Source organism: Tenrec ecaudatus, chromosome 4 (assembly GCF_050624435.1).
Source record: "Tenrec ecaudatus isolate mTenEca1 chromosome 4, mTenEca1.hap1, whole genome shotgun sequence".
NCBI classification, from domain to species: domain Eukaryota; kingdom Metazoa; phylum Chordata; class Mammalia; order Afrosoricida; family Tenrecidae; genus Tenrec; species Tenrec ecaudatus.
Genome location: NC_134533.1, coordinates 169,440,649 through 169,560,333, shown reverse-complemented (window position 1 = coordinate 169,560,333; position 119,685 = coordinate 169,440,649). Strand labels below are relative to the sequence as shown.

The 119,685-nt window shown below is 42.6% G+C and overlaps 1 protein-coding gene, 3 non-coding genes and 1 pseudogene across 5 annotated transcripts; 1 reads left to right on the top strand and 4 right to left on the bottom strand.

Moving 5' to 3' along the window:
• Nucleotides 1–1,569: 1,569 nt before the first annotated feature.
• Nucleotides 1,570–1,711, bottom strand: LOC142447433 (U4 spliceosomal RNA). The gene has a single exon (XR_012784138.1). It is a non-coding gene; the product is annotated as a U4 spliceosomal RNA (small nuclear RNA).
• Nucleotides 1,712–36,626: 34,915 nt separating this feature from the next.
• PRKCI (protein kinase C iota) lies at nt 36,627–116,216 on the bottom strand. Of its 2 annotated transcripts, none has more exons than XM_075547019.1 (18): nt 115,882–116,216; nt 100,831–100,952; nt 77,871–77,960; nt 77,346–77,396; nt 75,831–75,916; nt 74,328–74,468; nt 68,689–68,740; nt 67,685–67,743; nt 63,118–63,294; nt 62,637–62,734; nt 61,698–61,784; nt 60,272–60,407; nt 57,217–57,304; nt 56,058–56,183; nt 54,750–54,829; nt 52,994–53,083; nt 52,512–52,627; nt 36,627–39,195 (listed from the first exon to the last, which is right to left on the bottom strand). In XM_075547019.1, exons 1-18 carry the CDS (start codon nt 116,004–116,006, stop codon nt 39,108–39,110), a joined length of 1,812 nt encoding a protein of 603 aa, XP_075403134.1. In that variant the 5' UTR covers nt 116,007–116,216; the 3' UTR covers nt 36,627–39,107. The 2 variants fall into 2 exon arrangements, with proteins under 2 accessions (XP_075403134.1, XP_075403135.1); XM_075547020.1 differs by lacking the exon at nt 115,882–116,216 and adding an exon at nt 103,532–103,582.
• Nucleotides 65,285–65,685, top strand: LOC142445312 (enhancer of rudimentary homolog pseudogene; annotated as a pseudogene).
• LOC142447704 (small nucleolar RNA SNORA61) lies at nt 67,280–67,399 on the bottom strand. Its single transcript, XR_012784364.1, has one exon. It is a non-coding gene; the product is annotated as a small nucleolar RNA SNORA61 (small nucleolar RNA).
• LOC142447625 (small nucleolar RNA SNORA36 family) lies at nt 100,108–100,239 on the bottom strand. The gene has a single exon (XR_012784294.1). It is a non-coding gene; the product is annotated as a small nucleolar RNA SNORA36 family (small nucleolar RNA).
• Nucleotides 116,217–119,685: the final 3,469 nt, after the last annotated feature.

Here is a 119,685-nt window from a genome sequence, read left to right as displayed (position 1 = left end):
ACCCCCCAAGATCCCCTTCCTTACGCCCCCTTCACCTTGCTCCTGGGTCGTGCCCCCTCCCCACCCCCACCCCCACCTTTCCCTCCTTGACTGCCTCCTTTTCTGAACATGAATAATGCCGCAGCACTTCCCATCTGTTATTGCCATAGAGACAGAAGCTCCGCAAAGATAATGATGTTCTGTGCAGAGCCAGTGTGGGGAGAACAGCATCTGCGAGTCTGGGGGGATAGGTTTTCTAACCCCGAGAATATTCAGAGGCCTGCTTGAGGAGCTGATGTGGCTCATAGCACTGCACGGAACTGAGACTCAGCACCGGGTCAACTCAACACCTGGTTCGTGTGTCTAGCGAGAAGAAACGCTTTCTGGAAACCAAGATGACACCTATTAAAAAAAAGTGATCCCCAAACTGCAATGAATGATAAATGTTAAGTATCCTTTTATTAGTCATAAAGCAATTCTGTGTTGAAGACCTAAGGACTGAAATCAGTTCGACAGTACATCAACTTTTGAAAAATCAAGTATTAGTTTCCCTACCCCGCCCCCACCCGCCCACCTTTCTTTTGGTTTGCTTCCCCCAAGAATCAGTGTGGGAGAGAAGGCTCTTTTGTGAGTGTGATTTTATGTGCCATGGCTTGACAAATCGTGAAGGGCAGATGTGGTTAGAACTAAGCAAGCTTTGGAGGCTGTTTGTCAAAGTACAACATGTACCAAATTAAAATTCACTTTGCCCTTGAATTCCCAAGGTCGTGGTCTCAAAGGCACAGATCTGAACGCAACTGAAACCCAGCGGGGTACATTTACATAGCTCAGCTGCAGGTGGGGAGGCTCACTGTCACATTTTCAGGATTTCTGAAAATAAGTGTCAGTCCATTTGTACAATGACATGAAACCGCAATGAAACACATAATGGCTCTTTATCCCAGAAAAAGAATGTGACCAACACAGAGAATATGGACATTCGAGAGAAAAAGCAAACACACAGCACTGTGAGCTAAGTGAATGCTGTACTTCCCACACAGATCCGTGTTGCAAACTCAGGTATTGTCAGTATATTACTATTAGGTGGATTTCACGTGGCAGCCACCTACCTCCGCTGCTTGGCAGTCCTCAGGAGCTAAGCAAGGCCACATGGTTAAACTATGCGCCTGTGGGTATGTAAAAATTCCAAAAGATGGGGGACAGTTTGCCTTCCTCCAACGCAGAGGACAGATAGAAGGTTCAAACTCGTACTAGGTGGTCTAGAATTTCTTTTGCAGAAGTTACAAGTCTCTGGTAATAATATCCAGTAAGAAGGGTAGCTGTTAGCTGTCATCCAGTTGGCCTGACTCCTGGTGTTCCCCTGTACAAGGGTTATGAAATGCTGCCTGATTCTAAGCTGATCCTCAGCCTTACGCCATTCTCAGAATCAGTTGCAAATCAGACGGTTGGACCCGTGGGGTTTTCGTGAACTGATTTCTACTAGTAGCTCTCCAGGCCGTTCTGCTTAGTCTGGAATCTGCTGAAAACCAGTCAGCATCACAACATGCCATCCTCAGCCAACAGAGGAATGGAGGATTTGAAGGAGGTGTGTTACCTGGGAAATTGAACAAGAACTCTGCCACCATCAGGCCTTCTGGTAATAGTACAAATCAGGAATTTTTTTTTCAATTAGCAATAATCGCACACGCCTCGGATAAACCTCACGGCTACAATATTGCCACTGCACAAGACTACAAATCAGGAATTTAAAGGTTCTAAATTCCAGGGCTAATTCTGCCCTAGGATGTGATAAATGGGGGCAAATCTTTTCCTTTTGCCTTCATTAACTAGTATATTAATGTTGTTGTATATATCAAGTTAGTTCCAACTCAGTAGCCTTATAGGACAGAGTAAAACTGCCCCATAGTGTTTTATAGGCTGACATGGTGCGGCAAGGACACCCCCCAACCCCCTTGGCTTAGGGGTCAAGCACTGGGCTGCTGGTAGTTTGGGGGTTTGAACCCACCCACTGTTCTGCCGTGCCATCTATCAAGATAACAGTCTCCAAAACCCACAGGGGCAGTTCTACTCTGCCCCATAAGGCTGCTGTGAGTCAGCAGAATTGACTCAGTGGCAACAGGTTTGATTTGGTTTTAAATCTTTACAATAACAGAACTTCTGGTCTTGTCTCTCCCGGAGCTACTCTTGGTCACACCAAGTCGATTCTGACTCATAGCATCCCTCTAGGACCAAGTAGAACTATCCGGGTGGGTTTCTGAGACTGTAAACCTTGATGGCAGTAGAAAGCCCGATATCTCTCTGGCGGAAAGATTGGTGGTTTCTGAACGTTGACCTTGAGGTTAGCAGCCCATCTTGCAACCACCCCTCCACCAAGACCCCTTCACAGACCTTCGAATCACTGACCACTATGCTACCAGAGCTTCTTGACATACCAAAATTAAACCCACTGCCATCATAGCAACTCCGACTCGTAGAGACACAGAGACCTTATAAAGGTTCTCAACCTTCCTCAAGGGAGCTGATTCCAGGAACCCAAGCTGAAAGCGGATTTTGAGAATGATGAGGGCAACGAATGTAAAAGTGTGCTTTACACAATTGATATATATATATATATATATATATATATATATATATGGATTATGACAAGAGTTGGATGAGCCCCAATAAAATGACTTAAAAAAATATAGTTCCTCATGTTGTGGTCACCCCCCAAACATAAACTTATCTTTGTTGCTACTTCATAACTGTAATTTTGCTACTGTTATAAATCGGGCAACTCCTGTGACAAGGTCATTCAACCCCCAAAGGGGTCTCAACCCACAGATTGAGAACCGCTGTTATAGAGGGTTTCCAAGACTGTAAATCTTTATGAAAGCAGGCAAGCTCATATTTCTCCCATGGAGTGGCTGGTGGATTTGAACCACTGACCTTGCAGTCAACCCAATCAACATCTAGCCCACAGTATCACCAGGACTCCTTAGATACACAGAAAGAGGCCTACTGATAGTAATTATGAAGACTATGAAAGTAAAAAGGATAACCTAAAATGCCATCGAATCAATACTGACTCAGTGACTATACTGGACAGCGGAGAACTGCCTCTGAGTTTCCGAGACTAATATTCTTATAAGAGTAGAAGGTCCTGTCTTTCTCCCTCGGAGTCGTTAGTGGTTTCAAACTACCAGCCTTTAGGATGGCAGCCCAACTCATAACCACAATGCCACCGGGGCTCCTAAAATACAAGTAATCAATATAAATTATTTTTATGGAGAAAATTCATATGTCACTCAAGCATACAAACACTGGCTGCTTTCATTCACACCTACTGCTATTCCAAACAAGACCTTCCTTCTGTCTCCTCTTCCCTCTCCCTTGAGCCTCCAAAAATGCATATAGGTTTGAAAGACATTTTTTTAATAATGATTCAAAATGCTACTCATACTCCAAACTCAGCTGCCACTGAGTGGATTCCAACTCATCGCAACCCTGTAGGAGTTTCAAAGACGAAATCTTTAAAGCGTCATCGCTGTTCAGTGCTGTCAGGTCAGTTCCCAGTCATAGCAGTTAAGGTCGTCTTTCTCCCCGTGAGCGGCTGGGTTTGACCCGCTGACCTTGGAACCCACCACACCACCAGACCAGGTCCTTCCATCTTCCCAACACATCTCAACCACTGCCTTTTGTATTGTTTCTATAGCTTTTCCTTTATTTCTGTCAGAATCCTATTGATGCTGATGCTTGCTGTCATGTCTGCTCCTGAGTCTTTTTCTCACCTGTCTTCTCCCGTGCCCTTTACTCCCCATGTTTGTTGAATGCTACTGTCCCTGCCTGTGCAAAGTCCCCGCCCCACCCCGGGGAGACCTTCTTCTTGGAACTGCTTTCTCTTCTCATCTGTCAATACCGGATCTCTCACTGCCGTCAAGTCAATTCCAACTCGGAGTGATCCCGGAGGACAGAGTACAGCTGCCCCTGTGGGCCAGCAGCCAATGGAAGTAAAAGGGCTCATTCTTGTCTCCCACACGTACTGGATCTATGAGGGCCCAGTCCCCACCTCAAATGCCTTCAATAAGATGAAAACCAGATGTTTAAAAATAATTAACCTTCTCTCCCTGAATAGTAGCACGTGGTACTTCCCTTTTTTTTCAGGTTTGTAGGCTCTGTAAAATTGGAGGGGAAGTTAAGAGGAAAACTAAAGGAATAGGCTAAGAAGAGCAAAACAGTGAGTGGTCTTGTTAGGAATGTTCACATTTCTCATCTTGAAATTGAGACAAATTCTGAAATCAGTGTAAACAGCACATTATGTGTAATTCACTTTGTTGGTTCCTAGAACCTTATAAGTGATTAGAAAACTTGGCAACGTTTGTCTTGTAACATGGTAGAGACTTTCTCATTGGACTTTTCTTTAAAAAAAAAAAAGGGTGAGGTCGTAATTAGCCGTATGATGTTGCCAAACTATAATTCACAACCTGCAAGTTGAGAGATGTCTAATTAGTAGTGCTGAATTCCAAGTATCTCAGTGTTTCACGTAGTCTATGAAGTACGTACACGAAATTCCCCCTCTGAACAAAAGGGAAATTGAGATTGAGTTTAGGTCATGTGCTGAGCCATATTGCTCATCAGTGGGAGAGCAGGCATGAGAACCAAATGCACTTGACCTACATCTGTGGCATTTTCATTCTTCATTTCACTCCTTGGTGGTCATTCCAATACAAGGACTGATTCACATGAGAGCGAGAGAGAGAGAGCACCCACAATTGTTGAAACTTAGCACTATCCCAAGTATCCTGCTACATTTATCGCAGCCCATAGTACTCGTTGATCCTACGATGTGCACTGCTCTCTGATATTTTATTCCACCCTATTCGGTTCCTTTGCATTTCAGCCCACTATTCGTCCACTGCAACCTGCCAGTCGTCAGCACTAACACGGTGCTACAATGGTGAAGCCCTTGACTGCCAACCGAAAGTTTTCCAGTTCTGAACTACCAGTCACTTTGTCGAGGGCCGACGATGTGGCGGCCAGTTCTGTACAGACTTTAGCCTAGGAAACTAGGCAGCAGTTCGACTCTGTCTGTAGAGTGTGACAGCCGTGCCAAGTGCGCTTCTAAGCACACTTCATATATAGACATCCACTCCATCCTCCCAGCAGCCCTGCGAAGCGCAGCTGTTGTCTTTTCAAGATGGAAAAACTGGCCCAAGAGGTGTGCTCACGTCCTTCTCCACTGTGTGTGCAGAAGGTTACCCAGGACTTGATTTTCCAATGAGTTCCATGTAGACTTAAACTGGATAGTAAAAAAAAAATCGCATTACAGTTTCTGTTACATGATTTGATGCTCGCTAAGGATTCTGTCTCCCCCACTGCCTTCTGCCATTGGGAATATCTGGAATCCGTTTTATTTCCGAAATTCCCAGAGTACCCTAAAAATATATTACCTGGAAGGGAATAAGCATATTACTACTACTACTAATGTCCATAATCATTATGAATTACTAGGATGTACTATAGGGCAAGATTCCTAGTGGCACAAGGAGTTGAGCATCGAGCTGCTAACTGAAAGATCGGCAACTCAAACCCACCAGCCAGTCTTTGGGCCCAAGATGAGTCGGCGTGCTTATGTCAGGTTTTGGAAAGTCCTTGCGGCTGGTCTGCTGTCCTGTCGGGTTGCCTTGAGGAGGAATGGCCTCAGGGAGGACAGTGGGTTTGGTTGTTGTTGTTGTTTGTCTTTATTATAGGTCCAGTGCTGATTTGGGTGGTTCTTATATAGATCCCTAAATCTCCATTTAGCCATGTGTGGGGGAAATTATATTCCAGATTTATCTGAAATCTTTGCTATCGTTTGCTGTCTGTATCAGAATAATCAGCCATCTGGAAAAATCCTCTTGCAGTGAAACAGGAGATAAAGAAACTTGCTAGAGGGCTGTGTAAAACTGGTCTGCATGTAATAATGGCAAAGTCAGGAAAAGCCAGGTGAAGAGAGAGAGTCCTGGCGGAGTCCTGGGCCACCAAATAGAGTGAGAATGAGAGGGGCCTCTCAAGGCGTTGGCTGTCCACCTCCCGTGGTTCCCTCCCCTACAGCTACTACGCCACCCCGCCCTGAGTCACATGGCCACAGCCGCAGTCTTTCTTGCCCTCTCTCCCACCTAACCAGACCAGGAGTAGCCAGACACCTGAACCAACCTGGGCCCATGAGCACCTCCTCTGAGGTGTTTGGAATAAGCACTGAAAGAGTCCAGCCTCAGCTTGGCTGGGGTACTGAATGGAGGAAATACAATATCCGAAGCCCTGGTGCCCGTACCTGCTGTAAAGAAGAGGAATGTACGCTGCTCTGCAGAGAGAGGGCGGATGAGACTCAAGCCATAGTTTACAGTTTGTTCCTCGAGCTGAACCGCAGGCATGTCCTTGCATGCTCCTGCAATTTCGATCCGAGTCCCTTTTTTGCTTGAGCTCCTCAGAGTGGGTTTCTATGACTTGCATATCATAAGAGTTTTAACTGCTTCTGAGATGGCAGGCTCTTCACTGATTTAAGTCTAGATCGCCCCAGGTGGCTCGGGATTACCGCATTGAACAGGAGCGTCCTCTAAGCATGGAAAACAGGGTGGTTGTTTTTCAATGGCTAGATGCAAACAGTAAAGTTGGTCTGTAGTGTATAGATTAAAATCAGAAGAAAACTAGAAGGAAGTACCAAAGATACTCACTCAGGGTTCTTGAGAAGTCGCTGGCCACTTCACCCATTCCTCATTTCTGGGCTTGGTTAGGTTCCAAAGATCAGGTCGTTATGCAAATACCAGCCTTATGTGAACATGAAGGCTATGGAACACCTCAGATCACAAATACAAGACGGGTACGTCATTGCATCAGTGCCACATCTCACACACCACCAAGAATCATGACACCCGCCAACTTGACTCGTAACCTTAACCTCTGTTAGCGTTCCTGTCAACTTGCACCTCCACGATTTTAGTGGCAACCGTTCATCATTCCACACAAGACCACTAGAGAGTAGACTGTTCAGCACAAGACCATTAGAGAGTAGACTGTTCAGCACAAGACCATTAGAGAGTAGACTGTTCAGCACAAGACCACTAGATAGTAGACTGTTCAGCACAAGACCATTAGATAGTAGACTTTTTTACACATGAAAATGTCAGATAGTGAGATAATAGGTCAAGAGTAGATGTAATTGTAAACTATATCCCTACTTCCAACTCCAAACAAAAACGTGGGAAAGGCATATTAAGACCACACTCTGAGAATTGCCTATAAAACAAAAAGAAAGGCAGAAAGAAGGAAGGAAGGAGGAGCTCCTATAGAGAACAGTCACTTTAAAGAAAGTGAAGAGAAAGTTATTGGGTCGGAGTACCCCGTAACTGATTATATTAACAAGAATAACAAACGCGTCCGCCCCTTAGAGGGCAGAGCGGACCAGCTCGATTCGATGAGCAAGGCTGTGTTCATTGTAGAGGGTCATGCATCTGCCTCAATGTGGTCAGCAAGCAAATCTTTAACTTCCTTCTTAATTAGCTAGTGCTGCTCTAACAGAAATACCACAAGGAGATGACGTTAACAAACAGAACTTTATTTTCTCCTCAAATTTTATTTCAAGAGGCAAGACGTCTGGATTCCAGTGGCTGCTCCAGAGGAAGGCTCTCTCTCCCTGTGAGCTCGGGAAGGCCGTCCTGGTTTCTTTGAGTGCCTGCTTCTGAGAGATCTTAATGTGACTTGACGTTCCCTCCATCTCTCTTTCTCTCTTTTGCTTGTTTGTTTAATCTCTTTTATATCTCAGAAGAGATTGCCTCAAAATACACCCTACGCTAATCCTGCCTCACATGCTAACAAAGGAAGCCCATTACCGGATGGGATTGTAGCCACCAACGTAGAGGGTAGGATTGATGACATGTATCGGGGAGCACAATTCAATCCATAACTTCTACTTCATGCCCTTGCCATATGCGGAGCATATTCACCTAATCACTCATCCCCCAAATCTTAAATCAGCTCTCTTCCCAGATCTCCTCTTCTGAATAATCTAAATGAAATACAAACGAGATGTTAGGCATAGTCTGTCCTGGGTGAAAGTTCTTCCCCTGAGGACCTGTGAAACCTGGAATGCAGGCTAGTAACTTCCAAAATACAATGATGGAATCGGCATAAGATAGATATTCCCATTATAAATGTGAGACTTGAAGGAAAGAGGGGTCTAATAATAGCGACCAAGCAAGGGGTAAAACCAGCAGAAATGTTGATATGAGGCTGGGAAATAATTCTGTTCTGAGATCATCTTGGCAGTGCCCCCTCCATTTCCAGACTCTGGATGTTGGCTACGCCCTCTGAACTCCAGGTGGAGGCCCCTCAGCCCCGGCCTTCAGCTCTGCCTTCCAGCTCCCCTGGGACAACTCTGAGCCCTTGACCGAGTTCATCTGAGTAACGGTCCCACCCCTCTGTCCTGTAGGCCCCCTCTTCTGCCCCTTGGGTGAGTCAGTCTCAACCTCCTCAGCTTTGGGCATTGGCCCCATGCTCTTCACCAAACTATGGCATCCCTGCTCTCCAGATTGGACTTGGGCACGACTGCACCCCACCCCCACCCCCAGCTCCGCTCCTGTGCTACTTCCAACACTTCTGCTGAAGGTCAAGCTCCCCCAGGGGAGGGCTGCCTTTCCCGGGAGGACAGTGGATATAGCCTGTTTCCTGCCTGTAGGGTTTTAAGAGGCCTGTCTTGAACCACTTTGGTCTTAACCTGTGGGTTTTCCACTGTGGTAGTTGGTTACGTCCACCAGCCACAAACTTCATCTCTTCCACAAAGGACTGTGTAGTCATGTCTGTCCTTGGTGATAATTTCGTGCACCTTGTTTTTATTCTGTACAGCAGAATTTTCCAGCTCTTGAAGGTCTCTGTCTGTTTTACACGGTTCATGTTAAAATCCACCTTCTTTCTCTTGAATTTTACCTAAGTGTCTGGGAGAAATCATGAGCCCCCCCTCTAACATCTTGCTTAGAAACCTTATCAGCAAAAAAAAGAAAGAAAGAAGGAAACCTCATCAGGCAGAAATTCAAGTTCATTACTACCTTCCAATAAACATGTGAACGCCATTTGGACAAACTCTTTGCCGCTGTATGAAAAAGCATTTTGCTTTCTCAGTTGTCCCATCGCCTGCTCATCTGTCATTTGCAAATCCGCATCAGAAGGACAGTCAGTGCCCACGTTTGTAGCCGTGTTCAGCTGCTGGGCCTGGAGATGCTAGCTCTCCTCGCTCCCTGCTGAGCTCCCCCCAGAACTGTTCCTGGTGTCCATAATTCTATCAACAGTCCCTTCGAGTCAATCTAGGCTTTTCCTATTGCTGCTTGGTGCCATCGGTTCTGATCCACAGCAACCCTGGGTACCACGGAACCAAACACCACCCAGTGCTGGGCCAGCCTCACGGTTGGGACCCATCGTGGCAGTCACTGTGTTGATCCGTCTGGTCAAGGGCCTTCATCTTTTTTGCTGCCCCTCCACTTTATCAAGGGACTGGTCTCTCCTGGCCACATGTCCGAAAGACATGAGATGAAGTTTTACCAGACTGTCTCTAAGGAGCATCCTGGCTGTACTTCTCCCAAGACAGATACTATTAAGCACCTTAGAATTCCACCAGTTCCAACACCACATCCACATTGTAGATCTCTATTGAAATAGCAATTCCTCTTCCCACTGCCAAATTCTGTCTCCGTAGCAAATTCTGTGTAGTGTTGGTGTAACAGAAATGCCACGGGGAGATGAATTTATATATATATACTCACAGTGTAGGAGTCTGGAAGTTGGGGTTAGGGCACCGGCTCTATGGTAAGACCTTTTCTCTCTGTTGGCTGTGGAAGAAGGACCTTGTTTCTTGAAGCTTTGCTCCCAGGAGACCTTCGGGTGACTTGGCACCTCTCTTTCCCATCTCTGCTCCTTTTGCTTGCTTGTTGAATCTCTTTCATAGCTCAAGTGAGATTGACTTAACACACCTAAACCAATCCTGTCTCATCAACCTACCAGACAGCCCATTGCTGAATGGGTTTATCCCACAGGCATATAGGTATGGGTTTATAACACTTATATTGAATTGGGGACCCAACTCAATCCACAATACCTCTTTTATTCTGCTTGCTCTCGTAAATGCCTGTAATTGGGCCATTTCCTGTGAGGCGTTCCTGGACAATAGCAAAAGTTCCAGTTACTTTTCTTAATGCAGCAGCATACTGGCTGGGTTAAGTGGGCCCAGTTCATCCAAGCCTGCTTACAGACCAGATCCAGTCTCGTGGATTGTCAAAATCAGGTGTCTGAGCCTCCAAGCCAAAGAGCCGGGTTCTAATTAACCCAGATAACATCAGGCTGGTCAGGCGCTGGCAGACAGCCAGTGACCTCGCCACCAACTCCCTGACCTGCCCAGCCTGTCCACTAGTATTTTTAATAGAAAGCTTCTAGCCCTTACTTCTCCTCACTTCCAAATTACCCAGGAAATCCCCAAAGTGTTTCTCACCCCCCGTCCCCACCCCCATCCCCCTGCATGGGGTTTTCACCAAACACCTGTGCCAGGGCTGAAGAGCTTGTGAAAAATATGGAGTCTGGGGCCCCTGGAACAACAAAATTAGAATCTCGGGGGTTAGAATCTAGGTATTTGCACCATGAACCAACTCCCCGGTGCTTCTCTTGGCCTGTCCAGTGTGAGACGCCTGCACCTGCACTAGGGGCAAACAATTAGAAAGCGTGGAGGGACGAGCTCTGCCTGGCGGAACTGTGACCAGAGACAGCTTTGGCAGCAGGATTGCGTAACCCAGCCTTGGCGGGAGGGGAGGCCAGCAGACAATCAAGTACAGACTTTTCAGTGCAGAGTTCCCAATGCTGCAGACTCTTCTGCCGCCCCGAGGGTGGTTGTTTTGTAAACTCTTACAAAATTGAGTTAAAAAGGCACTTGGAATTTTATCTCTGGTTCTCTTGGATTCTGGCCTCCCCAGCACCAAACCACCTTAACCTTTTCCTGAAGGGGAACATATTTTAGAGATAGGAGTATTTCCCCCAAATAACGGCACATTCTTTCCGAAACAGTTCTGCAGGAAAACAAGGCTGCATGGCTAGGACATTTTTGTGAGCTGATAACAGGAGTGGAATGTTTGTTTCTTGTGTGTTTATACATCAGGAGAGAGGGAGCCAGAGGATTGTATTTGTGGTGAATACAATGGTATGTGAAATACATGGTGGGTGAAACGAGAAGAAATCAAGTGCAATATAGTGGTAAAGTTATGACAGAATTGTTCGGTGGTCTCACATTGGGCTTCGATCCACGTGGTCAGCAGTTGGAAACCCCCAGCACCTCAGTGGAAGAGAGACGGGAATTTTTACTCCCATAAACAGTCGCCATCTCAGAAATCCACAGGGGTCCCTGTGCATCGCCATTGACTTGGCAGCACTGGGTTTAGTTTGGAATGGTTTGGTGCAGAAGAGAGCTGGCAATGTGTCTCCTCCACATAGTAAAATGGTGTAATCCCCCCATCCATGTGATTTTTGTTGTTACAGAAAAATACAAGCTACAGAACAGCGTATGTGATATAAAACTATTCATCCATGTGTGTGTTTATTCACTCCCATCAAGTCGATTCCGACCTAGAGCCGCCCCGTAGGACAGTGTAGAACTGGCCCTGTGGGTTTCTGAGGCTGTAACTCATTCTCCTGTGGAGCAGCTGGTGGTTTTGAACGACTAACCTTGGGGTTAGCAGTCCAAGGTGAAACCCACTGCGCTCTCAATGTGTATGTCGAGGCGATCATATACTGAATTACTAAAGTTGCTCATAGGAATATGGGAAGTGAGATTATGGGAATGCTTTACAATATTTGTTTTATTTTGCTTACTTGTCTCTTTTAATTCCTATGTATCCTTTTTATAATCCTATGAAATAACAAGAAGACAACAGATGTCTGCAGAAAGGATGACAAGGCATTGCTAAAGAATACTAAATCCCCAAACAAACAATAATATCCATGCGAACGAGGGAGTGGGGGAGTGGAGACCCAAAGCCCATCTGTGGACAGTTGGACATCCCCTCACAGAAAGGTCACAAGGAAGGGACAAGCCAGCCAGGGTGCAGTATAGCACCAATGAAACATACAGCTTTCTTCTAGTTCTTTAATGCTTCCTGCCCCCCACTATCATGATCCCAATTCTACCTTACAAATCTGGCCAGACCAGAGGATGTGCACTGGTACAGATAGGAACTGGAAACACAGGGAATCCAGGGCGGATGATCCCTTCAGGACCAGTAGTGAGAGTGGCGATACTGGGAGGGTGGATAGAGGGTAGGGTGGAAAGGGAGAACCCATTCCAAGGATCTACATGTGACCTCCTCCCTGGGGGACAGACAACAGAAAAGTGGGTGAAGGGAGACATCAGACAGGGAAAGATATGACAACATAATAATTTATAAATTATCAAGGGTTCATGAGGGAGAGACGAGCAGGGAGGGAGGGAAAAATGAGGAACGGATGCCAGGGGCTTGGGTGGAAAGCAAATGTTTTGAGAATGATGAGGGCAATGAATGTACAAATGTGCTTTACACAATTGATGTATGTATGGATTGTGATAAGAGTTGTATGAGCCCCTAATAAAATGATTTAAAAAATAAAAAAAAAGAGCTGTAAGAGCCCCAATAAAGTGATTGGGCAAAAAAAGAAAAAGACAGACAGACATTTACTGCCATCAAGAAAAAAAGAATACTTAAAAACTTCTGAAGCCTTGCTGTCCAAAGAGCTTATTAACCGAAGAATCTGAGGATGGCTGGACTGACCTCCCCGCTTTACGGTGGATCTGAGCTATAGTAGCGTCTATCTTGTCCTCAAAGAGTGATGTTTCCATTCACTGGGGTTTCTCAGTCCTTGAGAAACCCTTTCCCACAAGTGATTTTAAATCTGATCCTTGACTCCGCCATCAGCACGGTGCTGGGCACAGGGGACAGGCAGACGGCCGCTTGTTCCTCCAGAGAGGTGGCTTTGCAAGCCCTCTGTAGCGCTCCCCAGTGCAGCCCAAGGGAGCCAGATGGGATGCAGAGAGCATCCTGGTGCAAACGTAAATGATCTATCATGCCTGGGAAAATTGGGAAATAGTATTAGTTGCCTTAACTTACAGCTTGCCTGATGCCTTTTCTGCTCTGTGTGGCACACATAATTTGTTTGTGGGCTCTTTGAAGTGAATCAAAATGCCCCATTCCTAGCCCCCAGATGTCCTCAGTGTACTGGAACTCTCAACTGGTGTTCCTCCCTTTGCCTGTACAGACAAGCTATATATATTAAGTTATGTATTAAAACCTCAGGCAGTTAAATGATTATTTAAAAGTATGCCTTAGAAAATATTAACAACTCTGTGGTGTTATCCATTAATGTCTCAACTATTTAGCAGTCTAACTAGTCACAGCAGGTGGTCAACAGAGTCTTTCAGTTGACAGCTTGGGAAATAAGTGTGATGATAAAGTCTTACATTCACAAAGTTAAATATTTTGTACTTTCAAGCTCACTAGGATTGGCCTCTGTTATTAATTGAATTGTCCCATCCACCCCAGATAGGGGTCATAAATCCTAGCCTCGCTGTTGCCTGTGGTTATAATCCTATTTAGGAATGGGCTGTCTTTGTTATGGTATGAGCCAAAATTAGTAGAGTGTATCTTGAGACAATCTCTTCGGAGATATTAAAGAGGTTAAAAAAGCAAGCAAAAGAAGACACGAGAAAGAGAGTTGTCAGGCCACATCAAGCTTGCCCAAGAAAGACTAACCTTCAGAGAGAGAGAGAGAGAGAGAGAGAGACTTCCCTAGCTAGAGCGGGCTCTCTCAGTTCAAACTCCTGAAGTGTGAGTCAATAAAGTTCTGTGTTAATGCTACTCACCTGTGTGTTTTCATTCTCGCACCAGTAGATAAGTAGTGGGACATGAACCTCTGTGTAACGTGAATATTGGCTCAGCTACCAAAATCAGACTGGATTTTTGATGAATAGGCTTCCTTTTCCAAAGTAGTAGATGAAAGACAACAGGTGGCCTCAACTGTGCAATCGCCGTGCTGAACTTCCGGCAGCCACCTTAAACAAAAAGTTTAATAAGTCAGCTTGTCAAAGAAAGCTTTCGATAATATTTTCCTCGTGTGCTGTAGTCACTTCTCCTGGGTGGACTCTCCAGGTATTTGGTATACTTGACACACTTAAAATCAGGCTAAATGTAATACTCCATGGCCACAATTTTAGAATATCCACAAGTTGTCAATGTATGCCACAAAATTATGTAGTCATAAATCATCATCCACCCTGGAGCAGACGCTAAGGCCATGAAATAGACAAGACAGAGATCTGCTGGGCCGAAAGACATAGCCAGGAAGGTCTTCCAGTTTCAGCCAAGGTCCCAGCTGAACATTCCGCCAGGCTCAAGGCCCCACTTAGCCGGACCCAGCAGCACCACACCTGCTCAGAGGTTCAGTTGAGACTTCTACCTAAACTGACAGATCATCATGGCCTCTGTTTGGGTTCCAGAAAACAATGCTCACCACAACCTGTGCTCTGCTGATTGTGCAGATACCCCCAAGGTCAGAACTCTGCACTGGCCGATTGTCAGCGGCATCCAATTTCTGCCCCTCAGGATGGAACTTCTCTTTCGTTCTTGATCAAAGCTCAGTTGTGGGAATTCTATTCATCCAGGCTTTGCCGGGAGGACTGGAAGACCCTGCACTCTTCCAGGCAAGTGCGTCCCACACGCACACCCCACACCGCACACCGCACACCCCAACCCTCCTTGGATATTTTTGGATACAATCAAACCAGCAGAAATGATCAGATGTAAGACATCAAGAACCTCCTTCCAGAGGAGAATGAGGACAGTACACTATGCACCTACATGAGAGAACTTGGAGGCAAGAGCCACCTGCAATGGATGGTTGAAGACAGCGTACCTAGCCTTCGATTCGGGTCTCAAGTGTTTGGCTTTTGTCTGTGGCTCTGAGCCATGTTTTCCCAGCCCCTTAGAAGTTCGGAATCACATTTGGAGACTGTCTCCAGCTACAGTGATTAGTTGGCTTATTCTTTATCCCGGTTTGATTTTATTTCCTGCCCTTAATTTCTCAATGCTCTCCGCTTCTCCTTGAGGTAGGAATGGGAAAGGGGAAAGAACAGAGAGAGGGGTGGGGGGTGGGAGGGAGATGAAAGGAAGGGTCATGGAGGGAAAGAGAAAGAGAAACTAGAGGTTCAGGCTGGCTCACCCTAGAACGCTGCTGCTACTGCTGCTTCACTGTTGTTGTTTCTTCATTCTCACGTAAGGGCAAAGTCCACCGTCTGCACACTCAGATGATATTCGAGGGAGGTTTCAGAGCTGAGACGGGATGGGAGTGAGAGCTGCTGTTTCCATTCGTCCTGGCCACATAATGAAATCAGATCATTTTGCTTAAGGAGCAGATATTGACTCTACTCATTTTCCCTCACTTAGGGTGGAGGACCCCAAGGAGACCTGTAATTGAAATGAGGAAAATCCATGACTCCTAGATGGTCTGGATCCACCTGTTCTGCATCACTCGGACTTCTACCCGACAGCCTTGAATACGAGCCCTTTCCATGGTTTCCTACATTCCCATTTTGAAGGAGAAGACTCTCATTGGCTCAGAGCCTCTTTCAAAGCCAGGCCAGACTGGTTAGGCCATACCTGAGGGGCCAGGTAATGTCCTGCCTACTTGGCTCCAACAGAGGGGCCTTGTGGGCATTAAAAACCTGACTGCCCACAGTCTATGGGAGTGGCAGTTGTCTTGGAAGAAACATGGGAACCTCTGGGACACATGAAAGAGCGGGGAAGGAGATTCTTTCCCTTCCACCTACGGAGGGCCTGACTATCCTGCAAAGCAGATCTGGGAAGTTCTCCCTGCCCTCATACATATCATACTAAGTCTTAGACTGGAATTATGGTCTTTGACCTATAGCTTCACCTACATTGAACTAGCTAGAAGGGCAAGACTGGTGTCTTCTTCATGTCAGAATCCCCCCACAGAACCTGGCAGGGTGCTTTTTAAACTGGATACACTCAATAAACATTGGGACATGGCAGGATTTGATATCGTCAGCCTTTCTCCTAACCTACCGAAGCGATGAAGGATTGTCTCTAATGGGTGACAGACTGAAACTCACACCAAATCCTATTTTCTGTACCAGCTTTCTTCTGTAACCTGAAATAACTCTTTGTGTTTTAGGAAGAACCTGGGAATTATTGTTTTCCAATGGGATAAAAGGCAACCCATCACAGAGAAGGCAGGAGAAAAGGGGTCCCTGCCCCTCTCGGCCCCTTGGGCTTCACCTTTCACTCCTCCTCAGCGCCCACAGAAGTCTTCCGTGACTGGGGAATCTAGATAGGCTTTGCGCCGGTATGTCTCAGGGATGCCCTTTGGAGCCAATCAATGTGGCCACAGGCTGTCAGTCTGACCGGGGCACTTCTGTACTCTCCACCGTGATGGATTTCCTGTGCTGGCTGACACCCTCAGTGTACAGATTCTTATCACTGAATCAACACGCCAGCCTCCCCAAGGGATTGCCTTCTTCCTGGTAGGCCATTTCCTACGCATTCTTGTTTTGTCAGTTTGATTAACATAATACTTTTTAATCCACACTGATTCGGCACTAGAGTCCTCTAAGTGATTGTCAAAGAACTCAATATACCCAACAGTTGTTCTTCCAAGAAAAGTCTGGATTCCGCTCAGTCATAGGTTTAGGTTTCTGGGTCTACTTCATACAGGCCTATGGGTCTGCTCTCCTAGGCTGTCTTAGGGCGCTGGTATTGGTCATTTCTTCTGTGTCTCCCTCTCGCTCCCCACCCTTTCCTCCACACGGCTCCTTCCATTTTTCATCTGTTTTCTTTCTCTCTACCTTCCTGTCTTTCTCACCTTCTTGTCTTGGAGTTGACCAGCCTGAGGGGAAATCTGTGCTCTTCCACTGACCATGACCTCAGCACTCCCTCTCAAGGTCTCAGCGCAGGCAGACAGCTGCACACGACAGTTCTTGTCATCTACAGTGAGCAGTCACCTCGGATCTTCTTTGGATCTGAAGGTTTGGGCGAGCCCAAGGCTCCACACAGTGCAGGTCTTGTAACAAGTCACAGGGAAGCTTTCTGACTCGTTGGTGAAGACAGTCAAGCCTGTGCGGTCGCAGTTCGGGGAACAGGAGGGGCGCCAGGGAAGCCTGGGCAGGGTGCCAGGGCAGGGGGATTCAGATTCTGGCGCTTTCACCAGGGGCTGGAGAACTCATTTTAAAAAATACTAAGATGCAAAACAAGCAGCTTATTGTGGGATATTTTAAACTTACTCATAGCAAACGAAATAGTCTAGTGTACCCTTCACCCAGTTTCAGCCCTTATCAACTCATATCCAATCTTCTTTTCATTTATATCTCCACCCACTTCCTCCCTCTCACTGTGTTGATTTTAAAGCAAATCTGTTCAATTTGCTAATCCTTTGGTATGTTTCCTTAAACAATAAGTTCACTGAAAAAAAAACGTAATGTAATTATCATACCTTAAGCAATTACAATAATTCCTTAACATCACATTTACTATCATTAAAAATCTACTAATTGTCTCATAAAATTTGTCTATGTGCTTGCTTTTATAGTTGGTGTCTTTGAATCAAGGTCCACTGATTGCATGAGTTGCTTGGATCCCTTTGCATCTCTGTGACGTTGTAGGTCCCTGACGTGTGTTGGCCCCGCCAGCGATGGAAGGACACATGATCTGGCCCTGAGCACCCTCGTGGTCACTGTGGATAGCACAGACGAAAACCATAGGGTTTCCATCGACTGATGTTTACATAAGGGACACCAGATCTTTCTTCCTAATTCCTTTCTGTCTGTATGTCCTTGTATTTTAAAAAAGACCAGAAAAGACGAGATTTATTAGTAGCGACCAGGAATGGGAAGAGGCAGGTAATGGGGATGGAAAAATCACATTGATTCAAACAGGGTTATAATCCTATGAATAAGGGTACACCTGTAAGAAGCTGAACTGGAAAAAGTGGTATGAGACACTTGAGTTCACTGCTGAGACGTTTATAGACAACCCAAACTTTTAAGGGATTTATTTCCTTGGTTTGGAGGATCAGGGTCATGGCTTCTATGAGATATCTGAATTAATTAACCCAATAGTGTGTTCAGTACTTCTTTCCATCTCCTAGTTCTTTGTATAATGCCTGGGGTCTTAAAAGCTTGCAAGCAGTAATTAAGGCAGGAGAATAGTTCTCTATTTGCCTAGAGCAATCGAGGAAAGGGAGTCGAGAAGAGGAGGAGATGTGGAATGACTGACTAATAGCCCTGAGGTGGGAGGAACTGAATGTTGCCTTGCTACCACATGGAACCTAAGTTTCACTTTTTCCTGGACTGTAGACCTTCTGGGGGCAAGGGAGGGGGGAAGGGGAGAATGTGTGTGTAAAGGAATCTTTGAAACGACTACCCTAAGGTCATCTTTAGAATTTAAAGCAAACGTTTCCCCTGAAGTCTACTTAAAACCAAATGATAGGTTGGCTTAAACAGGAAAAATACAACGCCAACAAACTATCTGGAGCGTGGTGCTCCTCCAGGAACTATCTCAGCGGCCTCAACACGGCAGCAGCTGCTGGAAAGATCGATAGAAACCTTAGGGCACCGTGAGTCTATGCTAATACAGGAAGATCAACTCAGAAATGGGGGCGAGGGTGGAGGGGAGGTGGGGTAGAAAGGAGGAACTGATTATAAGGATCTACATATAACCCCCCTCCCTGGGGAACAAACAACAGAAAAGTGAGTGAAAGGAGACATCAGACAGTGTAAGAAATGACAAAATAATAATAATTTATAAATTATCAAGGGTTCATGGGGGGTGTCAGGAAGGGAGGGGCAAATGAGGAGCTGATACCAAGGACTCAAGTAGAAAGCATTTTCTTGGGGGCTCTCACAATTCTTATCAGAAACCATACATACATCCATTGTGTCAAGCACATTTATACATTCGTTACCCTCATCATTCTCAAAACATTTGCTCTCCACTTAAGCCCCTGGCATCAGCTCATTTTCCCCCTCCTTCCCTGCTACCCCCTCCCTCATGAACCCTTGATAATTAACAAATTATTATTTTGTCATATCTTCCCTTCACCCCCTTTTCTGTTGTCCGTCCCCCAGGAAGGAGATCACATGCAGATCCTTGTAACTGGTTCCCCCTTTCCAAACCATCCTCCCTCTACACTCCCAGTATCGCCACTCACACCACTGGTCCTGAAGGGATCATCCGCCCTGGATTCCCTGTGTTTCCAGTTCCTATTTGTACCAGTGTACATCCTTTGGTCTAGGGATAAATAATCTTGCAAGGGATAATTCGGATCATGATAGTGGGGGACGGGGGGAGGAAGCATTTAGGAACTAGAGGAAAGTTGTAGTCTTTGATTCAAACCCTTGACATTTACCCCATTCATAAACTTTTTTTTTTAATTCATAAACTTCTATGTAGTCATGGCTTCTAGGCTAGACCTCATAGTTCCCCTCTGGCTTGGCACCTCCTGTGCCTTCATCCAAATTCTGCAGCAGCAAGTATGAAGAATGGGCCATATCAGGCTACCCCCCACCTCCTTTCTAGCTACATTTGCAATATTGTACTTCAGTCGTACTTGTGTAGTCTAGGCATTATGACAATTTCATTGCATTTTGTTTCTCTCCGGTTATAATAACTCAATCCCTCTCTGGTCTCCATTAGAAAGGAGTGTGATCATTGGTGCCTTTGCTTCACCAAGAGCCAGTTCTAAAGAGGTGCAAGCACACACACACATGCACACACACATGCACACACACGCTAATCCTAGGTTGTGGGAAATGATGCGTGCATTTCTGGTCTTGTTTTCCAATCTCTTCTTTTTTGCTTTCTATTTTTTGTATATTTTCTTCCATCTATAAAGTGCACTTGTAATTCATAAATAAAACTTTTCCATATTTTGTTTACCCTGGTGGCTCCTGGGTAAACACTCCGTAGCTAAGCTAAATCTGGGCTTCAAGCTTCCCAGCCATTCCCTTTCGGAGGCAGTAGACTTCCATACAGAAGAAATTCGTGGAAACCCAATGGGGCAAGTCAACTCTATGCCGCAGTGTCGCTGTGAGATGGATTTGCCTGGCACTTCTCTGTGGTTGTTTGAGAAGGAGTTTAGTCTCAAACTTAAAAGAAATTTTATTGATGGACTATGTGCTCTAAGACAATTGAGAGTTATGTTCCAGGCCATCATAGTTTAATAGCCCTATCATGGGAGCCACAAATAGGAACTACATAAGTCACTTTAAGTTTTCCTGTAGTCACAGTTAACAAATTTAAAATAAGTTTAATCAATTTTAGGAACATATTTTATTCAACCCAATAGTTTCAAAAATGTTATCCTTCTAACATAATTGTCAGAAAACCATGATTGTCCTGTGCCCCCAAACCCTGACATGCCTGTCCCCCGACAGTACATGATGAATTGGGCTTGTCATAGATGCTGTGTTCCATAGCTCCTGGCCACAGCTCAAGGCAGCTCTAGGGTTTTAGAGGGTATCCAAAGACTCTACCACCTCACAGCTTCTAAATGACAGACTTTCTGGATTGCGACAGAACTGCACTGGCTGCCTATCTGACATGCCCCAGGTGGTAAGAGAAAGAGAACTCCAAGTCATTGAGGACCGACTCTGCTCTCTCTCTCTCTCTTTTTTTTTACATCCTCCGCAGTTTCTAGAACCTTATCTGACCTATTAAAGTACTGGTACCACCCAGCAGGAACGTAACCTTCTCCCTGCTTGCAGTTAGCCCGACTCGCGCCATGTCCTGTTCCTCACTCCAGCCTCCTCCTCGGGATGTTTACAGCTTTCTGAATTGCTGCAAGACAGATGGATTGTGTGTGCATCGCCTGGAGGGCCATCTGGACAACTCTGCCTCGAGGGTCCTTAAGACATCCAGGCAGGTTGTGTGTGCCACACAGATGCGGCTCTTTTTGATTTCTCGGATTGGTAGGGTCAGCGTTTACATCTTGCGACTGTCTTGCCACCAGAGTCATGAAAAGCGCCTGGGGATGTATGTGATGCCCCAGAATGTGCCCTGCAGTGGGAATGGGTAGGATCTATGTGTTCTGATCACAGTCGTCCATGAAGGCAGCCTGCTTTCCTGGCATTGGCAAGTTTGGCTCCCCTGCTCCAGTCACGAACCCTTACTAGGAGTGGTCATCATTAAACTAGACCAGAGATGAAGAAGTGGCAGAACTGGTTAGCATCTGAGGCTTCTTCTCCACAAGTCCCAGCCGTTGATTCTCTGGGACAGCACTCTGTCAGCGCTGCGGGATGGCTGTCACTCATCCTCGCCATGGCCCACCTGTTGAGACCGTTTTCACAGAGCTAGAGAGCTGGGTCTGAGAGGTCACCCCCTGGGGCTGCCGCCACAATGCCCCCACCCCACCCCTGACTGGATAAAGCATGCATGCCCTGTCAACCACAGGTCCTTTGCCCTCCCCTCGAAGGCTCTGCCCCAGGGGCACTGCCCCAGTAGGGTCTTTCCCTGGCAGAGGCTTCTTTCCGTGAACTCAATCTGCAGTAGATTAATTAAACACTGTATTGATTTTATAGTCTCCGGGGTCCTTCTGAAAGAGCTGCCGCATGGATGAGAGACTCTTCTGAATTAGAACGTTTCCCCTTAGTAAATGTGACACTTAAACTTGATCTTCGTTCCCCCTCCCCCCGTCCCCCGTCCCATCTCCCCCCCCCTCCCCCGCGCGGGCAGGCATTCCTCCCCAAGTCACTTGGCATATAGTCTCCCTTCTGGCCAAAAGCGGGTCCCTGGTGAGAGGGAGGGAGGCCGTCCTGCTGGTTTTCAGGTCATGTTGATTTAGCACTTCATGATTTATGCATCCTTGGTGTGTTGCTCATAGATTTTCATTTCTACATCCCGCTAAATACCTTGCAGGGGCGTTGTGCCTCTTAATTAGGAAAGTACCGCGTCCGTGCTAAACATGAACATGAACATGCGGGGTATCCTCGCGCTGTCTGTCCTGTGTGTCTGCACCCTAGTGTCCAGACTAATGCAGATCGGGAGATTTGCCTTTGGGGGGCGGGGGTGGGGTGGGAGAAAGCCTTGGGTGTGCGCCTCTGGATTAATAACGTGTGTGTGTGTGTGTGTGTGTGTGTGTTTGGGACTCACAGAGGATTCTGACCCTGGGGAGGTCTGATGGAAATGAGAAAGGACCTTCCGAGGGAGGCAGGGTGCTATGGTGGCAGCAAGTTATGAGCGATCCTCTCGCCCCGCCTGTCCTCCGTCCCCGCCTTCTTCTCCTGGGAGTGAGCGACTGAAACAACTGCTGCATTTCCAATGTGTCTGAGTAAGCAAAATCAATAAATAAAGACTCATGGACAGGGATAGCGTGTTCAATTCAGTGTTGAGTCATGCTTCCCTGAGAAAAACTCTGAACACCCCTTTCAGTGGTCAGGAAACCCAAGTTTCTCAAAGGTCCGTATGTGTAAAAGAGCCAAGTTGGGTACCCTGGTGAAGGCCTTTGATTTCAATTGCCGGTCTTTGCATGTCTGTGCGCATGTGTACACGCACACACACGTACCCAGACTGTTTTCTGGAGGAAGGTGGAGTGGCTTCTCTTCTGGATGTCTTCTAATGCTCTGCTTTATGGGTTAAGTTGAAATTTTAAGTTAGGAAAACTGCTTGAGAGGGCTGGGGTACTTGGATGGGACCCGAAGCAGAGAGTGGCTGCCCCAGGATTGGGGAAGCGGCAGTCATTGGACTTTGGGGGGACCCCAGCTCAGAGGGCGTCCAATGGAAAGGCACCCAGAAGCAGCATACAGGGAGTATCTCAGTGCCCGCCCTCCACTGACAGGACAGGTGGATCTGTTGGGCAGAATTAGACCTGGTAGAAGAATGGACCCAGAAAGGTCCCACTGGCATCAGCCCCATAACTTAGGATCCGTAGGGTACAAGCAAACGTGTCAGACGGAAGAAGCTCAAGTGCTGCGGCTCCAGGTGGAATTGCGCTGGCACAGACGCCTCGCCCCGACAGTGTCTGCAGTGCTGGGTCACTGGGGAAATTGATGACGATAGTAGTGCGATCGACTCACCTTACCACCTTATTTAAATTTGGTTTTATTGTCCCTGTTGCATTTCCTGGCTTGAGATGCACAGGGGAGTGGATGCAGAGATAATAACAGATTCCAGGGCTGAGAGGGGATGCAGGGGTGGGGGGTGGGCGATAGGGAGAGGAAGAGGATTTCAGGATGAAAAATGAAGTGGGGAGGGAGCACTAGAACGGACTGTACCTGCACAACTCATTTTAAAGGTGCTTTTACCATTTGGGGGTTGGGAGGGATGTTCTGAAATTGACATGGTACTGATTGCACAATTCTCCTTAATAGGATGGAATGACTGAACTACTGAATTGTAGCATATGTAAATTGTGTGCCAATAAAACTCTGTGTGTGTGTGTGTGTATATATATATATATATATATATATATACCTCCCCCCAAATTAAAAAAAAACTGCTTGAAACCAAGCACACGAAGTTGCAGGCTTCTGCTTTGCTTAACAGAAAGGGGTTCGGGCGGGGGTGGGGGGAGTGCCTTTCCTCACTCCTTGCTATTTTTTAAAATAATACAAGATAAAATACAAACGTGGGCCTCAAGCACACCCGCTATTTTCTCTCGGGTCCCCCAATGTCTCCTCCGGGCACGTCATTGACAGGGATGTCCTGACGCCATGTGGGCTGGGGCAGGTCTCATTCCAAGATTGCAGCAAGTCGTCCTTCCTGTTCTAATTGCTTCCCAACGTGTACAGCAACTCTAGGTTTATTTTTAATAGTCAGAATCCCTAAATGCTCCAACAGGATCTCTAGTCAATGTAAATTTACATAATCCGGCTTCTTCCCCTCAAACTGTTTCTCTCTAATCAGTGCAGCTGTCACCAGGGAGCCACATTCTTGTGGGCAGGTAGTTTTGGGTGCAACAAGCAGGCTTCAGTCCAGCAGTGCCTTTTTAACCACCCAGCAGTTTTGTTTGGTTTTCGGTTGTCAGGGCTGTTTTCCTGTTGGAACGAGTCGGGTCACAGAGAGAAGAGTTTGTGTCCTACCTTGCAGATCGCCCTTTTCAAATCTTGACCATCGTGACGGCAGCTACAGGGTCCTTCCCAGCCAGACCCGCTTCTCACCCACTGCCACTCGCTGTCAATGCCGACTCATAGTGACACGATTAGGCACAGCAGAACTGCCCCTGGGGGATTCCCAGGCTGATCAGGGTATGTATAGAAAGCCTCATCTTTCTCCTGAGGGGTGGCTAGTGGTTTCGAACTGCTGACCTTGTGGTAAGCAGTATACCAGGATTCCGCTCCAAACCCACTTAGCTGAAGGATATCAAATATCTAAACGATGCCCTTAAGAATCAAGGTCTTAGAAAAGTCAGCAATTAGACTACATCATGATACTTTTCTACATAGCTTCCATGTTTCCTCATTGTTTGTCTTGTTTTGTTTGCTAGATATATCCTCATCACAAACGCAGTTATCCTAATAATGTTAAAAACACACAGGGCCACATGACACATACATTGACAAAGGAATCTTCACAATAGTATTTATAGCTTGCTTTCTTTCTTCTACCTGAGCCTTTAACTTTCTCTTTAGTGTTTTGATGTTTGTCTCCCTGTATAGTCAGTATTTTCGGTTTAAGATCCTATCTTTACTTCATTTGTGGTACTTACCTTAAGAGAGCTGGGAGTCAATGTTTTAAGACATCTAAATCTTCACTATAAAAAAAAGATCCCCCTCCCCCAAACAATAAGTGAATAAAAGAAAAGCTACTCATTTTATTTCATGAGCGCCTAGTATGGGCCAGAAGAACAAATAGATCCACCTTGAAAGAAGTACAGCCAGAATGCTCCTCAGAAAGGAAGATGTGGGTAAAAAATGAGGAGCTGATACCAAGAGCTCAAGTAGAAAGAAAATGTTTTGAAAATGATGATGGCAACAACTGTACAAATGTGCCTGACACCATGGACACATATATGGATTGAGAAAAGAGCTGTAGGAGTCCCCAATAAAATGATTTAAAATATATATATACGCATATAAAACTCTAAGAAGACTTTGCAAAGCGATCAACTACATGATTTCTTTAAATATCTAGCTCTGTTATTTATAGACTATAATTAAATTAATGAGAAGAAATATTGACACAACTTTCCAAGAACACACCTACTGCAGAAAACAAAGGGCACCCATGGTTGATCTTATCTTTTAAATCTTAATTTCTTAAATTGCTTTCACAGGCAAGGCAGCTGCTTACAGAGCAATCCCACCCAGGGCTTTTGTGTTTCAGCTTCGAAGACAAAGAGGAGGTTGGAGGGAGTGGCTGAGGATGGGCCTCCATTTTCTTCTCTGCAGGTCCGTTTCAGTATCTGCAGGCATCGGTTCTGTCATGGAGATCATTTGACTTCCCCAAATGTTCACATTAAGCTGTGTTGACCTCTATGTATATTACACTTTGAAATCCTATAGGTTATTATTTTGTACCAACTATGCACCGTAAAACAACTATTTCTACATGTAAAAAAAAAGAGAACGGAGGCTTGGTCTTACATATGACATGTCATCAGGAGAGACCAGCGGCTGGAAAAGGACGTCTTGCGTCATGAAGTAGGCACGGGCTGCAGAAAAGAGGAAGCGCCTCCACAAGACAGCCTGAAACAGGTCGACAACCACGGCTCAAGCGTCACAGTGGAGAAGCTCGTGCAGGACTGGGCAGTCTTTCATTCCTTCGCTTGTGAGTCAGGTTGCTATGAGTCAGAGCCAATTCTTCTCTTGTACATCAGGTTGCTATGAGTCAGAACCAGTTCAATGGCACCTAACTAGGAACAATAGCAATAGTATGTGCTGGGGACTATGGTGTAAACACGGGTATTCAAGAGGGGTAGATCATCTACATAAGAATGTCACCATAGCCTGGCTATCAAAAGACATAGTATCTGGGGTCTTAAAGGCTTGAAGGTAAACAAGGGGCCATCTAGCTGAGAAGCAACAAAGTTCACATGAAAGAAGCACACCAGCCTGTGTGATCATGAGGTGTCAATGGGATCAGGTATCAGGCATCAAAGACCCAGGACAATAATCATATCAACCTATAGACAATTGGACATCCCCTTACAGAAGGGTCGCAAGGAAGAGACGAGCCAGTACAGCACTGATGAAACACAGCTTTCCTCTAGTTCTTTTTTGGCTTCCTAGTTTTTTAATGCTTTCCCCCCCCCCACTATCATGACCCCAATTCTACCTTACAAATCCAGGTAGACCAGAGCATGTACACTGGTACAGACAAGAGCTGGAAACACAGAGAATCCAGGACAGATAAACCCCTCAGGACCAATAATGAGAGTAGCGATACCAGGACGGGGAGGGGAAGGTGGGGAGAGAAAGAAGGAACCAATTACAATGATTGACATATAACCCTCTCCCAGGAGGGCGGACAACAGAAAAGTGAGTGAAGGGAAACATCAATCAGTGTACAACATGAAAAACATAATAATTTATCAATTATCAAGGGTTCATGAGGGAGGGAGGGTGGGAGAGGGAGGAGGGGGAAAAAGAGCTGATACCAAGGGCTCAAGTAGAAAGATGATGTTTTGAAAATGATGATGGCATGGACGGATGGATGGATTTTGAGAAGAGCTGTACAAACCCCCCCAAAAATGATTTTTTTAAAAAGAGCATCACCATTATAAGTCTGTTAGTGTATGTTAAGTGACCAGTGATACTTTGTATTGAATGTATTTTATACCTAGATTTCTTGGGGGATGGAACTACAGTTGGTGTCCAGCTAGGGATTCTTCAAAGAAAGGGAAAGGTAAAGCCCTAGGCCCCCGGCACAGATACAACTTGGCGTTTGGGAACTTGAAGGTGACTGCTATTGTTAACTGCCACCTGCACCTCAGAGCAACCTTCAGGACAACGGAGCACACTGTTGCCTGTCCCAGAGTCTCTTTCACAATTGTCAGCATGCTTGAGATCACTATGGGCTGCTATTGCCCTGACCCGACCCCATAGTCTCCTCTAGCAACTGCACCCTCCTGAAGACCTGCTCCAAGCAAGCAAGTCAGGGAGGACTCCATTGTGACACATACGGTTTCATTGGATGATTTTATGTTACGAGAGAGGGACGTCTTCCATCCTAGTCTGTCTGTGTCTGGAACCAACCAACCAAATATCAGACTGCATTTAGACTCCTGCTGACGCCACGTGTGCCCGAGTAAAACTGTGCGCCCTTTGATTGTCATTAACTGACACCCCCCCCACCCCGTAATAGCTCATCAAGGGGTAGGCTTGAATCGCCAATCTTTTGCTTAGCAGCTGAGGAAGATTTAAACCACTCAGGAGCTCCCATAACGGGGAAGCCACACTGATAGAGTGACAGAGAGGTGATGTGCTGGGAGCAGGCGATCTGACGGGTCCCTTGGTGACATGGAAAGCAGAGAAGCCAAAGCACCAAAGTCAAGCAGAGATCACAAAGGACACTGGATTGGAGTGAAGCATCATCCGGACAAGGGCTCAGGGCCCCGGGAACTGGTATCTACCTGAGGGGGAACCAGAAAGCACTCACACAGCAGAGAGCCAAATCCAGCGTCCAGCCAGTAACTGAATAATAGGGCCAAGAAACTCGGCTGGTAGATCCTGGGAGAGAACTTGAACCAGGAGACAGGGCCAAGCTGACTCAGAGCCAGGGGACAAAAGGAGAGCACAGGAGGCCACTGGGCATCCATCCAGGCCAGAGATCCAGAAGAGAAGTCCAAGTGGAAAAGAGCGACTGCAGCAACAAAGCACCAGGAGCAAGTTGTGCCCGTGTCTCTCTGAGGGCCAGTTCAAGGTTTCTCACCTGAAACCGAAAGGAACTCTGGCCCCGACTGGTGGAGACAGCTGGCAGGCCACCAAACCCATTCACTGCTGTTTCCTGGACACACGGTGAGCTGACTTGCCCAGCCTCCCTCGGATTAGGAAAGGCCTGGAGACTGAGTGCTAACCCAAGCAACAGGAGCCTCAGTGAAACAAGCGACTTCAGACCTGGGCTGTAAAACCTCCGGGGAGCACGCCCCCACCCCCACCAGCCTGCCCCCTGCCTGGCTGCCAGAGCGCTGTGCGGAAGAAGGCGGAGCTGCCATGAGGCAGGCCCTGAAGGCTAATGAGAACAGAGCCCTGCCTCACGGAGCTCCTGACTCACAGCATCCATTCCAGATCCTCAGGAGAGGAAGGAACCAACTCCACGACCTGAAGGTCTATTTCTGAGAGCGATGGATGTACCTGCCCTAAGTAATAAAGTTATATTGTGGCCCCAAAGGGATTATCATAGAAAAAATGCCCCCAGGCCATCCCCTTTATGTGTGTCTTGTGTCTGAGCACCAATGATACGTGCAGAGACCGTTTTCCTCATGGCAAGCTGTCTGCTAGTGTCCTTGGGCAAACTGTGTGTGATACACAGGAGGTCTTCCACATAGTCTCAAAAACTCACCGCCATTGAGTCATTGCTGACACCTGGTGAACCTGTAGGGCAGGGTGGAGCTGTTCCTGTGAGTTTCCCCCAATGGTAACCCTTGATAGACTAGAAAGCCTCATCTTTCTCCCCTGGAGAGGCTGATGGGTTGGAATTGCTGACCTTGCAGATCACGGCCCAGTGGGTAACCACTAGGTCAAATGGCAGTGAGAGCCTCACACCCAGCAATCTGCTTACTTCTTCAGACCTGCCCCCACATTAACGGCTTCACCCCCGGTGTGGTGTCGGTTGACTGTTTCTGACAACCCATCCACCTACAAAGTAGCTGCCATTGAGGATTTCAAGAGGATTAGCCTTCATCAGGTGACAGAGGCAGTCCATACACCGAACTCCTCCTCTCCCGAATCCTCCTTACAAAACAAGGCAGAAAACAACCACCAACCAGCATCAGTCCCAATCTACATGCCTCGAACACCAGGACTTCCCCCTCCCCGCCCCCGCCTTGATTTCCATGTATTTTCTGAGTAATTGGGCGCTTTCTCAAAGAGCTTCCATTTACATCAGTACTGGGGAATCCCACAAAACCCCCAAATAAAAAAAATAAAAATAAACCCCAAATGATTCACCTTCCCAACTGTAGCAAAAACATTTCTCCTGCCTCGGTGAGCCGCTCTCACTGTAAAGTGCGAGGGTCCGATCTTTCCCTAGGGCCATTTTCCCAACTTCACCAAAGCAGGAGGAAACATCTGGGTGGTCTACTGAAAACACTGTTTACTTAGCCCAACTCAACCGGAGCGAGTTCACGTATGTGTTGGTTCAGGGAAGAAGCGTTTTCTAGAGTGTCTACTGTGTACCGAGCCTTGTTCTAGGCACTGAGGCTGCAGTAGTGGATAAACTCGGCATTAGCCCGAGTCCCTAAGGAATATACAGATTGGTGGAGGTGACAGACAGCAATCAAGTAAACCAGCAGATACAAGATTACATACTGTGACAGGTGCTAAGAAGAAAACAACACAGGTGTTGTGATAGAGAAGAATGGAGGGACTCACTAGACAGGGTGGCTTTGGATAGGCCTCTTTGCAGATGCAACACATCTTCCTGAAGGACATGAAGTGCCCACTCTGAGACATGGAGAAGAGGATGACAGGTGCCGGCCGAATGGCCGATGGTAACGTCCTTCAGTGGGGACAGGTGTGGAGAGCAAAGACCAAGGAGAAAGGAGGAGCCATACTTTCCCTGAGAATTGTGCTCCTATAAAGACATTTCAAATGTCTGTGGGGGTTCAGATGGGAACTTTAAGGGGCAGGGAGACGATGTAAATGGTGATGAAGTAATATAGGCAGAGCTAGGGAGAATCGCGACCCAGTGTTGAGCACACTACTGCTGTAACCTGGAAGAATCATGAATGCATGCATGTTGTCTGCAAAATCAAGTTTCAAAATTAACCGTTCTTCAAAAAGGAACTGAGCGACAAGATCAGCATTTGGTTAGATGTTGGGTGTCTGGTCCACTTTAAAAGACGGCGGGCAGGCCTTAGGGCAAAGAAATGTTTCTAAAACATCTTCAAACGAAATGGAATAGGCCAGAGTATGGCATGTGCCCAAATGGCCTCTGCAGAAGCTCCAAAGAAATGTTCTATGAAGGGAGAGGGAGCAATAGTATGGACGCGGCATTCAGGTGTTAGGAGGTAGGCAAGAGGGAAAGGTTGAGTTTGGGAAGAGCAAGAACAGGGTCGAATGAGAATGAGAGCAGAGGGGAAGCTAAATTCCTAGAGGCACTCCTTGTGGGCTCAGCCCAGACCACCAGCATAGGGCCTCAACCAGCCCCAAGTTGACTAAACGCTGACCCCAGGTCAGCTGCGGATTAGTGGTACACGTGTTTTTTGAGAGGAGAGCTTGTTTCCAGAAATCAGCAATGTCCTGAGCTTCCTCACTGTATTTTTATTTTTAAAAATTTTTTATTGTGAATTGGGTGAAGGTTTCCGGAGCAGATCATTCGTTTGAGTTGGCCATTCATACACATTTTGTTTTATCTCATTTATTACAATCTGCTTGATGTAACATCACATCCCAATTCCTCTCCGCGTTGCCTGTTGTTCCTCCTTCGTACCTAACCCTTGTGGCCTTTGTTTCTGGGTAAATGCTACCCTTGTGATCTCAAATGGCAGGCTACTCTAAGGAGTGCGTACCTCAGTAGTGTTTTGGTTCCTCTTTTAGACCTGTTGATTAGTCGAACACTAAACCACGAGAATGAGATCATTTCCAAACTTGAAGAGTAACTAAAAGATCAGGTTCCTCCAGTTTTTATCTGGCCAGTAAGCCTGGTCTCTTTTGTGATTTTGAGTTTTGGCCCACATTCTTCTCCTACTCTCTTCAGTACCTTCTAACGCAGTGGTTCTCAACCTTCCTCATGCCACACCCCTTTAACACAGTTCATGTTGAGATGATCCCCCACCCCCACCCCCCCTGACAAACCATAAAATTATTTTCGTTGCTACTTTGTAACTGTCATTTTGCTAGTTATAAATCGAGCAGCGACCGCTGTGAAAAGGGTGTTCGAGGACCTCTAATGGGGTTGTTCCCTTCCAGAGAGTTGGTAGTGGAAGTTGGGCACTAAACCGTTGTTGTTCTGGTTTTAGGACCAGGGGGGCTAATGTTTGTGTGGTCTAGTGCCCCATTGGACTAATTGTTTCAATGTTCTTCCTTCTGTACTCCAGAGAGGGGGAGATCCAGTTGTACCTTAGATGGCCACCCACAAGCTTTTAAGATCCTAGTGGCTACTCATCAAAGCATCATTGGCTGTATTAACTAGATCATGCCATTGAACTTGGTGTCCCTTGGGTCTAGCAACTTATTCCCTCAAGGTGCCTGGTCCTAAGAAGCTTTCATAGCTTTGCTCCCTGTTTATGCCACCACACCCAGGGGTAGGGTGAACAGATAATATTTGTACATGGATATTTACCTTTGCTGAAGCATATCCATGAATGTAGTTGACATTTGACAATATTGATCTTACTACTGACTAATTTCACTCAGCATACTGCCCTCCAGGTGCAGCCACATTGGGGTCTCACAAGTTTTTACACGGGGAAGGGTTACTGATAGGCTACCACACAGTTGTGGGCATTTGAGGGTTCTTAAGCTGTCCAATAAAGAGTATTTCATAGGTGTATGAAGTGAAGGGGCTTGAACTCTGAACACCAGAATGCAGAAGTAACAGGGTGGAGGACAAGGTCCATGAAACTGAGAGGCCCCGTGGGGAATGCAGGCAGATAATTTCCAAAGTTGTAAAGGAGCAGTGTGAACGGGTAAGGTTGGGAGGTGGACACGGGTCTAGTGTCGTGGAAGAAGGCTGGCAGTGTTAAGTAGACAGCTGCAGAAAAGGCACTGAGGGCTTCGGCACACCTTCGGGATAGTCATCAAGGCGTAGGCAAGATGGGGCTGAAAAAATTTTCCATTAAGAAACCAACTAACCTTTACTGTTGGGTTTTTGGTAGTTTTTCTTTTTAAAATCACTTTATTGGGGGCTCGTACAATTCTTAACACAATCCATCATGTCACGAACATATGTACATTTGTTGCTGGCATCATTCTCAAAACATTTGCCTTCTACTTGAGCCCTTAATATCTGCTGCTCATTTTCCCCCTCCCTCCCCACTACCCCCTACCTCACGAACCCTTCATCATTCATATATTATTATTTTGTCATATATTACACTGATGGCATTTAAAAAAAATCATTGACAGGGGGGAAAGTACATTCATTGTATGGTTTGTGTATGAAAGAAATTTTCTCAAAGGGAGATTGACTGTCAAGAGCAAATTTTACATAAATTGCCTTAAGACAGAAGGCAGTGGTTCTTAAAGTTTGGGTCTAGCTTGGGGCTCCAATAGCAGGTCCCATTCCATAGGCCCAGGTGAGGTTCGGAAACCTGTATTTTAAGTTGACATCGATGACCTGACAAACTTGAGGAATCATTGTCACCAGAATGTTCAGAGTAAATGAAACAAGGCGTTCAACATGCTGAGCCCCTTTCTACCAGCATCGGCCATTGTGATCCACAGATAAGGTTTGATGGACAGAACACTGAGTGGCTGTCTGTGCGAAGCTTAAGTTCCATTGCCATTGCTGAGAATCAAGAGCCATAAACACATCAGGCCTCATTACAACAGTAAGAGGTAAGTGTCCTTTTCCATTTCAAAATGGAAAAAAAATTCTAGTACTTCCTGGGTATTTTGTAAATAGGCAGCTTTCCTACCTTATAGTTACTACCAAGTTACAAGTAGATTATAAAGTGGTGTCAACAACACAACTCTAAAAAGTTGTTGATGAAAAAACCTGTGAAGGTGCGAGGTTGTTTGAAGCAATTTACGGCACACTGTACAATCAGTTATTTTGGGCAATGAAATAAATAACTGCCTAGAATTAAAGCACGAGGAAGAAATTTTCAGCGGGAATGGCGAGAAAATGCCTTTCTTGGACAAACTGGTGATTTTCATCTACTTCCCTCCAGTGTTTCTTAGTGTTTGCAAAACAGCAGCATCGTCAAAATTCTCTCAAGATCATGTTTTTAATGGGCAATGGGAGCATTTAGCAAACATTTGTGGATTAAATCTGTGAATGACACTTTCCTTTTGAGGTAAACTTCTCATAAAGGTCAATTCCATGTAATTGAGCGCATTCAGGGTGCCGTTCATTCCAGGGCATGCGCATCGCCTCCAAACGCCTTACCCGATAAACCGCTGTTCTAGCAGCCTACATTCTCATAGACAAAGTGCAGCAACGCAAGAATGTGGACACTTCTTTGGATTTTCATTGGATTCCTTCATACGTGATGTATGTGATCAAAATTGACGCTGGTATAATTTTCAACTAAAGGTGCCCTTCAAAGATGTAGAAGTGCCTTGAGAGAGCATGAAACATGCAAAGATTAAACTCTTGCTTGATGGATCCCACAGTGCTCTATTGGGGTGGGGGTAGGGGGTACAAGTAGTAGGCCCTCCCATACTTGTGTTGAATGAATATGGACATTCTATCAGCCAAAATGTCTATAAAAGGCAAAGCAATTCTATGTAAAGTTGCTGAATCTCCCAGATAATATAGCTGGGATTTCCTTCAGAAGAGTTCAAAAGGCTTACTGATTTTCTCAAATAATTTTGTAAATTCCTAATACACAAGGGCAGGCTGATAAAAATCATGGAGCCTCTGGGTAACGAGTCTCTGGTGAACACTCCCTTGTCCACAGGGCTATGGAGCCTGGTAGCGCTGATCTTCATTATAGCAAGAGGCTGGCCCCTGGTGGTGGTGAAGCAGATAGACTTGTATTCGCTCTCCCATCCCAGCGCTGTAATTTTCAGACCTTGGTACTAGGTTTGGAATGTTTGTTTTTTTTTAAACCATTTTATTGGGGGCTCGTACAATTCTCATCACAATCCATACATCCATCCATTGTGTCAAGCACATCTGTACATTTTTTGCCATCATTTTCAAAACATTTACTTTCCACTTGAGTCTTTAATATAGCTCATTTTCCCTCCCTCTCCCCACTCCCTCATGAACCCTTGATAATTTATAAATTATTATATTGTCATATCTTACACTGTCAGACGTCTCCCGTCACCCACTTTTCTGTTGTCCGTCCCCCTGGGAGGAGGTTGTATGTAGATTCTTGTAATCAGTTCCCCCTTTCTACCTCACCTTCCCTCCACCCTCCAGGTATTGCCACTCTCACCACTGGTCCTGAAGGGGTCATCTATCCTGGATTCCCTGTGTTTCCAGTTCCTATCTGTACAATGCACATCCTCTGGTCTAACCAGATTTGTAAGGTAGAACTGGGATCATGATAGTTGGGGGTGGTAGCGGCAGGGAAGCTTTTAGGAACTAGAGGAAGTTGTAGTTTCATCGTTGCTACACTGCACCCTGACTGGCTCATCTCCTCCCTGCAACCCTTCCATACAGGGGTGTCCAGTTGCCTACAGATGGGCTTTGGTTCTCCACATTGCACTCACCCTCATTTACAATATGATTTTTTGTTCTTTGATGCCTGATACCTGATCCCATCGATACCTCGTGATTACACAGGCTGGTGTGCTTCTTCCATGTGAGTTTTGTTACCTCTGAGCTACATGGCCACTTGTTTATCTTCAAACTTTTAAGATGCTGTATCTTTTGATAGCTGGGCATCATCAGCTTTCTTCACATTTGCTTATGTACACATTTGTCTTTAGCGATCGTGTTGGGAAGGTGTGCATCATTGAATGCCAATTTAATAAAGTGTTCTTGCATTGGGTAAGTACTTGAGTGGAGGTCCAATGTCCATCTGCTGCCTTAATACTAAACCTATAAATATATGCATGTAGATCTATTTCCCCACCATCATAAATATATTTACATATGTACATTAGACCTCTATAAATACCCTTTGTCTCCTAGTTCTTTCCTCTATTTCCTCCTACTTTCCTCTTGTCCCACTCTCATGCTCAGCTTTCATTCTGGTTTCAGTAATTTCTCTCGGTTACATTACCCTTGCTGAATCCCTACCAGGCCTCTCACACCCTCCTTGCCACTGATTTTGGATCACTTGTTGCTCTCTTGTCCCTGGGTTGGTCAACACCACCTCCTTATCCCTGCCTTCTCCTCTCTCATATTCCCCCCGCCCCCCGAACCATTGGTCCCATTGTTTTTCTCTTCCAGACTGGTCATCCAGCTTATCTTAATAGATCTGCAGAGATAATATGCACCCAAAAAACTAAGGCATAGCAAGACAAAGTGACAAAAGAGAACACAACAATGACAACAAAAAAGGAAACCAATGACCCATAAAATAAATTTTAAAAATTAAAAAAGAGAAAAACCTGTAAATAGATCAAGGTCTGATTTTTGACCTCTACATGAGTCGTCACTCCCTGCTCTGCTCCCTCCATTCCCCCTCCCCCCATTGCATGGGTCAGCGAGGGGCATCTTGTCTCACAGTGGGCTCAGCCATATGGTCCACTTTGTGTATTGGCTGTTGGGAGCGGGGATATATCGTCCCCCAGGCCTGGTGGGCCAGGTGTGCTCCACTCTCTCTTCTGGGGCTTTTTTGGTTTTTGTTCACTGCAGTGTCAGGGAAATAGTTCCTATTTAAAGAGATAACATATACACATACATACAACTAAACTCAAGTCAGATTTTAAGACACAACTCTTCCAAAGCTAACACCTGGACAAGATGGATTCGCACAGGCCTGGGGTGGTTCTTCGGTCTCTTTTACCTAAGGACACTGGGAGCTGGAACTGACTAACGGTACCTAACAGTAATAGTAAAACAGAGGAAGACGTCTACGTTAGGATTTAATGACAGATCACTGAAGTCATAGCGTAGAGGAGAAGAAAGAATCAGAACCCAAGTCACTCAACTTCTGGCAGCATCTCGGCTGAATACACTGTATCTGACTACTCTGTCCTCCAGGCTTCCAACTGCTCTTTAGAGTTTTGCTCTGGAACTTCTCTAAGAGAAAGCAACCACACTGGTGAGCTGGGAGCTCAAGTCCGAGTAGCACTTCTTTTTAAGTAGGAGTTATGCTAAAGTAACAGAGAAGACACAACCCTCGCTAGGCCCTTGCTCACTGATGGGTCAACTAAGGAAAAAATAAAGGACTTTTGATAGATCGCTTCCCTTTGCGAAGGGAAGAATATTGTGATTTAAGGTAAATAAGGCTGTCTGTATAAAACTCCAGGTCACACTGTTTATTTCTGGACACTGGCTACAAGAGAAAGAGTTTTGGAAGTCTAGAATAGAAGCGGTAGCCGCACAGTCTAATTTGGAAATAATCTGTTCTGAAACGGCTTCAATTAGCTATGGCCTTCAAACAAACTACAATGCTGTGTGTTTAGCGGATTTTTTTTTACCACCAGAAGAGATGCGGTGAAAAAGTAAGACTAAAAATACACTACAGGATAATTAATTTATGAGTGAATGACTGCAATTTAGCATCCAAACTACTAGAATGTTACTTTAAGTACTCCAAAATTCTGAACTCTAAAAATTTCACACACACAGCTCTCCCAGATTTCTTCTTAAAAGTTTCAATGTAACTTTGTTTCTTTATTTATAATTTTTTGTAACTTTGTTCTTAAACAAATTTCTGTACATATTCACTCTAGATGGTTATTAAATGTTTTATTTAAAGATTTTAAAGTAAAAAAAATTCAAACACAGATTACAATATGATAACCAAGGCAGTATTGTACATCACGAAACAAAAACAAACTTAAAAATGAAAATGTACCGGCATGGAACAAGCACAATACCTGGTATGGACTCCAGGCTGTGTCTCCACACAATGTGCTGACCACAGACATCATGCTTATGCAAAACACACCCAGATTCTAACCATTCTGACCATCGGCACACTGCCTTACTCCCCTGGGAGTCTCCTGTGAGAACACCTACTGCAATATACAGAGTTGTCATGGCACTTAAAGGCTGCAGAAACAGAAGACAACGAACACTATTTGTAATGTAGTTCTGTATAAAATATACACATTAAATCTTATTAGTTAAAAAAATCAGAACACAGAAATCTAACTTGCAGAATGGTTTAAAACCTCATCACAAAAAAACGTCCATCATGGGTAACATTAGCTCTGCAGTAGAAACCTGATTTTTTCTCTTTTTTTGAGAAGATATTTAACTGCTTAAAATCGTGGGTAAGATAGTAACTCCCCACTTCTCCCTCAAAATGTTTTATCACCAATATGCTAATATTTAACCGCAGGATCAAAAAAAATCTACAAAGTATTTCTTACCATGCGGTTAAAAGGCGCAATGGTATTCTAACGTGGGCCCAGTGATATGTGCTGTGAGCAAACTTGCAAGGGGCCCCTCTACATCGGACAACTTGCGGTGAGGTGCGGTGCCGTGCCGTGTGGGGGGAGAGACAGCGCCACTCACCAGCTGGGTCATACACCCACTTCTGACAAGGCATGTGCATGATCTGAAGTGAACACTACTTTATGTCTGGCGTTTCAGGAATGAACAGAAACAGAGTATACCTCTCAAATGAACATGTAATAATAAATAAACAGTTTCCTTTGAAGTTTTCACACCTAGTTATTCAAAGAAACGAGAAGATATGGCCAAAAATAGGGGAAGTTACATTGCTAACAAAATATAACTCCCCCAAAAGAAAATTCATTAAATGCTCATCATTTTAAAATCATTCTCAATTTAAGACTAGATAGCATCCCCTAAATTTTAATTTTACTAAGGACAATCAATTGTAAGTAACTTAGATGATCACTCTTGTTTAAATCCCTTTTCATTAAAAAAACAAAAACATTTAAAACAAAGAACAGAAGGCTGCTATATTTGGCATCGCTTTAAACAAACTGTTAGATACTAATATTATTAAAGAATAACCTAAAGCATTCTGCCCCTGAAATGTACTCCACTCTAGTCCACGTGTTACCTACACTTCACAAACGCTCCCTTAAGGAGCTGGAACTGCGATGTGTGTGAGCGGATGTGTATCCTGAACATTTACTCATGTTTATTTTATTATTTTTCTTGGATTTCAATGAAAATCCCACAGACAAGATTCAAAGTATAAACAATGTGGTTTGGGGAGGAGGCCAGGGAGAGACTAGTTAGATATTCTACTTGAAAGATAATTTACGTTCCTGAATATTACAAGAAAAAAATATTGTTCTGCCTCCATGGAATAAATGAATGCTTTTAAAAGTTTGTTAGCAAGTGGCTCGTTATTATTTAAATCAAGTCAGGTAGAGCAACTGTGAAATTCATTCTCCAATAAGAAATAAATAGTACCATTAACTTTTTCTGTATCGGTTTTAAATTTCTATTTTGCTCCTTTCCATACACTGAGACTTTCAATCAGCTGCATCCTGAGACCTGTGAGCTACACATTTGCCAACTTTCCACTTACAGTCCTGCTACAGGAACATGCTCAGAACTACTGCCTTAATATACTGGGAAAAAGTCACTCTTAAAAACAGTTACGGATCTGGTTATTACAGTGTGTCTAGTTGTTACCCTACTAGGAAAATCTGTGTTCTCCAGGCCTATGCCAACGATACTTCTTATGATCAATTTAACAATTGGTTGCTTTAAAATCAATCACTTAATTACCAAGGGTAATGACACATTTCCAGCTGAAGCCTTAAACATAGAGAACTAGAAAATAATATGTACCATAAAAAGAAGTGTCTTTTGAATGAAATGTTTATGCCAAATGTAAACATTTAATGACAGAAATTGTTGGAGGCCTGATATATTCCCACCATGTGGCTCATCTTTCAGAGCAGTGGCCAGCATGGCCTTCAAGCAACAGAGAGAACTTCCTAATTCTGAAGCAGCCTACTAAAGAACTAGTACAACTGAATTTTGTGATTACTGATTGTCTGGAAACTAGCGTTTCTCTCCTCCTCTTTTTGTAGTTAACCTTAGATGTAGTAACTGACCCTAACAGTAAATAAGAAAGATACCCAGTGCTTTTTCATGGGTGGCAAATGGAAGATGGCTAGTCTTTAAATCCCTATCACTGTATTCAAGCTGGTAACATGTTTATCCATGCAGTAAATGGCATCACAAGCAAAATGCATAGTTGGCAAATGAGGATCAGACACATTCTTCTGCAGACATCAAAAGAGGATTGATATACTCAAAACCTTCAAATTCGGACTGGTCAATCTTCCTCACAATGTCACTGTGGAAAGAAAAACAGTAAATTAATTTTCATAGTCACAATTGCTTCAGCCTTTTACTTAAATGATAAATAAACCAAGATTGAACAACAAACAAGAAGACTAATCATATTTTAAATTGAGGGAAATACTGAAAGTTCTTAGGTTAGTCTCAAAATATTCTCTAAAGGAATCAAGAATAAAATGCACTATAAATTAAAAAAAGACAACATCGCAAGCAAGCTTTGGAAATTAAAAAGACACAGGTTGTCACCATCCCACTTAATCTTAACTTTTGACCTGAACAATATTCCTCATTGTAATGAGCACCCAGGTCTAAATTAGCATTCAATTTAGTAGTCACCTCCACAGCCAGCTGGAAGACGGTGACGAGAAGGCCCAGAGTTAGCCCAAAGGAAAAGGCAATAGGGACAAGTGCACTGAGAGACCTGGAATAAGGAAACACCACAGGGAGATACGGTCACAGGAGCGGAGAAGCTAGCATTCGGTTTCAAGGGGTTTCTAGTTTACCCACTATTTCAACACTTAGACGTGCTGCGCCATACTGCAGAGCAGCTAGTTATAGGGGATGCAGACCCTTCCCTTAAAGAGAAAAGGCAAGTCATAAACTATAAGAGAAAGCACCACATGCTAAATTTAACCAAGTCAAATAAGCTTTGTTCTAACCACAGCTCTAAAGAAAGGAGTAATTTTCAGGCTGAGACAGCAAAGAAGCCAGCATTCAGTCCACATTTTCTAGAGAGAATTATGAAAGATGATGGTAGGTCTGGGGAAATGCAATGTCATGCATTGAACTATGCCCCATCCCCTGAAAATGTCTCAACTTGATTCCCAATATTGTGGTTGTCCTCAATTTTGTGATAAAAAAAATAATTAGTCTCTATTTTGTGATATTCTGTAAATCCTGACCTCCATAGTTAATACAATGGGGTGGGTTATGCTTGTTATGTCATGAGGCAGGAACAGGATGGGATGCAACACTTACTCAAGTTCTAGCCCTGAGAGGATATAAGGAGTTTCCCTGCAGTGCGGCTGGATCACCTTTTATGCCACAGGCAAAGGCAGGAGCAAAGCACCACCAAGAAAGAAGAGCTAGGAAAGCACAAGCTTTAGACCCGGGGTCCCTGTGCAGGGAACCTCCTAGCCCCAGGACGCAGAGCGAGCGAGCGAGCGAGCTTCACACTGAAGATGATGAGATGGAGAACAGTGACAGAGACAGCAGCAGAGGGAGCAAAATGAGAGGAACAGCAGGAGACGGTGTGGTAGACTTCTAGCTGCTGAGCGAGCAAGCTGAGCACACCTTTGGGCAGGTAGCCTGCTGGCAGAGCAAGAAGTTTCCAGGAACGTGGGAGAGCCAGGATCTTGGCACAAGAGAGCCAAGTACCTTTTGAGCAAGGCTCACCAGCAAAGTGGAGCGGCTTGAGCCCCCATCGGTAGAGCCGTAGAGCTCGGTGGCACCTGCTTGAATAGGGCAGTGGCTGGGCTAGCCCAAGAAACAGGAGGTGCGGAGAGACAAAGGTACCGGGAAGCAGAAGCTGAACAGACAACATGAGAAGCAGAACTCCTTCCTTCTCAAGGGGTAGGGCCATCAACTCGGGGGTTTGAAAGGGTTTCAAAGAGTCAGATCGTCACCAACTTGGTTCTGGAAGGTGGGGCTGCCCCTGCCCAAAGCTGAAGGGACAGGACTGCCGAGCCCAAGGGGCAGAAGAACAGAGTGTGCCAGGGTCATCACTTAATTGGATTATGAAACTGAGTTGCCCAAGGCTGAGTTGTCAATCTAGTAGGTCTAGAAGACAGAAGTGAAGGCCAAGGCTGAGAGGCCACCATCCAGAATCCAGTGGCCAGCACTCAGTTACTTTTAGGCCTTAAGAGCTACTAGGCTTTGGACATGCCTAATACCCATGATCCCTTCTTTCCTTCTAACTTCCCCAAGGGTAATGGCAACGTCTACATTGCTCTACATTGTACTTACATTGTGCTTGCTCTACACTGCACTTTAGAGACGGGAGACAACTTGTAATCCAGGTTTCACAGGCTCACATTGAAGGAGATTTAAGATGTGGTAAATATGTTTTGCATGTGGAAAGGAAATGCATTTTGTGTGTATGTGTGGGGGCAATAGAGTGTCATGGTTGAACTGTGTTCTCTAAAAATATAAGTTTGGCTAGGCCATGATTCCATTATGTCATGGTCCTTCATTTTATAATCTGACATAGAATTATATCCAGTTTGTGACGTGTTGTACATCCTGACAGAACTAAGGCCACCAAAAAAACAAACCCAATGCCACTGAGTCATTCCAACTTAAAGCAACAGTATATAGGGCTTCTCAGACGGTACAGCTTTACTTGACCAGGCAGCCTCAGGTTTCTCCTGCAGAGCAACTGATGGACTTGAACTGCTGACTTTGTGGTTAGCAGTCTGATGCCTAGCCCACAGTGCCACCAGGACTCCTTAATGAGGGAGGATTAGGTTATATTAATAAGCATTAGGCTACATATGTTACGTCAGGGAGGCAGGACTGGGGTGGGATGGGTCCCAGGCCTGTTGAAGGGAGTTTCCTGTGTCAGGTTTGCCACGCCTGTTATGTTACAAGAGATAAAAAGAGACAACGTGAGGAATAGGAGGGAACAATTGCCACCAAGAAAGAACCATGAACATCCTTTTGGACCCAGGGTCTGTGCTAAGAACCACCTAGACCTACAGGAAGGTTGATGTCAAGACACATGCAAACTTCCAAGGAACACCAAGCCCACAGATGGTGAAGGGAGACAGACCTTTCTCCAGAGTGGACAGAGAATGCCTCCCCTGGAGCCAGATGCTGCATTCATGCGTCTAGTCTTCTGTGAGAGCCAGTCACTTGTGCTGTTTCTGTTACAGCAGCGCTAGATAACACATACAGCGCTGTAATTTATGAGAGCTGACACACAGGATTGGAAGGTTGTTAAGTGGCAAACAATACTGGACAGGTAAGTAATGGTGAAATCAAAGAAGCCAGGAATGTTTACATGATTTCAACTCAATCCCTTAGATTGCATTTCAGGTGACACTGAGAGATGAGGAAATGATGGAGGAAAACGGGACACACCAGGAGCAAAGGTCACAATAGCAAGCTATCAGGAAAGCCTGAGTACTGGAGGCTGATGAGAAGCAGTGCTTATGTCAGAGTACAGTGAGTCTTGGCTCGAATGCCAGTTCAAATGATAGATTTTGTCTGACTGGCAATGTAGGAGTTAGTGAAGGTTTCTGGTTAAAGGAGCTACAGAAGTTAACTTTTATTTCCGAGATGTGCCAAAGAGGCTGCAAAGAGGATTAGCAGAGATCAATTAGGACTCTTGTGTTGTATTCTAGGGATTTACAGTTACGTGGTAGTCGATGAAAAGAAAACAGGTGGAAAAAGATAAGGAATTTAGAGAGCAATATCAGGAGAAGACTACAAAAGATCATTACTTTGACTTTAGAAATATTATGCGTGGGGTACTTGTTTGACAAACGGGGGAGATGTTAAACAAGCAGGTGGAAATGCACTGTGGGAGAGTGACCAGTACGAGGGCTCTGCGCGTTCGAATCCATCTCTCACTGACTCTTCACAGCAACCTCTCAAGGTAGGAAATATAAAAATAGGACCAAAGAAGCGATGCATTTGACACCAGCACTTATCCAGTTAAGAAGTAGCGTTGGGATTCAAAGTCCTAATTTTAATTAAATCCAGTATACTCTTTCCAATACCAGGAACCTGGATGACACAGTGGTTAAAGTGCTCTGCTGGTAACCAAAGATGTGGTGGTCTATTTCCATAAAAATTACAACCTTGGAGACTATATGGGGCAGTGCTTCACTCATACAGGGTAGTGATAAGTCAATCAATTTGACAGTAATAATTTTGGTTTGATTTCCAAAATGCCATATATTAGATATGATACCTATCTCTCTCCTCTACTAGACAGTAAGATTTTTTTGTAAGATTGGCATGTCCAGTACCCAGCATAGTACCTTTGGCTCAATAATGATTCGCTGGTTAAGACAGTATGTACACTATGGAACTAACCAAAATCACCAAGGTACAGAATGCGCATAAGCTGTCATGAACAAAACCAAGGAGCATCCTGGTCTCAAAGAGGTAGAGAGAAGAAAAAGATGATCACAATCACAAGGGTGAGGCAGAACCACAGACAACAAAGCCTCAAGTACCAAATGCATTACTGACACCAAGGGAGATGAGAACAACAAAAAGGATTCTAATTCCAGACCTTAGGAAGTCCACTCAATATTCAAAAGTTGAATAAGTAGATTGAACTTTAAGGAGTAAAAGTGCTGGCAGTAAGAAAGGAAGTTAATCGAAGTGGCCCTTCTATAAGAGTTTGACAGATGAGTGGCTGCTATTTACAGGTGACAACTCACAGCAATCCTGTGTACAAAGTACAAAACACTGCCCAGCCCTGAGCCATCCTTAAAACCACTATGCTCCGCTAGGTTCGAGCCCCCTGCTGTGGCCACTGTCAATGTCAGAGAGTTTCAGCAAACAAGGCTGCTGTGTCATCTGCGTGCAGAACATTGCTCTTGATGCTGTTGTTGAGGATGCTGGTACTGGTCCGGCTGCTGGGTTTTCCTTCCTGTTGTCCAGCATATAAACTGAGTAAGTGTGCTAAAAAGATACAACCCTAACACACCTGTCCAGATTTCAACCCTGTAGCAGTCCCTTGTTCCCGTCAGGAGACTGCTGCTTGGTCTCCACACCTTCTGTGTAAGCACAAACTATGTGTTCTAGAATTCTTATTTTTCACAATGCTATTCATAATTTATTATGATTCACATAATACCTTTCTCACATTCTTTCATCCAAGATCCATCTGACATTCACAATGATATCCCTCATGCCATGTTGCCAAATGAATCTGGCTTGAATTTCTGACAGCTCCCTGTGGATGTATGGGTGCAACCCCCTCTTTTTTTTAAAAGATCACTTTATTGGGGCACGTGTAACAATCCATACATCAGTTGTATCAAGCATATTTGTACCTATGTTGCCATCATTTTCTAAACATTTACTTTCTATTTCAGCACTTGGTATCAGCTCCTCTTCCCCCCAAGCCCGATTAATGATTATTTACCAACCGCTGTCTCCCTTCCTCCACGGTTTCTGTTGTTCTTCCCCCTGGTGCGTGTTTGCATGTGGTTATGTTGATCACCTTTGATCGGTTCGCCGCACCCCCTCCCCTCCCCAACCTTCTGCCTACCCTCTTGGTCTCACTAAGGGCCACTTATGTTCCTGAAGGGATTAGCTGGCCTGGATTCTGTGTGTCGTGAGCGCTTATCTGTACCAGTGTATATGATCTGGTCTAGCCAGAACTGAGGTCATGATGGTGGGGGGATGAGGAAACCTCAAGGAACCAGAGGAATATGGTGTTTCAATGGAGCTATACTGCACTCTGTTTGACTCATTCCTTCCTTGTGACACTTCTGTGAGGGGATGTCCCATTGTCTACTGATGGGTTTCAAGTCTCTGCTCTGGGCCCCCTCATTCTCAATATATTTTTGTTTGTTTTGAGTCTTCTGATGCCTGTTACCTGATCCCATCAACACCTCATGATTGCACAGGCTGGTATGATTCTTTTATGTGGGCTTGTTGCCTCTCTGCTAGATGGTCACTCGTTTAACCTCATGCCTTTCTGACCTCAGATTCTATATCTTTTGATAACCGGACACCATCAGTTTTCTTCACATTTGCTTGTGCACCCATTTTGTCTTCAGCAATCATGATGGAGGGCGAGCATCACAGAATGCCAGGTTGTTGCAACAAAGTGGTCTTGGGTTGAGGCAAGGCTTGAGCAGAGACATATAAATATGTCAATTTTAACATATTTTTATGAATTAACATACTTACGTAAGTGCTCACCTATGGTTATACCTCTAGCCATAGTTTTGCTTCCTAGATCTTTCCTGTTTCCTTTTACCTTCCTCCTGCCCCACCATCATTCTCGCCCTTCTTCTGCCTCTTAGCAATTGCTGTCCACTAGAATGCTGTTGTTCCAACACCCCCAGGAGCTCTATGTCCTCCTCGTTGTTGATTTTAATTCCCTACTTGTTCCCTGCCTCCCCACCACCCCCTGCAAATCCCTCTGGGACCACGGGTCCCATGAAACCTTTTTTGACTTATCTTTAGCAAAATTTTACTTGTATATGAAACTGATGTTATCAATAATTTCCACATTTTGTTGGATAACCTCTCTTTGGGATAGGAACAAATAAAGAGATAGATGAGACTGCCCCTGTAAAGATTTACAGAAACTCTATATAGGGTCCCTTGAGTTGGAATCAGCTTGATATTATGGGTGGGTTTTCCCAGCTGCTTCATTAAATTTCTTGACACAGATGAACGAGCACTTCCAACGTTAGATTTGCTTGTTGAAACATTACCATGGGCATTCTGCCAATTCCGAGTCCCTGCTTTTGTTTTTTTTGGCAAATGCCTTCAGTGCAGCTTGGACTTTTCTTCAAATATCATCAGTTCCTAATCACATGCTCCCTCCTGAAAGAGTTGAACACTGACTAGAACATGGAAGGTTTCAAAGGGCCTCAAAAATATCAAGAAAAATAAAAGTTGTGTGACAAAATGTACAAAGATCTACAAGCCAAAAGGGAGGAACATGCTTCAGATTCCTCAAGTTCAAACAACTGAAAAACATTCAAACTTCGAGATGTAATTAAGAAGAACTCTGTGATCCCTACCCCCCAATTTTTTCTTTTAATTCAGTTTTTCTTTCCTTTTCACTTTTTAAAAACTTTGCACTGTAAACTAGGTGAAGGTTTACAGAGTGGATCAATTTTTCATTCAATAATTCAGACACATCTTGATTCATATCACTGACTGTAGGAATCCCAACAACCTAATATTACACTTTCTTTCCTGTTCCCATTCTTCCTCCTTCCTAATCCTTCTACATTCTGTCAGTGGGTAAATGCTGCCCGTTTGATCTCAATGGGAGAGGCATGTGGACCTCCATAATGCCAGCATTCCTGATAGAGGACAAATTGTTTGGTTGAAAACTTAACATAGAAGTGAATTCATTTCTACACAAAGGTGACTAAGGGTTATAGTCTTTGGGGTCTACCAGTCTCTTAGTTTGACCAGTAGGCCTGGCTTATGATTTTTAGCTCTGTTCCACATTTCCTCCATTCCATCCAGACTTTCTAATGTGACCTCTATAAGAGCAGTTAGTAATGGTAGGCAGGCACCATCTGGTTCTTCTGGTCTCAGGATTGTAGAGTCTAATGTTTGGGTGGTCTATTAGTCCATTGAACTAATCAATTCCATGAGTCTTTAATTTTCATTCTTCTATCTTCAACCAAGCAGAGACAAAGAGTTGCATGCTAGATGGCTGTTTACAAGGCTTTAAGACCCTAGACCAGTGATTCTCAACCTGTGGGTCGCAACCCCTTTGATGGTCGAATAACCCTTTCACAGGAGTCGCCCGATTTATAACAGGGGGCATGGAGACCCAGTGCACATCTGTAGACAATTGGACATCCCCTCAGAGGGGTCACAGGGAAGAGATGAGCCAGTCAGGGTGCAGTATAGCACCTATGAAACACACAACTTTCCTCTAGTTCTTTGGTGCTTCCCTCACCCCACTAGCATGACCTCAATTCTACCTCACAAATTGGATTAGATCAGAACATGCACACTGCTACAGCTAAGAGCCCACAACACAGGGAATCCAAGATAGATAAACCCCTCAAGGGCCAACAATGACAGTAGACATAGCGGGAGGATTAGGGAAGGGTAGGGGAAGAAAGGGGAAATAGATCATAAGGATCAACCTAGAGCCCCTTCCCCAGGGCAATGGATAATGGAAAAGTGGGTAAGGGGGCAACAAAGGATGATGTAAGATATGGAAATAATAATCTATAACTCATCAAGGGTTCATGAGGGAGGGCAAAAGAGTACATAGTCACTATACCAGAAATAATATGGATATTGCTTATTTAGTTTCCTTTTACCATTGACATTCTAATAATTTTTAAAGCTAGAAATGAAAGAAAAATGAGAAAATATGTGTTGTCAAGGAGGTGCTAAAATAGATAGACAAAATTAGGATAAAAGAGGCTTGAAGGTAAACAAGCAGCCATCTAGCTAAGAAGCAGCAAAGCCCACATGGAAGAAGCACACTAGCCTGTGCGATCACGAGGTGTTGAAGGGATCAAGTATCAGGCATCATCTGAACAAAAAGTCCTATCATTGCGAATGAGGGGGAGTGCAGGGTGGAGACCCAAAGCCCATCTGTAGGCAACTGGACATCCCTTACGGAAGGCAGGGTGCAGTGTAGAAATAATGAAACATACAACTTTCCTCTAATTCCTAAATGCTTTTCCCACTCCCTACCCTCTACATGATCTCAATTCTACCTTACAAATCTGGGTTGACCAGATAGGAACTGGAAACAGGGAATCCAAGACAGATGAACCCCTCAGAACCAGTGGTAAGAGTGGCAATACTGGGAGGGGAGGGTCGAAAGTGGGAACCGATTACAAGGATCTACATATAACCTCCTCCCTGGGGGACAGACAACAGAAAAGTGGGTGAAGGGAAACGTCAGTCAGAGCAAAATATGACAAAATAATAATTTATAAATTATCAAGGGTTCATGAGGGAGTGGGGAGTAGGGAGGGAGGGGAAAATGAGGAGCTGATGCCAGGGACTTAAGTGGATAGCAAACGTTTTGAGAATGATGAGGGCAATGAATGTACAAATGTGCTTTACACAATTGATGTATGTGTGGATTGTGATAAGAGTTGTATGAGCTCCTAACAAAATGGTTTAAAAAAAAACAGAAAGAAAAATGGATTAGATGCCAAGGGGTCAAATAGAAAGTAAACGTTTACATAATAATGATGGCAGCATATGTCCAAATATGCTGGATACAGGTGATGTGTTGATTGTTATAAAAGCTGAAAGAACCCCCAATAAAATGGTCTTATATATGTAAAAAAAGATATCTGAGCATACTTGTGACAGAAGGAAAGGGACTGCAGAGTGAGATTAGAGAAGGCAAAGTAGTGAAGTAACTGACACAAAGAAACCCTTCAGGAAATTACAGAAACAAACCCAGGCAGGCAGGAGTACTTTTCCATGAGTAGGAAGAAGACAAAGGCTGCAAAGAGAAAGGGAACAAGGGTATTGTTTGTATCTCCACAGGGGAAGAGGGGCCAGACTTCAACCTGGTGCTCCAAGATGTCAATGCAACATACCGGCATGAAGCAGGGAGCCAGTAGAGGTCTGAGCCTAATCTCAACTACGTGGACAGCCGCCCCTCCCCCCAGAAGAATTTATTTCTAAGGACAGCACTGAAGCTACAGCTCAGGGAGAGGAACATGTCTGATCAGAGTACATGGGAGCAAATGATGGGTGTGGAAGAGAGTGGAGCACTTCCTGGCCCACCAAGCCCTGAGGACAATATCCCTGCTCAGGGCAGTCAATGCACAGAGGACCACATGGCCTGCCCCACTACGAAACACTACATCCCTCATTGACCCATAGCCCTACAGGGACAACATTGGAGACACAGTGTGGAAACTGAGCCCAATCTGACCCCACCATACCGAGGCAAAACACTAAGGGCATTCAACAGAACAGCAAGGGGAACAGAGAAAGGAAGTCCCCAGGGAATACCAAAAATAGACTTTGGAGCCAGGGCGAGGCTCCCCATCAGACTCTACTGGAAAACACTCCTAAAGGTCAACAAACAGACCTTGAACTATTTATAGGCTTTCCTCTTTTTTTGGGGGGGGGGCGTCATTTTTTTGTTGTTTTTTCTTTTGTTGCTTTGCTTTGCTCTGTCTTATTTTGTGCATGTTATCTCTGCAAGTCTAGCTAGATAAGCAAGATAAACAATCTGGAGGAGAAAACAACAGGACCAACGGTTCCTGGGGGACATGGGGGAAAGAAAGTGTTGTTAACAAACCCAGAGACAAGGGAACAACAAGTGAGCCAAAACTGGTGACAAGGAGGGTGTAAGAGGTCTGGTAGGGCTTGATCAAGGGCAATGTACTGAGAGGAATTACTGAAACCCAAATGAAGGCTGAGCATGATAGTGGGACAAGAGGAAAGTAAAAGGAAATAGAAGAAAGAACTAGGAGGCAAAGGGCACTTATAGAAGTCTAAACACAAGGCATGTACATATGTAAATATATTTATACATGATGATGATGAAATAGATCTATGTACATGTATTTATAGGTTTAGTATTAATGTAGCAGATGGACACGGGGCCTCTACTCAAGTAATCCTTCAGTGTAAGGACACTTTCTTCTATTACACTGGCATTCCATGAAGCTCACCTTCCTAACACAATCACTGAAGACAGAGTGGATGCATAAGCAAATGTGGTGAAGAAAGCTGATGGTGGTCAGGTATGAAAAGATATAGCATTTGGGGTCTTAAAGGCTTGAAGATTAACAAACGGTCATATAGCTCAGAAGCAAAGCTCACATGGAAGAAGCATACCATCCTGTGTGATCATGAAGTGTTGATGGGATCAGGGATCAGGCATCAAAGAACAAAAAATCATATCATTGTGAATGAGGGGGAGAGCAGAGTGGGGACCCAAAGCCCATCTGTAGGCAACTGGACATCGCCTTACAGAAGGGTCGTGGGGAGGAGACGAGCCAGTCAGAGTGCAGTGTAGTAACGATGAAGCATACAACTTTCCTCTAGTTCTTAAATGCATCCTCCTTCCCACTATCATGATTCCAATTCTACCTTACAAATCTGGCTAGACCAGAGGATGTACACTGGTACAGATAGGAACTGGAAACACAGGGAATCCAGGACAGATGAACCCCTCAGGACCAGTGGTGAGAGAGGCGATAATGGGGGTAGGGAGTAGTGCGGTAGTGGAGGGAAGGTAAGGTAGAAAGGGGGAACCAATTACAAGAATCTACATATAACCCCCTCCTGCGGGGGATGGACAACAGAAAATTGGGTGAAGGGAGACGTTGGACAGTGTAAGACATGACAATAATTTATAAATTATCAAACGTTCATGGGAAGGGGCGTGGAGGGAGAGGAAAAATGAGGAGCTGATACCAAGGGCTCTAGTAGAAAGCAAATGTTTTGAGAATGATGATGGAAACAAATGTACAAAATTGATGACACAAGGGATGTATGTATGGATGGTGGTAAGAGTTGCAAGAGCCCCCAATAAAATTATTTTTTAAAAAAAGAGAAGCAAAAAGTTCAAACTAGAGAGGTCTTAATTCCTGTAGTGAAGTTAAAGACATGCTAACCCATCAGGAATGATGGGAGCCAGCAGTATTGAAGGTTTCTAACACACTGAAGCATTTTGGAATAGGTGCTGTGGGTAAGAATGAACAAGATATAAGTAAAATAACTGCTTAACGGGGTCCCTTTTGAGACCTGAGAGTGCATATCTGCAGTGACAGGCATCTGCTCAAAATACCTCCAAACTCTAACCTGTAGTATTTAAAGCTGTCAAATGAGCACTTTTTCTCAGATCACTGCTTGCTGACATCAATTGATAAACTGAGGTCATCTTTTGAGAAAGAATTTGCCATTACATATTAAGAGCTCTTAAACTCTTTGGCCCAATTCTCTTTCTAGAATGTCTTTTTTTGGGGCTGGGTACAGTGTACTTTATTGATGGTACATGACAAGGTCGGGTTCTCTAAGCCCCTTCAGGGGGTCTGGATGTTATATTCTCAGTATGTTGGGGGATTGAATTGGGGGCAGACTCCCCAGCAGCTGAGGGCCTCTCTTCCACCAGTGCTGTTGCTGGGGCCGCTGGTCCAGGGGGGTTCTTACTCTTTGGAGGCCATGTGGACCATGAGGTTCACCACCTTGTTGCTGTAGCCAATTGATTGTCATGCCAGGAAATGAGCTTGACAAAGGGTCATTGAGGGCAGTGCCAGCCCCAGCATCAAAGGTGGAAGAGTGGGGGTCAATTTTGAGGTCACAAGAGGAAACCTGGTCCTCAGGGTAACGCAGAATGCCCTTTAGGGACCATCGGCTGCCTGCTTCACCACCTTCTTGATGTCATCGTCCTTGGCAGCTTTCTCCAGACGGCAGGTGAGATCCACGACGGACACATTGGGGGTGGGGACACAGAAGGCCATGCCAGTCAGTTTCCCATTCAGCTCCGGGATAACCTTGCCCACAGCCTTGGCAGCGCCAGTAGATGCAGGGATGATGTTCTGGGCAGCCCCATGACCATCACGCCAGAGTTTCCCAGAGGGGCCGTCCACGGTCTTCTGGTTGGCAGTGATGGCATGGACTGTGGTCATGAGTCCTTCCACGGTGCCAAAATCATCATGGATGACCTTGGCCGGGGGGGCCAAGCAGTTGGTGGTGCAGGAGGCATTGCTGACAATCTTGAAGGACTTGTCATACATCTCGTAGCTCACGCCCATCACAAACATGGGGGCATCGGGAGAAGGGGCAGAGATGACCACCCTTTGGGCACCGCCCTTCACGTGAGCCCCAGCCTTCTCCATGGTGGTGAAGACACCGGTGGACTCCACGACATACTCGGCACCGGCCTCACCCCACCTGATGTTGGCAGGATCTCGGTCCTGGAAGATGGAAATGGCCTTCCCATTGATGCTAAGCTTCCCGTTCTCAGTCTTGACGGTGCCGTTGAACTTGCCGGGGGTGGATTCATACTGAACATGCAGACCATGTAGTTCAGATCAATGAAGGGGTCACTGAATGCAACAATCTCCACTTTGCCAGAAGTGAAAGAAGCCCTGGTGACCAGGCGCCCAATGCAGCCAATCCGTTCACTCCCTTCACCATCGTGTCTCGGAGTTGCGGCTGGGACTGCACGGGAACGGGAGAGGCGGCTGTCTGTCGCACGAGGAGGAGCAGAGAGCTTCTAGAACGTCTTAAGGTAAAACTCAGATGCTCAGACAAAGACGGCCATTGCCAAAACGGGAAAGTGGGCAGCACAGGGGCAGAGCACCGACCTTAGTCACACTTGGGTTTGAATCCTGACTGCCACCTGCATAGCTGTGCACATGCCCTGCCCTCTCTGAGCCTTGCTTTCCTCCGTAAAAGGAAGGCCCTACTACCACCTTGGTAAGGTTGTTGTTAAGCATTAGCCGTCATACATGTATGTAAAGCACAGTGGGAGATACATGGCAGTTGTTATTATCAAATACAGCAGAATAGATTCAAGTATCCAGTAACTTAATGGCTGGGCTATAAGTGATTACATTACTATTTGATAATACTGTACATAACCACTAAAAATGGAAGTTTCAAAACTTTTCCAAATGTATTTCCACGTATAAAATTACTTACTCATCATCTGGAGTGAGCTGGACAGGTTCATTAGTGAACTGAGAATCAAAGTTGTCCAAACCAAATTCCCCAGAAATATTTGGTTTAAAAGGAGGTACCACCTGCTTTTGCTCCATCTAAAAAGACATATAGGATGACAGCTCAAATCTACATTCTTAGCAAAACTGCCTTTACCTTCCCCCTCTGTCCTCAGGTATTTCCCAGTCTTACTGAGTCAAAAGTGAATTCACAGGTATGATTCTACACTGTAAAAAACACAGGGCATAATTTACAAATCCGAACACTGGCACAGGCCTCATTAATATTACGACCTACTCCATTACATTAATATTCTAAGCTTCTCTGTTCACATGTTTTAAAAGTTATTTCCAAAGCACTTTAGCATGGCTTTATATTTGTTTTATAACATTCATTAAACATGGCATGTACCGGCTCAAGATAACAATGTAATCTGGGAAAGCAAACAACTGACGTTGACATACCATATCCCAATCAACATTTCGGAAGAACGGGTGTCCCTGAATATCAGCAAATCCTGTTTGAGGATGACAACCCAGTCGTTCTTTGGGATCCTGTGGTAGAAAGAAATGGTTCAAGAATTGGATGGATATTATGCTTACAACAAAACTTTATGACCCATGTTTTGGGTGTACTAAATGATACATTTAGTCTCCAGGCCAGAAGAGTCTACTTTGAAATCAGCTGGGTAAGACTAGCACCAACTGATGATCTGAATATTTGGACCAGTAAGATTTCCTTGTGGCTCTCTTCACAGATGGTGTAATCTCAGTGGAGAGTGTCCCCGCTCCCTGATGGGAAAGGGGAGAGCCATTCGAGCAGCATTGGCTGTTTCTTTGGCCTGGGTCACAGTGATAGCCGAAATCGGCAACCCCTCAGGAGCAACACAATTTTGCTCTCAGTTCAAGTTTTAAAGCCAAGGCTCCACCAACGAAGCAACTCTAGCTAACCGGAGAAAGGACTGCAATTTTGGAAACATGCTGGTTTATTCATTACTGTGAAGATCAAAGCCATGTTCTTTCTGATAAGGGCATCGCATTTTGCATATTAACACCTCTAATCTTCACATTTCAATGTGTTAAAGACTAGGCCTCAGGTTTAAATCTCCTCTTATAAACTATTCATTTCAAACAAGTTTCAACGGCGAATTTAACTAAAATGTATCATTATCCTATCCATTTACCTTAGGAGATGCATATGCATCAACTTTCCTTCTATTCTGCCATGTATTTAAAGTAAGACTTATGACTGACAACATCGTGATCCGAGATATTTTTAAGAGCCAAAGAGAACATCTCATTTCTTTTGAATCCTCTCTAATTACCAGTATGATAGGAAAGCTCTCAAAAACTCACTGCCATCGAGTAAATTCCGACTCGTAACACGCCTGCAGGATCAGACAGAACTGGCCCTGGGGGCTTCTAAGGCTGTGACTATGTAGAGGAGTAGAAGGCCACGCCTTTCTCCTGAGGAACAGCTGGCGGATTCAAACCGCTGACCGTGTGGGTTAGCAGACCAGCGCCTACCCCACTAGGCCACCAGTGCTAATATAGGATACTGAACACACTCTATGGACAAAAAGCCAAAGAATTACATGGCAACAATTATTTCAAAAATACAGCAACAACTGTGAGGATGGCGTAGGACCATGCAGTGTTTTGTTCTATTATCCACAGGGTTGTTATAGGTTGGAACCAATTTGATGACAACAAAAGTATAACGTGCTTACCTGCAAATATCCAGTTTTTCCCTAATTGAATACATGATGATTATCATTTATATAAAGCCACTGTATGTACTATATAGCTAGGTAAGGTGACCAGATTTTCACACTGGTAAAGCGGGACACCATTGATAAAACCATATCCTGGCGAAATAGCTGCATGGCAGCCGAAAACCGCATACCCTAGCTTGTCGTGCATTCTTTCAAAAAATTGGGACTTCTTAAAATGCTGCGGGACACAGGAAAAATTGTTAGAAATTGGGACTGTCCCACCAAAAGTGGCTGTCTGGCCACCTTAAGGTAGGGACAAAGTGTATGGGCAGAGCAGACAATATAGTGCATCCCAGCATTGAATGCTGCCAATTCCTTTTCAGTTAGGAGCCAACTTCCAGATCTACTGGAACAAGTGAATTAATGTGCAGTTTAGGCATTGTAAGCCGCCGGGACCGGTCCGTTTACCAGCCCCAGGCACAGGGACAGAGAGACACCAGCTGTACCTTGTTGAGAAAGCTCTTCAGGACACTTGCAGCTTTCACAGACAGAGAGCGTGGTATGCGGATTTGTTTTTCCAAAATCACTACGAAGATAAAATTAGGGGATGACATTTAACTTTAGCATGACGTTGATCTTATAAAACATTCCAGGCATTTAGCACAGACGTCACCTATATAACCAGTCCGCCATATACCTTTCCAGGCTTCTTCCCTCTCCCGCTCTTGCTTAGTGCAGACAATCTCTACTCTGGGATTTTAAAACTCATTTTCGTGCATGTTTTATTCTTTGACTATGCTACTCTGTTTCTGTTTCCTCATCTATAAAAACTGGATAAAAATTACGCCTACTGTATAGGGCTGTCCTTGGTATGAACTATTACATGTACTATATAATATCATGTCTTACTGAGCATCATCAAATTACTCTCCAAAGGCGCTATGCCATACTTCATTGCTACTAGCAGCCTGTGGCTCACCCAGTGCTCCACAGCCTCACCAACAATGGCATTATCACACTACACTCTCTGCTACACGTCTCACCCGTGGTTTAATGTGCACACCTTTAATTCAAGTCCAGGAAGAAGGTGGTCTGGCAATCTACTTCTGAAGACATTCGCCCGGAAAGTCTCCTGGCGCAGTTCTAGTCTGACACACATGGGGCTGCTATTGGTCAGAATCAACTCTGGCATCTGGTCATGAGTTACTAATTGCTAGGAGGTTGAACATCTTTCCACATATTCCCTGGCCATTTGAGTAACCTATTAAATTCAGTCTACAGTCAGATCCTCTGACGGCTATTATTATTACAAGTGTAGAATTTTATGACAAATAACCATAGCATTTCTCTGAACTGTACAATAGGGGATCCTGTGCTTGTCTGCCTGTTTCTACTCTCTTCAATTCTTTGTTTCCGACTATGAAATGTTTTCACCCGCTGACCCCTTTCATCTTATTGGTGCTCCACTTTCCCTCATCCTATTTAAGGTCGCCCTCTCTAATCAAGGATTCACTCCTCCAAGCTCCTTGTGGTACACAGTCTGAAGAAACCGCTTTGTGGTTGGTAGTAGCAGTAGTGATAGTCATTGACTAAGAAGGTACCTGGCAGGTGAGACTGAAACTACAAAAATAGAAAGGATCTAATAACAACAACAAAACGAGTCAACATCTGACACAGTAAGTATATATTCTAGATGGAGTGTATTGTATAGATGATTCTTTTACCTTCTCAAAGTATTGATCTACACCAATCACACTTGCGCTCTAGAATACCTTATTATAAAGAACACTTAGAAAACACTGCAGGTTACCTACCTTGGAAGAGATAGTCCTCTGTGTTTTGATCGGGGTTATCAGAACTCCCAACAATATCGAAGGGAGACCTGCCTGCCATCATCTCAAACATGAGCACTCCCAGAGCCCACCAGTCGACACTGAAACCTTCAGAAATTTGAAAGAAACCGAAATTATCCACCTGCATTCTTGAAAGTCAGTAATGTGAGATTCAATGTATCACACAATGATGACAATAATAATAGAAAGCATAATGAACAAGCAAACCCCATGAACATTAGAACAAAGGAGGTATTCGGAAGTACTTCACGTATCAACAAAAACAGGGACCAAAAATATAACTTCTGGGTAAAACAGAAGTATCTTTTTCCAAACATGTCTGTAATTTCAGGTTCATTCCTACAGTTAATTTTTATGTGTTGAAGCTGTGATTCCAGTCATTGAATTTGAGAATAGCTTCCCTTGGGCCCTGGCATCACATTGTGACCATCGGTCAGTAGGAACATATCTTCTTCTAAAATCGAAGTGTCAAAATCCAAGGAGTCAAACAGTTTATTAAGACAAATACAGTACATCTTCTGGTTTCTGACAAGCAGGGAGTCTTTGCTCCATCCTTCAGACTCCAGGGAAACCACCCAGGACATTGAACGGTGGTGACGAGGGCCTGAGGTGACTTTCATTAAAGTCGATGTGTCTGCCCAAGCAATGCCACTCCACACAAAAATTAGCAGAACAAAATCTGAGCAATCGCCCAGAAGTTCAGGCCTCTGTAGTCACATCGCTGAGGTTTGAACCTCTGCTCTGCCACTTTCCAGTGCTAGGTCCTTGGGCAAGTTATTTACACTCCCGTGCCTCTGTTTCGTCATCTGTACAATAGGAGCTAGCTGTGCTTACCTCACAGGATTATTAATATATGCAAGCTGCTTAGAACAATGCCTGACAGTCTTTCATTATTTTCACTAATAAATTACTTAAAATTCTACCACCAAAGAATGCCAAGGAGCCATTGTGTCTAATTTCAGAGCTCAGGAGTGATGTGGGGTCTTCACTTATGTTTTAAGAGCATCCCCAAAATTTTTAAACAAGGATCAATGTTAAAATAGTGTATTCTAATGCAACTGGTACCACATTCAATCACCCATTCAGCACACAACTAAAACGCCACGTCTGTAGTTATTACCATAATCTTCTCCTCTTAAAATTTCTGGAGCAATGTAATTAGGAGTACCACAGAAAGTGCTTGTTGTATCTCCTGGCCGTAGTCCTTCCTTTTAAAAAAAGGAAAAGAAATGGGGAAAAAAAATTAAGATCCAAATTTCTCTTTTTAGATCAGACACTACAGGTAAGATAGCAAGCTTAAAATACTGTATTACGAGTACAAGTGTGTTTATTAATAAAATCTAGATCACCACTAAATTACTTAAAGAAAACCTAGTCTCAATCGTGTCAGAAAGGTCAATTCAATTAAAAAAAGAGCAGATTTAAAATAATTTATTTTAATTAAACTTTAATGTGAAATTTTAAATTATATGAGCAAAACAAATCATACTTCCTTAAGAAAAGAATCATCTTAAGCCCTTCTTAACAAAACCACCTCTGGCATTATAAGTTCCTTCTAATCTTCACTATCACACACAGGAGCTTTGGGTTTGTGTCGTTAACAACTACAGGTCAAGGCTTTGGTCTTTGGATCCACAATCAATTCTCATGAAAGCGGCAGTCAAGCAATCAAAAGAAGCACTGCATTAGATTAGGTACCCTGCTGCACAAGCCCTCTTTACAGTGTTGAAAAGCAAGGATGTTGCTTTGAGGACTAAGGGGCTCCTGCCTCGAGCCATGGTTTTCCCATTGCCCCATGTGCATCTAGGTGAGAACCTGAAGAAACCAAGCTGCAGGAAGTATTTCTGGGGAAACAAGGAGTATTTTCATGTTTTCAGATTGCACAAGGAACTATTACAAGGCAAAGAAATGCATTTCTAATTTTCATGACATTAAACATTTTCAGACATCATGTAAGTTTAAGTTTCATTGGCTTGAGTTAGACCATGGAAGGCATTCACACCTTGAGGAATGAATTTCTCATGTATCTTAACATCACAGGGTGAGAGAAGGCACAAATGACTATTAGTAACGTCATGTCTCTGGAAAGAGCTTCTAACCTTATGCCTTTACCCACTAATAAAACTATGCAGACTCTGGAGAAAGAGAAAGACAGAACGAGACATAGGCAGGACACCCAGTTTAAAGATCTACCAAATGATACCACTGAGCTTACACAGCAAAGATTTTAACAAGGTTGGGTGTCAGTTTCCATACAGAATGAAAATGTAATATGCCAACATTTTTAAACACTAACTTTTCTCCAATAATATCTGCCAATGAAAACAGGATCCTCAAATCCTCTTGGGTAAAGGAAAAGAAAACCTTTCCATTATTTTTAGCATTATTAAATTACTTTATTTAAGAAATGCAACACCCATTGCTCATTACAGTAACAAGACAATACAGAAAATTAAGCAAAATAAATGCTATCTACCTACATAGACAATTCTAGTCTTTGAAAAGCACTTTGGTGGAATAGCCCAAAGACAGAATTACTAGACCAAAGGATACAGCCATTTTTAAAGTTCCTGACACATTCCACCAAAGTGCCTTTCAAAAGGATCTAAGAATTTTTAAACCTAACATATGAGAACATACTTTTCATTAAACTCTTATAAATACAGACTATTTTAAAACTACTTAAAACCGATGATCTGGCACCCAAAAAACCTCTCACTGTTTTACACTATACAATAAAGTTAACCTTCCTTGTATTTTCAGTTTTATATTCTCAAGTCCCTGGGTAGTCCAGTAAGTGTTTAACTACCATCTGATAGGTTGGTGGTTTGAAGCCACCTAGCAGTCCCTCAAAAGACAAGACTGGGAATCTGATTCTGAAAGGTCATGCCCTAGAAAACTCTAAGGAGCAGCCCTGGTTGGCACGTATGGGGATGCCAAGAGACAGAATCAGTTTCACAGCATCTAAGAGCAACAACACATTTTCTCTTGAGAACTGTCTGAATTCTTTATTATCATCCCCCCCCCTTTTGAAAAGGGAAAGAAAATCTACCGGACAAAAATGAACAGAACAAAAGGAGACACAAATGTGAGAGATGAGTTCTCAGGGTTAATGTGCTAACAGCTCCGTAACTAAAAGTGACATAGGAACCTGTAAAGCCTATCATTAGGAAAAGGACTAAGTTTCATACATAGATGCAAAAGTAGCTCAAGATTTTATTTTCTAATATATGCTGAATATATTATTGCAGTTATTGGAGGTTATTTTGAAAATACTATTAGCCGGACTCAATGACAACATTAGTGTTTAAATCACCTCCAGCCCGGTTCTGGAACTGACACGTCCCGCAGGAGGAAGGCAGTTCACACTTCAGTGTGCTCGCTGCCATGCTACTGCCTGTGTGAGGTTAATTTTATACCTTGTACTTTGACAAGGAAAAGTCATTTTCTATACATTTTGTGCATAAAGGACAGACTTTTAGATAAAACACTGTCATAAAATAGATCAGAAATAAAGACATATCTTTCTGAAAGCAACTAAAATTCTTATTTTATTCTAGTGCACATATTTAAATTTGAAATCATTTTTATGATAGCACTCATAGGAAAACCCTGAATGCACTATTTAAAGAGTCATTAAATAGCAAAACTAAAAGGTGATATGCAAGTAGTTGTGTTAAAGAGGTGGGAATCGCAGGCAACTTCTATTTCCACCCCCCCCCCAATAGTGTTACCACTTTCAAAACAGAAAATCACCTCGAATTGGCAAATGTTGTTTGTTACATATACTTTTACAATTTAAAAAAAAGTTACAGAGAACAAGAAGAAATTAACTCTGTCAGGTAAGCATTGGACTGCTAACCACAAGGTCGGTAGTTCAAAGCCACTACCCGCTACATAGGAGTAAAGATGAGGTTCTAATAAAGATTTACAGCCTTGGAAACTATCATTTATAAGTCAGAACCGACTTAACTGCAATAGGTTTGGAATGGCCTATTTAACATTCACAGAAGACAGGAAACTGAGAAAATGCTGAAGAAAATAGCACATTTGCCTTCATGTAAGCATTCCAAAAAGTATCTCAAACCAAGCAGTTCCTCATCTTTACACATGAAGCAATTTTATCAAGTACTGAATAGAAAACCTTTTTAATAATTAGAGATCTTTTCCCTCACCTTACACATGCCATAGTCAGTGAGTTTAATGTGTCCTTCAGAGTCCAGTAATACATTGTCCAATTTCAAATCTCTATAAATTATTCCTCTTTCATGAAGATAATTCAATGCTAGACTGATTTCTGCAGAGTAAAATCTAAAAATAAAAGACATTTTCTAATTCAAACATTTAAATTGTAGGGAGTTGTTAAGACAAGGAACTTAAGTTCTACCCATAAAGTTAACAACTTCAAAGTCTCAAATAGGGTTTTTAAATTTAGAATCCTTAGATGGACTTTAGCTAGTCCATACTCCTCCAATGAGACCAAGGTCATATGGACGTTTTACAGAAGTTTCCACCGCTTTCAACACTTCCAGGAAGGACCAATGAAACCCCCTGCCCCACCCCCCAAAAGGCTAAGAACCACTGGCAGGTTTGGAATAGAAAAAACCCTAAAAGTTGATTACTCAAGCTATAAATTTCACACTATGATTTTAGAAAAGGAATTAAAAGGAGGTACTTGTAAAATTTAATATTAAAGAAAGAACTTTTAAAAACTGTCACTAGCTTACTAGTTGATAACCAGGAATTTTGCCCTAATAAAAAGGAAACTGAACAAAATTATAGAAAATGTTAACCTTGCTATAAAGTGTACAAATTAAAATGCCAATGAATTTTTTTTTTAACATTTTAGGAACACTTTGCTGACTTGTTACCAAGGAGGGACATATGCACACCGCCTAGCTAATTAATTCTATGACCAGGGAGCGTCAGCCTCTAGTCTGTGCTTTGGTTCCTGGAAAAGCAAAGAGGGTAACCCAGCATGGGCGATTTAACAGAGTGAAAACAAGCCACTCCGATACCCCCCCCCCCCCACCACCACCCAAGCCAACTAACAAAGCAGGACCAAGCACTGGCTAAGTTCTTGATTCAAAATATCATCTGTCTGTTTGCTGTGAATGGGAATCGTTTGAGAAATAAACAATGAATATAATTAAACAGAAAAAAAATTTTAAGTTTGGGATTTGATGAGTGAGGTTTATACACATTTATGAGATTCAAAGGTACTATCACAACACATAGTGTAACAATTATTAATCTATAATAAAAGTCAAACCCACTGCCCTTAAGTCACTTCTGAGGGTTTCTGAGGCTGTAAACCACTACAGGAGTGGAAAGCCTCATCCTCCTCTCTCAAGTGCCTGATGGGCTTGAACCACCAACTTCACAGCTGGCAGTCCAATGCTTATCTGACAGTGCACCAGGGATCCTGAATCTATAATACAGCATGCACTGCATTCTAAAGTTACCTTGTAGCTCAATCTCCACTTACTTAGAAAAATTTAACTCATATAAAAATAAATATCTACTGTCTTTAACCACTGACAAATAAAGTCGTCCCCCTCAATCCAAGACAAGCAAATCAGCAACAAAAAAACCGTTTACCTGGCATGTTCTTCAGGAAGTTTTCTTTGTCGCTGCATATGAAACATTAAATCTCCTCCATTTACATATTCTATAACAAAGAACAACCTAAAGCACAAGAGAGAACCCATGAAGCCAAGAGTCCGCAAATAAGGTAGCATCAACTTGCAAATTTAACCCCTTCAGAAATCAGCCACGACAGAGAGCATTCTATATGCTCATTGAGCATGGCGGAAATCGGGAAGAAACAAAAAGGGTGGGATAGGAAGCTGTTTAATCTTAGCCACTGGGAAAAGCAAACCCATGTGACACAGATTCTGTAGCTTCTATCTCTATTCTAAAGTCGTACTGCTTGCACACCACAACCACTCTCTCACCCCCATGTTAGCATTTACAAGATAAACAATTGTCCACTGTGGCCTAAGACAAAGAAGTTTTAAGCTCCTTCCTCCCCACCTCAGTTAAACTCAAAAACTCTCACTGCTACGGAGTCCATTCTGGCGCATAGCGACTGGCCCTAAGGCCAGAGTAGAACTGCCCCGCGGGCTTTTGAGGCTGTAAATGTCCACAGGAGCAGGAAGACTCATCTTTCTCCTGGGGTTTGGTTCAAACTGCTGACCTTGTGGTTCCCGGCCCTACTCATAACCCACCGTGCCACTGCAGTGAAACTCCAGAGAAACCATAAATCCTAAAACAAAACCCCAGGTTACTTTAAAGACTACAATGCTATTGTCATAATCATGGTCTGGCTACATTTTATTGCTGCCTAAAGCAAGTCATTTCCTGATGCTTATCCATGTTTAATGGCGATCACTGACTGGAGCATGAGGCGCAGGAAGTTATACAGTCCTGTGGGTCTCTCTCCATGACTTCTACTCCACAGCAGAAAGGGTTCTCTTAGAGGACTATATATACCGATGCGCAAAGTCCTGTAATCGTACCGCTGTGCTTCCATCTTACCTGCTTTCCGTCTGAAAGCAAGAATGTAGCCCAACAAGGAAAGGATGATTGGATGCCTGCTCAAAAACGTGCTTTTCGGTCTGCACCCAGTCAATATCCTATTTTAAAAAAGGAGAAATAAGCGCTATCTAACTGAAATGATCGCGTCAAGTCTAATGAATGTGTTCTTAGCAACTGAATCATCCCGTAAGTATTACCAACTAGGTTAATACCAACCAACTGCTAACCACGACACACACACACACAGCACTGCCATTTCTAATACATCGAAGCACTCTAGAAAAATCTCACACAGCTCAAGCATACTTTCTCCTGATATGGTTTGATTTTTTATTTTAAAAGTTATAAAAACAAAATAAGATATAATAATTACCTCTTATAGTGTTTTGAAGCACATCTTTAAAAACAGACACTAAAACAATAAAGCCTGGGCATGGAAGACAGACCGAGTTTAGCTGTCGTAACACATCGCTGTGCTTACCTCATCGTCATTGACAAGCTCTTTTTTCACAACTTTCATTGCATAAATACGATCTGTTTTTTTCAATCGAACCAGTAGTACTTTGGCATAACTTCCTCTTCCTATTACCCGGAGCAAATCAAAATCCTGAAGTCCTAAACTGGACGACGCTTTGCCACTTTCCCTGGTGTTCATTGCCTGTTGAGAATATTGATAGCAGAGTTGTGCTTGGAAGAACCCCACAAGCTGCATATTACACCTATTGTGATTTTAAAATATTGTCCGATTTGAGCTCTTAAGATTTCTTCTGCATCATTCCAGACCGTATAATCTAACTATACGGAGGCAGGAAAAGTTTGTGAGTTTAGGGCAAAGCAGTGGTGATCAGAATGAGGAGGGAGAAAAAAAAAATCTGTGGGTAATGGAGATACTTCAGTAAAAAAATAATGACACAAACTTTCAGTGACTGGGAGACTGTGGTACGCAGCGCTGGTATGAAAAAGAAAGTGTAGGGGTAGGGAATGATTGACAGAGATGGTCTTAGATAATAAGCTAAGTTAGAATTCACAATGGGCATCCAGATGGAAGTCTGCTGGAAGCGTAACATGAAATCAGTCAGTGAGAGGACACATGCAGAGAAATTTTTAGAAGTTACAGACAGAAAACAAGCAAAGGACAGACAGTTCAACAAATGGAAGTTATTTTCCACAGAAGACCAAGGCATTTGTGGAGGACAAATGCAACCTCACAACACTGACAACCGGAAACGTAACTTCTGGATGTTTATAGAAAAGACAAAATAATTCAGCCATGAAGGAAATGAAGTTCTAATATATACTATATGCGGATGGACTTTGAAAACACTATGCTAATCCTTAATGATGGCTGGTAGGATTGTAAAATTGTTGATAGGGCAAATGCTTTGCTACATGTACATTTACCACAACTAAAAGAGAAGTAAGCTACACATCAAATACACACCATCTGGCCCCACTAAAATGAAATATCTAGCATAGGAAAATGCATAGAGACAAAAGTTCCTAACAAGACGTTTTTAGCAGGGTGGTTGGGAGGGGGAAGGATTACTGCATAACAGATAACAGGTTTTCCTTCAGGGAGGGATGAAAAACTTAGAAAACAGTGCAGATGACTGTACAGTATGGTGAATGTAATTAGTCACTGAATTAAATAATTAAAAAAGTTAAAATGGAAAATGCTGTATTATGTATACAAGGGCTTTCAAAAAGCTCATGGAAAAACAAAGTTAAAAGATAATGAAATACTTTCACAAACTTTTTAAAACTCCCTCAAAATATTTTAACAATTTTTTAAAAGTTCATTCTTTGAAAAGACTAATAAATACTCCCTGGCCTGGCAAGACTGATGAAGAAGAGAATGCACACAGCAATCATTATTAAGAATAAAGAAGGAATCAATTCATAAATTATCAACTTATAATTGATTTTATGTAGATAAATTTTAAAATTTAAGTAAAGTGAATAAATTCTAAGAAGAATTGGACATTTCGAACTGTCTTCAATCTATTTAAATTGTGCTAGATTTAAATTCAGAATTAAAGTTCTTTCTGCAAGGACTCTAAAACTTTTGAAAAGTTTAAGAGAGCAGGAAAGGTCACTCTGACATGAACTCCCCAATTAGAACGCCACTTCTAACTGACTTCACTTTGGCCACTTTATAGAGGTTCTTGATAGTACAATAAAGCAAGAAAAAGCTGTAAGAATTAGAAATTAATTAAAATTGTCATTATTCATAGATAATTTATCAACGACCACAAGATCAACATTTTGAAACCACTAGCTGCTCTGTGGGAAAAAGATGAGGCTTTCTACTTCCACAACTCGTCTCAGCAACCCACAGAGGCAGTTCTATGCAGAACCGATCCTGTGGCAGTGAATTTAATTTGGAGTCATACCTACAGGGGAGGAGGAAGTACTAGGGATTGGGAGAAGTCCTAAGATTTGTGAGATACTGGTATATTCTAAGTTTAGATCTGTGTGGTCAGTACATAGCTTTCGCTCTGTGAAAAATTCAGCTAATTACTGATTTACAATTTGTACACTCTCCATTCATTTATGTAGTCATTCTTCTAATTAAAAAATATATTTAAAAATCTTGGCGATAAATGCAAATAAGCCTTTGATTTAAAAAAAGGTAACAAGAGGGCTGTTGGCGGCGTTGCGGCTGAGCTCGTGTGCAGCGGGTATCTCGGCAGCGGCTGCGATGAAAGAGTTCGGCACGATGTCTCACACCATTTTGTTAGTCCAGCCTACCAAGAGGCCAGAAGGTAGAACTTACGCCGACTACGAATCTGTGAATGAGTGCATGGAAGGTGTTTGTAAAATGTATGAAGAGCATCTGAAGAGGATGAACCCCAACAGTCCCTTGATTACATACGACATCAGCCAGTTGTTAGATTTTACTGATGAGCTGGCGGACCTCAGCTGCCTTGTTTACTGAGCTGATACCCAGACATCCCAGCCTTACAACAAAGACTGGATTAAGGAGAAGATCTACGTGCTCCTTCGTCGGCAGGAGCAACAGGCTGGGAAATAGTTGAGTTTGAAGCATCTGGGGGGGGGGAGGGTCTGGAACACAGCCGTGTACAGTGTGCTGTAGTGGGGGTTGTATTGCAGTAGTCCTGTGTCCGTCGTGTGGACACTGTAGCCAGGAGTGAATGTGTTCAACCTGAACTTCCTGTTGATTCCCTCACTTCCCCACCTTTTCTTTTTTCACTCAAACATTTTTACCATGGCTTACAAGAAAATTGTTCCTTGTCAGTTAATGTTAATTCCGAATCTTCAACGGGTTCCTATCCACTGTAGAACCTTCCCTGTATTAACCCTTCAGCAAGATGATAGTGGGGGTGGGAATGGTCACAACACTTAGTTACATCCTCAAGATACAAATCCTCGCCAAAAATAAGTGCTCTTTAGTTATATTTATTAAAAAAAAAGGGGTAACAAGAAACTAAAAAATGAACAAAAAGCTTTGAAAAAGCATGAGAAGGGAATATTAGCAACTTAAAAGTGCCAGAATAGAGAATATTCTCCATGAGGAGTTTCCTTCCTTTGAAAGACCCATTCAACATATGAACAAAATATAGAAGATTTGCAGGACAGAGTATGTTTAACAGTATTTGCAATGTGAAAATAAGCATGTAGGTAAAAGAGGAATGTTGCAAGGGTAGGGGTGGCTAAAATGGAATCAAGGTATCGACTAAGATAACTAGGACAAGAAACAAAGATGTGAGATTAAATAGGTAACCACCCAATTGGTGTCAAGACACGAATGGAAGAAATGGGTATATAAGGAGCATGCAAGACTGGCCATGCATTACTGTTCTAACTAGGATATAGGCATTTTCTGTTTCTGATAAAGGAGGTTTCTCTACTTTGAGTTATGTTTGGATTTTCAACAATAAAAAGGGTGCGCCCCCTCCTAAAAAAGGCAATGAAGCAGAGACAATATAATACAACTGTCAGACATGGAGGGAGGGAGAAGGAAAGGGGCAAATAATGAAATCTTTTTTTTTAAAGTTATGTTATTGGGGGCTCTTACAGCTCTTCTAACATTCCATATATCAATTGTGTCAATAGTAATAAAATCTTTAATGGCCAGAAATAAATACAAATTTTAAATGGAAAAAGTTATAAATATCATTCAGTCAGAGACAATTAAAATTATTACGGAGTTACCTTTGGAAGTCAAGCTGGTGTGAGAAACAGTAATGTTTTTTATACTACTTTCTACAGAAAAGTGGTTATTATTTTAATCAAACATTTTAAATTAATGGTTTGAGAACTGATAAAATGCACAACAGAAAGCGGTACTTAAAGATGTTTAATCATTCATATTTTAAATAAACAATTAGATCATAAAACAAAAAGATCTGTGATGTACTACATTTGAAGAATATCCCAAAATGTTCTAAACAATACTCTTAAGTAATTATTATTTTTAAAATATGTACTCTAAAAGTTCAAATAAATTATCCCAACAAGTTATGTGCTAACAGTTGATCATTTTTCAAGGAGTCACGAGGGTGGGAGCGGGGAGAGGGAAGGACAAGGAAGAGCTGACCCCCGAGGCTCAAACAGAAAGCTGATCCTCAGAAAATGATGATGGCGACACATGCACACAGATGCTCGTTTGTTTGTTTTAACCCTGTTTGAAACTAGCCTGATCTCCAAAAGCACCAAGGGGCAGTTTCAATGTTTCTTTTCATCCTTTTACGTCCACCCAGACCAGTGTTTTGATCCGATGGGAAAGGGAACTGGAGGGTACAAATATGCTTGATGTATGGAATGCTATATGAGCTATATGAACCCCAATAAAAAAAACAAAAACAAAAATTATATGCTAGTTTAAACTAAACTAATAATTTAATTAAATAATCAAATTAGAGTACAGCCCTGCAGTCATTAAGAATTATTCCTGTATTTTACCATTATGATCAAATATGTCAATTTATATTTTCAAGCTGTCAAGCTTTATTAAAAAGTTGCTAACTAAGCAAAAAATTAAATTAAAAGCTGATAACAATGAACATCAAAATAAATTATCTTACCTCCTTTTCTTCACCCACTTGGTCCAAACTCTCATGACTTGACGGATTATATGGAATCACTAAAAGCCAAATCAAATCCCAAATATTAAAAATAAAAGAACTTTGAAAGGAGGGACACAAACAAGCAAGCATAGCATTCATTAGCTGGTTTTATTTCTGAGTAAGTCTCCATTATTTAAAATTAAAATGCCTGTTCTGAAAACAACATGCTATATGTAATCTTTATCAGGAATAACAGTAACGACCACCCTTATAGCCAAGTAGTGATTTTGGAAAATATTTTTTCTACTTTTTAGAAATCTATTTTATAAATTAATTACTTTATAAATTAATTAAGCACGTCCTATGTGACTCTATAAATACTATTTAATTAAAATTTGAAGCCTTTAACTATAATTTAAAATATACATTTTAGTGTGACTTTTCACTCCCCTCATACTCAAACGACTACTTCGTAGGAGAATCAAGAACTGGCAAAGGTAGGAACTCCTTGAAGGTACTGAGGGCAAAAAAGCCTATGCTTCATACAACCCACTTCTTTCAGCAAAACCCCCCACCTCCCCTTTCCTGATTCTGTCCTGATCAGGATGCTGTCTGCTTTAACTGATCTACCAAAGTTTCCAAAGTTCCAGAGATATCTAAACTTTTATACATTTTTAAGTCAGATAAATGATTTTTAATCTAGATTGCATTTTTTATTTCTTTTATATACTGTTTAGTACAGCCTTCAATAAAAGCAGGTCACATGAACGTTGTCATATTAGGACAGTTGGTGGTCCAGAGATCAACTTGATATTTCCTCATTGAAAAAAATAAACCAGGTTTGCTGAATTTGAAGGGATTTCCAAAGAAAATTCCTGCACTAGAGAAGTTCACTAGTTCTGTGTTTAGTGTTGTGACTGATTTTACCACAAAACAGGGTCCCCTACTTGTACTTGGGAAGAACAGAGGGCTGCCACAAGGAGTCCTGGAAGCGACTCTGTTCACGACAGTATCGTACTTACCAGTCTGTGCATGGTCTGAATGAATGGGTGATGGCTCCAGAGGCATTGGTTCCTACAAAGATAAAATAAAGCAGTGAATTCTCTTCAAATGCCAGCAGCTTTATAAATCCAGAAGCAAAGAGAAAGAGCATATTAAAATTTAACCCCCCCCAAAAAAATACCTTCTACTATAATTTCATTATATGAAACCATATAATAGTCATTCCCTGGTGGCACACTGGCAAAACTCTTGGTTGCTACACAGGGGTTCTGTGTTCCAAACGCTTCAGCTGCCCCTGATCTGGCGATCTGCTTTGGTAAAGGTCCAGGAAACCTTGTGCCCCATAGGACCACTGTGAGTCAGGATCAACTCAACGGCACACATGAAAACAACCAAACAATGCTTTTGTTAATGAGGTCGTGCTAGCCACCTATTACAGACAACAGAAGAAACATCAAAGTAATTTTAGACCACCAAAGAGAAATCAAATTAAACCCCAGTGAGATTCCTATGAACTCTGACTTCTCTTCTGTACTCCCTCGTCTTTCTTCAGGCCCCACATGCTCTGAGTCCCTCGCGAAAGGCTTGGCTAGAGCATGAGTTATGTACCTGAGGTCCAGAGAGAGATGACTAAAAACTTCTTAACATGACATGCCAGTTTTTGTGAATTTCCCAATTTGGGAAAGCTTTCCAAACGTGTTTCAACACACGGCAGCCCTACTGTCGTTTCCATAGCTGTAAGTGTTCACAGAAGCAGACTACCTCAGTGTTCCTGGAGCAGCGGGGGGTTTGAACCACCGACCTCATAGTTAACAGTCCAATGCTTACCGCACAGTGCCACCAGGTGCCCTGAAGGTGTTAGTGACCCCCAAGTCTAAAAGAAAATACCTCCTAGACACTGGCTTAACCAACTAACTGCCAATAAATTCAGGAAATATGCCAATTTGAATAACCCTTTCACTAATTCATGAATTTGGATCCAAGTCTAATGAATACCAGCAAGACAGAGTTAAACTCAAGAATGAACAGTCACACAGAAACGCTCGCTCCTAAGTAGCCTTAAGGATTCTTAAGTGTTTTTGACCCTTACTCTAATGTATCATTATAATCTCTAAACCTGTCCCTCTTTCCATTTTACATCTATGAACTTAGACAAGTCATTCCAACATTTGAGAATTCTCAACAATGTCAACGTAGCCTGAATAAATTATGTTCGCAAATACTGGTCTTCTGTTTCTTCCTTAGGACTGGATTTCTCCCCACTAACTATAAGCTCATTACTAAATGTATATGAACTAGCCAAGTAATTCTAATACTAAAGAGGCACCAATCTTAATTCACTTTCACTATGCCCAAAGATCTTATGAATGAATACTATAATCACTTTAGGATAATTTAGAAAGATACATTCAAATTATTATAAAAGCATACCATATATACTCATGTATAAACCAAGTTTTTCAGCACATTTTTAATGCAGTTTTTGTGGTAAAATTAGGTGCCTTGGCTGACACGCAGGTCAGCTTATACTCAAGTGTATACGGTATATCCGTTAATCCAGTAATTCCACTTCTTGATGCTCAAGGAAATAATATTTCTTTACCAAGAAGCTCCCTTATGAATGCTGAAAGTGGACTTTGGGGCCAGGGCGTGGTACCCCAACAGACTGGACTGGAAAACGCTCCTAAGGGCCAGCAAACGATCCCTGAACTAACTACAAGCGTTTCTCTTATGAACTGTTTTGTTCTGTTCTTTGTCAGTGGTTTGTTTTGTTGTCTGGTTGTATACTGTTGCTTTGTTTTCCTCTGTCTTGTTTTCATGCATGTTAGTGTCTCCACAGGTCTGTCTGAATAGGACAGGCTGGATGAACTATCTGGAGGAAAAACAACGGGACCGACAGTTCTGGGGGGACTTGGGGTGGGGGGGTAGGGGGGGTAAGGAAGTGGTGTTAACAAACACAGGGACAAGGGAAAAACATGGGACCCCAAATGGTAGAGAGGGGGAGTGGCAGGCCTGGTGGGAAATGATCAAGGGTAAGGTTGCTTAGAGAAGAGGTATACTCTAGCCCAGGTGGCGACGAAGCATGGTAGTAGGGCAGGAGGAAAGTCAAGGGAGATGGAGGAAAGAGCTAGGAGTCAAAGGGCATTCATGGAGGTCTAGACAAAGACATGTACATGCAAATATATATAGTAGGATGGGGAAATAGATCTATGTGTCTATATGTATAGGCTAAGTATTAAGGTGGCAGAAGGACCTTGGGCCTCTACTCAAACACTCCCTCAATGCATGAATACTTTCTTTTATTAAATTGGAACTCTATGATGCTCACTCCCCCGACACAACTGCTGGAGCCAAAGCGGGTGAACAAGTAAATGTGGTGAAGAAAGCTGATGGTGCCCGGCTATCAAAAGAGATAGTGTCTGGGGTCTTAAAGGCTTGAAGGTGAACAAGCAGCCATCTAGCTCAGAAGCAACAAAGCCCACATGGAAGAAGCACACCGGCCAGTGCGATCACGAGGTGCCAAGGGACCAGGTATAAGGCATTATGCAAAAAAAAAAAAAAAAAGATATATGTGTATGTATGTGTATATGTATATATATGTGTGTGTATATATACATCTATATATACCATATTAAATGAAGGGGGAAGTGCAGAGTGGAGACCCAAGGCCCAAGTGTCGGCCAATGGAGATCCCCTCATAGAGGGGTTTAGGAGAGCAGATGGGTTAATTAGGGTGTGAGGTAGTACCGATGAAGACCACAGCTTTCCCCCACATCCTGGATGCTTCCTCCCCCAACTACCATGATCCGAATTCTACCCTGCAGGACTGGATAGGGCAGAGGTTGTACACTGGTACATATGAGGGCTGGAGGCACAGGGAATCCAGGGTGGATGATACCTTCAGGACCAAGGGTGTGAGGGGTGATGCTGGGAGAGTGGAGGGTGAGTGGGTTGGAAAGGGGGAACTGATTACAAGGATCCACATGTGACCTCTTCCCTGGGAGAGGGACGGCAGAGAAGGGGGGAAGGGAGACTCCGGATAGGGCAAGATATGACAAAATAACCATGTATAAATTACCAAGGGCACATGAGGGAGGGGGAGCGGGGAGGGAGGGGGGAAAAAAAAGAGGACCTGATGCAAAGGGCTTAAGTGGAGAGCAAATGCTTTGAGAATGATTGGGGCAGGGAATGTACGGATGTGCTTTTTACAATTGATGTATGTATATGTATGGATTGTGAAAAGAGTTGTATGAGTCCCTAATAAAATGTAAAAAAAGAAAAGAGGAGAAAAAAAGATTAAGGCAAAGAATGTACAGATGGGCTTTATACAATTGATGTATGTATATGTATGAACTATGATAAGAGTTGTATGAGCCCCTAATAAATTGTTAAAAAAATAAATAAATAAAATAATAAGCGAAAAAAAAAAAGAAGCTCCCTTATAGTTTTGTTTATAAGAAAACTTAGAAAACAGCTCAAATGTATAATCCTAGAGAACTAGTCAAATTAATCATGAGAGACATATAGGTTGCCATGAGTCACGATCAACTCTAACAGCAATTGGCTTATATAAACATATGAAGAGGTTTCAGAAAGTTCATGGAAAAATAGAATTAAAATATAGTGGAATTTTTTTCATAAATTTTTGACACCCTCTCCTATGAAGTACAAATATGCTGACAATAAGGAAAATATATTCTATAGTCTATATTGATATGGGGAAATGGCCAAACATATTGGTCTGAATGAAAAGTGGACTGGAAAATAGTATACATAATATGATTTTGCTTACACTTAAAAACTATGTAAAAGAAACAGGCACGTCCAGATACTGTGCCTTCTTATGGAAAGACCACCTCCTCCTGTGAATTCTCAAAACAATAAACATCCTACAAAACAAATATAAACAAAATTGTAATCTGGGTGAGCCTCTAGATAGACTCGTCTCCTCACGTAGGGAGTGAGCGTATTTTAGAGATCACCATGGAAAGCAATGAGCACACATCTGCACCACTTTAAATGACAAACCATTAAATTGGAAGAGGATAAAAGAAAGACAGAGATGACGGGGAACCAGTAGATTAAAAATATCCAAGTGACATATCACTGAATTGCAAGATATGAACTTAATTTGGATCTGAATTCATAATAAAAACTGCACAAACAAAATTAGGACATTTAGCAAACAACTGAAAATTAAAGCACTGCCTGGAAGAGTATTTGATATATGAAATTTGATTTTTAGCTTTTTAAAAGAGTTTTATCTTTTAGAGGAGGGGTCCTGGTAGTGTAGTGGTTATGAGCTGGGCTGCGATCTGCAAGGTCTGCAGTTTGAAACCACCCGCTGCTTCGATGGAGACAGACAGGGCTTCCTACTCCTGCAAACAGTTACAGTCTCAGAAACCCACAGGGGTAATTCTGTCCTGTCCTGATGCTATGAGTCGGCATCGACCCCAAGGCAGTAAGCTGAATTGAGTTGATCTTTTAGAGCAGCGGTTCTCAATCTGTGGGACACCCAATTCATGGCAGTAGCAAAATTACAGCGATGAAGTAGCAACGAAAATAACATGAGGAACTGTATGAAAGGGTTGTGGCATGAGGAAGGTTGAGCTACACACTAAAGTACGTACAATATATCCAGTGGTACACACTGAACATGAATATAAAATACTTGTTTCAAAATAGTATGAGGTGAGGGGAAGGTAAGTGGAGTGTAGATGAAACAAGATTGCCCATGAACTCATCAATGTTGGAGCTGGGTGACTAGGACACGGGGGCTCATTACACTGTTCCATATGCCTTTACATAAGGTTAAAGATTTCCCCCAAATGTCATTTCACACAAAGTTGGGCTGCTAAGCTCAAGCTCAGCAGATAAGCCTTTCACTTCAGTGAAGCGTTATAGTCTCAGAAACTCACAAGGGCAATTCTACCCTGTCCTATAGGATTGTTAAGAATCAGAGTTGATTTGGTGGCAGTCAATATATATGTGTACATGCACACACACACAATTGTACAGCAAGATTTAGAAGGCTATTCACTCACTGGCAAATCATCTCAGATAGGTTTACAGCAAATTTGACTTCAGTGCTTTCTTTATCCAAATCTGTATTCCTTTAATGAGTTTTAATCACATATTTAAAATAAAGACAATAATTAAAATGTAAATGTTAACCCTCCCGACCTGCTGTAAACACACTTAAATAGCAAAGTTGACCTTTCTGACTGCCTATAAAGAATAGACCCTAAATAATAGAAGCAATAAGCTAATGATTTTAGCTTAAATAAGAGAGAAAAAAATAGCACTTATATAGCTCACATTTCGTATTTCTAAATTCAGGTCACAGGATTTTATAACAGGTTAAACAAAGAAGTTGATTATATCCTAAAAACCAGCATCACCCTAGTTATTTGTAAAGTAAGTCCAAATTCACAATATACTAACCATAAAAAGTATTCCTACCTCAACTTTGGGATGAATTTGTTGTGCTGTGATTTCTTAGCACCTATCTTTTTTCTAGCAGTTATATCAAGAAAAACCAAACAAACAAAATAAATCCACTGTCATCAAATCAGTTTTGACTCATAGCAACCCAACAAGACCAGGTAGAACCACTCAATATGCACTATTAAAAAACAGGACAGAAAGTGTGTCTTACCGGCGGCAGAGAATGTCTCCCACATTCAATTGTGACAAGTTTGTGGCACTTCTTATGAACCAGTAGTTTGCAGTTGATACATTTGTATCCCTGGCGCCCAAGTCCCCATATCCGGTCAGTACAGATGGCACAGTGAGCACGCTGGGAAGAGTAATCCAACAATATTTCATTATTCAAATTGTTAATCATTTCCTAGTATTTACTCATAAAATAGTGGGGTGGGGGAGTGGCTTTTTTCTCCTACCCAATTGCTCTAATCATGGTGTAAAAAGAAAGTCTTCCCTATACGCAATTTTCAAATCTATGAAGTTCAGGAAAAAAATTAAAAAGAGAGCTTATATTAAAGAAATAGTGAAATCTAAGGCCACACTTCTTACTGCTACTATAAATCTAAGAGGTTTCCGTCTTCAGAGGACTAAGTTACGAGCAATGAAAGCAGGACAAGCCAATTACACCTGGAAGGCACGGCAGAGAAAGCCACGCAAGGATGCTGCCCAAGCAACCCCAAACCTTCCACGCGGTCAGGCGCGAGTCCAAAGCCCATCTCCTGAAGAACAATACCTAATGTGTCCTTGTCATTTCAGCATCAGTACGACATGGAAGAACACATTTCACATCAATTTACATGAGTAAAGTTAGAACATGACATTGGTTTTAGGATGCAACTTGTACAAATACAAATTTGTAATTTAAAAAAGTGTTCAACATGGGTTTCTGGAGACAGATTGCCAGAGTTCAAACCTTGGCTCTATCACTGACAAGCTGTGCCATTTTGGACAAATCACTTATCTCCTTGCACCTCAGTGTGCTCATCGAGAAAATGGAAACGAATGGTACCCATGTACTTACTACAGGGCTGCTCTGAAGCCGGAATGAGTCAATAACAGCGAGCACTTTATCTAGCTTTGTAAAGACTTTGGAAAAGAGGTACACAGTAAAAGCGAGATGTGTGCTCACGGTGAATTATAACACTGAATTGCAAAAAAAAAAAAAAATCAAGCTTATTTCGTGGAGGCACAGAATTTTACATATAGACATGTTTACCAATCTATATCTATATAAAAGGACAACTTTCTTACAGGTCGGGCAACAGGGAAACCTGAGGGCTGGGGCTTGATGGGACTGCTTGTCACAAGTTTTCCATCACTGACTGCCAGGATGTAGTCTTATCACTTTTATTATCCCTCGATTTAATGGAAAATAGTTAAGTTCTCCTTCTCGGACAGGTCTCGGCCTTGCATAAATCCCAGCTTTTCCAGGTTTTACTGGCATCCAATCACAAACATGTTTTCCTTTTATTTTCTTCAGAATAAAAAGGACTATTAAAAATTACCTCTGAACCAATAATGAGTACTGCCCCAAGAAGATTGGGAATATATGGTCACACCTGCTTATTTCTTTGAAGGGGAAAAACAAGACTGATTTACTTTCATATATGAAAAGAAGAAAGTAGGCATCTCAATTTTTTTTTCATATTATCAATATCCAACAAAGTAAATTTACCCTATTGAAGCGCTTGGCTTGGAAAGTGTGGCCATTTGCACAATAAAGCTTTCTCCAGCGGCGAGCGCCTCTGCGGTAGATTGATTCTGAAGTGAGATGGAACATTTTAAATTAAAAAAAGAGGGAGCATATGAATCATAGTCATTTTATAATAATGCGAGATTCTTTTCATGATACTCATTACAAGAAAAATAATAAGATTAGATGAAAATTAAGGCCAAGGAGTAGAAATAATTGCTTCTCTTTTTCTCTCTCTCAACATTTTACTTCCTTTAATGCACTTTGTAACTTTAGAGCCGGTTTAGGTTTACAGACAACTTGTGCAGAAATTTGTGGAACATTTGTGAAACCTGATGAACAAATACCAATACATTATTACTATTAACTCAAGTCCAGAGTTTGCATTAGGATTCGCTCGATGTTGTACAGTTTTGAGTGTTAACAAGTGAATAATCCATCCCATGTAGCCATCATCACATTATTGAAAATAGTTTCACTGCCCTTAAAGTGCCCCATGCTTTGTTACCTACTCATCCCATCCCTCCCTCCACCCCAGGGTTTTCGAGGCTGGACCTTACGAGAAGCAGCCACCAGCTCTGTGTTCTGGGGCATCGCCGGGCGGGCCTGCCACCACCACAGTCACTTCGCAGTTGAGCATGTAACCATCTGCACCACCCAGGGACTAGGCTATGTATACACACATATGTGCATGTGTGTCCTCAGCGACACAGCAAACAAAAATGTTAATACCTGGAGAATCTGGACCAAGGCTATATGGGTGTCTCTGTTTTCCATTGCTCCATAGGTTTAAACACATTGAATATTAAAAAGTCAGAACAAACAACCCTGGCAGTCTAATTATGTCAGTAATTTTGTACCCAAAGCGGTACATTGGTTTGCATAAAATTTGTTGTTTTATATTGTAGGCCTGTAATTCTTAATAAATTACTCATTTAAATCTCTCTAGTAGACATTCCAGGTATGATAAACTTTAATACACAGTTAACATTTACCCTGAGCCACACTCAGGATTACTGCCAGAGAGGTTAAAATGAACTTTATGTCACACACACAATAGTCAAGTATGTGAGTTAACCAGAAACTTTCTAAATTTGATCTGGCAAAAAGTAGAGCTTAAGAAAAACAGACTATTGCTAATACATTCCTAGAGTTTAAGAAGAGACAACAGTTGCTAATACACTCTAAATTAGAAAAGAAAGGGAAGAAAGGTCAAATGAATTAAAGCTCTATTTTTCTGTCAGCAACCACCAGACAAGAATGGATTCCACCCTTGCACCACTAGAGGGAGCATGGCCCTGCTGACACCTTGACTTGTGGTTTGGACTTCTGGCCTTCAAACTGTTTCTCCAGTGTAGTAAGCGGGGGGGGGGGGGGGGGGGGGGGGGGGGGGGGGGAAGGTCAAGTTCTGATTTCTTTTCATTGGTGCCATCATGTCATAAATAGCTTCTTTCAAGTTTTTGTTTCAATGTACAAAGTAAGTATGTAAACACTTACTATCTTCTCCTGGACAGGGCATTCCAGGGCGTTCTGGCACACAAGGAAATACTGAAAGAAAATACACTGGAATTAATACAGAAAGTTTTAAGAAGTACAATTATATAATTAAACACAACTTTGCATGGGATTTAAATTCATGTATAGAAATATTGAACCAAATTTTAACCTGATCCTTAAACACACAGTGTATTAAGTAGGATCTATAGGCATAAAAATTTTGAGAAGGAACATGATAAAATGAAGAGAATGTATATTTGGATCCACAATACTTAGTTTCACAAAGTCTACAATGTTCCAATTAGGTGACTACTGAGTTTAGGCTTTTTCTTTTATCACTACCTACCTCTCAGAGTTGCTGACATTAAAACACACTATGAAATGCTAAGAAACTTAAATTGTTATGTTTTGCTGGTATATTCTCAATAAAAATCACTAGTTATAAGAAAATGACAACAGGATTATTTTTAAAATGTTTAAGGAATTACATAATTTTAGAAGAGTAAGAAATGACTACTTCTGTACCATGAATTAAAAGTTCAGAATCCTTGTTCAATTCATAAAGCCTAAAGGCTTCTTCTAACTCCAGCTGAGATGATACTGTACATGGGTCTCCTAAAAAAACAAATAAAAATGACTTTTACTTTTTAAAACCACGAAATGTGATGATCAACAAACAATTTGCAAAAGAAAAATCTTGAGGAAAACCAATCTTATACATATTTTAAATTTATATTTTCTAAAGTAGGTGACACAGCTTCCATTTCTAGTTCTATAAAATAAGTTATGTGCAGTACACAGACGCCAACACTTACACCTCTGACACCAATTTATCCCATTTTTGTTTCCGTTTTACAAGATTTTTTGATGAGCAAGCTAGGTTCCTACTTGACAATTTCACAAACTGGCCAGTGACCTTAGTGACACTTATCAGCGTGGACTTACAAGAACCCAGAGCTATGAGCCTACGGAAAGTTGGGGCTTTCTACTCCCACTGACAGTCGCGGAAACTCCCAGCGGCAATTCTACCCTGTCCTATTAGTACCTATGAATTGGCATTGACTTCATGGCAGTGATGGGGGCTTCAAAAAGTTCGTTTAAAAATGGAATTCAAAGAGTGGAATTTCCCCACCAACTTCCTGAAGCCCTCTTTTCTTACCTGTATACCATGACTTCTTTCCTTATCCAGATGAGCTCCCACACTCACTTTACTTTGCTTATACCGTGACACTTTTGTCATCACCTAAAATTAGTGGTCCCCAGTATCTAAAGCAAAGGAACTATGGTGGTATAGTGGTTGGGCTGTGATCCGAAAGGTGAGCAGTTTGAAGCTACCAGCTGCTCCACAGGAGAAAGGCAGGGCTTTCTACTCCATTGGAATTCCAGCCTCGGAAACCCACCGGGGCAGTTTCGCCCTGTCCTATAGGGGTGATCGCAGCGAGTGCCTCATGGTCTAAAGCACTGTTTCCCAAAGTGAGCAACACTGCCCCATGTACGTGTGTGTGTGTGTGTGTGTGTGTCTACAGAAGCATTTCATCCTATAGTCTGGTCTATTATAGTACAAAAGTTTTTCATTGCCATGGGGGCACTAAGTAATTCATTTATTTGAAAAGAGACTATAGGACCAAGACCATGAAGACAGAGCAGAGGGGAAGGACAGACACCCAAAGGCAGAGTGATGGGAGGGCTTCCTGGTCCAACCTGCAGTCCCAAGAACATGTAACTGAGAGGCTGAGTGGCAGAAAGCATACTGTCAACATAGCTGGAAAAAGGCCCTGTGGACCAGAAATGGTAACCTTATCACTTTGGACGCGGTGCGGCCACTGCGGAGAACTCTTGAACCAGCAGTGAAGCAGAATGCCAGGGGAGGGATGACTGGTGTCAGACTGGACTGCAATAGTTCTCAACCTTCCTCATGCCTCAACCCTTTAATACAGTTCATGTTGTGGTGACCCCCCAACCATAAAATTATTTTCCTTGCTACTTCATAGCTGTAATCTTGTGACTGTTATGAATCAGGCGACCTTTGTGAAAAGGTTTGACCCCCCCCAAGGGGTTGCGACCCACAGGCTGAGAACCGCTGGACTAGGGTAAAGAAGGACGGCGGAGAATAGAGGCTCACCTGACCTCTGCCTTGAGGCAATCAGCCTTCGACTACCATGGAGCTGGACTCTCCTTCCTACCGAGGCCAGCAGCGGTCAGATGTACTCCCCACCCCTGCCATTTCCTCACGGTGCAGCTACCTGCTCCCGTCATTATTCTGAGGTCTTTAGGGTTTGTATCTAGGAATGTTATTGTTGGATCATAGAGATCAAAACCATTTTATCCTTAACACTATGTACAAACTACAGCAAACACAATGAATATCTATCACAGATACAGTGTTGTCAGAGGGACCTGTGGAAATTACCCCTTGCCACTCGTTGTAAATTATGACTACACACTAAGTGTAAGCTCAGGAACAAACTTTCTGCTTTGGATTTCCTTATGGAAGTGAAAGTAATCCCAATCCCATGCATGATCTGTAAAGGGCTTCTCCATGTAATCATTATTAGATTTAGCCCAGTTTTCAATCACATAGGGGCCTATTCAAAGGGTTCATAAACAAATAAAGACACTAAAGCAATCTTGACGGAAAGAACAGTTCTGCTGGAGCTGCTTTTAAAACAAATGCATAGTGTCAGTAAATATTCACAATGTGGAAAAGAAGCCAAGGAACTGAGTCATCCTTAGTATCAACTAAGTGACACAGCTTCCTGGATGACTACATTCTTCAATGAAATGCTCATGTAAAACATAGTTGGCACCTAAGCTGGGCTGTCCACACTGCCATTCACTTGCTCATTCCTGTGGTTATACCAAACTTCATTACACACCACATACTTCACTGTCCCAAAACACAATCACTCTTGATGGAGAACTAGGTCTAGAACATCAGCAAGGAAAATGAAGCCACCTCATCTCTTTTCCTGCTATCTCCAACAAATGAATGCCTCTGTTCTTTATTCCAACCTTGGGCCATGCCTCCTTGTTTATTTTTATCTCCTCTGGGAATTACTCCATTACACCTCCTCTGTCCCATTTTCCATTCTTTCTTTCCACCAGCTCTTCTCAAGTCAAGGCATGTTTGCAATCTCTTCCTCAACAACCTCTCTCCTGAAGCTGATACCAAGGGATCCAGTAGAAAGTTTTGAAAATGACGATAGCAACAAATGCACAAATGTGCTTGACACAATGGATAGATGGATGGATTGTGATAAGAGTTGTACGAGCCCCCGATATAATGACTTAAAACAAAATTTCTCTCCCACACAAGCTGCCATTTCATTCATTCAGTAGCCATTTCTCAAGAGTAAATTATACAGGACACTGAAACAGGTGGAAGAACTCTTAAGGTCAAGAGTGATCCTAAGCTACTATATGTTCTGATCTTCCATTCATTTCTTAAAATTTTTAAGCTTTAAATAAAGATTTGAAAATTAATCTTCAATGGCATCTGTTAAAGTTTTTAGTATACCTCTTTAAAGCTTCTGACAAGTAATACATTGACTATTTGTATAAAATGTATCTAAGTTCCTAAAACATCCTCCTCCTGGTTTAACAACACTTTTTAAATTTCTCACTTTGGAAATTCTCAAACATTACAAAATTGTCTTACCTGTACACCCACTCAAGTATCCCCTTCCAATGTATTATTCTGAACAAATCCCTGTATCTCTAAAAGATGTGGATTCCTTAATATAGTAACAATACCACTATTTATTTATTTAATCTTTTTATTGGGGCTCATAAGGCTCTTATCACAGTCTGTACATACATCAATTGAGCAAAGCACCCTTATACATTCGTTGCACTTGTCATTCTCATAATTCACCTTCCACTTGGGTTCCCGGAATCAGCTCGGTTTCCCTTTTTTTCCCCGTCCCCCTCCCTCCCCGATCCCACCCCTGGTCCCTTGATAGTTTATAAATAATTATTACATCTTATCTTACACTCCCCGGCGTCTCCCCTCACCCATCTCCCAGAGAGGAGGTCACACATAGATCTCCGAGATTGGTTCTCCCTTTCTACACCCCCTTCCCTCCTGGTGTCGTCACTCCCACCCCTGGTGTTGAGGGGCTCGTCTGTCCTAGATTCTCTGTGCCTCCAGATCCCCACTGCACCGCTGTACATCCTCTGGTATAACCAGGTCCGCAAGGCAAGGTAGAATTGGGGTCATGATGATTGGGAGGGGAGGAAGTGTTCAGGAACTAGAGGAAGGTTTTGAGTTTCATTGTTGCTACACTGAACCCTGAGTGGCCCATCTCCTCCCCACTAACCCTCTGGAAGGGATGTCCAGCTGTCTACAGATGGGCATCACCTTCCTCACATAATCGCTTAAGACGAAAGTGTGCATAAGCAAGTGTGGTGAAGAAGGCTGATGGTGCCCGGCTACTGAGAGATATAGCGTCTGGGGACTTAAAGGCTTGAAAGCAAACAAGCGGCCACCTAGCCCAGAAGCAACCAAGCCCACACGGAAGCAGCACACCAACATAGGTGATCGTGAATGGCAGAGGATTCCAGGTCTCCAACAACAAAGGTGGGGTGGTGGTGAGAATCACATCACCGTGAAAGAGGGGGAGTACATGATGGGGACCCAATGCCCATCTGTAGACAGCTGGACAATACCATTATTAATATACAAAGATTAATTATGAACTATCCAGACAATATTCACAACTCTACAACTACCTCCAATTATTTAATTTTTTTTAAAGATTATGGATGGTTTGGATCAAGGTCCAACAAACAATGTCACATAATGCTCTTTTCCTCTACAGGTTCCCCCATATTTCTAACCCCATGCATTTGAGTTTATTAAAGAAACTGGGACATCTGTTCGACAGAGCTTCCTCCATGTATATTTCTAGGATTACATGCCTGTGCTATCATTCAACCTACCATGGCATGATCTGTATGGCTTATATGCTGCAGGTTACAATCAGAGGCTTTATTAGATTTCAGCATATCCTATCAGGTTGTCTTCTAATATCTTCTCTCAGATTCTTGCTGGAAGGGCCTCACTCCATGCCTTAGCCCTCCTCACTCACCTGACCTCTAGGTCTTCCCAAGTCAATCCCGTTACTACCACTGCAGTGAACTATTATCACAGTTACCCATGTGTCACACCTGTAGTTTTAATCCTCTCCACCCCTACCCATTCCTCACTTCTAAATGGAGTAAGTCCTTCTCAAACTCAAAATGTACAAAATATCCTCTTTACACTAAAATTGCTGTCCTGTTTTCCATCTTGAGTAATGATAACAAACCACTTAATTGCCAAATTACAAAAGCTTTAAATCATCATTCACCAGCAAATGTGCAGGCTAAAATCTGAGTCATTCTAAATTATCCTTCCCTCCTCTTACAAGCCAATCAGTTACCACATGCTCGCATATCTACTACTGACAGGCCTCTGCTATCCATTCCTTTATTTTTATATCCACTGTCATTGTCTAAATCGGGGGTGGTCCTTCATATAATACAGTTGAACATCTTCAGTATTCAAGTTGCTTCGAAGTCTGGTCTTTCTCTCATACTTCATTATACAGGCTCTATAAGGGGAAATCTGGGAATATATTTTCATTTAAAACATACATTGTCTTTTAAAAGTCAACAATCTTGCCCCCCGACCCCCTGGGAGGAGGACAAACAACAGAAATGTGGGTGAAGGGAGACAGTGGACAGTATAAGATATTAAAATGATAATTTATAATTTATCAAGGGTTCACAAGGTGGGGGGAGGGTAAGAGGAGCTGATACTAAGGACTCAAGTAGAAAGAAAATGCTTTGAAAATGGTAATGGCAACATATGCGCAAATGTGATTGACACAATTGATGTATAGATTGTTATAAGAGCTGTAAGAGCTCCCAATAAAATGATTAAAATCTTAGCTGTATATTTTTACCATCAAATAGAGTTACATATGTGGGATATGATACTTGTACACTGATTCAAGGTAACACTACAACTGCAAAAGGATGTAAATAAAGTAAATGTGTATTAATAGTTTGTGTAGGCTTTAAGGAGAATGTGATAGCTCTACTGTACTGATATGGAAATATTTCTAAGCTATATTGTTCAGTGTTGTTTTGTTTTTTAAAGTACAGAGCAGCACCTGTTGCCAGTAGTATGGAAGTAGAAAAAACAAGACATACCAGTGTAAAATACTAACATGTACACAGAATAAATGTGGAATGTTACAAACTCAAATAATAGTAACTACATTGGATAGGATGAGGAAGAAAGAGGATATTTAGACTTTTCACTATATCACAATTTCTACTATTTGAGTCTTATCACACAGATACAACTATTAAGAAATAATAATAATGACCCCAAACTAGCTTTGTTACTCTCAAAGTCTTCTATAAACTCCAATAACACTGGACAACTCAGCTATCACTTAAACTTTTGTGTCTCACTAACCTGATTGCTGATAGTTAAAAAGCCTTTGTCATGGATTAAATACAGCTACAAATTTTGTCAACCCTCATACTGAGAGGGACAGAGTACTTCCCCTCTTGAATACTAGCTAGATGCTGACTGCTTTACACCAAGAAAATTCTACAAAAGTTGCACTGTGCCATTTCTGGACCCAAACTCTAAGAAAACACGGTTGCTTTCTCCTTTGCGCTTACGAAAGTCTCACACTACATTTCTCACCTAAAGCTTGAGACTGCCTCAAAAACAGATCTGACCCACTGAACACTCATGCCAGAAGCCCCAACCAGTTGGGCGGTGACATCAAGAACATCATACTTCAGAAAGCAAAAGGATTATAAAGACAAAGAAAGAAACAATGAACGCGGATGTCAGAAGAGACTCAGAAACTTACTGATGAACATAGAGCAGCTAAAGCAAATGAAGAAAGGATGAAGTAAAAGAGCCAAATAGAAAATTTCAAAAGGCAGTTCAAGAGGATAAAGTATTATAATGCATAAACAGTTGGTGTTAAAAAGCCAAACATGAAAAAAAAATAGATATATCTTAAGCTGAAAGAACTGAAGAAAAAATTCAAGCCTCAAGTTACAATATTGGGAGGACAGCTACCTGTCTAACTGACTGGAAGAAATTCATATTTGTGTCCATTCCAAGCAAAGGTGACCAAACAGAATGTGAGGAGTTACCAAATTTCATTAATAGCATCTGAAAGTTTTATTTTATTGGGGGCTCTTACAGCTCTTATAAGATGTGTCAAGCATATTTGTGCATATGTTGCCATCATTTTCTAAACATTTACTTTCTATTTGAGCCTTGGCATAGCTCCTCTTTTTACCCTCCCACTCCTCCTACCCTTGTGACCCCCCCCTGATAAATTCTAATTATTGCTTTCATATCCTACGCAGACCACTGTCTCCCTTTGCCCCATGGTTTCTGTTGTTCCCCGCCCCCGAGGGGGGTAGTGTATGCATCATCATTGCCATTGGTACCCCTTCTTCCACTACTACCCCCACCTTCCCCCTACCCTCCAGGTATCGCTACTCCCATTTCTGCTCCTGAGGGCTTAATCTGACCTGGGTAGCATCTGAAAGTTTTGCTGCAGATAATTTCACATTTGCAGCACGACATTGACTGGGAACCTCCTGCAATTCAAGCTAGATTCAGAAAAGGGTGTGGAGCTAGGGACATCATGGCTGACATCAGATGGCTTTTGACTGCAAGCAGAGAATACCAGAAAGTTGTCTTGTGTTTTACTGACTATGCAGATAATAATATACTGCAGACAGCAGTGAGAACAATGAGAATACCAGAACACATTGTATCCATGCAGAATGTACAAGGAGAACAAGAGGCTAGTGCACACTTTAAAATTTCAAAAGGTATAGTGCTAAGGGCTGTACCCTTCCATCGTGCGTACACATTGTATCCATGCAGAATGTACAAGGAGAACAAGAGGCTAGTGCACACTTTAAAATTTCAAAAGGTATAGTGCTAAGGGCTGTACCCTTCCATCATGCGTATTCAATGTGTATGCTAAAATAAGTGGCATCAGGATTGGAGGAAGACATTAACAAACATGCTTGCTGAAAGCAAGGAGGACTTGAATGAAGTACCTGCTGATGAAGAGCAGGGACTACATTATGTCTTAGACTCAATCTAAAGAAAATCAAGTTCCTCACGACTGGACGGGTGAGGAGACAACATCATGACAAATGGAGAAAAAGACTGACGTTGTCAAGGATTTCACCTCGTTGACATATAACATCCCCGCCTCCCAAGATGACCAACAGAAATATGAGTAAAGGGGGCCAGCAGACAGTGTAAGATATGAAAATAGTAATAATTAATGGTTCGTGAAGATGGGGGAGGGAGGGGGACCAGAGGACCTGATACCAAGGGCTCAAGTAGAAAGAAAATGTTTTGAAAATGATTATGGCAACAAATGTACAAATGTGCTTGATACAACTGACTATAGGGATTATTATAAGAGCTGTAATAAATCAATAAAATGATTTATTAAAAAGAAGGATTTCACCTTGCTTGGCTCCACAATCAGTGCTCATGGAGGCAGTCAAGAAATCAAGCAATGTACTGCATTGGGCAAATCTCCTGCACATCTTGAAAATGCTGAAGAGCAAAGACGTCACTCTGACGACTAAGGTATATCTGATCCAGTTCCGGGTACTTTCAATTGCTTCATATGAATGTGAAAGTTGGATAATGAACAAGAAGATGAAGAAGACTCAAACATACCAAAGATTGTGAACTGGGCAATGTTTTATTCTGTTATACATAAGGCCTCCAAGAGTAATGACCACCTCTAAAGCAGTAACAGCAGCAATACAATATTAAAAGGCTTATGAAAACTTTCAAGGAGTGTGTGTCTTGGAGAAGGATGCTATTTTCTCAATACATAGCAATCTTTGATAGTATGTGTGTCTGGAACAACAAACCCACAGAAAATACAAAACTGAAAGCAATATAAATATCATATAAAGAAAATATGTTCTTGGGACTCATGTAGGTCAAGCCTTTCCAAAATAAGGATCAAAACCTCTCACAGAAGGCTTTGATCAGGGTCCAGTAAGGAATGCTGACCAAAATGAGGAAGACTATGGGGCAGAAGTTCAAATTCTTATAGAAATCAGACACAATGGACCTACAGAGACTGAGCTAACCACAGAACCTACTACCCTGAGATAATTTTAAAGCCTAGAACTTAAGTTAACTCATAAAGTCATCTTTAAACTATTTCGTTCAACTATTTAAGAAATGTTCACCTTGAATTGTGTGTTCTGGTAAAGGCTTATCTATATGAGATCAAACCAACAACAGTAACTCTACAACACAGGGCCATTTAGGGGACATAGAGTCTGAGTTAATCGTGGGAAAGAATGCGACCAATACTACTGAACTTTACATGAAGAGAACACTGCTACATAGATTTTCATACATACAAAATAAAAACTCAAGAGGATATTTTTTGGGAGGGTATTCTATAATCCAAAAAATTCAAGCTTTCAGCTTCACAGTCAAACAGCTATGGAATCTGAATACTATCTCTTATCAGCTCTCACTTTTAAAAAAAGGTATTTAAAAAATTGCAAAATAGCTTTGTTCTACAGCTTTCTACTATGTAAAAACAAAGGCCCAAAATACCTGGTCCCTATATTGCAAGGATGGTGGAAAAACTAAAAATCATATTTAAAGTGACTCAGTGTGTTTGGCCCTTAATAGGTGTGCCTTTTATTATTATACTTTGATAAAAAGTCATGAATTGAATTGGCTACTAGTAGAACCACATATACAAAAATTCATTTTTTAAAACAATTTATTAGGGGCTCATACAACTCTTATCACAGTTCATACATATATATACATCAATTGTATAAAGCACATCTGTACAGTCTTTGCCCTAATCATTTTTTTCTCTTTTCTTTTTTTACATTTTATTAGGGACTCATACAACTCTTATCACAATCCATACATATACATACATCAATTGTATAAAGCACATCCATACATTCCCTGCCCCAATCATTCTCAAAGCATTTGCTCTCCACAAAAATTCATTTTGCTGGACATTATCTTTCTATCAAGTACTTCTTAATAATCACAAAACTAAACTCACTGCCACTTAGTCAATTCTGGTTCATAGCCACCCTGTCGGCCTGAGCAGACTGCCCCTGTGGGTTTCTGAGATGAACTCTTCTTGGGAGTAGAGTCAGACTGCTGGCCCTGTGGTTGGCAACCCAGCATGTAGCCCCTACATCACAGGCTGCTAGTTAATAATCACAAGGAAGTGTGGAAACAGGATTTAATCATGGGCATTACCTAAGTTCACATCTATTTTATTTTGTTTTTATTGGACTAGTATCTTTGGTTCAGGTCTTACCTATTTGGGTAGCTGTCTAGTTCCTGATAAAGCAGAATGCATACCTCAGAAGTTACTCATTCCATGCAGAGTCATCAAGAAACAACGATGAAGGGGGAAACCACTTCTTAATGTCCACTCTATTGCTTTTACCTGAATTCACTTTTTAAACCAGGGATACATCCTACACAACGACCCAATATAAGGAATTTAAAGATTAAAAAAAAAATCAATGATTAACCAGTGAGCTTTTTTGTTGTTTTTTTTCCTTCTCATTAAAGCGACAGTATTTTTCATAGGGAAAAAAAGCAGAAACTAACAATATTGAACCCTCAAATGGTTTGGTAGGTAATATATGATCCAACTACTTAACGGTAATTTGACAAGATGTGGAACAGGCAACAGATATGACACATTGACTATATTTAGTAACATCGCATATAGCTGAATTCAGTACTCCACATTGGAAAGAATCACTAAGTCTTAAACCCAGAGCTTGCAACCTGGAACACTGGCGGACAGGGCACCACTACATTCCTCCGGACCCGAGAGGCTGCCTCACATTTCCTCCCTTCTGCTCCCACTGCCACCCTGCTTCTGGGCACACTAGTACTACTCTCAAGAAGTTCACTGCACTCCTCCTCTGAAGGGTTACAATACCTGAAATCTAGGTTTGCAGAAACTTTCCAAGAACTACATGTTTGAAGTTGTCAACCTTTAAATAGGAGATCCAACCACAACAGTAGTGAATTCCTGGTTTGTTGCTTTTTGTGTTTGAGGTGGACTCAGTGATTACAGACAGCCATATGGGATCCTATCAAACTGCACATCCTAAAACGAACTGGACTTACCATCCCATCTGAAGAAAACAAAATCACCGGACAAAATAAAGTAACAGTTCATGATCTTGGAAACCAAGCAATAAAGGATCAAATGGTTTCCAAGTCCAAAAACAAACTCCAAAGTAGTTTTGAGAATACAGGAACATCCGATGTCCAATAATGTAAAAATCACAATATCCAGAATCCATTGAAAAACTAAAAATGAGGCATGTGATGAAGCAGGTAATTATGACCCATCACAGTAGAAAGATCAATTAAAATTTACCCTGCATTGATTTATCAAAACAAACCAAAAAACCACCTCACTGGCTTTAAGTTGATGTCAACTTACAGTGACTATAGAACAGGGTAGAACTACCCCTATGGATTTCCAAGACTGCAATTGTTTACAGGAATAGAAAGCCTGATCGTCCTCCTGAGGAACTGCTGATGGTTTTGAACTGTTTATCTTGAGGACTGCAGCCCAATGCATTACCATTATGCCACCAGGATTGGAGATAGCAGATATATTCAAGAAGCTAGAAGACTGATCAGGTTAAGTAGACATGTTAAGTATTTTTAAAAATACTAACTGAATTTCTACAAATAAAAACTATAATGTCTGAAATTTTTAAAAGTACTGGATAGAAAAAAAGTACTGGATAGAATTAATTATTGAAACAGCACTTGAAGATACAAAACCATCTGAAATGTAGAAGGGTGTGAGGGTAAAGACCATTAAGATAAACAGAGCATTAAGGAGTTTTAAGATAACTTCAGACAGCCCAATTAACATGTAACTGGAATCCTTGAGAAAAGGGGGCAGTGACAGAAAAATACTTGAAGAACAACCAAAATTTTCCAAATGTGATTAAAAACTAAACTCAGAGGCTCAAGAAGCTCATCGAGCACAAGAAACATGAAGAAAAGCTACATTATGGCCTATTTAAACACGTGATAAAGACAAAGCAGCCAGGGAAGCAGGGGCACAGACACAAAAGACTACAAATTGTACATCAAATCAAGGACTAAAGCTGGACTGTCCTGAAAGGCAGGTCACCACAGTTGTAGAAACGGTGTCACTGCTTCTGCTTTTCCAGAGAAACCGACCTAACAAATCACTCAGATAATGTGGAATGATAAAGAAAAATGTGAAGAGTGATCCTCTAAGTTCTGACTACACAAAAACAAAGACGCTTGAACACATGCTTATTACCATAAGTATGTTTTCTAATGTCTGGGTACGTAAATTTCACCATCACAAACAGATGAGATTTTACAATGCAGCCCAAGAAGAGGTCTAACTGTATAAATTCTGTAAACTCTGTATTTTTAATGCCAAAGAATTATTATTGCAGGGGCAGTGAATGTAGCTCTTCTAGTTAGTCTCTTAACTCCCACCAAACCACCTTTCCATGTGTGGGTCTGGCAGGAAAGTGAGGGAAGATACTGATAGGATTCATCTGTGAGTCATTGTGAACAGGATTCCCTGGAGCGGCATCCTGCTGTGAGGAGGAGGAGTAGGGTGTAGGAGATCTCACTAACAGCAAGAGCCAAGAGTGGAGCGGAGCGAAGAGTCTCTGGATCTGAGACTCCTAAGCAATGTACCTCCTGGATCCAAAAGACAGGTACACCATCAGAGGAGCCACAGCAGAATTGGGAACCAGATCATGGAAGAGTGATGCTCCTCCCAACCCCTGGAGCAAGCTGAGTGGTCTTTGTGCAGGTGGCTGGCTGGTGGAGCAAAGTTGCCCCAAGTCACTTAATTGGGGAAACTGCATTTGCTGACCCAAGGAAGTGGAGCTGAGTGCCTTCAGGCTGAGGCTTACTGGAGCGGGTGCCTCTGGGCACTTAATTCAGGGAGCTGGGTTTGCTGACCCAAAAAACTTTAAATTCAGGGAGCTGGATTTGCTGACCCTAAAATGCTTGAGCACAACGCCCTCAGGTTGAGGCTTACAGCACAGAGATTTGCCCCTTTGGGCACTTATTACCAGACCTGGAATTTTGTAACACATCCTGATAAATAACCAGAGCATTTCTCACTGGCATTTCAACTTGTTAAAAACATTATAAACATGAATTTTGTCTTTCTGTGAGCCACTGAAATGGTAATCAGAACTAATTACGTAGTTGTCAGAATGCTGACAATTTTACCTACTTCAAATTTCCATGAATCTCACTTGTTAAAGCCCAAAGGATCTAAGTAAAAGAACTACATCAGAACAATACATCTGCTGCTTCTTAAAATACATTTCAATTTCTTCCCTCACATGGTCTTTTATTGCAGTATGGAAAAATGAATAAATAAGCTACTGGTGTAAGTACACAAAAGGATATATATTTGAAGGACAATTAGTTATCATGTATCAACAAAGATGGGAGTCTCAGAGTGATACAAATTATTAAAATGACAGTCTGATAACCAAAAAGGTTGGAGGTTCAAATCCACCTAGAACAGGGGTGTCAAACTGGCAGTCTGTGGGCCACAATGGGCCCCCAAGGTAATTTTTTGTGGCCCACGATACTCTGAAATAAAATGAAAATAGAAAAAAATTGTTATGAAGAAAATAGCACTTAGGGGAAATTGAGGCAATGCCATACACACAATTCCCTCATTACATTTTATTTCAGAGCATCATGGGCCACACAAAAATTACCTCGGGGGCCGTATGAAGCCTGCCAGTTTGACACCCCTGACTTAGAGGTAACTTAAAAGAAACACATAGTGATCTACTTGTGAAAAATCAGCTACTGAAAACCTAGAAAGCAAAGTTCTGTTCTAACACATATATGGGCTATGACAGTCAGAAATGACTCAAAAGCAAGCACACCTGTGTATGTGTGTATGTTTATGATCATCAAAGACATTTTGTTTCAGATAATTTACAGGTAACCGACATGGGTCCTCAGAGAATATACACCCCAAAATATTCACTGTGCCAATATTATAGTAGCCAAACTGTAAATAATCCATAAAGAGACTGGATAATTAAATGGTATATCACCATGTCAGGCATCCTTTAAGAGTAATGAGACAGATCTATAGGCACCTACACAGAAAAGCAACTGCATACTGACGTAATTGGTTTATTGTGCCACCCTGGCCAATAAACATGTGGGGTTAATTGAAGGGTGGAGGGATAAATGGCTCAGTGAGCCTCGCCTTTCTAGTTCTTGGGTGTCTTACTTTGTGATGGTCAGATCAGGATGCAGCTGCCTTAGCCAGTTCCTCCTTCAGCTGGCAAGGTTCAGTTCCTGCAAGACATTCCTGAGGAGAAGCCAGATGGACCTACCACGATGCTGCCTGGGTACTGGAGCAGATATGTGGTGACCCTTGCCAGTGCACATTCACTGATTCGGCTTTCCTCCTGCAGACAGCATCATAGTGTGTGTTTTGTGAGATGGAAGAGGACTTTGTGGATTGGTGTCAGACATATGGGTTAATGTTGGGCTTGTGGGCTTGGGCAGCACTGGGTTGGGATGTTTTCTTGATGTGCACTTATCCTTTATATAAAACTCTCTCTTATACATATGAGTTTCTCTGGATTTGTTTCTCTAAATGTACCCAGACTAACACACATACCAAGTGGGAAAAGCAGATTAAAAGCATATATAGTATGAGTCAATTGTAAGAAACAAAATTTTTACCCTAACTTTCTATTTGTCTATTAATGTAAAAAGAGTTGTCCATTTCTATATCGCAGCCACCTCTGCTGATCTCAGGATTCCAGTGAGACTTTTTTCCTTCAAGCAAATCTGTATGTTTGTTAAAAGCCTGAATTATTCTCAATAAAAACGGCAATAAGAGTGCATCTGACTGGGGGTTGCAACTGACCCTCACCTCTCCCCACTTCTGTATCCTCAATAAAATGATCTTTAACTGCAAAAAAAAAAAAAAAAAAGAGTGCATCTGAATGGACAATGGGCCTCTACTCAAGTACTCCCTCAATGAAAGAACACTTTGTTCTACTAAATTGGCATTCCATGATGCTCATATTCTCAACATGAAAGCTGAAGACACAGTGGATTCATAAGCAAATATGAAGAAAGCTCATGGTGCCCAGCTATCAAAAGATACAGCATCTGGGGTCTTAAAGGCTTGAAAATAAACAAGCGGCCATCTAGCTCAGAAGCAATAAAGCCCACATGGAAGAAGCACACCAGCCTATGTGATCACGAGGTATCAATAGGATCAGGTAAGACATCAAAGAACAAAAAAAATCATATCATTGTGAATGAGGGGGCGTGTAGAGACCCAAAGCCCAACTGGAGGAAACTGGACATTCCCTTATAGAAGGGTCAAGGGGAGAAGTCGAGCCAGTCAGGGTACAGTATAGCACCAATGAAACATACAACTTTCCTCTGGTTCTTTAATGCTGCGCCCCCGCCCCTACTATCATGATCCAAATTTTACCTTACAAATCCAGCTAAACCAGAGCAAGTACACTGGTACAAATAAGAACTGGAAATACAGAGAATTCAGGACAGATGAACCCCTTAGGACCAATAATGAGAGTAGTGACACCAGGAAGGGAAGGGGAAGGAGAAAGCGGGGGAGAAAGGAGGAACCAATCACAAGGTTCTACATATAACCACCTACCTGGGAAATGGACAACAGAAAGTGGGTGAAAGGAGATATCGGACAGTGTAAGACATGAAAAAATAATAATTTGTAAATTATCAAGGGTTCGCGAGGGTGAGTCTGGGAGGAAAAGGAAAAAAATGAGGAGCTGATACCAAGGCCTCAAGTAGAAAGAAAATGTTTTGAGAATAGAATGATGGTGGCAATAAATGTACAAATGTGCCTGACACAATAGATGTATGTATGGATTATGATAAGAGTTGTATGAGCCCCCAGTGGTTAAAAAAAAAAAGATGTACAGCCTTGATGGGTTGGGGGGGGGTGCATCTGTATAGTCATACACCAGGAAAACAAAATATTGTAAAGGCTAGTTCCTAGCAAAGGTAAGTGACAGAATAGAAACATTTTAAATCAGATAAAATCACACTCTAAATAAATGAGCAGTATTAGAAAATATTTTAATAGTAGTTTGAAAATATGAATAGTACCTCCTTAAGGAAAACCAAGTTCTATTTGTGATTCTCTGCTCTGTACTCTCTTAGCACACAAGAGCATAGGAAAGGTTACAAAATTACTATTCGTTCTATAATGTTTAGTTAGATTAAGCAAACCAGTTTTTCAACATGCACATAAAAACAGATCAGTAAAACTTGTTTGAGCACAGTAAAAGGGTCAGTTGTCTGAATCTGTTTAAATAGATGAAGCAAGCTTATGATCTTTTATTTGATCTAATATAAACCTCACAATTATAAGTTCAGCTTTTAGAGAAGCATTTCTTATATAGGTCAGGAAACCAAACTATAGTCCTTTCTTCCATTCCTCCTCCTAGAGAAAATGGTTTTCCTCCAGATACGAGTGTCGCAATGTCTACATAATCAAAAATAGAGGTGATACAATTACAACTGAAAAATAGTCACAAGGAACTTAAAATAATTATTTTGTCTATGTGTACTTAAAATTAAGGAAACAGACTGGGAACAAGATTAACTAGGATAAGAAGGATCACATGGGAATCCACAGACCTTAAAGGGAATTTAGTTTTTAACTTAAATGAGGCAAAGGCCCTGAAAACTGGAATACTTAAAGATGTGTAGAAAAAGTGCACTAAGAATGGTAGTACAAAAGGATAAAGCTGTCTCATCAGAGTTAATTTACTACGTGAATCTATTAATTAAAAGATGTTATTCTTTTAAAAAGAAATAATATAAACAACTTCCAATGCTTACGTTTATAATAACTGAAGTAAAACTAAACCAGGGAAAGGCTTGTTACTAGTCTTCTGGGTGAATCATAAGTACTTTTTGAATGTGGTATGTTCACTGCAGTAGGCACTGAAGCTCCACGAGGAACAAAACAGACAAAACTCTTCTCACTGTGCTTCCATTCTACCTGACAAGCAAACAGGGTTGTATGATGGAAAGTGAGGGAATGAATGGATGGTGGTCAGGAAGCGCCTGAGGACATGATACTTGAATTAAGACATGAATGACAAGCAGACAGTCATGTGACAATCTTAAAGAACTCTCTGGGCTAGTGCTTCTCAACTTTCCTAACGTAGTAGGAAGGCCCTTTAATACAGTTCCTCACGTCTGGGGTCTTAAAGGCTTGAAGGTAAACATGCGGCCATCTGGCTCAGAATCAACAAAGCTCAAATGGAAGAAGCACACCAGCCTGTGTGATCACGAGGTGTTGAAGGGATCAGGTATCAGGCATCAAAGAACAAAATATCATATCATTGTGAATGAGGGGGAGTGCGGAGTGGGGACCCAAAGCCCATCTGGATACCCCCTTACAGAAGGGTCACAAGGAAACGAGCCAGTCAGGGAGCAGTGTGGCAACGATTAAACATACAACTTTCCTCTAGTTCCTAAATGCTTCCCCACCCCACCCCCCAACTATCATGATCCCAATTTTACCTTACAAATCCAGCTAGACCAGAGAATGTACACTGGTACAGATAGGAATTGGAAACACAGGGAATCCAGGATGGATGATCTCTTCAGGACCAGTGGTGAGAGTTGCAATACCAGGAGGGTAGGGTAGAAAGGGGGAACCGATTATAGGGATCTACATATACCCTCCTCCCTGGGGGTCGGACAACAGAAAAGTGGGTGAAGGGAGACGTTGGACAGTGTGAGATATGACAAAATAATAATTTATAAATTATCAAAGGTTCATGAGGGAGTGGGGAGCGGGAAGGGAGGGGTAAAAATGGGAACCTGATGCCAGGGGCTTAAGTGGAGAGCAAATGTTTTGAGAATGATAAGGGTAACGAATGTACAAATGTGCTTTATAATAAGAGTTTTATGAACCCCAACACAATGATTACAAAAATACAGTTCCTCGTGTTGTGGTGACCCCAACCATAAAATTGTTTTCGTTGCTACTTCATCACTGTAATTTTGCTACTAGTATGAATTGGGCAACCCCTGTGAAAGGGTCATTTGACCCACCCACCCCCTCCCAAAGTGGTCGTGACACACAGGTTGAGAACCGCTCCTCCAAAGATAATACTCATATAAAGTATAAAAGTACTAATAAAAATTTTAATATAGCTCTGAATCAAATTCTTTCAATGAAAATGAGTTTGAGAACCACTAACTGAAAAGTTCTAAATCACAAATAAATGGCATGAAATGAGGACAGCATTGGAGAGATGATATCAGTTGATAAGAACCAGTTTGTTGAGTGCTTACTATATGCACTAATTTATATGACCTCATCTGCAGGTCGGAGAATATTCAGAGATAACCACATACCTTACAATTAATCATAAACTAACCTTGTAATTAAATAGGTTAAAAGTGGTTGAATAAATGAAGACATTCATCTTTAAAGTAATGCAAAATTTTACAAAACCATGGTAGCATTTCATGTGCTAGATTTGCAAAAATGTTATAAGCTCCTAATATCTGAGATTGGTGAGCATGAGAGTGAAGGGATCCTCTTGCTCACCCCAGCTGTTCTATAAACCGGGTAATATCTTTTGATGACAAACTGTCACCATCGACTAAAATGTGCAATACACACGCCCACCTTCCAAAAATTTGCTAGAGCCCCAATCTGACTTATAAGATTATGTAAAAATATTCATTTTATTCTGCTTAATGAAAAACTAGAGATCATCAAATGCTCATCAGTAAGAGATTAAACAAATCATGAGCAATATGGAATGACATGTATATTAAAAAGGTAATGCTGTGAATTATATACAAATAAAATTTACACTAAACAGGAAAATATTGTGAAACAGTTTATGTATAATTTATTTGCGTAAAAAAAGTGTTGCTTGTAAATCATTCCCGTTGTTGTTACAGCTGTCATCAGAGACCCCATGCACAACAGAAACACTGCCGGCCCTACGTCATCCTCACAGCCGTTATGTTTGAGCCCCTCGTTGCAGCCACCGTATCGATGCATCTCATTAAGGTCTTCCTCGTTTTCACTGGCTGTCTTACTTTACCAAGCAAGATGCCCTTCACCAGGAATTGGTCTCTCCTGACATGTCCACCTCCATGAGACAGTCTCACCATCTTTGCTAAGAGCATTTTATCTGTACCTACTCTAAGACAGATGTGTTTGTTCTTCTAGCAGCCCATGGTACTGTCAACATTCTTTGCCAACACCTTGATTCAAATGCATCCATTCACCTTTGGTCTTCCTTATTCACTGCCCAGCTTTCACATGCACCCAAGGTGATTGGAAGTCAGCACACCTTACTTCTCACAGTGACATCCTCCTTCGTCAACACAAGAGGTCTTGTGAAGATCTGCCCGAACCGGTAATTCAATTGAGTTCTTGACTGCTGTTTCTGTGAAAAATACTTGTGGATCCATATAAGAAATTCACAAGTTCATTCTTTTCTCCATTTACCATGATGTAACCCATCGATCCAGATGTGAGCACTTTGGTTTTCTACAACGCACTGTGTTTCAAACTGAAGGTGAAAGCAAGTGCTTTTCAAGTCCTGTTTTCAGCAAGCAAGGTTGTGTTACTTACAGATCTCTGGCTGTTCATAAGCCCCCGGTGCCCTCCATGTAGTTCACCTTCTCTACCTGATGCGCATACAAACTGAACAGGTACAGTGAAAGGATTCAACGCAATGCACGTCTTTCCCGGTTTTATATCACATGCTATTCCTTTAAGTTTGTACGACTACCTTTTGTTCCATGTACAGAATCTGCATGGGCACAAGTATTCTGGAATTCCTGTTCTTCTGTTATCCGTAGTATGCTATGCCCCCCCACTCCCGCCAAATGCCTCTTACAGACAATAAAACACAAGGCTTTCTGGAGAGTCTCTGCTTTCAGCCAAGAGCCACCTGTCATCAACAATATCTCTTATTCCACACCCTCCGAAATTTGGCTTGAATTTCTGGCAGCTCCCTTGCCAATGCACTGTTACTGATCTTCAGCGAAAATGTACTTGTATGCGATATTAATATTGTTTGGAAATGTCCACCTTGTGTGGGGTCACTTTTCTTCGGGATGGGAAGAAATATAGCTCTCTTCCAGCCAGGTAGCTGTCTTCCACATTTCTTGGCACAGGTCAGTAATTTACTTCCAGTGCTTCATCAGCTTATTGAAACATCTCAATTGGTATTCCATCAATTCCTGGAACTCTCTTTTTGGCTAGTGCTTTCAGAGTGCCTTAGACTTTTTCCATAATTACCACCAGTTCTTGACCTCATGTCACCTCTAGAAATGTTCACCTGTTAACCAATTCCTAGTGATGTAGTGACTGTGTATTCCTTCCATCATTGTTTGAGGCTTTCTGGATCTTTCACTTATTTTGCCCAGAGAACCCTTCAATGTTGCAGCTGAAGGCTGGAGAGATGCTGACTGTGTTCTTCCTTTTTGACTTTCTGGTCCAGGTCTTTTGCAAATTACATTAAATACTTTGTCTTCTTCACCTTCTCTCTGAAATTTTCTAGAAATCATTTATACAAATACAGGTTTGTATATGCATAAAAATATCTAGAAGGATATATTATAAGCTGTTAGTGTTTTTCATAATTTGGAACAGGATTGGTATGGGAAGCAGAGAAAGAACAAGCAGGGGATTCCTTTTTAAATTTTATAAAGATATATGTTCCCCTCCCCTCCCCACCGCCAATAGTGAAAAGGGATTACTTTAGAGAAGCTTTTTAAAATCATTTTAATGGGGCTCGTACAATTGTTATCACAATCCACACATACATCCATTGTGTCAAGCATATTTGTACATTTGTTGCCATCATCATGTTAAACATATTTTCTTACTACTTGAGCCCTTGGTATCAGCTAGTATTTTTCTCCTCTTCCTCCCTCCCTCATAAATCCTTGATAATTTATCATTATTATTCTTCCATGTCTTGCACTATCAGATGTCTCCCTTTATGCCCTTATCTATTGTCCATCCCCCTGGACATGGTCAATTGTGATTGATTGGGATGGTCAATTGTGATTGGTTTCCCCTATCTCGCCCCATCTTCCCCTTCCCCTTCCCCTCCTGGTATGGCTACTCTCAATATTGGTCGCGAGGAGTTTATCTGTCCTGTGTTCTCTGTGTTTCCAGCTCTTACCTGTACCCGTGTACATGTTCTAGCCAGATTTGTAAGGTAGAATTAGGGTCAAGATAGGAGTGAGGAAGCATTACAGAACCAGAGGAAAGGTATGTTTCATCGGCACTGCACTGCAACCTGACTGGCCTGTCTCCTCCCCAAGACCCTTTTGTAAGAAGATGTCTAATTGCCTACAGATGGGCTTTGGGCCTTCACTCTGGACTCCTCCCTCATTCACATTAACATGATATTTCGTTCTGATCCCGTCGACACCTTGCCACCACACAAGCTGGTGTGGAGAAGTTTCTTTTTTTTAAAAAAATGTGTTTGAGTTTACCTATAGCTTGGAGTGAGAGGAGCTATTTTCCTAGGACTCTTCATTTCAGCAAACGCAGATATGTCCCCAAATCTGAGCTAATTATAATGGAATTCTTTAAAATCAAATTCTAAATCTTCACTTGCCAATACAACCAGGCAAGAAATAAAATACAGGAAGAACCACCACCAAAATAAGTAAATCAATAATAAAATTCTAATCAGACCACAATGAAGATGATTTTACAAAAGCTGTGTGCATTTACCATATACACTTCAGTATAAGCTGACCTGGATACCAGCCGAGGCACTGAATTTTACCACAAAAACTACATTAAAAATTTTGCTGCAAGTTCATGATGGATGGGGGGGCTGGAAGGGAAGGGAAAAAATGAGGAGCTGATACCACAGGCTCAAGTAGAAAGAAGATGTTTTGAGAATGATGATGGCAATATCTTAAATTAAGACACAAAACAACACTCTGGTTAAAAATTAAAGTAAAATATCACACTATTTGATGACATTTACTTTATTTCTATGGGGGCAGGGCTGTCAAGAAAATTCATTCAATTTGGGGGTAAAAAGGAAAAAAGAGATAAGATTGTAAGCTCTTTTAGTTGAAATAGCTAAAAAAGAAATAAGCATAGTATCAAATTGCCAGTATACATCTCCCCTCTTTAATTTTTAGGATTTGTTTACTGAATTTTAAAAACAAACAGTTGCAAGGTCCACACCTAGATTAAGCCTCTGGTGAATCCCTTCTGACCAGAACTGAAAGATGTGAACAGCTTTGTTATTAGACAGTTATCATAAAGACGATCATAGCAGATATAGTTAAGCTAAAATGTAACATCTTATTTGATTCCCCCTTTTCATCCATTTAAAAGTTGTCTTGGCTTTAAAAAGAGGTGGGAGGAAGGTGACATACACACGGATTAAGTTTCCAGTGGATCCCCTCTAAACACAGACCAGATCTGTGAATAGCCTTGCTATTATGCAGAAGGCAAGGGAAACTACAGCAGATGTAGTTAGGTAAAAATTTAACACCTTATCATCTGATCTCCCTTTTGACCCATCTTAAATTTAGTATAGTTTTAATATTTTCTGCTTCTTTTATACTGAGGTTTTTCTCTATTTTTTTTTTTAATGTAGGCTGGGAACAAAGTGAATAGAATAATGTTTTCTACCACGTCATTTTCCCAAGCCTGTTTTAATGTCCCAAAGTTTAATTAACAGAACAGGGAAGCTGCCCTGAACTGAACTCAACACTTGGGAACTCTATTTTGTTACTGTTAGCTTGTTTCTTTGCTTTTTGTTTTTGAATGTGTTTTGGTACATGAAATGCAGGATGGGTAAATGTATAGGGACAGTAACTGTATTAATGGATTCTTAGGGGAATGGGAGGAGAGCTTAGAGGAAAATGGGGCACTGATAACAAAGAGTACAAGAAAGAAGAAAATGTTCTACTATGATTGTGGTAATGATTGTACAACTGTTCTTGGTATGATCAAACTTGAATTGTATGATATGTGGATATTTTCTCAATAAAATCATTTTTAAAATAAGGCACAATGTTGTATATAAATGGCTATACTGGATGGTGTAAGATGTGGCAAAATAAAAATAAGGGTTCCGTGGGGGCGGCCGAGGGGTGGGAGAGGATAACAGGGAGCTGCTATCAAGTTGCTCCAGAAGAAATGAAATGCTCTGAAACTGACCATGGCAGCAACTGTACAACACTGCCTAATATGACTGAGCTGTGGGATCTTATGGTATTTGTAAGGGCTCCAAATAAAGTGATAAAAAATTTAAAATAATAATGTTTTAAAGGCACAATACTACCTTAAATCAAATGCTACCCACTTACCTTCCTCGTCTATCCATTTCATGGTGAAAAGCTGTTCATTGTCGAAAGAACACATATCTCGAACTTCACTACAAAGACCCTCAAAGGAGATTGAAGGTTCAAAATGTGTTATCATGATGTCCCTGTGAAAGAAAAAGTTTTAAGTTATACAATTAGTAAAAATAAGGCTCAATTTATTACTGAGTAGCTGACAATTTGATGGACTTGAGAAATTTTGTAAATACATAATATATTACTGCCTCTTGAAAGTACTACTAGCAAAAAATACTAAATAGTGAGTTAAAATAGAAATATTAGATTTGTCTTCACTGCAGCCTTCCCTCCTAATTCAGGAGGCCCATCCTAATAATCCTGAAAGATGGTATAGTTCCACTTATGTGTTAATATTAGTTATCAGAAACTCAAGACGCTAGCGAGGCATTCTACTCCACAGAACAAATGTATTATTGACAAAAGGGGCACAACCTAACACGGACCCATTCAACCAATTTCTACAAGGACCGTCTAATTGCACTGGGTACATCTGTCATCCGGTCAACAAACGCACTCTCTCAATACTGCTTCACCATCACTGTCCTCCCTCATCTACACCTTAAAACGACAGTTGTCGGTTTGATTTGATACAGGCAATTCTTTAAAGGACTGCAATGCTCAAGGCAAACAGTCTTGACTAATTCTGCTAAGTCAGCTAAACTCTTTAGTTTGAAGGTTACGTCAAAGGACAGTTTCCTTCAAGATTTAAAATGTTCTCAGGGTAACAATGGTGGGGGTTCCTCCAGCCTCAATGAGCCCAGTAAGTCTGAGTTCTATAAAGAAATTTTAAAATCTATTCCGTCTCCCCTCTCCCTTTGGTCAAGACTTATCTATTAAATGTTTGATCAAAACATTCAGCAATGGTAGCTGGGCACCATCAAATTCTTCTGGTCTATTGCAAAGGAGTAGTTCCTGCAGTCACCTATGCCTTCGGTTCAATCCTCCAGTTCTTGGGTCTGCTACTCCAGGGGAACAGAAACCAACTGTTGCACCTGGTTCCAATTTGTATCTCAGCCCGCCCCACCACTTCCAACAGAAACACTCTACGACTGACACCGGGTCACTCACAACCTCCACACACGGGGACTTCAGAGAGTTCATGAAAATTTTCCATTATCTTTTCATTCAAATTTTCAAGGAGTTTTTTTAAAGCACCCTTAAGACCTTCATCCTTGGACTCTTTAACCACGACACTCTCAAGGTGCAGCTCAGTTTACAGTGGAAAACAACTCTTTACCAGGCACTTCAACATCAACTTCCAGTAAACCTTTTTCAGCTACACAAACAGAATGATCTTTATTTCTAAACCCACCCAACTTGTATCTTATACTCCATCCTTTGTTATTTAACTCACCTTACACTACGGCACATCTTCAACTAGACAGTAAACAACTAGAAGGCAAGAATTCTTGGGACTTTTTAATATAGTTACATAACTACTTAGACACAATGTGTTTTTTTGCCTGGATGTAGAGGTACTTCCCATGAGAAACCCCCACCTTCTAGAAAATGCCCTTTAACAAAGAATATTATTGCTTTCTCTTCTTATAAACATTTACAGAACACTTACTATGATGCAGGTGTTTAAACCTCTTATTTAATCTTCACAACTGTCTAATAAGATATACTAATCAAATTTTACATTTTAAAAGGCACAAACATACTTGCTAAAATAATCATAGGAAATTAAATATGAATTCAAATCCAAATCAGCTATTGACACTGTGGTGGATGCTGTGATCTGACCTTTGTTCCCAATCACCGAGTCCCCAACACAATAGAGGATTTCCTCTCTGCTGCGGGCAATGCAGCCAGAACAAGCCTCAGTTGTTAACTCACTTCCAAGAATGACTCCTCCTCTCTGATCCCATCTCCCTCCCAGGAAACGTGTTCCATGGACAGACTTAACAACCCGACTGGACACTACTTGCAAGAGCTCTGCAGTGTCAACTCTTGCGTTCAGAACTCCCTGGAACGCCAGTCATGGTTCCTGCTGAGACTTCAGTGCAGCGGATTTTAGTCTAAGCTTGCTTTCTTCTGTTTCACAGGTGTCGTTCCTACTAGCACTCCCTAATACATGCTTATCTTCTGAGAAATCACTTTCCACAGCAGCATCCACCCAATGGGCAACTACTAACAGTACATATTTTTTCAAATAAAAATGGAATGGGTACAACCTGTCAATTCCACTTTAAGCGACTGACCAATATAATCTTTGCTTTACAGATTAATTTACATTGCTAATGATGGCTTAATTTATTTATTCTGTCGAGAAAAAACAGCATTGCTAGCATATGTAACTTCTTTTTTTAATCTATCTTCTCTGACTACATGTAAAATCCATGAGAGCCGGCACTTTGTTTTGCTCACTGTTATACCTGAAGCAGTACCTCCAGCTCTTAATATTAGGGGGCTTCAAAAAGTTCGTGGAGAAATGGAACTGAAAGATAACGAAAATTTTCCACTGACTTTTTGAAGCCCCTTTGTATGTGTTGAGTGAATAAAGGCGTCACATGTCTTCTACAAAAGGAGCATGGGAAAATGCAGAAAGGGAAAAATAAATCAGAAAGCAAGAATGCCAGGTAAGAGGCAGCCACAAGATAATGGTTAAAAGCATGAAAACTGAGCCCGGAGTGTCCGTGTTTAAATGCTGCCCCCTAACACTTACCAGCTGTGTGATCTTGGGTGCATTAGTTCATTTCTCTGGGCTCAGCTTCCTCTCCTCATCTATAAATTGAGGATAGCAACTCAACGATTGTTATAAGGATCTGATGGATTAATTAATAATTATAGCACTCGGAACAGTGCCTAGCATGACTGCACACTGTTTAATAATTTTTAAAAGCAAACCTTTCATATTCATACCACACTTTAAAGAGATGTGAAACCTCATTAGGAGATAGACATGTATGGATGGCGCTGGCTGGGCGCTGTTTTGTTCTGTTGTACGTAACACAGGGTTAGAACTTCTTCAACCTAGCCACCACCACCACCTTCTTAGTGTTTCTTGTTTAGTTTAATGTGGTAGAGAGAACATACCATGCTATCCCTTCCTATGGACCCACTGAAATGACTAAATATAAAAATCTGGGGGGTGGGGGTCGGGCAGGACTGCACCAACAGCAGACTAAGAAGTGTAAGAAAACCCGGGGAGTCTAGAAATGGTATAATATTGCCTAAGAAACATACTAGCCCAAGACAGCAAAAGAGGAACCTAAGATGTTTTATTGACAGTTTTATTGACACAAGATTATTTCGCCCTCTCTATGCCTCTAATCATACTACTTGGCTCTACAAGTGTACAATTAAGCATCCATTACACATGCTTCTTTTAAATTTGCTTTAAAAAGGAATTTAGGCATTAGCTTGTAGAGCTATTATGTTAAAAACCTTTATAATATAAAAATTACTTAGAAAAGTCAAGATAAGAAGTGAAAGGAAGTCTAAATTAAAAAACGGCTTTATCTTTCCTAGTTGAGAGTCAATATTATGCCTTAAGTTAATAATTTAACAATAAAAGGGGAAAGGTTTAAGTGTATTATGTAAGGTTATACAATTGTAACCTCAAGAATTAAACACAGTCAGGAGAGAAGATAATGCTGAAATGCTAAGTTCCTGGTCTTTTATATGGATCAAGAGATACAAACAAACAAACAAAAATTAAGTGGTTAACTCTATTGCTCCAAATTCACCCACGAGGTGGTGGAGCATACAAGGGACAAAGTCATGGAATCTTCTTAGACATAACCAAATACCCTGAGGGAATGAGTCATCGGAACTGGGGGATCAAGATCATCAGGACTTTAGGAGACTGCAGGGTCAACTTGCCCACGGTTCACAAAGAATTGGCCCTACATCCTACTTTGGTAAGTACTGACTAGAGTCCTAAACGCCCGAGAGCCACCAGCTGAGGTGCAAAAAACTGTCTCTCCTGTATGGAGGAAAGACTGCAACGAAAATCAAAAGACCTACAGAAACAATTAGCCCAGTGTTCCCCTGACCCGGGCAAACTATAGTCTTCACAAGCCTGAGGTTAGAAGAATGAATGGTGCCTTAGCATTCCCAAGTGCTCTGAAAAGGACCACATTAGGAGGACTTGGACAAAGTGAGAGAAAAAGATGGAAGCAAACCCAAAACCATAAAGGAGAAATTGGTGGGCCCACAATTATGGTCTGTAGTCACCCTTTGCGTCTGGAAATAAACTACCCCTTATTAGAATAATCAACCATTTAAGATCAAAGGGGCAGCATTTAACCAAGGCCAAAGTTCCCAGAAGGAGGGAAAGAGGCAGCATGCAGGCAGGAAATGCAGGGAGCTGGTTCACTGAGAAGACTAATGCAGGAGCTAAAACAACACATATGAACTGTTGAATGTAAAACTATGGTCTGCTCTTTAAATCTTCACCTAATTCACAATAAGTTTTTAAAAAGGAAAAATAAAAATAAAATTTGTGAATTGGGAGAAGCAGCCAGTAAAGGTACCACAAAACATAACAAAACAAAACCACCAAACTGGTTGCCATGGTGTCAGTGCTGACTCACAGCGACCCCGATATAGCAGGGTAGAACAGTTGTTCACCTGAGTTTAGGGAACATGAACTCTTTTGTCAAAGAAGTAGAAAGCCCCTTTTTCTCCTAGGCCTTTCTCCCTCGGAACTGTAGGTGGTTTCAAACTGCTGACCTTGTGGATTGCAGCCCAATGCATAACCACAACGCCATCACCACAAAGGCCGTATGATTCAGCTTTTCTTTTTGTTGTTGTTAAGTGACTCCGAGTTGGTTCCAACTCATAGCAAGTCACCCTGTGTACAACAGAATGAAACCCTGCCTGGTCCTACCTGTGCCATCCTCACAACTGTCCGTACGTCTGAGCCCGTGCTTGCAGCCACGGTACCAATGCACCTTGCCGTGCCCCCCTTTGTCCAGCTGCCCCTCTACTTTACCAAGCATGGGGTCCTTCTCCAAGGGCTGCTCTCTTCTGGGAACATGTCCAAAGTATGTGAGACAAAGTCCTTGCCTCTAAGGAACTTTCTGGTTCTACTTCTTCCAAAACAGAACTGTAGAGGATAGAGGTGGAAGGAGGATAGACGTTTTGCTTAGACTCTTCTGAATGATGCGTTGTTGGTTCTATGAAGTTAATTCTGACTCAGGGCAACCCCCTTTGTGCAGAGTAGATCTCTACCACAACGGTTCCAGGCTGTGGCCTTTTGGAAGCAGATCACTCCCAGAGACGTGGCTTCCATGGCACTTCTTGATGGGCTCTAACTGCCAACCTCTCAGCTCGTCGCTGAGCACTGAAACACTGTGCTAGCCAGGGATGTCTTTTGAATGGTATAGGTTTCTATTAATTTTTCTACCATGTGAGTGTATGATTTTTTAAAAGTTGAAATATTTTAATATTAAAGAAAGTAAAAATAGGTCCTTCATCTAATGACATTAAAAATAAACTTGTTGGGAAAAAATGAGGAGCTGGTGCCAGGGACTTATGTGGAGAGCAAATGTTTTAAGAATGATGAAGTCAATAAATGTACAAATGTGCTTTACACAATTGATGGATGTATGGATTGTGATGAGTTTATGAACCCCTAATAAAACGATTTTAAAAAAAGAAACTTGTTGCCTTAATCTTTCTTTCAAAATAACTCGCAAGATTCCTAGTACAAGGACATACCGCTTGGGAGAATGTATTTGGAATTAAATCAGAAGAGAAAGAATGGGTCCTACAGCGTGACAAGACAGCCTGTTTTTCTAACGCAAGGGGGAAAATTAATATTATACTAGACATCATCATAATATGAATTCTATATTAAGGTCCACTTTGGGTTGAACTACTAAACACATTAATGAAAACATGTGCAAACAATAGAGATTTTTCAGATATCATAAACCAAAACATATTTCTAGAACATACAAACTGCACACTTATCACTTTGGGCAAAGGTGCCACAAAGGCCTCTTTAAAATGTTGAAGAGCAAAGACATGTTGAGTAATGTGCACCTGATCTGAGTCATGCTATTTCCAATCACTTCGGATGCATGTGGGAGCTGGTCAATCTGCTGTCTTTGAATTACACTATCATCAAACAACACTGAATAGACCGTGGGCTGCCAGAACAAATCTGCTTTGGAAGAAGGACAGCCAAACTGGCTCCTCACAAGGGAGGGTGCTGAGATTTTTGCCTTCTGTGTGATCAGGAGGGACTAGTCCCTGGAGGATGACAGAATTCTTGATAGAGTAAAAGGTCAGTGAGAAAGGGGAAGCTCTTCTAGGAGACCGACAGACACAGTGGCTACAACAATGGGATCCAGTGTAACACTGTGAGCTTGGTGCAGGACTGGGCGGTGTGTCATTCTGCCGCACGTGTGGGGTCACCAGGACTCTCAGAACTGGCTCCAGGGCACCTCATAATAATACATGTACCTCATAAGGTCCGCGCAATCCTGAAAAAGTTTAGGTACATAAACCCTCAAGAGATTTAATGAGCAATTTCTGCTTTATCAACTACCACTCCTTAAGTTCCAGGAACTAAAGTATGTAAGGGAGGTTTGTACAAACACTTCTTAAGTAATTGGAAAAACACCAGAGCTAAAAATGAACTACGAAAACAGATATTACATTCTGAAGTTATAAAACAAAGTACCATATATACTCGAGTATAAGCCGACCCGACTATCAGCAGAGGCACCTAATTTTACCACAAAAACAGCATTTAAAAAAGTGCTGGAAACTCAGCTTATACTTGAGTATATATGGTATACAGGATTCCCTCCCACCCCCACCCCCGTTGTAATTTCAGTGTTAGCATAAATTAGCTTACCGCGAGTCTCCAACAGAATTCAATCTGCTTCACCACAAAGATCCCCAAAATGTTAAATTTAGATACAGTTTTAGTTGAACTTTTCAACTTTGCTATTGGGCTTCAAAAAACAAACTGCTGTAAATTCTATTATGTTCCTATATTCTAAAATACAGAATTTAAAGTTTTTCCTGAAGACTGATGGCTGGTTTCAAAGGGGCAGTTCTACTCTGTGCTGTGGGGTCACGTCACTGTGAGCTGGAAGCAGCTTGAGGGCAGTGGGACTCAAAGCCATGGCTTCTGAGAGGATTGGCTGGGCCAAGCCAATTCAAGGTAGAGACGTAAGCTAAAAAGGTTATGCTATACGATAATTCTTTTGGGGAATCCCCACAGGGTTCTCAAAGGACAAATGATGATCAAGGGGTCTCATTATGAATTCTGAAGAAAATTGAAAATTACATTGTAAAAAAGAAGAAAGTCAGGAATTCTTTTCCAGCATGACAGCACAGTTCCTCATTATTTGAGAGTAGCAAGGGTTGTCTTAGGAGAATGTCACTGGGGAACCTTCCTCATCTGCCCTGAAGCTCTGATTTTGCCCTTCAGACCACTGACAGCTCCCCAAGCTCAAAGAACAGTTAACAGGAGCACAATTCAAAACTGTCATTTCCACATGCTGTCAACAGAAGAGCGTAGAAATCTAAAGATAAGGAAAAGGAAACACCGCCTTCACGATTGTACAGACTTAGATGATGTTTGTATCAAGAAGTGGCTTCATGTTCTGATATTCTTGTTAATAGAGATCTCTATGGTTCTACAGAAATACTGTTTTACTGACTGGTGTGATCTGATGATGTGTTTCTACCATCATCCTCAGGCACATTCCTGCATGGGTTAGTTGTCATGCACAGGCTTGGGCACACAGCAGGCAAGACGCCTGACTGCATGCTCCGTGAATTCTAGACCTCTCTGCCTGGCTACCTCAGAAAGTACTTTAAACTCAAATTTCACTTCCTCGCTCCAGGTAGTGTGAATTCTTCTCCCACAACTCTCTCCCTTCCACATTCTCCTCGGTCAACCTGCAGCACTACCATCTCTCTTTCTACAACAGACAATCAATCTCAAATTCATATGGATTCTACCACGGAAGATCTCCCCTGGGATCTCAGCCTCCTTTGGCTCTTTTGCATCCCTCACTAGACATCAAAGGCCTCCTCCATATTCCAACAGGGATCTTGCTAAAACACAAAGTCGAATTCCTTCTACGGGCTCTATAGTTCCCGCAAAGAAGGGTAGTTCTGCCCTTCTGGATGTTGTGGCCAGAGAGTAAACCACCAACAGTCACAGAGCATCCACACTTTGGGTTTCAAGGATTGTGCCCGAGAACACTCAAGAAGAATCAGAAATTTGCCATGAAAGACATGGAAACACCAGATGTACGAATGGGCACCACACTCAACAAAGCTGTCTGGGCCAAAGCAATCAACAATGTCCCATACCAAACGTGTCCATGCATGGTTGTCCAGAAAACGTGGTGGGGGTGGAGATTCCCTCAAAACATGCTGCGTATACTGATTACGTACCTGCCTGCCATGGCTTTTGAAAACCTACACAATGTGGTTGTAAATGAATGGCTGATTATCAAATAGTCATAAAACTGCAAAAATAAAATGCAAAGTTGACCACGTATCTGTCGTACTTAAAATTTTCACCAATGAGACAGTCCCTCTTAGAAAGGCCTCACAGAACGAAGAATAAATCCAGGGTGTGGTGTGGCACTGATGAATCACACAACTATCCTCTAGTTTTTGTTTTAAATCATTTTATTGGGGGCTCATACAACTCTTATCACAATCCATACATACATCCATTGTGTCAAGCACATTTGTACATTTTTTGCCATCATCATTCTCAAAACATTTGCTTTCTACTTGAGGCCCTGGTATCAGCTCCTCGCTTTTTCCCCTCCGTCCCTACACCCCCTTCCTCACAAACCCTGGATAATTTATATATTATTGTTTGTTCATGTCTTACACTGTCCGACATCTCCCTTCACCCACTTTTCTGTTGTCCATTCCCTGGGGAGGGGGTTATATGTAGATCCTGTGATCGGTTCCCCCTTTCTATCCCACCTTCCCTCCACTGTCCCAGCATCACCACTCTCACCACTGGTCCTGAAGGGTTCATTTGTCCTGGATTGCCTGTGTTTCCAGTTCCTATCTGCACCAGTGTGCATCCTCTGGTCTAGCCAGATTTGTAAGGTAGAATTGGAATCATGAGGGCGGGAGGAGAAAGCATTAAGGAACTAGAGGAAAGTTGTATGTTTCATCATGGCTACACTGCACCCTGAATGGCTCGTCTCCTCCCCGTGACCCTTCTGCAAGAGGATGTCCAGTTGCCCACAGATGGACTTTGGTTCCTACTCCGAACTCCTCCTCATTTACGATATATTTTGTTCTTTGATGCCTGATACCTGATCCCATCGACACGTTGTGATCACACAGGCTGGTGTGTTTCTTCCATGTGGGCCCTCATGCTTCTCCGCTAGATGGCCACTTGTTTATCCTCAAGCCTTAAGACCCCAAATGCTGTATCTTTTGATATCTGGGCACCATCAGCTTTCTTCACATTTGCTTCTGCACCTGCTTTGTCTTCATGTCAGGAAGATGAGCATCATTATCCTCTAGTCCTTTAAGATTTCCTCCCCTTGCCGCTTTGGTCGTACATGATATACCTCATTGGTCATGTTAGATTTGTGTGCCTACATTTGTACATACATTTAAGATTGCTCAGAACATGGTGGTCAAGATAGAGGACTCCCCCATGACAGGAATAAGGATTCAGAAGGGTAAGGGAAGTCAGGGGAGATAGAGAGGAAGGAGGGGAGAGGGCAGTTGATAGCACTGATGAATATATAGCCCCATCCACGAGACTAAATAGAACTGTATGGGAAGGAACGGGATATATTAAAAAGAGTAAGATGTCAATACAAATATTATTTAACAAAAACAATTTTCACCAATGGGGAAAAAAATTGAACCCTTCAGTATGATGTGCTGTAGTATGATATTCTTTAAATCAACCTTTGTAGCCTCACTTTTCATCAGTACTCATTCATACTTTCTATAATTCATTCCCATAACTTAATGTAATTCAAGCTACGGAGATGAATATTCACTTATTACCGTCAAGTTGATGTCGACTCACAGCAACCCTATAGGACAGGGCAGAACTGTCCCTGAGTTTGCAAGACTTTCTTCACAGGAGCAGTAAGCCCCAACTTTATCCCGTGCAGTGTCTGGTGGTTTTGAACTAAGGACCTTGCAGTTCGCAGGCAAACCATAACCATTACACCATACCACCAGGACTCCTACCATGAACTAATAAGGAGGGAATGCAGGACCAACAGGCTCCTGAGTGATGCAAATCAGCTGCTAACTTAAAGGCTGGCAGTTCAACCCCATTTCGTGGTAGCAAGACCTGGCGACCTGGCACCCTGCTGACTGCATCTAAGTAAAGCGCACGGAATAGCACTTCTCTGTAACAGGTGGGGTCACCATGAGTTGCAATCAACTCCATGGCAATGGCTTCGGTTGCTTTCTTAAACCCATCTTAGTTCCCCAAACACAATATACCTTCGCTCGATGCTTAGAACTATCCTTCATCCAACAAGAGCATCTACCAGGCAAATTCCCTATTTATCCTTTCAATACCTCAGACATTCCACTTTAGGAAGGCTTCCTTCATCTCATGGATTCCTTCCCTGATGTCCATTCCTGGTATTGTGGTGGCTGTGTGCCCTCAAGCCCATTGGGATTCATAATAACTCTGACAGAACAAAATTGTCCCACAAGGTTTCCTCATCTGCATGCTTTACAGAGCGGACCACCAGAGCTTTCCTCTTCGGGGAGCTGTTGGTGGGTTCAAATGGCGGGGAAGCCTTTTAGTTCGCAGCTGAGCACTTAACCAGTATACCGCCAGCCCCTATAGCGTTCATGCAGCCACCTTTTGTGCGCACGCATGACACACACACACACACACATCAGTTTTAAGTCTTTACTTGGTAACTGCCCACATCTTTCCGTCAAGGAGCCCTGATGGCCACGGGTTAAAGCTCTCCTCAGAAACACCTAACCAATCGGTGGTGCTGAGTGACTGGCAGTCCTCCGGAGCAGCCCCACTCTACTCTACGAGCTCCCCATGAGCCAGACAGGCATATATCTTCCCTCACATGCCTCTCAGCTCCTCAGGAGCAGAGCCTTCTATGTGTATCCACTTCTCCATGCTCGGTGTCCACCTCGTCCCCAGCACTATGCGCCTGTCTCATGGCAGCTGACAAACTAGGACGAAAGACTTTGGGAATATCTAAAATCCTCAGCACCACTTAGGGTAAGAACTGGACTCTCGTCCAACTCTCAGGGCAATAAGGATTAACATTCATGGTTTAATTAGGCTCATTTCAATCATATTTAAAAACAAAACAACACTCAAGTTTTACCTTAAAAAGGGAGGGGGGTGTTTTATCCCAAAACTACCAGTAGCTATCAACCTCTAGGAAGAATATTCCTCCACAGAGCAGACTCCCTTGCTGCTTGCTCAGACCCTCAGGTCGCCCGTGGTTTGTCTTGGCCTCTCCACTCTAACTCCATGGATTCACTCTCCACTGCTAACATGCAATGTATTCCAAATTTCCTAACTCACTTTTCTGTGAGGCTTGGGCTCGGTGTTTTGCTCGTTTGTTTTGCAGCAGGTCACTGTGCTGTAAGTTGTGGGGGAGCTGCCCCAGGGATAGTGCCATTCCAGGAGCTGCAGGGCCAGCCAATCAACCGCTCTTTCCCAATTGTCAACTCAGGATATTTTTATTTCCCTAGCGCCATCACTAATGTCTATCACTGCAATAATTTTGCAATACTCTATAAACAAGTTTTGTCAAGACTTGTTTGTGGTAAGAAGAATCTTGCACACATCTTCACAGAACCAGCTATGCATTCCAAACATAGAAGGAATTAACAATACCTTTTTTCTGGACCGTCATGGGAGGTTGTCTCCTCTGGCCTGTGCTAAGCAGTGCCTTTGAATGTGTTTTCCCTAGCATTTTGCAAAGTGTCACTTATATTTAGAAGGTAAAGAGATTAGCAGTCCAGACATTTCTACCCCATAGCATCAAGCTAACGTCCACTTAAGGATAAGTATGTACAACATGAATCTACCCCCCCACCCCACCCCACCCCCGGGAACAAAACCTCTTCCTCCAAACAGCACCAGGTAAGGTCTGAAGAAGGCAACTCACGGAAAAGAGCCCCCAGGAGGAGAGAGCCGTGCATACTACGAGAAAGACAATCTTAGGTGACTTCCAAGAACATTCCATTCTCTTGGCTATTAAGACTCTACTGCTTAAAACTAGAAAGAAGTAAAAAATCAAGTGAAACTTTTGTCCTATCTGGGAAGCTGGCATATGTTCATGAAAATCAAATCTAGCAGTAGAAACGTTTGTTTAAAGGAGGGGGTAATTTATTGAATCATTTTTCTGGCCAATTCAGTATTTAACCAGGCCTGGGAAGATGTAAGGAGCTCTCGTGCCGGAGTGGGTGCATGTTGGTCTGCCCAAGGTCAGCAGTTCAAGGCCATCACTGCTCGTGGGAGAAAGAGGCGGTTTTTTACTCCTGGAATGAGTTATACTCTGAGTTCTAACCTTTGCTCTCAGGGCTCTCTGAATCAGAACTGACTTCATGGCAGGGAGTCTGGTTTGGGCTGGTTTAGGAAAAATATTGTTGGAGGGTGTAAGGGGAAGGCCATTCAAAAAATCTTAGGGAAAATAAAACTTTCCCAAATGCAGATTGTCCTCACATTTCTTGGTATAAAGGAAGGATTTTCTATTTTTAATTCATGTAGAACAGTGGTTCTCAACCTTCCTAATGCCTCCACCCTTTCATACAGTTCCTCATGCTGTGGTAACACCCCAACCATAAAATTATTTTCATTGCTACTTCATCACTGTAACTTTGCTACTGTTATGAATCGGGCAACCTCTGTGAAAGGGTAGTTCGACCCCCAAAGGGGTCGCAACCCACAGGTTGAGAACCACTGATGTAGAAGGTGTTCTAGTTAGCCAACCTGTTTATTACTCTCCTTGTTGGTGACTCATTTTCATTTCATCTGGAGTAATGAGCAGCTGACTATGTAATACCACAGCCATCAGCTTAGACTATATATAGTTAATAAACATATAATTTTAACAGATCTAATTTCACAGGACAGAAATTGATAAAATTTAGAGAATGCTGGTTGTTTTTCATCTTTTAATGTAACCTGCTTGAAATAAAAGTGCTAGTATAGAGATATCCTTGAATAAAAAGCACTAAAAGGCCAAGGGTTAATTCTTGTGCTTGCTTAGCAAACCTCATACATTTTTCAAAGGCAAGGACAATGTCTTGACTATCTAGGAGAATGGTCCCTCTGCTACCTACAATCAGGTAGAATCCGGTTCTGTGTCCCTTTCGGTCTGTATCACTGTCTCCCTGTCTCACAAGTTAAAGCACTGACGCAAAGAGGTCATCTTCTAATAACCAGAGCCATAAGCTAGACAACATAAGATACCTCTGTTCCCCGAGTACAGCATACTTTGACTTCTTGCCATCGCGCTGATTTACTATCTAGGCCTATTTATGTTTGTCCAACTAATACAGTAGAAAAAGCACCATTTTCATCTTTCATAGCTGAAGCCGTTCGAGACTATCTATGGATATAGTAAGGCAAGAATTTATATTAGTTACAGTCATAAATGTAACCAGAAGAACTAACACACTAATTTAACAACCAGAAATTGAGAGGCACTGGGAGGAAAGGAAGCAGAAAATCCAGTGTGCCTATTTGCTCATCTTTCAGGGGAAGCAATTTCTAATACTCTCTAAAGTTAACAAGTCACAAAACACAAAACTTTTAAACTATCAACAGTAGTTACCTCTGGAGGCTGGGAAAGTGGGGGGGTTGCTTTTCTGTTTTAATAGTTATACTTCTGTACAATGTGCATCTGTGTGTTTAATCTCGTTTTTTTAAAAATTGATTTTAAAAAAATTGAGTCAAGCTAATACAGAGAGGCCAGCGGCTTCATGGCAGCAAACAAACAAGTCCTCACAGCAAATCAATAAAACATTTAGGGGCTTATTTTTGTCTTTGAAATTAAAACACTAGAAGCAACTTGAGATTCTTCTATCTTCACTGATCCTCTCAGGAATGTAAAAGCATGCATGGCAGTTTCAACCTTGTTGCACTTGAGGGGTTTTTTGTTTTGTTCTTTTTTTTTTTTAAGTGCTTGAGTCTGTGAAGCAATTTAGTTCTGCCTGGACAAGCAGCTGGTTTTTCTGTTAACCCTTCTCGGTCTCAATTCCTTATGCTCACGTTTACAATTCAGCTGTTTCATGCTCCCAAGTATAGTCACCGCAAAGAACTTTCAAAACTCACAGCTGAATTCAAAGGGGGCGAGGGACACACTTTGGGGCAGCGATGGCCGAATATGACTTCATACAACGGTCTTAGCGGCGGGGTGTTTCTGGTAACCACAGGTGTTAGTTATCCTATGGGTAATCGTGTGAGTAAAGGCCACAGAATTCTAACACCTGTGCCTACGCTCGTGGTCCTCTCACCTTGCAATAGCTCACCCTATAGGATGGTCCCGGAATTCACAACGGAAGGGTTCACGAAATTCCGATCAACACCTCTGCAAACGAATCTTGGCAAGACCCATGCGCCTATTGCACACATGCCTGCAAACGCCTCGACTTCACACTTCAATAAGGACGCCTGTGTCTGAGATATTGGCAGCCTGACCACAGGTCACATACACTTCGTGGTGATAAACCTGGCTTTACAAGAACCAGGCTTCCTGGTGGGAGTCTGGGATTTTAACACGGAATCCTCAACTCTCCACCAGAACACACCCAGACTTGACAAAGCCTCCCGGATCTCTCGCGGGTGTCTCTCCGCACCCACCCAAAGCACCCATACTCTCTCCCGCAGCTCCTCCCTCAGATCCCAGCCTGCCCAGGCACCGCCACACCTGGGGGTGCCTCCAGCTCGGCGCCCACCCGCCCAGGGTCCCCGAGCCGTGCTTTCAGCCCCAGCCGCCCGCGACACTTTCAACCCCTCACGCTCCCCTCCCTCCAGGCCAGATCCAGCCGGCCTTTCCCCGCGCCTCGCGCCCTCACCCCCTCACCCCTGCCACTCACCCGCGGTAGTAGGCTTTCACCCGGACCTGATGAGAATGGTCTCCGCTGCCGCCGCCGCTACCGCCGCCGCCGCCGCCGCCTCCGACCGGGTGGGACATGGTGCTGCTGTCCCTCTGGGTCGGCATCTCCCTCTCAGCCTCAACGCCGGGGGCCGTGGGGGCGGGGACCCGACGGGCGCCACAGGAGTGGCGGCCCGAGCCTCGAGAGAGCCGCGGCCGCTCGCTCGCCAGCCCGCTCGCCCGGCTCGCGGCGCAGACCCCAGGGTCGCCTCGCCTCGGCAGCCGGAACCGACAGGCTCCGCCCACTCCCCGCGCCCGCCGCAGCCTCCACGACGAACCTCCCAGCTGGCCCCGCCCACCCCCGGCGCCCGCCGCAGCGTCTACGGCGAACCTCCCAGCTCGGCCCCGCCCACCCCCGGCGCCCGCCGCAGCGTCTACGGCGAACCTCCCAGCTGGCCCCGCCCACCCCCGGCGCCCGCCGCAGCGTCTACGGCGAACCTCCCAGTTCGGCCCCGCCCACCCCCGGCGCCCGCCGCAGCGTCTACGGCGAACCTCCCAGCTCGGCCCCGCCCACCTGGCTCGCGCAAAAGGCCCACATTCCGGGGTGGGGCGGGCGCAACCGCCGCGCCCGCTCCGGGACCTCGCTGCTGGGCCGAACCACTCCTGGGCGGGGGGGAGAGGGAGGCGCCGATCGCCGCACCAAGCACGCTGGGAGGGGCCCTTCCTGGGAGAAGTGATTCAGATGCGGACCTTTGGGTGACTGTAGTTCTGTAAAGAAATACCACCTTTCTCGACAAGGGAATGTAGGAGATAACACGCTGTGGTATCTCATCCCACTTTCCCAATGTGGTCTTCGGACGGCCGCTTGGGATTCCGGGTAGAGTCGGGTGCAGGATTCTGGGATTTGGAGTTCCAATAGGATTCTGGGACTGGAGGCTCCTGGAGTGTGGAATGTGGGGTGGAGTGGGGGAGGGGTGTCTCCCTGGCCCCGTTTGTCCCCAGGCTGAGACCTGGGAGCCCTTGGCGTGGATTTTCTGAATTCAGCTTGGGCATCTGACGACCTGGAAAGGATGGGGATTCGTCGCGATTAACACTTTGTTCAGGGATGAAATCTTCCTTCCACTGCCTGTCGAGTGGGTCACATAGTGACCCTATAATATATATCCATCTAAATTATATAATATCTTCGGAAGGGGACTGTGATTACCTACTTAATCTAGCCTCTTTCTTGGGAATAATTTAAGATTTGTAACAAATATAAACAAGAAAGAAATGCAAAAGAAGACATCATAGAAGGTCACCTTTTTTCCTTCTCAGTCTCCATCCCTACTAAATCGATAGACTGCCACTGCACCGGGCGGTGCAAATGGATACTTACTCAATCAGTCAACCAACCCATTAATGACGGAATGTTCTGCAACCAACCTATTAACAATGGTTAACCGAGGATTAGGAATAATCCATCCTTAAAATTTAGTCTCTGACTTTCCTTTTCTTTGCTCTTTTACATAAAATCTACTAAAATTACAACTAGCTTGGATCCAGCCACGGCATCTGTCACGGTACCAATACAGGTTGAAAGAGCCGGAATAATCAAGGAAAACCAGATTTGTTAGTATAATGAAACAACTCAGATTAATATGACATCCTTCCATTGCTGCACACTTGGATTATATACTCTAATAAATCTTCCCCTTGAAATACTTGGTATCATGTTGGCAATTAGGGACCTGCATCAGTATGTTAACTATGGATCAATTCAGTGTGCCATCTAAATTAGTGAGTGGTATTTCAGTTGAATTCATGGAAATGTTAGTATGCTTGTGACAATTTTGAAAGATTCCATAATGCTCTAGAAAGGGAAATTTGCGCGCCTTCATCTCAACCACGGACATACCACCCAGACTGAAGAAGACCCAGAAACTTACCGACCGTGTGAGCCACGACCACGACTGCATTGGCAAGCTCCTGGAGCACCTGGAGTCCGAGGGAATGCTGGGGACATGCCTCATCACTGGGTCAACTTCGACAAACACCACCAGGGCACTCCGGAAAAGTCGATATAAGACATTACCACTTGAAGAGGAACCAAAGCTTCTACCCAACTTCAACCTTCCTTGATAAATTGAGGCTGGTTCAGTGGGCAGACATCATCGATGTGTGGCTCCGCTACTGCAAAGTTCTGGGAAAGGGAAAGCTCCCAAAGCAAGTGAAGGCCAATTCTTCAGAAGAGCTCAGAAGATTAAAGGTGTTGGAAGGGGATGGTGGGTGGATGCTCGGGGTCAGCCTGTGTCCTGATGTCTTAAAGTTGTGTGGAGGTTTAATTAAATATTTAAGGGTAAAATATTTTTCCCTTAAAAGAAAAAGGGAAATTTGCATTAGGAGAAAGAATTTATAGGAAAGTGAAAAGTAAGCCATGCAATTTTAATATTTACATCCCTAGACCTTGGCGGCTTGATAATCTTTTTTTTAATTGGCCTTATGGCTTGTCTTGAAGGTGGTCATTGTTATTACCTACTTAGCCATCTACAAGACCAAACTTTCTTCCATCTAGTTGGTTCCAACTCAGACATACGGTCTCATATGCCAGAAATAACAATTAAAGAACAATGGCATAGCATTCATCATTAAAAAGAACATTTCACTATTTTAAGTCCCACGGTGTCAGTGGTAGGGTATGATTTTTATTAAAATTCACACATTAACAAGTAATGCTAAAGATGAAGAAGTTGGAGATTTTTTATTAACTTCTCCAGTCTGAAATTGATAAAGAACACAACCAAGGTGCATTGATAATTACTGTTGATTGGAATGTGAAAGTTAGAAACAAAGAAAGATCAATATTTGGTAAACATGGCTTTGGAGACAGAAATTATTATTGAGATTGCAATACAGAACTTTGCAATATTAATAACCCATTAGTTGAAAATGGCTTTTTTCAATAACATAAACATGAAACTCACTAGATAGAATACACAGAAATCAAATTGACTACATCTGTTCAAAGAGACAAGGGAGAAGTTCAATATCACCAGAACAAGGCAAGGGACATATCAATCGCTCATTTGCAAGTTGAAGTTGAACCTGAAAAAAATTTTAAAAGTCAAGGTGTGAATGCAACATTCCAGTGTGGAGTAGCGAACCAGTGCAGATGTCAGGGAGGATGGCCCCAGTACTAAATACTGAGTGGATGCCTATCCCTCCCCCCAAAAGAATTTATTTCAAAAGACAGCATTGGATCTGCAGCTCCAGGAGAGGGACATATCTGATCCGAGCACATGGGAGCAGATGAAGGGGGAGTAGGAGAGAGTGGAGCACATCCTGGCCCACCAGGCCCTGAGGTCAATGACCCCAATTAGAGCAGCCAGTCCACAGAGAAGACCACATGGCTAGCCCCACTAGGAGATATGACATCCCTCACTGACCCATGGCCCTGCAGGGGACAGCACTGGAGACAGTGTGAGAATCGCGCCCATCCTGATCCCACCACACTGAGGCAAAGCACTGGGGAATGTAGCAGAACAGCAAAGGAATGGAGCGGCAAGGTCCCTAGGGAATGCTGAAAATGGACTTTGGGGCCAGGGTGTGGTGCCCCAACAGACTGGACTGGAAAACATTCCTAAAGGCCAACAAATGACCCTTGAACTAACTACAAGCTTTTCTTTCTTGTTGAGTTTTGTTTTGTTCTTTATCAGTGGTTTGTTGTTGTTTTGTTGTATATTGTTGCTTGGTTTTGCTCTGTCTTGTTTTTATGCATGTAATTATGTCCTCAGGTCTGTCTAAATAAGATAGGCTAGATGAACTA

Bases quoted from the DNA above. Each gene is read 5' to 3' on its own strand.
- PRKCI (XM_075547019.1), bottom strand. From the start codon at position 116,006: ATGCCGACCCAGAGGGACAGCAGCACCATGTCCCACCCGGTCGGAGGC. The intron at 77,961-100,830 runs GTAAGTGGGTAG...TTGTTTTTTTAG, and splicing joins GAAATGGATAGACGAGGAAG to GAGACCCATGTACAGTATCA. The intron at 63,295-67,684 runs GTAAGATAATTT...TATTCTCAACAG, and splicing joins AAGTGGGTGAAGAAAAGGAG to GCAATGAACACCAGGGAAAG.